We start from the raw sequence: 144,179 nt of genomic DNA, 5'->3' as shown, positions 1-144,179 counted from the left end.
GGATGTCTTTTTCATCATAGAGGATTGGAATTCAAAAGTAGAAAGTTAAGAGATACCTGGAGTAACAGGCAAGTTAGGCCATGGAGTACAGAATGAAGTAGGGCAAAAGCTAACAGTGTTTTATCAAGAGAACAAACTTTGTCAAAGCAAACATCCTTTTCCAACAACACTAGATGACTCTACACATGGATATCACCAGATGGTCAATACCAAAATCAGACTGACTATATTCTTAGCAGTCAAAAATGGAGAAGTTCTATATAGTCAGCAAAAACAAGGCCTGATGCTGACTGTGGCTTAGATCATGAACTCCTTATTGCAAAATTCAGACTTTTGTTAAGAAGTAGGGGAAATCACCAGACCATTCAGGTATGACCCAAATCTAATCCCTTACGATTATACACTGGGGGTGATCAACAGATTCAAGGGACTAGATCTGGTAAATGCAGTGCCTAAAGAACTATGGAAGGAGGTTTCTAACACTGTACAGGATGCAGTGACCAAATCCCAAAGAAAGAAATGCAAGATAAAATGGTTGTCTGAGGAGGCCTGACAAATAGCTGAGAAAAGAAGAGAGGTAAAAGGCAAAGGAGGAAGGGAAACACACACCCAACTGAATGCATAGTTCTAGAGAATAGCAAGGAGAGATAAGAAAGCCTTCTTAAGTGAATACTGCAACGAAATAGAAGAAAACAATAGAATGGGAAGGATCTCTTCAAGAAAATTGGAGATATCATGAGAACATTCCTGGCAAAGATGAGCACAATAAAGGATAAAGACGGTAAGTATCTAACAGAAGCAGAAGAGATTAAGAAGAGGTGGCAAGAATACACAGAAGAACTACACCAAAAAAGGTCTTATTGACTCAGATAAGAGCCAGATATCCTGGAGTGTGAAGTTAAGTGGACCTTGGGAAGTATTACTATGAACAAAGCTAGTGAAGGTGATGGAATTCCAGCTGAATGATTTCAAATCCTAAAAGATGATGCTGTTAAAGTGCTGCACTCAATATGCCAGCAAATTTGGAAAACTCAGCAGTGGCCAAAGGACTGGAAAAGGTCAGTTTTCATTCTAATCCCAAAGAAAGGTAATGCCAAAGAATGTTCAAACTATCATACAATTGTGCTCATTTCACATGCTAAAAGGTAATTCTCAAAATCCTTCAAGCTAGGCTTCCTCAGTACATAAACGGAAAAATTCCAGATGTACAAGCTGGATTTAGAACCAAAGATCAAACTGCCAACATCTGTTGGATTATATAAAAAGGGAATTCCAGAAAAACATCTACTTCTGCTTCATCAACTATGCTAACACCTTTGACTATGTGGATCACTTCAAACTGTGGAAAATTCTTAAAGAGACGGGAATACCAGACCACCTTACTTGTCTCCTGAGAAACCTGTATGCAGGTCAAGAAGCAACAGTCAGAACCAGACATGGAACAATGGATCGGTTCCAAATTGGGAAAGGAGTTCATCAAGACTGTACATTGTAACCCTGCTTATTTTACTTATATGCAGAGTATACCATGTGAAATGCTGGGCTGGATGTATCACAGGCTGGAATCAAGATTGCTGGAGAAATATCAACCACCTCAGATATGCAGATGCCACCTTTCTAATGGCAGAAAGTGAAGAGGAACTAAAGAGCCTCTTGATGAGGGGGAAAGAGGAGAGGTTAAAAAGCTGGCCTAAAGCTCAACATTCAAAAACTAAGATCGCGGCTTCTGGTCCCATCACTTCGTGGCAAGTAGATGGAGAAAAAAGATGGCAGATTTTATCTTCTTGGGCTCGAAAATCACCATGGACCATGACTGCAGCCATGAAATAAAAATGTTTGCTCCCTGGAAATAAAGCTATGACAAACCTAGACAACATATTAAAAAGCAGAGACATCACTTTGCTGACAAAGGTGCATATAGCCAAAGCTATGATTCTTCCAGCAGTCATGTATGGATCTGAGAGTTGGACCATAAAGAGGGGTGAGTGCTGAAGAATTAATGCTTTCAAACTGTGGTGCTGGAGAAGACTCCTGAGAGTCCGTTGGACAAGCAGGGAGATCAAACCAGTCAATCCTAAAGGAAATCAACCTTGAATATTCATTCAAAGGACTGATGCTGAAGCTCCAACACTTTGCCAACCAGATGTGAAGAGCCAACTCACTGGAAAAGACCCTCATGCTGGGAAAGATTGAGAGCAAGAGAAGGGGGCGACAGAGGATGAGAAGGTTGGATGGCATCATAGACTCCAAGGACATGAGTTTGAGCGAACTCTGGAAGATAGTGAAGGACAGAGAAGCCTGGAGTGCTGCAGTCCATGGGTCGCAAAGAGTCGGACACAACTTAGCAGCTGAACAACAAAAGAACAACAATGTCTGTGTTCCTCCTGTTTTCTCTTTTTGAATGGGAGGGTCTATAGTTATCCTGTCCCATCATTGTAACGTGGATGGGAACGGGAAAGATCACTTTTCAGCTCACAAGTTTTCAGAGCTGTACTTAGGGAACCACATCCAGAGTCTTGTCTGCCTCTGGATCTGACTTAGGTGATAAAATCCCGAACCTGAACCTCATCCTGACATTGTAAGATGATGAAAGGCTTTGGGGAGTTCTAAGGAATGATGAAGATATTTTACAAGCAGTAGGAATGAAGTAACTTGTGACACTGAGTAAATCCTCTCCCCTTGAATATGGGCCATCTTCAGTGACTCACTTCTAAACAGAGTAAGACAGAATGCTGATGTGTGGCTTCGACTTCTGAGGCTAGGTTAGAGAAAATGATATAGTATCTACCTGTTTCTCTTTTGGAATGCTTGCCCTTGAAATGTAGCCATATTTTAAGAAATCACAGATTATAGGGTGAGGCCTTATGCAAGTATTTGGTCAACAGGGTTAGCAATGGTTCCAGCTGATACCTATTATCAACTGCCAGACAAGGGATAGATATCTCACAGGTATTTAATGGTTTCTACCATTAATGAAGACACTGTAGCAGAGATGTTAATAGAAAGTAAACTGGTGGTGACTGAGGGTAAGAGAAGACAAGAATATTGAACTGGACATATTAAGTAGAACTCAATTTCTTTACCTGGAAATGAAGGGTTAACATTATATTTTATTAGTGTGACTGAAGAACTGATTTAAATTTTATTTAATTTTAACTAATTTAAGCTTCAACTGTCATATGTGGCTGGTGGCCATTATATTGGACACTGCAGCACTATACAATTTTTTTTTCTGGGTCCAAAAATACTATAGTTTTTAAAATATTTTGATACTGTTGTTATTAACAGATTTGTGATGTTAGACTTCCTTCATTCACTTTATTAGTTTGGAAGCTCTACAAAGGAATAGTTGGCAGAATTTTGTACTCCTATGAGTGAGATGCCAAGAAAAGTAGCTACCATTTTTTGAGTACCTACAATGATCTAGGCACTCTCCTACATAGTCTTTTTAATCTTCACAATGACTTTCTAAAGGAGGAGTTATCATTAATTACCACTTTTCAGATGATGAAACTGAAGTAGTTAATCTGAAGATAAGAAATGAAGTTAACAAAAAGAAACAGTACTGAGGTGTGTTTGATTACCAAAGCACAGATTTTTTGCCTTCCATCACATACTAAACTTCAGCAAAACCTGGATTTGAAACTTGTTTGTTTGGCATACTGTTTGTAACACTGGAGAAGTTATTAAAGCCCTAGGAATATACCTCTATTTGTTACCCTATAAAATTAGGAGAATGACTCCATGTCATAGGAGCACTATGAGGAAGGTTATGTAAACTGCCAAGTACTTTATAAATACATATCTTTAACAGAATTGTTCTAAGGAATTAGTGTGTTTTCATAGTATTTTCTCATATTTTTGAAAAATAGTTTTTTCCTTTTTACCCCATAAAAATGCCATCAAGATACCATTTTGCCTCTCCCTTTATCATCAGATTATAGAGAAAAATTATGTACTTCTATTCAATATTCCTTTAAAATGGTAAGCCTACTTTCCTATGTTTACAACTAAAAAATACTCTTCATTATTTTCTGTGGTCTTTTATGATCTGTTAGCAAACACAAAAGCTAGTCTAAATGACCCAGAAATCATGGATGAAAAATGACAGGAGTCCACATGCCACTTGTACCCAGGGACGGACCAGGGCAAGGCTGGCACAGCCAAGCCCAACCCTTGGTGCTTGCAGACATCCATGGAACTGCCAGGTGGCAGAGGACCTGTGGATGGGATCACACGTCAAGGCCACATTGTGGGTGGGAAAGTCCACAGCTAAGGAGGTTTTGCACCATCAGTGCAAAAAGACTAGTACTCACCAGCACGTGACCATTCTTGATCTATTCTAGCTAGCTTCCTCCATGTTCTTAAAAATGAAAAACACTGCTTGGTGTTATATTTCTTTGGTGTTAGTAGAAAATACTTGCCTAACTAGACTTGCTTTCTCTCTCTCTCAGGAAAAAAAAAAAAAAAAAAAAAGTCCTCGCAAACTTGTAGTTTTCTTAAATCATCCCTGGGCTTAGCATTTTGGATTAGAATTTTTTTTAAATTAAGGAACTGACTGTAGTGTTTTTAAAATTTATTTTGGATTATTGTTTTTCTAGCATCCTACTACTAGTAAGTCATGGAATATTTTAGTGTGTTTCTGACATATTTTACAAATTTACCCTGTTTCCAATAGTTTTTCGTTTTAAGCTGAACCACACACCATGATCATTTCTGCAGGTCACAGATCCTGAGTAGCATAATTTTGTATGGCTCCACCTGATTACACCATGAATAAGAAGTGATCTTCTCTTCTTAAATGGGTTACATTTAGTATTTGGTAGAAACAATTTTCTTCCATATTTCTACCTTCTGATGCTTCCTTCTGGTTCACCCCAATTTAGTATTTAATTTTTATTAGGATCTCTCTGTCTCTTCCCCTTCCTTACCCCATGTAATTTAATTATAAATGGGTTTCTGGTAGTTTCAGAAATGTCATCAAACCACAGCACTACAAGCTTACAAAGGTAATTTCCACCACTGAAAGTAAGCAGTTATTTTTCCTTTTCCTTCTTGATCACTGGGCTGAGATGTTTAAGAAAGTCCTTAAGAAACTAGGACGACTTAAACTAGCATCCATCCTGCAGAGAAATGCTTTCATTCTCCACACACTGCCACCTGGTGGTTCTATATACAAACCATGCCATTCGCTCTGGCATCTGTTTGTAACACAGAAGAGAGAAATTCACCACAGGGGCTCCAGACTTGGCTCTCCCTAGAGACTGGGTTACCCTGGTGGCTAAATGCAGGCGCATTTAGCCAGAGAGCGCCTGGTGGGCTACAGTCCATGGGGTCGTGATGGAGACAGATACGACTTAGCAACTAAACACCTGTTTGAAAATCATGTATCTACACCTACACATCCCGGCAGAGGCCCAAGCATGACCATGCACCCCAGAAATCAGGGAAAGGATTTTTCTTGGAAAAACTCTAGTGAGGATATTTTGGGCTGTGAGACCATGACACTGAGCAGATTTCTGGGTACATCTTATTCCTTTAAAGAGCTTTTCACTTCCTAACAACATCCTCTGAAGATCTGGAGGGTACAGATATCCCAGAGGAACACCTATGTTGTCAGTACATCCCTTGTCACCAAGGAGAGTCACTGCTTCATCATGTTTCAAAGTTCATTGGTAACAGTGTCACTTGAGTCAGGGAGCTCCAACACCAGCCCCAATAAGATGATTAAGGAGTAGTATGGTTTCCTCAGTAACTTTTCATTCATGTGGCACTTACAACTCTAGATGTCAAAGGTACCTTAGCTATTTTCGAGTACCACAGAGTGGACTGAGAAGGAAGTCTGACTGTAAGATTTACAGAAAGCTTTACTGTGAAGCTTCAAAATAATGTAATTCATGACTCACTTCTACCATTGATTTTTTTTAATATCAGAGGAGAAAAAATATCTAATGATCAGGAGGTGCTCTGTATGTTTTTTCATTTGGCCCATTTTCCTTGGGCACAGACCGAAATACTGCATTAGAATGTCTTAATGTGTTGACTGAAGTTTGCTTTTCTTTAGCTTCTTTCCTCTCCTTTTCCTACCCTTTTCTACAATGTCACACTGTCAGTGACATGTGATGTCAGCTATATCAGAATCGGCCAACGAATCTAATTCATTATTAACCCACAGCAATGGAGGAGAGCTGTGCTAACTCATAGCAATTAAGATGATTGCATCATACTGTCATTAACTGTTACTGTTGGGGAAAAATTCAGTGAAGAAATAAACCCGGAGTATGACCTTAGACATGTAGTATATAAAATTTGTTGACTTAGGGATGTGTTGATCAACTGGGATTGAGTTATCATATACACTAAAAAAACAACCAGCCAAAAACGAAAACCAACCAACAAACCAAACCTAAGAAGAAGACTTATTAGGACCACGGTAATGACTTATTTAAACTTAAATTCTCTCCCAGTGATAAACGAGAGGAACTAAGAATTTCATATAGTCTAAATATGTGTGAGCATTTCCAAATGCTTGGCCACCTTGAGTCAAACAATAATAATCTTAATTCATCTTAACAGACTCCATAATGCCGCACCACAGAAAGCACCTCTCACCTACTTACTGAACACATGCATGTTAATCACTGGCAGAGGCCCTGAGACTGGACAATGACATTTTGTGTTACTAATGTTATTCAGCATTATGTAGCGGGAGGTACGTACACGCAAAAAGTTCATTCATTGTAAGTGGCAACGTGTTATTATGAACATTATCACTAATTTAGAAGGAATATTAACCATATCATGATTGGAATGACTGTGTCCTAAGAATTCATCTGCTTTCTCCCCTAATAGTCAGGGGAAGTTTTTGGCAAGTTGCCAGATGGTTTCTGCTTTTTAAATACACAGAGCAGAATTTATAAGTAAGTGTGAATATATTTTATGGGTAGGAACCCAAGCCATTTGGGTATTTTGGCACTGGGGAAGCGAATGCCCTTTTGCTTTACAAGAAATCTTTTACAGAGAGATTGAAGATAAGAGATACATGTATCCTGGGGTTACAAAGATATGCACAGGTCTGGGATTAAGATAGGAGGTGGGCCATGAACTGATATTTTAATAATATAGTTCTACTGTTTCAAAAATAAGCAAATGGAGACACTGTGGAACTGCTGTCAAATGTTTCCAGTCAGTTTTTCTATCAAATGGTAAGCAGTGTTTCTCAGTGTGTTATCAGTCTTTTTAACATCCAAAACAGTAAAATCCAAAATAAAACATGCCTCAAAACTATTTTTCTGATCTGAAGGTTGTGCTTACTGCTCCTAAGCATTAGTTCTGTTGACTTGTAAACATTTTCTGATTATAAAAGCCAGAACATAGAAGGAACTGGGTAATATTACTACAAAGAGCATCGTGAGGAAATCTGTTAAATATTAAAGTCTTGAGGACTCAAGTCACAGCTCTCAGATGGAGGAGAAGCCATATGCCAGGTCTGCTTTTAGAGCATTTGTCACAAGGTGGAAGGGAGAAGTTCTATTTGATAAGAACGATGATGGCTGTCATTAAGGACACAAACGGATGCTTCTGAACTTCTGTGCTCTGCATGCATTTGACACAGGATCACAGGTCTGATGGAGCAGTGAGCAATGATTCTGCACCTCTCTCCCCAACTTTGCTGACACTGATGTCAATCTGGTAGCTGGCAATTGGCTATGGTGGGACATTCACATTATAGAAATTGGCAAATGCTACAAATCAGACACCTGTGTACTCCTGCCTTCCCTAGCAACACACACACTCCTTGTGAGGAAAACCAGATATTTTAACTAGCACACCACTGCACAGGGCTAAAACTTTTTGAACATATTATTCTTATGTTGAATCTGTGATTCTATAGGCAGAGGGGGTATATGATTTTTAATGAGTTGTTTGGATGAAGTTCCAAAATTCTAATCTAAAATACCACAGATATGTTCCTGTATCCATACCAGCAGAAACAGTTCAATCTCAGTCAGGGCAATCTAGTTCTCAGGATTCTAGTTGCCCAGGACACAAGCCCTCAGTGTAATTCACCTGGCATTGGTCTACTGCCCTAGGATTCTCAGCGTCTCTAAGGTAGACAATCTTCTGGAAGTCGAAGGCTGTACTATGAACAACACTGACAGTTTGATTAAAAATATTCTCTTGATGCCAAATGTTTGTTTGAAAACTGTCTCTAGAAGGCTGTTCCACAAACTGTATACAGATCATAGCTGCTAATGAGACTCAGTTCAAAATTGTGTTAAATGACAAAGATAAAAATGCAAACTCCTATGCTATCCAAAAGCAGAATGTTTCCAGAGAGCTTAATTAGCTAAATGCTGTTATTATGTAGATCTATGAAAGTGTTAGTTGCTCAGTCGTGTCCAGTCGTGTCTGACTCTGTGACTTCATGGACTGTAGCCCGCCAGGTTTCTTTCCATGAAGTTCTCCAGGCAAGAATACTGGAGTGGGTTGCCATTCTCTTTTCCACGGGATCTTCCCGACCTGGAGATTGAAAACACATTTCTTGTATCTCCTGCATTCTCAAGTGGGTTCTTTACCACTAGGACTACCTGGGAAGTCTATGTCTCATTTGTGTGGCTTTGTATTTTTATGCTTTTATCTTCTGTTATTTGGTATTTGCATTGAGAAAGTCTCCAGTTCGGAGACTTCCTACTTCTTGCATTAATTCATCACATCTCTTTCCACCGGGCTACTTACATCATAAATGGTGTTTGGGGATAGACAGTAGATAGTAATAACTTTTTTGTTTTTAAGCCAAGTAGTAACTTTTGAAGAGACTTACACAGAATAAGATTCCTTCAGTACCCCACCTTCAATGATCAATATTCTTTCTTATTCTCTGCCCAAATCCTTCACGCTGAAGCTTATGCCCATCTCTTATTATTTGGAACTCAGGGGAGAAAAAGAGCAGTCAGCTCATCACTATCTTCCCTAGAGTGACCTTTAATATTCAGATGTGGTTTACATTCAAGACAGAAGCTTACAGTCCAGTATTAGACTGTCTGAATAGGTTTCATTCTTTAAAAATGTTAACATTGCTATTACCCAGCCTGGTGCTCTTTTAAATGAGTTTATGTATTAAGGATTTTTTCCCCTAGCCTAAGTTCAGTGTTTACCAGACTAGGAAGTCTAAGTGACTATGGACATTTGAAATGTAACATTATGAGGCTTATCTGCCACCTTCAACACCTCACTGCCCTTCAGGTCAATTCTTGAAACATGAAACATTATCAGTGCTGTAGCCCTGAAGAGGTCTAGCTTAAGTATGCTTTCCCAGGATTTTACATTATTTCTTACCTTATTAGTCACATGCTCTATTTCCACTGTAGTTTCTAATTAACAGTTTACATGAACTTTGCATTAATATTAATGTTTCTTCTTTCTCACATCATTTAAAATTTTTGCCCCTCATTTATAAGGATATGCTTTTCCTTCTTCTTTGAATTTCCTGTGTCTAAATAATGCTATTTTATTTCTTGTTGCATCTCAGTTCCTAAGTAAAGTTTCCTCATAATATTCCAACAAAGGGTTGTATTGGGGTAGCCAAAAAGTTCATTTGGGTTTTTCCGAAAGATGTTACAGAAATATTTGAGTGAACTTTTTGGCCAACTCTATAGTTTTATATAACTTTGTGAGGAAAAAATGGTTACTTTTTAGTTATTTTTAGTTCCAATTTCCCCATAATGCTCTTGCTTTAGCATTTATTTTGTCAGAGAAGACCATCAAAAAGTCTTGAGTGTTAACTAGGGATCCGTAGAGTTGGCGTGCTTTTTAAATAATAGAAGAGGCTATAATATAGTCTCCTTCCCTCCCAACAGTCAGTAAAAAAAAAAAAAATTTAGCAGTCTGAGGAATGCCAAAGATGTACTTAAAGAAAAAATACTTTCTGTAGGCAAATCATACTGTTTCTCCTGAAATGTGAAATATTTCCAAAGTAATACAGAATAAAAGAAGCCCAGTAAACTCTCTCAGAGACTGAAAAAACTGGATCTGATTACCTTTATTCTGGAACATGCCTGAAACTGAAGTTGAAAATATAAACTAAAAAGTCAAAAATTTTGAGCAATTTTTCTTGAGTGGTACTCATTTGGCACACTTTCTAGAAGCTGGTGACAGAGAACAGAAACTCTAATTTTTGGAACTTTCTGCTCAAACTATTGTATTGGAAGATCAGATTACCTAGTCACAAACTGATTGTTTTTCACTTGATATCTTACCATAGAGAATGAATTTTAAAGACACATCTAATTGGCTTCTCTATTTAAACTGAAATTTATATTTCATGAAATTGTGGCTTTGACAAAGTAAGCAAAATCAGTGTATGTTTATAGGCCTACCCAGAAGACTTGTTTTAATAATTTCCACAACATTGTTTACAGAATACAAAATGAGGGTCATGTCCAGCCTTTGTTATGAGAAGAGGATGTGCTCATGTTTAAGTAAATTTGGTGCATCCCACTGGATTACGTGTCATTCAGTGAAACGTGCTAGCTGAGTCAGGGGCCAGATGGTGGATGCAGAAGTCTTTTGCTAGACTACATCTCTATAGAAGATGATGTCACATTGGACTTGGTGACCAGGCTGACACTGAATGCAACTCAGTCACGGTATTTAAATCACATTAAGATTCTCTTTTATTTATGGCTCTCCTTGTGATTTTTGTCTGGCTTTATGTCTAATTGCTAGCCTCCATGTGGCGATATGATACATTATCAGTTCTGCCTTTTATCTTTGCCAAAATGAACTCTGCAAACCTTTCTGAGGTACAGAGGTTCCAGGGGAAAAAATCATTACATAAACCTACTACAGTTCAGCATAAAGTTAATTAAAATTAATTAAAAGGACACTACACTCTATAAGCTATTTTTCATATTCTTGATACTGTTCAGGCTATTTTATTAGTGTCAGCATGGATACTTTCTGTTTTAACTACAAAATTTTAGAGGTAGAACAAGAGATCATATAGTGACTAAAAACAATATGAATTCAGGGTCTTGTGTTTGCTAAAGTAGGGAAACACTCAGGTCTAAAAATCAAGTTACAATACTTGATTTGTACTTTTTTCACTACTCCCAACTTCCTTCCCCTACCAACCACTAACTTCAAATATGCCTTTGACATTGTCACCATCGTCATTTCACCATCATCAACTGACCACAGTGGGAAATACCATCCATTTTCTTTTATTTAGGCTATGGAGAAAGGTCCTCTGTCTTCACAGTATTGTTCTTTTTTATGGTCAGGGGAAAACTGTATTTATTCAGTAAAAGTAAACATTAACTGAAGTTATATTTGTCATCTGTTTCTAATAGTGTTACAGAATCAGAGAATTATGTGAAAATTAGTGGAAATGTGGAGAAACAGAGTTACTCTTGAAACTTGAGTTCTCTTTCTTCTTGCATCAGTTTTAACAATCCCGCCCCAGAATACCTCCCTTTCCCTCAGTCTGTAAGGAAGCAAAGTTTGTGTTTTTTTTCTTGTTGGCTCTTCAAGCATATCCACTGGATTGAGTTTGAAACTGCTCTAAACAAAGTCTCCTTCCTTACACTCCCTAATGCTAGTTTTACTCTCTGATTTTCACTTTCAGCAATTAGACTCTCTGACCTGTTCAGCCTCATCAAACCTCTTATTTTTTCTATGGATTCTACTCAATCCATAATTCATTTGGAGTATTTCTTAGTATAAATATGATTTTGTCCTCCTACACAGTATTGGCATCAACATGAAGGACCTGTTATAAGGATTAGTATTTACATTTCACACACATAAAAAGACCTTTCTTATATTAAGAAGTGGCAGCAGCCAACATAGATATAACTGGAGTCATTATAGTTGTATTTATGATCAAGCTGTATAAAGTCAAAGCTTAGGCCAAAATACTTTATTTACTAAAAGTGATTAGGACAAAGCTCTAAGACAGATGTCTAGTATAAAAGATCAACTCACCCCAAAGCATACAGTATTTAAAACTTCTAAGTCAAATCTCTATCAAGTTATACATTTTCTTTAGAACTACAGAGGTAAATGTTTCAGATACTATCCCTAAAGGATCAATGGGATTTGTTCATCAAGTTTAGGCCAGTGTGGCAAAACTATTCAGCTCTATGTTTTCTAAGAAATAAAACTTCCACAGTGAACAGACATCACTTGGGAAATGATTACATTTTCTCCCTAGGGTCTGTGGCTGACTCCGCAACCTGTATCACTCAGGAAAAACGGGAAAAGTCAATCATAAGGATGGCTTCCCCTTGCCAGTAACTGTTTAGCAAAGGGCATGTGACCTTGGCCATTTCTGTCAAGGAGAATGAGGTTAGTCAGCCAGAGTGTTTCTGATGTTCCTTTGCTCTTAACTTAAAAACTTAACTGCTCTTGAGGCTTTAGTATTTAAAAATTTCTAAATCAGCAGTTATTTACAAAATATCCATACTAAATATTTACCTAAATTCTTCCCTCTCAAAGATTACATAAGACGTAACAAATAAATAATGGATTACAAGTGATTATCTGAGCATGAAGTTCTGCAGAGAGGACAACTCAAACAAAGAAATCAGGATCAGAAAGTCTTTTCTACAACTCCCTTTCCCTGAACCCAACTCTGGTTCCTGTTTGGCATACTATGAACTTCTACCAGAGAGAGGCAGCCTTGAGCCCTTTATCAACAAACTCGGGTGCAGTGTAAAAGAGAAATGCAAAGCAAAAAGAAATTTTAAAAAGGGTTAAAGCCTCAAGATCACAAGAGAGTGAGAATCCTCAGCCTAAAAACAATTAACTTTAAAACTTAAGGTTACATGAAAAACTCTACCTTAAAACACCACAGCCCAGCAGCCTCAACCTATTACCACCACCACTGAGGAAGAATGAGGACTGAGGGAGGTTATGGTCATTCTTGGAAACTGGAGTATGATGCTAATGTGTCTGACAACTGGGATTTAGAATATACTTTGGTTTGGTCTTAATAGTTAAAAGAGCACAGGCTCTGATGCCAGACTGCCTGGAACTCAATTCTAGCTTCACTACTTGCCAGCTGTTGGGAGACTGAGCTCTTCATGCTTTCTTTTCATTGTAGAAGATGATATTCTCTACTTCATTTTCTACTTGCTATGACAATAAAATAAGATTAATATATGTAAAATATTTGGAACAGTGCCTGGCACATAGCAAGTGCATGATAAATGTTATCTATTATTGTAAATGTTATCATGATTATTATATCTGGCTCTGACAAGGAGTTTTGCTTTAAAAGGAAAAGTAGAAATGGCTAGTGGCCAAAAGAGGGTTTTTTAAAAGATAGGGAGAAAAAAACATGAAGTGTGGAAAGTTGGTTTAATTAGGGTTAGGATTTTGCCAAAAGAATATACAAAGTGAGAGAGGGACAAGGGATGAATGATTACAACAGTGATCTTGATAAAGGACTGAGGAATAAAATCTGGGTAAGCAGTAAGGGTAACAAGAGGGGTAGTAGATGGAGAGACTGAGAATCAAATAAAAAGGTGGTAAAACCAGCAGATTTTAGGCCCTGGTGCGGTTGAGGTATTACAGAGTCAGAGTTCATGAGAGAATAAATTGGAAGGCAAGAAATGGTAATTCAGAGAGTAGGAATATTGATACCAATTGCAGGCAGTTGGTGAAGAATCCGCCTGCAATGTAGGAGACCCCCGTTCGATTCCTGGGTTGGGAAGATCCGCTGGAGAAGGGAGAGACTATCCACTCCAGTATGCTTGGGCTTCCCCTGTGGCTCAGCTGGTAAAGAATCCGCCTGCAATGTGGGAGACCTGGGTTCAATCCCTAGGTTGGGAAGATCCCCTGGAGAAGGGAAAGGCTACCCAATCCAGTATTCTGGCATGAAAATTCCATGGACTGTGTAGCCCATGGGGTCGCAAAGAGTCAGACACAACTGAGAGACTCTCTTCACTTTCAGGAATACTGAAACAGAAAAAAAAAATAGGGCTGCAGTTATGGACACAGAAAAGTTTAGGGCATGATCATGTAAGTGTGAGACTGAAATAGCAAAGGATAACTCGTTTCAGAGATCTTATAATCTTACATGCCTAATCGTGGCATAGAAGGGTCCTACATGACCCCAGATCGCCATTATTTCTCTAACGTCATCTCCTACTTCCCACTTGCTTTTGTCCAAGCATCACTGGCCTTGCTGCATTCCTGCAGCACACTGGACGTGCTCTCAGTCTTTGCGCCTGTTTCTCCCTCAGCCCATACACTTTCCCTGCCTCCCTCATCTTCAGCAATTTGCTCTAATGTCACCTTCTCATGGACAATGAGTGTTGCAGAGACTGACCTGCAGCTAAAAACCTTCAAGACTATGGCATACTGGGGGACTGGTAACTGCGACGAGGAGGAGGAGTGAGTAGTACAGTCTGATAGCATGAGCTTCACAGCTAGGGATTTTTAGAGAGGGAGAAAAGTCTAGAAGTAGCAATGAAGAACAAAGGGTATCAGACCTTTCTTTCCTCTGAAGAGTTAGATAAAATACGAAGTTTATTGGAAGATCTTTTATAAGGTGAGCCCTGACTGAATCTATTCACTTCTTCAGTATATACTGCATTTTGTTTATGTTTTTTAATTCAGTAGACCATCCAGAAAATGGGTCATGAGGATAAAATAAAACTTACTGTTGTGCCAATGTTACCATTTAGAACCCTTTGATTTTACCAGTAACAGTGTGAGGCACTGATTTGTGCACTCTGTCACATAGCAGACTGTGCACTCTGCTAGAGCTCCTAATAACCAATTCACACAGCCATACTGGCTTTAGTCCCATGGATAAAGCATCGCCTGTTGTGTGAGAAGAGGAAATATAATAGTACCTGATGTCTAATAGAGAAAACTTATGTTCAGAATTATATATGCGAGAACATAAGTTTTTCCCATCTTCTCAGTGAACAGCCTTAACTCCTTTTTGTACTGGCCTCTGGGTGAGAAGTGGTCTCATGATCTATGGATCTTCCAAAGGTCTTGAAAATACTATATAAAATAATAGCACAGGTCTTGAAAAACCATGTTCACATAATATTTTTCACCTTTGGTAAATAATGTTCCAGTTCTGAAATGGCCCCAACAGGTATTTCAAATTAGCAGCTTGGTCACTTGAGCAAAGAGAAATGAGTAACAATAAATGTCACCCCCTTATAACAATCAAATAAAAAATTAAAAAGCAGAATACAAAATGCTAATCACACATAAAAAATTTACTCATTTTAATCATCTATGCCTTACATTAACTTCTAAAAAAATGTTTTCATTCCGTATCTATTTCCATTTATCTTCATGAAGCATATATGTATCTAGTGACTGCAGTGTATAGAAAGCACTGTTCCCCTATTCTGGAAGAACGGACTTATTCATTATACACAGAAGAGAAAGATTTGAGGGAGCTAAAGAGAACAGTTTTCTGAAGCAGAAGTACCATGTCTTGTAATATGATTTCATAACGGTTTAGGGAAGTAACATTTCAGTCCAATTTACATAAACTGTTCTATCAATCAAAAAGAGACTTTCATGTAGAACTCTCTCTTACAAACTATGTTATACTGAAAGTTTACCAGTGACAAAAAATTACTGGGGAAGAGATCTAAGGGAATCAAGAAAGTTATATATGCAATAATTTATGGATTAACTTCTGAAGTTTGGATCAAATATGTATTACAGGATCCTCTATTTCCTAAAAACTGACATTATGAAAAAATTTAAAGTACTGGAAAAGAAGAAAGTATATTTTGATTAATCATAAATGATGTGTAATTCCTGGAAAAAATACCAGAAGGTAAATGGAATCTGAAGCAGGAAATCTTAAACCAGACTATGCATGGGAAGAGAGTTACAAAAGGTGGCAAGGACTCCAGATGTTGGGCTCCTTTTAAGGGAGAGGCATGATATTGCTCTACAATACCAAAAAAGAAATAAAGTTTACACTTCTAGAAGACTTGATACTGGTCACAGTCTTTCTCTATAATCACTGGAAACAGGCTGAATTTATAGAACATTAGCTGAAAGACTAACAAGAAACATGAAATGTAAGTGAGCAAACAAGCAAAGAATTACCAAATATTTGAAGGAAACCAACACCACAAATGGGCATCAAACTCAACAGACAGAACTAAATCCCTAAGAAAACAATCAGTAGGGCGAAAAGAGTCTTATAAACGTGTACAATTAATATCCTTAGAAGGCAAAGAGGAAATCACAACCATGAGACAAATAGGCCTTTAAGAACAAATAAAGATCTTAGAAAGAAAAAATAAGTATAAAAACAAACACACCAAGACACCAAACCTTAAAACAACTCAACAGATAGGCCAAGTAGCAGAATGAACATAGCTTTATAGTCAGTGTGTTGGAAGAAGGAGCTAAGGAATTCTCCCAGGGCACAGTGTAAAAAATAAGGGGATGAAAAATGTAAAAGAAAAAGGAAGAAACACAGAAGACAGATTTTGAAGTTGTAATATCTGCCCTAAAGAAGTTAAATCATGACAAAAATATATAATATATGTAAAAAATTCTGTACCCCAAAAGCCAGGTATTATGCATTATTTTCAGACACAAGAGAAATTGGTTAAAAAGAAAATCAAAGTTCAAATGTACAATAATAAACAACAGGGATAACTTTATATACAGAGAAATACAGAGATAGGTAGATAGATAAAAAACCTTCAGCAAGTTTAATTAAGGAAAAACAAAAAAGTAGAAGTAAACACTGGAAATTCCCTGGAGGTCCACTGTTAGGAGGTGCTTTCACTGCTGTGGCCTTGTTTCATTTACTAGTCAGGGAACTAAGATCTCACAAGCTGTACTACATAGCAAAAAAGAAGAGTAAGTGTTAGGAATATGAGTAAACAATGACAGATATGGGGACTAAATAACTTGTAAGAAATACTGTTGTTGTTGTTGTTTAGTTGCTAAGTTGTGTCCAACCCTTCACGACCCCATGAACTACATAGCCCACCAGGCTCCTCTGTCTATGAGATTTTCTAGACAACAATACTGGAGTGGATGGCTATTTCCTTCTGTAGTGTATTTTCCCAATGCAAGGATCGAACTTGCTTTTCCTGCATTGGCAGACAGATTCTTTACTGCTGAGCCACCAGGGAAGCGCTGCAAGAAATATACTATGTACAAACTATTCCAAGTTTTTAGAAAATCTATAAGGAATGTATACACCTCTAAGAAAAATGTAACTAAAATTGGCTCAAAGGGAGAGAAAAAAACCTAACAACCTTTGATTATAAACAAAACGCTAAAAGGAGTCAAAATATCTCTCAAAAGTTAACAGCTCATATGAGTTTATGAATAAGTACTATCAAATTCTTAAGAAATCAATATTGTCTGTTATGAAAACTCTTTCAGAGCATAGGTAAATTTAAACTTCCCAACTCATTTTATGAGGTTAACATAACTTGGATACCAAATCCAGAAAAATACAGCAGAAGAAAAGTAAAGGCCAATATCACTAATACACATGAAACATTTCTTCAATGACATAAAAGCAAATCAAGTTCCTAGTATTAAGCAACATGTCATGACTAAGGAGAAATTTAAGGATGGTCCAGTGTTTAAAAGCCTATTAATAAATTTTACTGACATCAATAAATTAAAGAAAAATAAAGTCACATGAGTTTCCACATTTCAATGAAGGCAGAAGAAACAATTTGTTAAGAAAAAAAGTCCATTTTTTCTAAAAAATAAAAAAATAAAAAACACACATAAGAATTCCCTGGTGGTCCAGTGAATATGACACAGTTGCTTTCATTGCCTTGGCCTGGGTTGAATCCTGGTCAGGGAATTAAGATCCCTCAAGTCATGTGGCACAGTCAAAAATACAAACAAACAAAACCACATAAAAACTCTTATCCAATAAGAAACAAATTGTTTTTAACTCAATAAACTGTATCTACAAGAAACTTCCAGGAAAATTATACTTAATGATAAAAGAAAAGTATTCCAGTTATAATCAGGAATATGAGAGGAATGCCAGCTATTGCCATTAATGTTCATCATTTTGTACTGGAAATCCTTGACAAAGGATAAATATTTGAAAGCAAGAGATAAATGTCACAATTTGCAGATATTACAACTGGCAACTTAGAAATTGCAAGAGAATTATTTACAAAAATATTAGAGATCTATAACAGAATTGGGCAATGTGGAAAGATATGAATAAGACTGCCGTACATAGAATCAATAATTTCCCTTTACATCAGCAATTTCAATAAGAAAAATGTGAGAAAAATCCATTCACAGTAGCAACAAAAACAATATATAGAAATAAAATCTTTAACATACAATTCTTTACAAAGAAATGGTAAGACTACTGTAAGACATAAAAAAATGAAGATAACTGAAAAAAATATACCATGTTCTTTAAAAGGAAGTCTCATATTTTCCCATTTCCATAAATTCTTTCTACAAGGAGGAAAGGAGGGGAGAAAGGATAAATTGAGAGATTGAGATTAACATATATACCCTACTATATATAAAATAGATAACTAACAAAAACCTACTCTGAACTCTACTCAGTACTCTGTAATGACCTATATGTGAACAAAATCTAAAAATGAGTAGATACACGTATATGTATAATTGATTCATTTTGTTGTGCAGCAGAAACTAACACAACCATTGTAAATCAACTGTACTCTAATAAAAATTAATTAAAAATAAACTCAGTGCAGCTCTAGGTAAAATCTCAGGGTTCAAATAGAATTTGATGAGCTAATTCTAAAATACATCTGGAAAAGAAAAACTCGTAAGAATAGCCAAATTTTATTTTTAAGAGGAAAAAAGGGGAAAGGCACCTCTTAAGAAATTTAAATTTTCTTAAAATAATAGCTTACTCACTTAATCATTCAATGAATATTGACTGGATGCATAATATATATCAGGACTCTTCTAGGAAAGCAGAAGTGAACAAAACCTATAAAATACCTGCACTCAAAAACAAACTTATATTCTGATTCTGATAATGGTGGACTAAATAATCAGGATAAATTCTCTCTCACTGGGGTCAACTAAGAAAGTTGAGTAGAAAAAAAAAAATCATATAAACATTAGAGAAGTGTTGAGATAACAAAGAATTACCAAGCCAAACTCGAAGAGAAGACAAGAAAGTCAAGAGTATTACCCAATAATGAAACTTTTTATTCCTGCCCTGAAGATACATCCTATTGGAAGAGATAGTTATGAAACTAAGTCACACATTCAATGGCCTTGGGCTAGGGAAATTAAACGATATTCACAGGGTAAAAGGTGAAACCAGCAGTATGCAAACCTCTTCATAGCCTTCCCATGACACAGCTCTTACAATCTGACTTTGGGTCATCTGGATAGGCCAGAGAAATGCAAACCTTGAACCTGGACTAAGGTGTTCTAAACTGGCAGTATCTTGAGGCAGATGACAGAAGTAAATGAAAACCCTGTGAGGGACAATACTAGACTTCAACATAATTCTATAATAGTTTCCAAATATAATGTTCACCATGTTGTTAAACATAAAGGCACACAAGAAAACATGACACCATGAACAAGGAATAGAAAAGGCAACTGTCAATAAACTTGGATCCATAATTATTTTATGTTCTGGAATTATCAGAGGCAGAATATAAAAGCAATCATGTAGACCATATTCAAAGATAAAATATCCAAGTAGGATACTAGAAACAATAAAAAATCACATCTGAAAAAACCAACAGAAATTCTACATCTGAAAAAAAATCATAACCAAAATTAAGATCTCAGTGGATGAGATTTAACAGTAACTGAGAAAATCAGTAAGCTGGAAGATAAGTTAAAAGAAGAGATCTACAATATAACATCAAAAGATAAAGATAGAAAATAGGGAAGAGAAGGAAAAAAATCCAGAGGATGCAGTGAGAAGGATTTTACACACATTAACTGGAGTTCCAGAAGAATCAGGGAGCAAGAAAGTGAGGCAGAAAAAAATAAGTTTATTAGACAAGGTCTAGGAAATTTCCAGATGCCCAGCGGAGTTCCCAAACTTGACAATAACAAAAGGCATTCCCAACAGGACATTTCATAGTAAAAACTTTAGAAAACTAAAGATAAAGATCTTGAAAGCAGCTAAAAAAATATAGGACAGGTTATTTTAAAATGAGTAACAGATGAACTTGCAAGACTGAGGCAGAAAATAGTGGATGGTAACTTCAATATGCAGGGGGAAAATAACTGCCACTTTAGATAGAATGCTATAGCCAATAAAAATATTCTTCAAGAATTAAGAGAACACAGGCATCTTTAGATAAATAGGAACATTTGAGAAATTCAAAAGGATGTATCTAATTATAAGAACTGTTCATCAACAGTCACTATACTTACAAGTGTAAAAATAGACTGACAAAGTAGAAGATATCTACAACACATAATAATCTAAGAATTAATGGAATTCCTAAGTATCAATATGAAATAATACAGATAGTCCAACAGAAAAAAATGGGCAATTTGTCAATTTATTTCTCAGAAGAGGAAAAATAAACAAACATAAAAAAGGTTATTATTCAGTCCGATAGAAATTAGGGGAATGCAAATTAAATTCACAATGAAATATTATTAACACTCACCAACTGGCAAAAATTTAAGTCTGACAACTGTATCATTGAAGACAGGGAGGAACAAGAACTCTTATGAATTCCACATGAGAGTATAAATGTGTACAATCATCTTGGAAAACAGTTTGGCTTTGTCTAAGAGGCATATACTCTATGATCAAAAAACTACTCTTTGGCATATACCACCCTAGAGAAACCTGCAGATGTTTAAAAGACAGACAAGCTTCACAGCTCTTAAAAGTAAAAAAACATGCAAAGACAACCTTAATGTTTATCAATAATAAAATGAATAATTAAATGGTGTATATATAGATATGTAATAATATACAACAACAAATGAATAAACTACTGCTATGGGAAAAATAAGAGATGAAATCCAAAGATAACATTAACCAAAGGGAACGAGTCACAAAAGAATACATATGGTATTAATTCCATTTCTGTAAAAGAAAAAAACATGCAGAACTAAACTGCATTCCTAGAAGATCAAACTATATATTAGAAAAGTCAGAATAACAGGAATGGGAAGGGGTGAATTTAATTGGGGTGGAGAACTGGGAGTGCTGGCAATGTTCTACATTCTGCTCTTGTAGTGATTAAAATGGCTTTCCAGGTGGCTCTGTGGTAAAGAATCTGTATTTTTTTAAATGGTCATATGCTTAGAACTTTAGATCAAAAAGTAGTCTGGCAAGACATGTCAATGTATGGCAATACCACTACAATATTGTAAAGTAATTAGCCTCCAATTAAAATAAATAAATTTATATTAAAAAAAAAGAAAACCTGGCCTATTAGATTTATAGCTAAACTTTCCAAATTCTACTTAAAATGTGTAGTTGCATAGTCAACTTTGACTTGCAAGTTATACGAGGCATTGAAATATTCAAGAGAATTTAAGGTTCTGCATATTTATTAAGTTTATTGTATTTATAAAATATATTTATATACTTGAGAAGGTTTTAAATCAGGGTACTAAGATTCTCAAAACAGAACCAATATATTGACTTTACAAATGAAATTTAAAAAATTTTTTAAGTTTTAAGTTATAAACGGGACTAAACATTATCTAAAAGCTCCTTACTTAAAGTACGTGTTGAAATCTGTCAAACTCATCAGTAGAAAAATAAAATTTCAGAGGATGACCTTAATAGTCTAAGAAAGAACTAATTCTCTAGGTTTTATCTTTAAGAAATCAAATACTAGTTTTAAAAAACAAATAATCATCTGTTGTACCAATTTGTTCACAAGAGGCCAAACTCCACACTATCTCTTCTTTCTACCATATTAAAAAAAACCTATGTCAGAAGATTTTTGGGAATTCACCTAAATTATAATAAAAATATAAACCATTTGAAAGTTGACATGGCAACACATAATACTTTCAAAGTATTATATACTTTCTTCACTTCTGGAGGCGGGATGAGGGGGTGGTGGTGGCGGCTGTGGTGGCCCAATTTGAGTATCTGAGAAGTGCTGTGGAACTTACAGAAGAATGCATACTGATACACAAACAAGCTTTCGGAATAAATAATAATCAAAGATCTCTTGAAAGACTACGGAGTATAAGGGCGCTTATACTCCCTATTATACCACTGGTCTATTATAAAATCTGAGTTGAAGTAATTTTAAACACATCATCTAGTAGATAATATGCACATGTATTCTTATTATTTTAAATCAGAAAGTTAATGCCTTTGTGATAAAAAATTCACTTCCTTTGTTTTCATTTGTCACTTAAAGATGAACAAGATAGTACTTTTTACCAAAATAAGCAAAGTTTTAAAGACTACAATGGCAAGGACAAGAGGAATTGTAAGCCATACTCATAAGCTGCAGGCAGGAGCATAAAGTTATATGGCCCTTCTGTACAACAATTTGGAACATTCATATATAAAACCTCAAATGTGTGAGCCATATCCAACTCTTTAATCTATCAATTCTACTATTAGAAATTCATCCTAAAAATAATTTTGGATTTGTACAGTGTACAATGCACTATAGGAATGTTGATCAGAAGCATTCTTTATAATACCAAAATCCTAGAGACAACATAAAATGATCAACAATAGAGGTGCAATATGTGGTACGATGGTACATTATGCAAAAATTTAAAGCATACTTAAGAATAATACTTAGTGGTATGAAAATGCTTATGGATCTACAGCTAAGAGAATAAATGGTTAATTTCTACACAGCATGATCTCCTGTTTTTTTTTTAAAAGGAACAGTCTATAAAACAGAAAAACAAGACTAGACTAGAAATATGACAAATTTTTAATGTGGAGAATGTATAAAACTTTGTCTAAAACTTTAATAACAAGGAAAAACTGTAACATTAGATTATAACCACTCTGTTCATCTTGACTTCTGACTTAATTTAAGAATGAGGTATCAGCTAAGTTTTACTTATTATTGTTGTCTACCTAAGCAATTAAAAATATTCAATTATTTGTCATCAAAGTAATCAAGAAAGAACAATGTTGTACCTATGTCTATAATATAGGCTAAAGAACCAAGAAATCAGTTATGAGCTATTGACTAAACATCAGTAACTGGCCCTCAAAAAAACCCCACCAAATTCCCATTGTTGAAATAAATTGGATAACTACCTTCCATACCAGGGGTGAATGCTAATTATAGTTCATGGTTTGAAATATTATTGATGTTGACTAGTTTTTGTCTCATAGAAGTGTTATATCTAGTGTGATATAAAAATAAATATTTGGTCTTTGTCCCTGGTTCCTGGCACATATCGCCCAAAACTCTCAAGATCTCCAGGGTGATCAGTGTCTTTTAAATGGTAATGACACGAGAGGTGGCTGCGGGCCCCCAGATAGCTTTAGAATGGGAGTGGGTCACCAGAAAGACCAAGGCGTGATGATTAGAGGGTTGGAGTTTTCTGTCCCACCACCTCCCGAAACTACAACGGAGAGGAAAGGAGCTAGAGAGTAAGTTAATCACCAATGGCCAATTATTTAAGCAATAATGCCTATACCATGAAACCTCCACAATAACCCCCTAAGGGATGAGGTACTGGGTTGGTGAACACATCAAGGTGCTGAAGGGTGGTACACCAGAAAGTGCATAGAAGCTCCATGCCACATTCCTTCCTAGCATACCCTGCCCTATGCGGTTCTTCCATTTCACTGTTCCTGGGTTATGTTCTTTATAATAAACTGGTAATGTCAAGTATTTTTCTGAGTTCTGTGAGCCATTTAAGCAAATTATCAAACCTGAAGAGTCAGTCATGGCAACCTTTGATTTACAGCCAGTCGTCTCAAGTATGGGTGACCCGATATTTGTGACTGGCATCCGAAATACGGGCAGTCTTTTGGGACTGACCCCTTTAACCCATGGAGTCTGACATTAACTCCATGTAATTAATGTCAGAATTGACTTAAACTGTTGGACACTCAACTATTGTCTGGAGAATCAAAGAACTGGTTGGTGGAAAATGCTCAAGATCAAGTATCAAAGATTAGTCTATACAATGCAGCACTCATATTTCAAATAAACTTGGGAAAATGGGATAGTGGGATGGATACATTATAATAATTACATTTATAACTACATTGAAACAATAAGACAAGAGAAAGAAACATAACAAGCTGTTAAAAGTATCAGATCGGCCAAAAAGTTTGTTCTGGCTTTCTGTAAGATCTTATGGAATAATCCAAATGACCTTTTTGGTCAACCCAATAAATGTGTTTGAGTAGTACTACCACAAGTGATTTTACCCATTTTAAATTTTTTCATTTTCTAAATATTTCTAAAATGAGCAGGTATTACACTTTCTTAGTGAAGAAAAAAAAAATCAAAGCTATATTTTGAATCAGTATGTTTCAACTGTACAGTCCCTGAGAGGTTATATGTATGTCCTTAAAAAAATTTGTCTAATTAAATTGAAATCTAAAATAGAGGTATTAGCTATGCCATGGTTCTAATCTATTCTAAAGAAGCATAGTGGAAAATACTAATTTGAAGAGGTTAACTTTTTTTGTCTTGATGCTATTAAATAAATTAAAACTATTTAAAAAAAGAAAAAGAAGCTCAAATATCTTAGGCAATGATAAAATAACTGTAAAAGACAATTTGACAATACTGAATACTGAAGTAGCACATGTTTTAACATGAAAGTCTATCATATAACTTAAAACAACATTTTATAATTTTTTAGTGGAAGGCAAATGAAAATATATCATTAACTTTCTAGTTGCCAAATGAAAGATGAACTGTGCTCCCCAAGAAATTCAAAAATTTTTGTAACCCAAGTATCTTTATTATGAGAAATGTTCTTTGTTTAATTTACTTTTCAGGAATCCCTCTGGCTTACTGTTTCCAATTTGAATTACTTTATTTGATAATTTAATTCTTTCTTACATCCTGAAGAAACAATTGTTTTAAAAATAGTTTAATGTAAAAAATTTAATCTAAGTTTGCTTATGAAATCTGTGGTCAAACTACCTATTCTACTTGTATTCTTACAGCTTGACAGCTGGTTTAATAAAATTAAACAAAGAACTATAAAAATTAGAGTTGAAAGGGGCTCTGGTGATTGCAAGTCTTCCTGCCAGGATTCTTTTTTTACCACTTAATTTCTGAACACTATTTGCTATGCAGCAGTATGACTTCCAATTTAAAAAATATATTCTATTTGAATATAGAACATACTTATATCAATGAAACCTAACATGAGAATACTGGTAAACCCAGACTTGGTATATTTTCAGTCAAAAGTTAAGAAATTTGATGTTTTGGTTAGACTCATCATTATAGAGACATACACAGTTTGTATTACATCTTTGGAAAAATGAAAATAACTTTATACAAGTACAAATACTTTTTCCTATCTAGTACATACTCCAGAGATCGGGAGACCATTGGTTGGGAATGATTCATTTAATTCAATTTCCTAATTTTACATATCAAGTGTGTGAATAAGTAACCAGCTATGTATAAACAGCATAAATCAAATGAAACACAACCTCAAGTGGACACTTTCCACCACTGATAATGATAAGAATGTTTCACACTATAGACATTATAATTTTCTTAAGTCTTTTTTTATTTAGAGATTTTTCTGGTAAGGAGATATATCATAGGAAAGCAATTTCACTGGCAGTGAGGTATGTATATATACTCTACCAAAATACTCATTTTAACTGCTTTTAACTTTATTTACATACGAAGAAAAGTATCAATGCATATCCTTGTTTCAACTATAGTATTAGCCATACTACATGAAATAAAATGAAATGGTGCTTGCATACAAAAACTGTTATTTGTAAAGGAATCTGATTTCAGATTAAAAGAACTAATCTGTTTTTGGAAGGAATTTAAAAGGAGAATCACAATTTATCATGACCAAGACATCTGCACCATATTTTCCATTCCTCACAGCACATTTATTTCAGTAATTCCATTATGTCGGTTCTTAGCATGAGCATAGTGTTACACGATTTTCGTACATATAATCACATCCAAAACAAGTTCTAAAATTTAAATTGTAAACATTCTCATCATATATAGAAATATTTCAATTAGGTGTATTAAGTTTTGTTAACTGATCAAATTTGGAAGAGACTATAAATGAGAAAGCCTATTCTAAACCGTGTAGTGAGCATCATTTTATTAATTACATTTCTACAATGTTAAATAAAGAGGCAAACCTGTCCTGTAAGCATGTCAAATTTTAGGTAAAACATTAAAAAGAAACAAATCTGTTAACAAAAGGATGTCTTGCAATAAAGAATATTAGATTTTTTAAAATCTATTATGATACAAAAATGTAAAGGGTAAATAGCATCTTTGTTGACAAAGTAGGAGGTAGCATGGATGCACCACTTTATTGTCTGAGAAATGCAACTGGAGTAAAGAATATTTCCTTACCACAAATAATTTCCAGGACTATGTACATATTTCTTTTAGAAATACTTGTTTAAACAAATCTCCCTCCACTTTTTAGTATAAAAAAAAAAAAAACCGTTCCATGTGATTTTAAAAAAAACACTTACACGTCTAGATAGAATAGTACTCTGCCCTATTTGAGTGAACAGTCTCAAACTATGAAGTACATGATATTTAATGCCCTAAGTTGAGTAAATTTAGTTAGCAGTTCCTGGTATTATACAAAACACTAAATATATACAAACAAAATATAATATCTTATTTTTCAACGCAAGTCTTGTGGGGAATAAACAGAACCTTGATTCTGGTAACACTGCAGAAAACATAATTTTCCAATAAGTCTGTCTTTAAGTATCCATGTGCAACAGTTTATTAACGACTGCTTACACGCACTGGTCTTCACTGAGTGACCGGTTACTGACTAGACGTGGTAAGCCTTAGAGACGCCTCTCCCATCCTGTATAAAACACAGAGACTACTTACTGTTTGAAGCGCTCAATTTGCTCTGATGTCACTGCCATTCACTTTTCCCCGTTTTCCTGCTTTAGTATTTATAAATGGATAATTTAATGTGGCTTTGAAAAAAAAAAACAAAGAATTTCAAATTTACATCCAATTCAAATTTGCTATTTAAAAGGTTTTCTTCTTCTATGAAGCTGCTTCTGCCATTAGTAGAGAAAATGAAGTTTCTGTAATGGAGGCAGGCTTTTTGAGTAGTGATGTGACTTCCACCATGCCAGCTCCAGTCCGTGGAAGGTTAGCGTTTACAATGTGTCGTTGTAAGTGCTTAATCCAGTCTTCCTGAACAGACAACGGTCCACGAAAGACTAGGCCACAAAACCTAGAGAAGAGGTTGATAACAGTTCTCTTAACATAACCAATTCCCTTTATTTAACAGTTCTCTTACTTAACATAACCAATTCCCTTTATTTAAAACCAATTCCCCCCTCCCAAAAACCCCAATTCCCATAAAATTCATAAACACAAATGGCAAACTTTGTACTGAAGATAGTTCTTGACAACAGTTTCTAAATACCTGTGAGGTCAAAATGATTACACGTAATATCAAAACTGCCAATTCATACTAACTCCAGCAATACCTGCAGAGATGGGAACATTACTATGAAAATTAATTAAAAGGTCTTAATACCTACACATCTTGATTCCAAAATGCACTATTTTTTTTTTAAAAGAAAAAAATGCACTCCTCAATCTAGAATTCCTTAAATTGCGTGAGGATAAGTATGGAAGGAGGTGTGAATGAGTCTGTATATCTACACTCAGAAGTACGAGTGGAGAGAAAATATATTTCCAATAAGCAGGAACTCAAGACAATTTGAAAAACATCAAATTAAAGCAAACAAAGAACATGAATAAAACACAACAACAAAAAAAGCCACTTTTACAAATCACAATATCATAGAGGCCCTTAGCTAATATAAAAAACTTGATTAGTTGTGGAAGTACAGCATATTATGAGCCATGTAAGATTTTAAGTCTGTCTCTGAAAGTTCATTTGTAACTTGATTTTTGAGAATGCATCTTCAGTCACAAATTAAAAATCTCAAATAAAATAACTAGTACATCTCAAAGCAAAATCTGAAGAAACTGAGCAGATTTGGTAATATAGGCATATACCTGCATCGGAGAATGTAAACCTCGTCAGCACCATGAGGTAATGTTAGAAGTTTCTTCTTGCTTCCGGATCTTGACCTTGATTTCTTTTGCTTACAATCTAAGGCTAAAAAGGGGAAGAAAAAGACTTAACATTTCTTATATATTCTAAGTATACATACATACAGATACTTCTTGGGAGGTCAGACCATCTAAATCAAGTTAGAAAATGTCTGCATTCATTTATATTCCCTGAAGCATGCACTAACTTGCAGCTGGTTTTCTAATAGCAGTAATATTTTCAGCATATACTCTCCTTGTACTCATTTTTCAAATAACGCTTTACCATACCAAATCAGAACTGAGAAGATAAAACTAAAATAACTTGAAATTACTAAAGTGGTCAATTACCACAGCAATGGCAAGCTTTTCTCTTACAATCATATATACATTATTTTAACATCTGGTTAAATCTTACTTCCAGGAAAACTAGAACATCTTATATAAGATCATCAAGTTTGTATTTGATTACTTCTCCATTAATCAGATTTCACATACTTTGAAAACTTAGTAAAAAGTTCAATGCAAATTCATTTTGAATTTTACAATAATAAATAGCTCTTAAAATTATAAGCTAGCCCTACATTTGAAAGGACAAAGAATGCTGAACTTTCATTTTTAAACTCAATCTGTATTGTATATACAAGCATATGTTCTATTTTTCTAGAAAAATATAGATCCAGATTATCTCACGTAAGTTAACAAATGGAGCACAAGTTAAATGATGACTATTTGTTACATTTTCATTTTATATTTTCTATTTAAAAAATGTGATTCAAAAGGGGAAAAAAAAAGATTTTTATGTTAAAGTGCATCAAAATTCTAGTGCTAACTGTTCTTGAAATTTCTGTTGACTTCTCCTTTAATCATTTATTTTTAAAAATCTAATTTAATAAAGAAAAAAGATTTTTTTATAGGTAGGAACAGATGGGACATTACATTTTATTCTTTAAATACAACTACACCATTCCTTTGGACAAAGTGATGATAGTATTCCAGGGTGCTGCTGGTCAATTAGCAGGAAGAGATGGTAAGAATTTATCTCTAGGGGCCCAAGGGGGAAGGGAAACAAATGTAACAGAAGAGTTGTCCAAATGAATTTTCTTCTGTTAACCTGTCATGTGAAATGCCCTGGAAAAATTCTAGGGAAGAGAGAATAGGAATTGGCTATTCAATGACTGTGTGAAATGAGTTTTCAAAGTCCAGGTTCCAAAAGAACAGATGCTACTATTACAAAACCAGTAAACAGACTACTGTTTCTTACAGTAGTCAAGTGGCAATGCTAACAGAAATGTCATATAGAAAATTAAAAACCATGAGAAACCTAAATCTCATTCAAGCCACTGTGTTTTGCTTCCTGTCACTTGCCTCTTTAAAAGAAAAATCTAGGTCTCAGTCTTTCTCTGTTTATCCTCAGAAGAAGAATCTAATAAGTAAAGAACTACAAGAATTCAAGTTAAGTATTTAAGAATGGCTGCTTCAAAGCTAAACAACCAAAATCTGGAACAGAAAAATCTTACAAGGTTCTCATTAGTTAGCTCACTCAAGAGCCTGGCAAATGGTAGGAACTCAATGAATACTTCTGCAATGAAAAATAAAGAAAAACCCAGTAATTTAACCTTTGACATTTAAACAGCATATGAACAGAAATTTGTTCTACCACTGTGTAATATACACTATAGTTCCTGTAGAACACTTCTGCATCATTTATTTAAACGAACATGTTGCTAGCAGTCACACTTTTCTTCACTTGCCAGTCTAGCTTTTATGTAGAAACTAGGTTCTTCACAACCAGTAGAAAGAATGAGGTAACACATACTCTCTAATCAGCACATTCTTCTTCTCAGTTGCTTTGGTGAGCAATTTGAATTTAGGTGAATTTCAAAGAAATTCATACACTACAAGAGTTTAAGGAACTCAAAAAGGGCTAAGCGCTACTAGATGTCAGCTCCTCTTTTCCTATCTATAAGGTAAACCACACACAATCCCTGTCTCTGTTACATGCAACAGGGGAACCACTTGGTACATTATGAGATTACAGATAGAATCTTTGATGAGCTTGCTGGGTTGTCAAAATTGCCACACTGTATTCAAATTTCTTCTAAAATGTAAATAAATTACTGTAGGATACAAATAAAATATATTGTAACAATCCTTTAAATATTTGTTCACAGAGTGCTAAAATGTTAGGTATGTAAAGCAAATTGAGGGAGAGGGACAGAGGGTGATGGGGAAGTATGCAAAAGAATGATTTACCAGTCAGTTATAAAACATTTAAGTTACATTTAGATGCTGTGATACTTTAAAAAAATGGAACTGGAAATATTTACTCAGAGGTGTAGAAATGTTTTTTACTTTAACAGAGGGAAACGAGAATTAGTTGACTTTTGATGTTATGTGAATTCTAGAAACTCTGAAGTTTAAGCTGTCTTATGAATGATCAGATCTAAATTTTAAATGAGAATACCCACAGTTTTCGTCGTAACTAATATTTGAAGGTATTATGACTTTGGAAAGTAGGACAACTCTGTCAGCATGTGATTGAGAATCTCTAGTACTTAAGAGTTCTAAGTAAGTTTAGGGAATAACAAGTATTGAGAATCCTTGGAAACTTGTCCATAAAGTTAAAATATTAAAAACCAGGGGCCTCTGGTAATTACACCTAAATATCTCTATTACCTTAATATCTCCATCAACACTTTTAAATTTCTTATCCCCTGAAATGTCATTTATGTTAGAACATAAAATATGAATACATTTAACAGGAATTTTTTTTTCTAATAACAACATCCAACTGTCACCCCTACAATACTACCCAAAATTTTAGAAAAATGTGTAAGAATATTTAACATATTATTAACATGCACACAAAAGGGACATATATATGGTAATCTCTACATTAAAAAGATGATTAACACAAAATGTTCCACTAAATGAAAAAGATGATGTACAAACAAGACAATTACACAAATGTTCTCAAAACAGATTTTATTACATCTCAAGGGAAAAGCCATTTCATTCTGGACTGTACCAGAAATCATCAGAACATTAAAAACAACATCACTAACAGAAGTCAGTTTTAGTATACTGGGGCTCATCAATATTTCTAATAACAAACTAAAAGTTTATTGAAGTTATTTATATGAATAATCTGCCCAATAGATAATGTTATATTAATACAAAGGCTTTCTTTACAATACAATTTTATTTGCCCTTATTTGTTACTGTCAAAAACCAAACCAGACATATACCGTTTTTCTGTTTCAAAGTATTTTAAATCTAGCATTGTTTGTACACTTGAAATTTATAAAAAGTACTAAATTAGTTTTGGAAATTCTTAATTTTTTTCTCCTTGAGTATAACTGCTTCTTCAGAAATGAATAAACCCAATCACTCAAATCTTCCTATTTAGGGTGGCAGATAATGTTTAAGTGATCAATTTTAACCATTAGACTTTAAAAAAAAAAACTTTGCAGTTATCTGATTTATGTAGCAATATTTTACTGGTAAGAAGAATGAATTGAGTTGAGCTGTAAGGTCATATAAATATTTTTTAGAATACACCTTTCAGTAAAACAGCTAACTGTTTTTATAAATAGGAATGAGACAGAAATACAACAGACTATGAGCCCTCAAAAAGAACATCCAACTGCTATACTACAAAATACCACAGTTGTGTCTAAAGAACTAAATTGGACGAGTGAAAAGCAAATCAATAAATAATATGATAAATTCAAGCCTCCTTTCTGAGACATTAGCTTTATATACAGAAGAAAAGTAATTTACTTTGGGTTCTAACATAAGTCCTTTTGCCTCTTCCACCTTTCTGCCCAGTATATACATAATTGCTTCGGTGAAATTTCATTTTCTTTTTAATTCACTACACAAATGACCTCAAAGAATGAAGTTTTTTTTCTTAAAAACATCTGAAGCCTCTATGGTAAAGAACTAACATAACTAAATTAACATTCATCACCAAAATATTGTTATCTGCTATCATCCTTCCCTACCCATTTAGTCAAAAGCCCTATTTCATCTGTTTTGTTCCTACCTGATTGTTGGCATATTTAGGGTAAAGTCAAACCTAATACAAGGGCCATGTTACACACATCCAGAATAAGAGGCATTCTAGAGTGTGTGTGTACACACACACACACACATATCCCTTCTAGAGAAAATTTCTTCTCCATCTAGTTGACCTGTATAAGGTGGGCAGGCCAATGGTAGCCATGAGCTCATTCAGGAAAACAGCAGGGATAAAAATGACATGAACAGATAAGTCAACATTCCTAGCATCATTAACAAGCTGATGATGGAGGTAATGCCAGTGGTGACGTGGGAAGAAGATACATATGTTCCAAGAGGTGCAGAAGTGTGAAATGGATAAACAAACTCAATTCTAGTTGCTGCCATTATCCTTCAAGGCCCATAAGCTCCAAGCACACAAAAGACTGTGCAAACAGCATTTTCTTTCCCTCAGCCCCAACTAAGGGGGTGAAAAGAAACATGTTAGCTTGTATAAAACAGGGATGTGGGTTTGGGGAAGTCATTTGTTGAGAACCTAAATTCTTTTTTCTTCAGTGTATACTTATCTCTTTACAAGCAGTACTTATAAAAGACAGACTTCGTGGGTGTACACCCTGTGCAGTCAGTCCCACAGCATCCCAAACACGGTTTAATGCTCTGTTGTTAGTCTGGATATTCCTAATAATTTCTGAACATGAGGTACTATAATTTCATTTTGCACTGTATCTTGCAAATTATGTAGCCAGTTCTAGATCCTGAATAGCAACTATCCCAAATGAGAAAGGCTGACCTCAGTTCCACCTCTTAATCTCTTGGCCCATTAAAAAAAAAAAAAAAAAACCTATTAAGAGAAAAACTGTTAAATCCCACTCTCTGTAGCCCATTAAAAATGGAAAGGACTTCCCTACTCCCAACACCAACTCTTTGGTCCTACCTACCAAAAACAAACCATAAACAAACCAGTGCCATAAACAAACCAGTCATTATTCCCAAAATGTACATATAAAGCAGTTTAAGTAGTTCATTGTTATGAAAGCAATGTTCCCCTTCCAATTGGAATTAAACATATATAATTCACAACTAGCAACCTCAGAAGTATATTTTCACCATCATTTTCCCTTGATATTTTCACTCGAAAACTGGATTTATTTTTAGTGCCCTAAGTTACTTTCATTAATTTTTAAAGTTTCTATTCTCAATAATGAAAAACAGTATCTAACAATCACAGAGCAATGATGGCAAAGTTAATTAAGTACTACATGATTTAACAGTTTACTTGGAAGAGGATGAAGTGAAAAATATTTGAAAAACAGATTTCCTTTGCTTCAAGTTTATGGCTTAGCATCAGTCTAGAGGACTCAGGTGGCTTGAATTTGCCCTACAAAGTACGAGGCTGTATTAATATTAATGGTAGCAACAGCCTTATGTGCTTGGTTCAGAGAAGTTATCTACTTGGGACAAGAAAAAGTACATATATTCAGTATCTAGAAACCGCTGCTATTTCAAAGTAGAGGGAATGACTAGTAAAATAATATTTGAGTATTATCAGTGCAAAGGGGAAAGCTAAACATACATACATTTTTATAGACAGAAATGGGAGGCAGACTAGTCTTTCTAGGTTGCAAAAAGCTAAAAGCTAATAATACCCCAGGTACAAATTGTTTATTGTTTAGTTAAGAGTAAACAGGAAAGCAAATATATTACCTCTCTGTGGTAAAAGATGAGAAAAAAACCTTAAAATTTCTCCTTAAGTTAGGTTGGATTTGCATGCTGTTTAGGCACAATAGGCACTTAATATCAATCTCTTATCTAAGACTAAGACATACCTAAAATTGGAATAAACATTAAAACACATAATGATAAATCTGTTCTAAGTCACGTTTAGAATCACGTGAATACAATCCCATTCCCTGGTCTCTAAAAGTGTCAGTATTTCCAAATTATCATTTCATATTTATTGGAAGTAATTAAGTGATTGTTCCTGTAAAAATTAGTTAAGGAAATGACCTTATTTAAAATTTTGTTAAATTATCTTTAATATAATCATGTTTACCATAGAGCTCAGAATAATTATAATAGTACATCTAAATGTCACAAATCCACAATCTCAATAGATCTTTTAGCTTTTTATCATTTTGAAGTATTTTTTACACTCCAGCCAAAATCTGAACTATTATCAAACACAGTGTTGACTAGGTAATTTCTGGTTTAGCTAACTTCTAGCTAAGGCCAAATTAAACACACTTTAAGTGCTGGACAGCAAGAATTAACCTTATTCCTCAAACTCTATAGACACAACAAAGATACAGTAAATCTCACTTTTCCACTTCTTACTTTAGTGAGGGACCACCAGTCTCATCAAGCCATCCTCTTGTTCTAACCTCCAAAAGAGAAAATCTGTGTATTATTTTACTATTTCCATAAAGCCACTTAAAGTAGATTTTATCTATAGTTTAGGTCTGGCCAGGACCATTCTGTGTTATTATAAAATCTACTACATTTTAATTCATATTCATATTATAAAGAGCATTCAAGAGATTTATGTTAGAATAGAAATCATAGCAAACACAACATGAGAACTGAGGTTATAAAGATATCAGACAAGTTAAAAAATTCAAACATAAAAACTGTCAGATTCAGATTAAGTCAACTGTTAAAAAAAATCAAAACTCAGAAAATGAGCAAGCCACAGAACCGATAGGAATGCTAGGAGACTAGTTAGGACTTTTATGAAAAGCAAGATATTGATCAAAAAAGATTATCAAATAGAATTCCTAAAATGTATAACCTTATGACCAGTAAAAAAAGCAGGCATCATAAAATAGAAATATTTTATGCTATAACAGTACTAAACTATTAGGCTCCATTCTCCTAAAAACAAATGCACTGATTCAGTTAAGTGTGATTGCTTGCTCTGTTAACGGTAGACAGCTAGAGAACGATGTGTTGCTATATAAATGACGGCCAGAGGAGTAATGAAGGCTATCCTTCTCTTACCAAACACCCCAGTAGTAGATTCATTAACTGTACTGGTATAACCATCTTCTCAATAACAAAGCTTAAAACTCTGAGCCATCTCCATCTTTCCTCTTATTCTCCTACCTCTAAATAATCTGCCAAATTCTACTTAATTCACTTCCACAATCTTATGCATGCATTTTTATCCCTCCTTTACATTCCAACTGCCGTGACCCTGAATCAGGACTCTTAAAATGAACTCACCTACATTTCTCCACTTCCCCACCAAATCCTTTAATTTTTATTTAAAAAGGAGTTTTAAAAGTTTCACACAAATTCATTTAAAAAAGTCTTTACTGGCTGCTCAACAAAACTAATTCCAACACCATGGGTTAGCATTCTATAATAGCATTCTATGTCCTTTACCTGTCCAACTCTATTCCCCTTTCTCCTGCTTCTTAGTATTTTCAATAAACGTCTCACACAGTTCCAAGTTGCTTCTTCATAGGTATGCTCCTTCTCTTCCTCAACTCCCATTTCCATTTCAACTAACAATCTTTCAAGGTCCAAATCAGATGCTATTTCCAAAAGCCTTGCTTGGCCCTAGTCTAGTTGAAAGGAACTTCTTCATTTGAACTTCCTCAAGTATTTCATGTACACTTATAACTTGACACTTAACATGTGTTTTGCTTATACCATACTGTAACATCCAATTTATCTCTGTAGTACTTAGCATAATACACAAACCACCTTGAAGAAAATGTTAACTGAATTAGTGAATGAATCAGCCAATTACTTTTTTGTATTGTGGGCAAACAGCCCAATTTTTGCTGGTATAATGGAACAATTAGCATCCGTTAAGGTGACTCTAAATACTCAAATAATTAAGTTATATTCAGGCCGAAATAAGAATAACAGTTTAGAAACACTACCATCGCAAAGTGGTTAGGATGAAATCAACTTTGACACTAGTCTTCCATTACCTAGAAAATTTACTCAACTTGAACAATTCACTATGTGGCTAATCCTGAATAAATCACACATTACTGTGCAGACAAACAAATAGATATATACCCTTAATGAAGAGCAGTACCACAGATATAAATTATAGCCAAGAAATTACAGAAAATCACAAGACAATTACATCTTTCAGTGTCATGAAGAACACATTTTTAAAACACAAATTAGAACATTTCATTTCCTTATTTAAAATAGTCTTTAGTGACTTCTTAACATTTTTAGCAAGCACTCGAAGTATCAAACCCCACCTTTCTGGAATTATCATCTTCCCAAACACCTATAACTAATTCTCCCAACAGGACAACTCCTGAACTCCAAATTCCATCCCTTTATCCCATACTACGTTGTTCTCTCTACCTGGAATGTCCTACACTTAGCTACTCAGCCTTCATACCCAGGGTCTAGCTGAAACCTTACAAAGCCTTCTGTAACAGTGTTATTTGTCCTTGTCCTACCAGATCACCATCATTAAGTTTATGCAGTTGGAGTGCAAGTTCTTTATAGCTTTAGAGCTAGCACAGTCCTGGTACAACAGTTAATAATTAAAAATTTTTTTGAATGAATATGACTGCTGTTTTTATTTTTCTTACCCATATTAAACATTATAAGAAATATACCGGCATGAGCTATCTTTTCTTTTTTTCTTTTTCTTTCTTTTTGAGGCTCTATCTAACAATGAAACAAATAAGTAAAGGCAGCAAGGAAAAACAAACCCAATTTAATTCCCAGCTCCCCTTGAAAGGAGGCCTAGACTAAAGAACTTGAACTCCTAAAGAACATAAACATATGATCCACTGGTTTGCTTAAAAGTGGATGGTATGAAAAATAAAACAGTGACTTTACTGAAAAAGAATGCAGATACATTACATTAGTGGTATTGACTGAAAGGACTGAGTGTAAATTCAAGTTATTTTATTCTCATTGGAAAAGTGATTCTTTCATTATAATGATGAGTCTGTTGTTGTAGAACAGCAATGATCATGCTTTATTTTCAAAATGTTATCATGGGAAGTATTCTGAAGATAATGAAATGAAGCTTTCCTCCTAAATATCTGCATATGTAAAACTATTTTTCTTGCATTAATTTTAAGTATCTAGAAATTCCCAATTTATTAATACTTTAAATGCTAATGATGAGCAGTTGATTAAAAAATATGATCTACAGATAAACATTTGAGTATGAGTAAAGAAAATTCACTTGCTGCCACAGAGGAGTGTTATGATTTCCAAACTATTATTATTGTTGATTCTAATCAGTATTAGTTTCTAAACAAGACACTTAAGGGAAGTGTTTCCAATCTGTGGGTAGTGGCTTCTCACTGGGTAGAAATCAATTCACTGGGTCATGACCAGTATTCATTTTTAATGAGAAAGAATACAACAGAAAATATCAGAGTACATCATACTCAATTCAGGTGAGTGAATAAGTGCATATATGTATGAAAGTATATATGTATGAATATACAGGGTCAATATGTAAAATGGAATTCCAATAAAAATACTGAATACCACTGTTATGTTTTCTTTTTAGGAGATGAAAGATTGCTGTTACCACAGAAAAGCATCATACAAACATGCATTCATCTTAGATATATTTCCTTTCACAACATTCTCTCTACCTGAACTCCAATTATTTTCCTTTTTTTATCTGTCAAAAATTCACTTTTACTTTGACCTCAAAATTTTTTATTTCCAAATGCAGATTAAGTTGACTGAATTCACTTTACCTTGAATAATTTCAAATATTAAAAAGTTTTAATAACCAGAGTGACCCTGTAATTTATTGTGTAATCCAGCACACTTATGAGAGTGGAAGAGGCACTATTACCCAGTTGCTCTGTTACTAGCTTAGTAAATGTACTGTTTCAGATACTGCCAGTGTAAAAAAAGGTATCATTTAACTAATTAAGATTATTAAACACAAAAGTCAATAAAGTAAAAAGTCCAAAACCATTTAAAATAAATTGCATGAAATTTCTAATTTTTAATGAAAATTAATAATGTTATTAGACTATATAAAGAATCAACCAGGAAAAATATCTGTATGGACATGTAAAACAATCTATAGAGAACAAAACCTGAAAAAGAAGTCTACCAATAATAGCACAGTCTATATTAACTGGAAAAAAATTCTTGAATAAGAAGTATATCTAAATTTAAAGTAATGTAGGATATAAAGTAACCCTTTAGAAATAGCCTCTTTAGACAAAAATCCACTAAAAAACAGCTTCATGGATGATTATCCACAACTGAAGGCACATGGAAATCATTAACAATTTATTTGAACCTGCCCAATGGATGATAAACTAGGTCAGTTCTGGGCAAAACTTAAATCTGTGAAGTTTACTCTTTTTTGACAACTGAACTCTGTTCCAAGTATGCCTACCTCTTCCATGTCCTTAATTTCCAAACTTTCCTACCTTCTTCATTATTTCCTTTTACTTAAATTAGGATTTGTATCTGTGATCACTGAAATGAGTTTGATGTTACATAATTCTGGCATCCTGTAACTGTTACACACACACACACACACACACAAACACATACACACACAAAGATTTCTTAGGGCTCCAGATTCCCAGTTCTGTATTCTTTCCACTTCATTTTTAGTTGGCATCTCCTCTTTCTTAGTTTTTACCAGAGAAAGGGCCCATGGATGAAAACCTTCAATGGTTAACATCTGTATATAAAGCCTACATATGGAAAATATTTTATTTGTGGATGATGATAAAGTACATGTTTCTGGGACGGGGGTCACAGTGAAGTCTCAAAAATGTCAATAACCACCTCCAAAAGAACCAAGAACTATCACATTAGAAGTATATGAGTAAATAAATGAATTGTAAATAAATAAAGTAAATAAATAAATAAATTTGAGTAAATAAATATTTGAGAAATGGAGGAGCCTTTTCATTCTCTTCAGGATCTTCAGGATAGCTGGAATATTTCTCTATCTCAAAAAGTCACCAGGAGCTGGTGGCTTCTAAGAAGGCTTGGGAGTTTATTCTACCACAGGAATCAAAGCATGCTTTGATCATTTCATCAAGGATCTATGGTTTTTCTTCCAAAGCAGGCCACATAATTAAAAATACACATCAATCAAATCTGCTTGGACTAGGAGAACAGAGGTTTCAGTTCTACTTATTTCCCCTTTGCATTGTTTCAGTTTTGTGATACACCTGGATTAAGGTAAATTTAAAAAAATGATTCTGTAGTTTATTCCTCAAAACCGCATCTATGTATTCTTGAAAATTAATGCCTTTTACTCATATAAATTGATGAATCCCTTACAATAACTCAGTGGAACCCTCCAGGATAATAGGCTGGGGCCATTGCCTTACCAGTGAAACTGATATGGAAGAAGAGAATAGGTATGTGGAGTTTATAAATGTAATACAGAATGCTCCGGCCTGGTGCACTGGGAAGACCCAGAGGAATTGGGTGGAGAGGGGGGTGGGAGCGGGGATCGGGATGGGGAATACGTGTAAATCCATGGCTGATTCATATCAATGTATGACAAAACCCACTGAAATGCTGTGAAGTAATTAGCCTCCAACTAATAAAAAAAAATTAATAAATAAATAAAAAATAAAAATAAAAAAAAATAAATAAAATTAACTGTGGGGGAAAAAAAAAGAATTATCCACTTGGAAAACAAAAAACATTAATAAAGCTGATAAAAACTTCTTATTGGCATGAATAAGCAGCAAAAAATATCTTCTATGTAGCTCTATTGGTCAAGATTTTTAAAAGCAGGGGAAATGTTTCAGAATTTTCAAGGGACTATGCAATTTTTATATTTCTTAAAAGTGGATAGGGGCTGTGGAAAATACCACCTTTCTTCATCTTTTCATTTCCCTTCTCTTTGCCCTAGGACTGCCTAATATACACTTTTATATTTTTAACACTTCAGATAGATATTTTGGTTAGTATTTAGTAATGTTTAAACATAGCATCCCCTTTCATCCCCTTTCATGAATGTATCCCCATTCATCCTGTATTACTTTTTTCCCAACTAATTAAATTTTTTAGGAGATAAAACATTCATGAGAACGCACCCTCGGTCAATGGAAGGTTATGATAGGTTATTTATTAGCAATTAATACTATGTTCTGAAGGATTTTCAGATGAGATAAAAGTATTTTTTAATGGACTACAAAATCTAGACTGGAGAGATCCTCCCCAGTGAATATTTATGTAATGTGCCCAAATAGTCAGAATGGGACATTTTTTAAAGTCTTCTGAAATCTAATGCAGGCCCAACCCATTTCTTGGGCTAGGCCTGTATTAGACTGCATGTTCTCTTTCTTTCTTTTTTCCCTTTCTTTCTTGATCACACCATGCAGCTTGCAGGATCTCAGTTCTTCAACCAAGAACTGAACCTGAGTCATGGTAGTGAAGCCCAGACTCCTAACCGCTAGGCCATCAGGGAACTACTCTCCCTGCTCTTTCTAATTTTAGACTCTTTACCAGAATGCTCCTCACCTTGAACCCAACTTCACTTTTAGGATTTTTCATTGCTGTCACTCTGTATGTGGTAAGTAACAGTGATAAAAACAAAGGCCTCGGGATAACACAGCCTTGATTGAAATTTCAAGTCTGCTATTAGCTGAGTAAGTTTTGCACAACTTGCTTACGTTCTCTAAAGCTCTAGTTTCCTATAACATACAGATCATTATAACATGTACAACTAAAATGGTGGTTGTGAAGATTAAATGTTATGCATGTAAGTTGCATGCAGCATAGTGCCTAGTGCATAGAAGTGTTCAATACAAGTTAGTGGCTATGATAACAATAATGATTTCCTGCTTCTACGGCCTCTTATTTTCACTGTCCCCTGCCTCTAATGTCTGCAATCACCTTTCAAGACTGATGAAGCTAGAAGTAACTAAAATGTCACAGTAGGAGGACTAATCCGGTAAAGCAAAGCTCATTCTACTTCTTCCCTCCTTTTAATATGAATGGTCAGAAGTCACCCCAAGTTAGTGATATATTAAGTCAGGGTAAAGCAAAGAAGCAAAAGAAAGACACTAGTGTGACTACAAGTGTTTCTTTGGTGGCAAGAACACACTGAATGTAAGCCATAGGAAGACATGAGGAAGAATTAAAAAAGCTGGATAAACAACTAGAAGAAAGCAGAAGGCAGTGATCTAAAAAAGCAAGAGAAATAAAAAGACTGGAAACAGATTTTTAGGCAAAAGGATTTATGTAAATCTATTTAGAAAAAAGAGTATTTTAAGATGTCAGAGAGATGGAGTTTGCTAAAGCAAGGCTGCTTGAAAGGCTACAAACAAAATGAGCAAGGCATTCTATAGGATTTAAGAAGCAGTATTACATATGAGTAAGCTCATAAAGTTTTCACAAGCTAGCCATATGAAAAGGTATCTGCAAGGTTGGGCTAACCAACCAAAAATAACACAGAAATGTGCATGGTAACATTTATGTGCATAGCTATATTTATTAATGCTAAATATAGCTTAGGGGCATTAAATGAAAAATCTATTAGTCATAAACACAGGCCATTATTAAGGCTAGCCCCTTCAAAAAGTTGATCTATAGACTAATGAAGACTTGTTGGTTTGCTTATTTTTCTAATCTAGCTATGTATCTGGAATTTCACTATAATTTCCTTGCCAAATAAAGCATTTCCCTAAACTAGAACTCTTTTTTACCAAAGAGAGGTGTCTTACTAGAATCTACTAACAAAAATAAAGGTAAAAATAGTATAATTTAAAAATCAATAAGAATAATGTAGACTCAAAAGTTTCCACACCTCTATTGGGTTACTTTTTCCTCAAATCAAGCCAATAAGAGCTAAATGAAAAAGAATAAATTAAAATTATATCCAATAGTTTACAAGTTGCTGAAATTTCATGTGTGTTCAGACTCAACTGCTGCTTACAAAAGAAAGCTATAAATATCACCTGAACTAGCACCAGTCTGGTGAGGAAAAAAAAAGTGTATTGTATCAAACAGACTTGCTGTGTTATCTGTTCAAACATACCTGTACCAGTCAAAAGTCCAGCACTCTTCTTTCGTGCATAAGCGCGTAAGTGGTTGGACAGGCTAACAGCACTTGTAAACGTCGTATTGCAATGCACACATGTTCTAAGCTTCACAGGCATACCTATCATTCAAAAGAAAACTATAATCCAGTTCTCACTTCAAAAAGTGAAATTTTCTTAGGTAAAAGCGTGAAGAAAAGTACCACAATAAAGATGGTTTTAAAAAACGTTCATTGAATTAGCTTAAGATATGAAGGGGAAATTAAGTTAACTATTATTAGTTTGTAGTTAGTATTTAGAGGCAACCCATGCTCTTTTGGAAAGGGAGAAGAGGAGTGTCTTGAACCCCTGAGTATCTCTGGATTTAATACCTATTATCACTTTCTTGCAGATTTCTGTGTTACGCAGATCATTTCCTCAACCTAAAATACAATCCTGTGATTTGAATTGCACAGTTCTGTTGAGAAGTTTCAAAGTTTACAACATTATCAATAAAAAAAAAAATTAAAAAGTCTAGTTGACAAAGTGGTAATTAAAGTGTTTTACCCACAAAACCGTAAAAGGCTCAATACTAAATTAGGCTTTCTGATGAAGGCTGGGAGAAAAGGTGGTAAAACACACCACTGAACAGCTGTTAGACACAACATTTTATTCATGGCATTTTATGTTCATTACTCTGAATGCGCAATCAATAATGAAAGTTAATGATCTGAAGTTTTTTCCTAAAATCTTTGTGCTAAATAAATGATCAACAAGCTAACATCTCAGTCATCACAGTAAAGAAAACATGTTGAAACAATAAGTAACTCCTATCTTCTCAGATAGCCCTCATGCCCCCAACACATTTCAACTGGTTTTTTCAATATTATTGTGATAGCCACAGACACACTTTCCCCTCTCTGAAGTGCACTATACCTTGGCCAACATAACTGCCACATCTTGCTTATATTTTATCCCTCTGAAAAATGTTGAAATATTAGCTCTGAAAGACTTTGTACAAAAGAAAGACCCCTATTAACCAGAAGCCCACACAAGATAAATCGTGTTTCAGACCACTTACAATACAAAACAATCTTTCCTCAAATCAAATCTGCATTACAAATATTTAGAATATCCCAATGTCTGCCCAAAGTAAACAAACCAACATTATAGTAGTTTTATTCATCATTAATTCACTGACGAGTCACTTTTACCTTTAACCTAGGGCAAAAATTATGGTATCATCTAAACTAATCTTCAGCATTCTTAACATCCAAAAGAAACCTATACAGACACAACGTTTCTCTAGTCTAAAACCAGACTTAGCAGTACTAAATAAAGCTTGGCAATTTTATCTGCCACATCATTTGCCAACTCATACAAAATATTCCTTTGAAAAGGAAAAACTATGGGTGCACAACCACTAGGTTAAACCATCTCTTCTGTTCAAATAGAACATGTTGTAAAATCTAAAATCCCAAACAAATGTTTATACTCACAACAGTCCTCCAAAACCAAACTATCTCACAATACAATGAGGAATTAGAGAGGGAGGAAGTTTCTTTGGGTTAATGGCAACACACGACAAACACCAATCCACTCTGTTTGTTTGACCTACGCGGGACGAAAACCTGGACAACTAAAATCTTGAAAACAAAATCACTCTGGAGCACTGGCAAAAATATGACAGCCTTTTCAGTAACACTATGCTTCTGAACAATGTTAACCTCCCATCCAAAGAACCACCACCCGTCCATGACAAATTTTATTTTTATAGATCAGTTGTTTGTTTTTGCTTTTGTTCTCACCTTGCACTGTGACCAAGAAATGAGGCACAGAGACTTCAATGCTGATGAACATCAACTGACGATTTATATAGAAATAACAGTGTAACCAATCTCTGTTCTGCAAAAAAGCCGCTTAAATAAAGGATTCTGAAAAAGTATTTTCTATACATATTCCACTAAGGTAAACATAATTGTTTAAGTTATGTAAGACAGTCATAAACGTCCTCTTACCTGAGTGCATAGTGAAGTCCATTTTTTGTGGTTGATACATCAATGGACTATCTTCATTTAGTGGAAGAACACATTTCTGAACAAACCTCTTTCTTGCAGTTTGATTATGGATCTTTTGAGGAGAAACAGAGGAATTCTTTTCTTCTCCCATCCTTTTATTTTTAAGCAGTTCTATCAGTGTAAGAGACTGATTCTTTTTTCCACTGGGCAGTTCTGGCTTAGTTTCATCATATTCATTTAAGAAACTCAGCCCTTCTTCCTCTGATGCAGACACTGATAAAGCTTCAGTCTTTAGGCCATTACGGTATGCTTCAAGAGGTATAACATTTTGAGATAGAAAGTCATCACTTGATGCAAGTTTTTGAGCTACAAATGGTCGAGGAATAATACGACGACTGTTCAATGCCTTTAAGATTTTTTCGTATTTTTCTTCATTTTGCATCATCTCATTCAGAACACAGATTGGAGATTTGTGAGCATCCCACTTGGTCTTTCCAAGTCTTTTCAGGTGGCCTCTAACATGATTTGATAATCCAATTTTAGTATCAAACCAACCACCACACAGCTGACAAGTGTGTTCAGAAGTGTTTTCAGACTTCTCTAAAGCTAAAAAAAATTTTTTAAGAGTAATATCAGAATTTTTTTATAAATTGAACTCCTCAAAACAAATTAACTGTGAAATATGAAATTATGTGATTCTAATGAAGGCCAAATTTGAGCAAAACCTTCAAATCCTTTGAATTCTAATATGGATATACTAGCCCAAATAATCCACGTGAAAACTTACCTTTTCTAACTCGCTTAACAGGTGTTCCTGTGCCAGTTCTTTTGAAATGTTGCATTTTGTCACTTGTGGCTATTTGTTCTGGTGATACAACATGGCGGGCTTCATAGCTTAATCCTGCTCTGTGAAGATGTCCCCTGACATGATTTGACAACCCAACACCTGTTTCAAATGTTGCTGGGCAGTAAGGACACGATTTCTTCTCAAGAGACAGATCAGTCCAGTGAAAAACAGAACTATGCTTTGACAATGCAGTTTCTGCATTTTCTAAATGCTGAGGATCATGAATCTCATGCAAAAAGTTATTAGTTCCACCATCTTCATAATATTCAAAATAAAAGCCATCATTCTGATCATAACTAAGTGTAGCATTTTCTCCGGACTGTTGACCTTCCACCTTGCTTTTAAATAGAGGGAATAAGTTTACATGTTCTTGATTAATATCATGATAGGTTTCATCTTCTATAGTCTGTGTAGTGTAGTCACTTAGCTCAACATTGTCCCAGGAACTTTCATCTTCTGTTTCATAGCTATCTTTCTTTTCGGCAGAATTAAGTTTTTGCAAAACAACAACGGTCATCTTATGCAAGAAATCTGGATAGCTATCCAAGTCTTCTCCTCCAACAGAACTTTCCTTCTTAGATTCCTTAACTACTCTCTTTACAGCTACACGCCTGTGGTCTTTGAAGCTTTCTGACCTTTTGGTGTCAGAGTTATGAGGGTCTGAAATAAAACTATTGTTGTGAGAATTACTTGATGAAAACAGATGTAAAGAATTTAATGAACTAGCTTCCTCTTTTTTGAAATGCAGAGGATATGATTCACCTGATTTTTTTATCATTCTGTAGTTTTCATATTTATGTCTATATAAATAGTTGCTATTTGCCTTGGCATTAGATTTTTCTTTTGCTGTCTGATGGAAATACTTGGGTTTTTGGTCAATGCTGCTTTTAATCATGACAGGCTTGTGAGGAGAACTGTTTTGATTGCACACATTTACACCTGACTGGGCAATGCTTTTCCGAGCCTTTTGTATTCTGTGTGGCCGTTTATGGAATTTTGAAAAATTACCTGATTGTGAGGATGATCCAAATGTTCGCTTTACATCTTGTTTTAAAGCAGAGTTCTTTGGAAATGTTGACTGTTGTTTAGTTAATGGTTTAGGACTATCAGTATCTATAGGTTCTTCAATTATGTCACTTTTTCTTTTATCAAGTCCAAGAGGACTGCCAAATGAATCAATGCATGATGATGAATGCAAGTACTCCATGTGTTTTTTAAAAATACTCCTGACTGAAGTAGTAAAAGGGCACATCTTACATATATAGGTAGCTGATTTTTTGGATGATCCTATAATGGGGTCTTTCATGAATGTTTTTCTTTGTGTCTTTCTCTGGGCTACATCAGAACTGACAATAGGGCATTTTACCACTGCTCCATGGGCAATTCCTCTATGGCATTCCAGCTCATTTTCTGTCACTGCCATAAAGTTACACTCTTCACAGCAGTAGTACCTTTTATCTTTTTCATGGGTTTTAGCATGCTGCACAAATGTTTTAGGGCAATTGGTACCAAATACACACTGAGGGCATTGTAATCGTGCACTTCTTCCTTCATCCTGAAGTTCTTTCAATTCACGTATTTCCTCCATCAATTTCTGTCTTCTTTCTTGGTGAATAATCATATGCTTTAGCAGTGAGTTACGATCTCGAAATGTCCGTCCACATTCTCTACAAGCATATGGCCTTGGGACATTAAGATGACGAAAGTGACTATTCCCATCTAAATGATACATCATATGCCTGTGGAGATGCTTTTTCTCCCTAAAATTCACATTGCACTTTGTACAGGGGTAGAATGATGGCTCTTCGGTGCTGAAAGTAGCAGGTGACTCAGAATCACTTTCTTCACATTTCTTTTTTAAGGTATTTGAAAGAAAAGTGCTAGTATGAACAGGTGAACTGTCTTCTCCACACTTCTCTGAGTTAAAAATTAGATGTTGAAAAGTATCCACAGATTCCAAGTCTTCATCAGCTGATTCAGGTTTCACTTGTGATAATGCATATGTCCGTGAGTCTATTGCTTGCACGTCTTCATTCTGTTCCATAAAGTCTACTTCTAGCATTTTTGACTTGTTGGGTACACAGTTAGAATCACTAAAACAATCTTCAGTATAACGAGTTATCTTGCTTACATCCATTTTTCGCTTTCTCTTTTTTTCCAGACCTATTTTAGAGTGAACTGGAGCTTTATCTACTGTGTCATCATTAGTTATAAGAAACTGAATGAACTCTTTTTGGGGATCCCAGTTTGTATCATTGTCTGACCTAAATTCATCTGTACCTGAGGAAACTCCTGTTAATGTACTGACACAATCATTTTTTACCAATAAATCTTCACTATCCTCACCCACCTCTACTTGATTTATTAAAGTGCTATCTGACTTTATACCACTCCCTACTGAATTCTGAATGTCACAACCAATTGAAGCAGAGGTAGGTAGTTTTTTAATGGAATGGGTTGGATTCTTAGCATGTGCTACATCTGATAATAAAAATAAAACTTGGTGTTGACTTGCTTTCTGTGGTGTAGAGAGCTGAAGATCGGCTGCCACATTCAAACCTGAACAAGATTCTGTTGTTGGCTGATCCACAGGCTGTCCAGTGGTTAATGAAACACTGCCTTTATTCATACTGGAAGTCTTAGTTAAGGAGGAGTGTGAAACTGGTCCATTAACAGCAGCTCCCTTAGGCAAGATAAAGTTTTCACTAGAAACAGTAGGAGCACCAGCATGTATAAACAGAGTAGACTGGCCTCCACTTAAGGCTTTTTCAGATTTGTCCTTTGACAGTTCTTCAGGCAAAGTGAATGTATTGTTTTTCTGAAATGATGCTTGACAATCTTTTGGTTTATGAACTCCACTCTCTTTGTCTGATACAAAACTGTTGTCATCTAGGAGTTCTTCTTTAGCACCAGTAACATCGGCGTTTATCTTCAAATCATCCATATTGTTGGTAAGCCCATTTAACACATTTAGTCTAGAAAATGGAAAAAAAAATTTTAGATTTGCATGAAAGAAAGATTATCCTTAGAACGCATGGAGAGTTGAAAGTACACATTTTTAGTAGCTTAATTCTACTCATTATATTAAGACCCTAATAATTTTCTAAGAATGAAGAAACACTTTAAAAAACTGAAAGATTTTTAGTGTTGTAGAGGTTAATTTTTCCTTGGTGTTAGGCAATAACATCCTCCAAACTGTATCTATACAAAATGTGTAGAGCAAAGCAACATAAACACACACACAGACACACACAATATAAATGAATATGCTACAGACTGAAAAAAATCTAAAATCTTATATGTGAGATTGTTAATAAAAATTATCTTATCTAAGTAAACTTACTGTGGACATTCTACACTAGAGAATAACGTAAAGTGTTACATATTACAGAAAAGTAAAACTTTTGTCACTTAAAACTCCATTTCCAGAGGAAGGTAACAAAACACCAATCAGTAAAGAACCTTATTTGAAGGTACTTATGTGCTATCAACAACAATGACTAATGTATGAAACTGTATTTTTTTATTTAAAATAAGACTGTTCTGCTCTCAATATTTCACATTCTCCTAAAATTCTACTAATTTAAAAAACACTTCATTCACTGGGTTTCATTCTATCCTTAGGTAAATTATCCTTCATTCTAAATTTGTAAAGTTAAAGTCAAGGAAGTTTTATGTTTCTTTAAACTTTCATAACTTGAGTCCCCAAATTCAAGGCATTCCCTAACAGGAAGTTATGCCATTTTATGATCTGACAGTCTACTGCAATGATCTAAAATTTTTACTTTAATTTGAAAGCATCATAAATGTACGGTAAAGTCTTCAGTTTATTTCATATAAACTATAGATAATATTTTCTAGGCATTTAAAAAAATTTTTAATTTAAGGATAATTGCTTCACAGAATTTTGTGGTTTTCTGTCATACATCAACAAGAATCAGCCATAGGTACTAAACATTTTTGATAATATATTTAACTGTTATGAGAGGACAGCAGAGTATTTTAAAAGAAGACTTCTGAAAATTTGGAAGACATACATTCCATGGCTATAAATACAGCTCCTACTATTAAGAATTTCCTTGTACCCTGTTCTTATTTTGCTCTTAGAAATGGACACACTATATAGGCATTACCTTGGAAGAATGTAAGCTCTTTGAGGGTAGGGATAGTGAACTCTTAGAACCTAACAAGATACTTGGCATAGGTGCTCAGGAATATTTGTTGAATAAAGCACTAATGTGGTGAATGAATAAAAACACAACTGAAAAATCAATTCAAAAGTTTCTGAAAACTAGTTTTCTTCCTATGAAATCTGGGTATCTCATTCAAATATTGGAAATTCCATCAAGTTTCTGATTTCTTAACTCAGCAGTTATAGCAAGGCTTTCAAAATATCCAATAATCATCAAGTGCAATTTACAAACCTGCTATTTGGCAACCCCATATATTTAATTATTTGAAGTGCTGGCATAATATTCCATATTTCTTTTCCTTTTGCACCTAGTATTAAGTATAATTTATTAATGCTACAAATATTTATTGAGCCCCTACTATGTGCCACACACTGCTCTAGTAATAGGGGTTCAGTAGCAAACATGTCAAACAAAGTTCCTGCTCTCAGATAAAGAGTAAAGTCTATCACTTTTCTTTTATAGTATTCTTATTTGTATAATGAGTAATTTTATTTAGAACAGCAGGAACTTTAACTGCTATTTAGAAATGAAAACATTTTCAATGAAGTTCATAATTTCTAATTTATTTTATGGTACCAAAATATATATGGTACCATAAAATATATATTTATGGTACCAAGTATATATTTTGTAAAACATTACATCTACTTAAAGAATAAAAGAACTGCTTCTACATATTTTCTTATTTCACAACTTAAAGCAGCTCTTATAAATATGACCTTATACTTTCCACAAGATATGTTCTTTAATACAACAAATACTACAAATATCTTTCTTTGGCACTATCACTTATACCAACGATTATTTTTCTGACCTTCATAGGTCTTAGAATTCTGTTTTGAGATTGGCAAATTTCCACAGTAATAAAAACAGACTTCAAATAAGATCATATTCAATGATATCACTCCAAAATGGTGCTAATGCAGCACCCAGCAGGAGTTTCTACATCACATACACAGAAGTTAAAAATGGGCAGCACATAAACATGTGTTAGGAAGGAGTGTGCAAATGTCAATGAAAAGGAAAGCAAATCATGATGCTATACTACTACTCATTAATGATGAGTTTCTTATTAAGTAGAAAAAGTAAAACGCCCAAATAGGAACAATCACATAAATCAGAAATGGACAACACATCTTTTTTTAAAAAATTAGCCTGTAAGACACTTACTTTCTATTCCAACTTATTATAATCACAGAGGTAGACAAATATATGCTCAGTCAATCTGAAAGCCTATATTAGCTTTTCTCAACAGGAAGCAACGTTGCTAACGAAGTGGTAAATTCAGTGTTAATGAGTGGCTTCACTGTTACCACCTCAGAGGTAAGACCTTCCATGTTCCATGTTCCCCCCATCTGTTCTGGTGTTAGAGGCTCAGAGATGGAACAGACGCTTCCCATTTAAAGCAACTTCATTGGTGCCCCCTGAACAGCAGGGTGACAACTATGAGAACATCATGTCGGTGTGGAGACTGCACTCTCATTACCAGAATGGCTTTATGAGAGCTTCCATCAATTGGAAGATATCAAAGTGTTTTGCTCAAAAACAGAGTATATATGTATAACAAATTTTTAACATACAAAATACATGTAGTAAAAGAAAAGATAAAATTAAATATTGTGAAAATATAAAATGAGGTCTTTAACAATCAAAGTTTTCCTTTACATCTACATAGTGAAATGCACCTTGTCTCCAATAGACTATCTCTGCTCAAAAACAGAGGAGTTATTCTTTTTCAGAAAAAAATTTTATTAGTATATTAATATTAAAAATCTATCACATCAGTCTAAAAATATGCTGTTAAGAAACTGAATAAGTAAGCTAGTATTTTGGCAACCATAAAAAATTTTCCTGGCTTAATTTTCAGAATATATTTCTATAAATGAAAAGATACATTCAAGATACAGTTTTTCTTAACAGCATTTAAGACTCAAAGCTATCGCATTGAGATACAATAAAGAACAATGGATCATCAATATGTGTTGCACTGATCCAGAATTTTGACATCATAAATTATTTCCCTACATTCAGGATGTTTATGGAGGAGAATCCAGGCAAGAAAGCATTTTTTGACCTATAAACTAATTTCACACACTCTCAAACAGATTTTTCAACAATCTCTGTATAGTTAAATACATATAACAGAGTTATAAATACCAGCTTATGTTAACATAACAAAGGAAGGGACATATCTGAAGGTAGCTATTATTCATTAAGTTTAAAAGAGAGAAACTACTAAATTAAAATAAACAAATTAACATTATATTGTTTGGCCTCTCTAAATTTCAATGAAATTGCTGTATCAATTAGAATCTTTTTACTAAATGTTTAAATACTATCACTGTTTCCTCCTCCATGCAATCATATAACTACAGAATTTTTCTTTTAACTGAATTGTAAACTGTTATTTAAAAAATTCACACACTTAATGAAAAGCTGCAAATGGAATTTTAAATCTACATAAAACATATTTCAGGTTCTAGGAAATCATGATGAGTTCTACAGCTATAACTGCCTGTAGTTATATACTACTAAGAGCATTAAAAAAAAAAAGTACAAAGGTCAGATCTGTCTTCAAGATGACAGATCATCACTTATGTGCCTCAAGCTAGACTCATTGTCTCAGAAATCTCAAACATCAGTATTTCTGCAAACTCTCAGCACTTGCTGTAACACCCTCACCACACTACATCTTGAGGTTACTACAAAAGAAATGAGGTGATAATTGCATATTAACATAATTATTCTGTAATCCCTCTGAGCAAGCGTCCTAGGTCACTCAGTAATTCAGATTAGATACAACCTTCCTGTCATCAAATCTATGCTGTCCACTTTCTGTTCATGAATAATTCTTTTTTTGATAGAAAATTAGCTTAATTTCATTCTTTTATGTACATTATTAATTGTATTTATTGTAAGTAGGTTAATATTTTGTGGGTACTTATTATATAATGCCAACCCTTGTCATGAAGTATGATTTCTCACAAAATATAGTACAATTTGCCCTCATTTCTACATTAGTTTATTAATAACTATATTGCATAGCTATAAATAAATTATAATGCTGCCCATTAGCTGAGTTACAGTTAGGATCTGTCAGATTTTTACAAATCCCATGTTCATTGAAATTATCCTTGAGAACACATGACAACTTCAGTTAGACATACATGAGGTTTGATCAACTGTCATTCTAACTGCAAAGCAAATCTCAATTAACTGAAACATTAGATCTAAAATTATTTCAGTATTTAAGCCTATATATACTATACACAATATACAAATATATATATATATTATATATATATATACACACACCTGTCTCACCTAGTGTACAATCAAGTGAAGACAGAGTGTACTGTATATAACCATATCATCCAGGTAGTATCCTAAGCGGGATGTCACATTGAGAGGAAACTCAAAAAAATAGTGAACATTCATAAGGGTATCCAGCATATAACAATGAATGAAGAGAAAACTTGGCATGTTTAACCAATTTGCCAATACAATTAACCATCTTCAAATGTCTGAAGGTTTGGCATATAGAAGGAATAATATATAATCAATATGCTTGAATCATAAAGATGTGGTTTTATCTCAAGATGAAGAAGTAGAAACAGGAACCATTCAGCATTTCAAAGGGCTGTCTGACACAAGAGTGAATTGAATGACTCAGCAGGCTGGACTATTTGTCCCAACACTGTAGAAGGAAATATGGCATTGGAGATTGGACAAGATGTTTTCTAAGGTCCTTTCTTATATGCACTATGCATGTTTAATGTTTGGTTATTACACTATTAACACTTTACATTATTTGAAATAATGAGCTAAAAACAAAAGTTAAATATATTCTACTGAACTTTAAAAATATTCTCTAAATTCAAAATTACCTGAAATAATCCTTTAATTAACTTGCAATATGTTGATAAGCTGATTCTTCAACAATGAATTATGGCATTAAATGACTAGGACATTGAGGTCACAGAGCTTATATACATCATGAAAACTCCACTTATAGAGGTATTTTCTATTGACACCACCAAAAACAAAAAACATTGGGTACATAATGCTTTCTTGCCAGCACCATGTGGCACTTCCATGACAAACTAATGATCTAATTCTACCACCTACACAAAATTACACTGAACTTGTTGAAGAGTTATGTTCCTGATACCATGTATTATCCTCATTATTTAATAGAAAGATGTTACAAATAGTAAGGTACGAAGCCATAAACACGTAATAATACAAAGCAATTCTTATTGCAAAGTACACTAAATATTACACTTAGTTTGACACATCTCAAGAAGCTGCTATATGGCAAATTGAAGCAGGTTTATGCAAGGAGGATAAAAGAAGAGGGCGTACAAAGGTGTAACTTTAACAACCTGGTGAAATCATATAATAATGAGAAGCAACAGTAGTAGAAAAAAATGCACATTCACTAATAAAAGATTAATTCTGTAATGAAGAATTCTGCAACTGGAAGAGGCAAGGTAATAAGCTGCAGCTGCAACCAAAGGAGAGCATTACATCATATTCAGTACAGAATGACTGACTGTCATGTTGTTTAAGCTTTCATATATAATCAGAACAAGGTAAGTGATCATCTCAGTTTTGACAGGGTAAAGGACACACATATGCACATAGCTCCAACAAGAACAAGTCATGTCTTTTTAAAAATTAAAATGAATGATAGGTTCCTTCATATGACTTTCAAACCAATCAAACTTCTGACCACAGTTTTATATTAATAGTTAACAGGAGTCAAAAATGCGTCAATGCCACACTACTAGGTAATGTGTCAACTCTGTCCTCCACCAAGAATGTTAAACTGCCATAAATCATTTTACTTTGGGTCTTTCAGTATTCTTCAGTCTATGATGAGCTTCCTATTTCTGCTTAATTTTGAGATATTTTATAAACCCACCATATCCAATAAGCGCAAAAGAAATACAAGTGTTAGAAATCCTAGGAAGACAGACATACAATTATAAGAAGTGAAAATATAGATAATAAAAAAATACCCAAAGTGGTAAGATTAGTATTATAGATGCATATGGAATGCTTCAGAAAAGAATTCTTCAAGGGCAAAGAGAAATTTACCATTAAAAAATTACTGTGCCTACACATTTGACAACAATCAGCAAGAGACAAGGAATATAAGAAAATTTTTGAGGACAGAATCACAATCAATGTCAGATGTCTTTTTGTTTAGTGATTATTAGAAAAGGCTAGGAATTTGTTCAAAAACTCAAAAATTAAGAATATTCTGGACTTTCGTGGTGATACAGTGAATAAGAATCCACCTACCAGTGCAGGGGACATGGGTTCAATCCCTGGTCCAAGAAGATCCCACATGACGCAGAGCAAGTAGGCCCGTGTGCCACAACTACTTAGGCCGTGCTCTAGAGCCCCAAACCCACAACCTATTGAGCCTGCATGCCAAAAGTACTAAAGTCTGTGCACTCGAGTGCTCCACAACTACTGAGCCTGTGTGCTGCAACTACTAAACTCCTGAGCCTAGAGCCTGTGCTCTGCAACGAGAGGCCACTGCAATGAGAACCCTGAACACTGCAACTAAGAGTAGCCCCACTCAATGCTGCTACAGAAAGTCTGCATGCAGCAACGAAGACCCAGTGCAACCAAAAAATAATAATAATAATAATAATAAAGACATAAATAAAAAAGAATGTTCTAAGGGCTGCTGTTGAAACTTCTGCTTCAGCCACATACAATTCTACAGGATTAATGTCCACTGAAGTAAGCTCATCCAAGTTAGTGACATGACTGCAAATGCAAACAACTGTGGCTTTGAAAGAATTCCTTACAACAGTTGAAGAAATAATCTGTACCTCAAAATACTGCCTGGAACACAAGAAATGTTATGTTAGTTTATTTCTAATGCTCAAACTGGAGAAGGGCATGGCAACCCACTCCAGTATTCCTGTCTGGAAAAATCCTTTAGACAGAGGAGCCTGGTGGGCTACAGTCCATAGGATGGCAAAGAGTCAGACATGACTGAAGCAACTTAGCAATACTCAAACAATTTTGATAACTCTTTCAAATTCAAAGCTTCACATACTCATGTATGTGTATTAAAAAAATTTGTGGATTTTAATGGTTAAAGTAAAACTCTCATTATAAAAGTTCCATTAATTCATTTGGCAATAATATATTAATTAGTCATATTTAAGAAGCACACAATTATTTAAGGTCTAGTGGGAAGTAAACAGGAAAATTTGCACATTGGAGAATATTATTTCCCTGAGTTACAATTTAATTTTATTGAAAGGGGAGTTCAGATCATAAAATAATTATGTAATAAGCACTTAACCTTTCACCTATAGTATAATACATTTAAACTCTATTAAATAAATTTAAATTTACATATATTTAGATGGGAAAGTGTCACACTTTCATTGAGAACTAGAAAAAGGAAACAAAACTAGAAGTTTTATTTCTTTTTTTTTAAGTTTTATTTTCTATAAAATAATATTTTTATTAGACATGAATTACTGATATTACCATTTAATCAACTTATCGTTTTTCTTTTCTCTGAAATCAGCCTCAAGGGACTTCTCTGGTGGTCCAGTAGTTCTGCCTTTCAATGCAGGGGACACAGGTTTGATCCCTGATCCAAGAAGATTCCACACGCCATAGGGCAACTAGGTCAGTGCGCCGTAACTACTGAGGCCCATGCGCCCTAGAGCCTACGCTCTGCAGCAAGAGAAGCCACTGCAACAAGAAGCTCATATAAAGCATCTAGAGAGTAGCCCTCACTCACCACAACTAGAGAAAGCCTACACACAGCAAGACCCAGTACAGCCAAAGGCAAATAAATAAAATAAAATCAGCCTTCAAGATTCCAATTATCTTCTGAGAAAAAGATTTCAAGGTAACTACTACTCTATAATTATCTTCATTCAGGATGGTAAAAAATCCAAATATAAGAAATTTGCTAGACCCAGAGGGATCGGGTAGAGAGGGAGGTGGGAGGGGGGGATCAGGATGGGGAATACATATAAATCCACGGCTGATTCATGTCAATGTATGACAAAAACCACTACAATATTGTAAAGTAATTAGCCTCCAACTAATAAAAATAAATGGAAAAAAAAAAGAAATTTGCTTTCCTTAAAACAAGGTATGCACCTCTATTTTTTTCAATTATTTTTAAAAATTAATTATTTTAATTGGAGAACAATTACTTCACAATATTGTGATGGTTTTTGCCATACATCAACATGAATCGGCTACAGGTAGACATGTGTGCCCCCATCCTGAACGCCCTCCCACCCACCCCCATCCTACCCCTCTGGGCTGTCTTGTCCCAAAGCACCAGCTTTCAGTGCCCAGCTTCATGCCTTAAACTTGCCCTGGTCTCTCTCTCTTATATCACGATCTTTAAAAAAAAAAAGAAAAGAATGTATTTTTGTGAAGGTAAATTACAAACCAGCCAGTGTTTTTTTTTTTCTGATTCTGTATCTGAGTTGCTAACAAGTTCTTGCTTATTACATATTCAATTCTGGAGTTTTCATTATAAAACCAGAAGCATTTATTTACTGTGAATTTAAGCAAGCACAAAATTTCACCAAAATGTTACAGAAAACACATTTTAGAAAATGTAAGACTTATTTAGAGAATGTAAGACTTATTAATGATCAAACACAGAACTATTTTCAAACAATTATGATTTAAAAGAAATTCCTGGGAATTTCCTGGTGGTCTAGTGGTTAGGATTTGGCACCTTCACTGCCATGGCCAGATTCAGTTCCTGGTGAAGACTGAATCAGGTTTACTCATACGGAAAAAGACTTAAGTCATGGTCAAGGTAGTAACTTTGAACCATCAGAGACAGAATGCATAATTTCCAATTTATCCAAACCATTAAACCAAAATGTTATCAATAGTACACTACTGTTTCATGAAAGGTGACTTAAACAGATTTTGAGGTATTTCAGGGAAAATTCTAATTATTCCTAACACTAACTAATCAAAACTATCAGTATTGCTGATATTTTTTTTTTTAACTGCACTGTTATCTGAGGAAGATTACATGGAACACATACATATAAAAAACTGCTAACAATAAACAGCAACACATTATTTCCCCAGTGCGTAATTTGAATTATACAGTCTACAGTTCAAAGGAAGTAGAAGGTTCTAAAAAAACAGCATGGCTAAGAAAAACCTCATAGAAAACAGAGGGTCTTAGCTAAATTTTATACTGCAGTGCTGAGACAATCACTCTTTTGAGGCAGATGTGCCTCAGTTTGAGAAACAGCTCCACAATGTTTAGCTTCAGACAAAATTACTCCACTTTCCTTCAACTTCATGTTGCTTTATCAATAAAATAAGAAACCTTCTGTAGGATTGTGAGGATTAAGTAAGACCATGTATACAAATTATGGCAGAAAATGAAGAACTAAAGAGCCTCTTGACAAAAGTGAAAAAGGAGAGTGAAAAAGTTGGCGTAAAGCTCAACATTCAGAAAACTAAGATCATGGCATCCGGTCCTATCACTTCATGGCAAACAGATGGGGAAACAGTGGAAACAGTAGTGGCTGACTTTATTTTTGGGGGCTCCAAAATCACTGCAGATAGTGATTGCAGCCATGAAATTAAAAGATGCTTACTGCTTGGAAGGAAACTTATGACCAACCTAGACAGTATATTAAAAAGCAGGGACATTACTTTGTCAACAAAGGTCCATCTAGTCAAGGCTATGGTTTTTCCAGTAGTCAGGTATGGATGTGAGAGTTGGACTGTGAAGAAAGCTGAGCACCGAGAATTGATGCTTTTGAACTGTGGTGTTGGAGAAGACTCTTGAGAGTCCCTTGGACTGCAAGGAGATCCAACCAGTCCATCCTAAAGGAGATCAGTCCTGGGTGTTCACTGGAAGGACTGATGTTGAAGCTGAAACTCCAATACTTTGGTCACCTCATGCGAAGAGTTGACTCATTGGAAAAGACCCTGATGCTGGGAGGAATTGGGGGCAGGAGGAGAAGGGGACGACAGAAGATGAGATGGCTGGATGGCATCACCGACTCGATGGGCATGAGTTTGAGTAAGCTCTGGGAGTTGCTGATGGACAGGGAGGCCTGGAGTGCTGCCGTTCATGGGGTCGCAAAGAGTCGGACACAACTGAGCAACTGAACTGAACTGATGTACATAAAACATGTGGCAAAAGGCCTGGTATTTAGTAACTACTCGTTAAGTATTCATTCCCCATGACCCTGGCCATTAACCTGCTTCATTTAAGAAATGACAACATTGCATTTCTATACATGCTCCTAACCATAATGAAGACTCTCCCTTACAAGGAGAAATTGATTCTGAGAGGAGAGACCTGAGACCTTACAGCATTTTCAGGGTATAAGAAACAGGATAAATGAGCAGAAGCTAAAGTGATAGGAAGAAGCATATTTTAAGAGTCATTGAGGCTAGAACAAAACCATTCTTTGGGGGTATAAAGTAAGGCTTCAGTATTCCTTGAAATAAGCAATAAAAAGGATAAGTACACTGCCTGACCCAGTACTCTAAGGAAAAAGGATGTGAAGTAGCCACAAAGGATCTCAGAGTTTGTAAGAGTTCCTGATATCTTAGACAATACCCAGGACATGAATTCATCTCTCCTCTCTTATAAAATGCCAATGAAATGAAAGTAGAAAGATTAGGAGAAAGAGACATATCTAGACAAATGAAACTATAACTACAACTGTCATAGACAAGGACTCTGGAAAACATGCAGACAACAATCTCAAACTGAAAAGAAACAAATATTAACAAAAGAACTAAAACCAGATTTTATACAAAAGATTATGAATATCATCAGACTTTTCACTATCAAGACTTAAATATTACATCAAAGGAGTAACAACTTCAAAGTTTGGGGAGAAAATTATTTTAACTGTACAATCCTCCTCAAAGACAAATTAAACAGCATTCAGGGTGAGGGCATACAGTGTGTAACTTTTGTTGTTGTTCAGTCACTCAGTAGTGTCTGACTCTTTGCAACCCCACGGACAGAAGCAGCCAGTCTTCTCTGTCCTTCACCATCTCCTGGAACTTGCTCAAACTCATGTCCATTGAGTTGGTGATGCCATCCAATCGTCTCATCCTCTGTCATCTCCTTCTCCTCCTGCCTTCAGTCTTTCCCAGCATCAGAGTCTTTTCCAATGAGTCACTTCTTTGCATCAGGTGGCCAAAGTATTGGAGTTTCAGCTTCAGTATCAGTCCTTCCAATGAATATTCAGGGCTAATTTCCTTTAGGATTGACTGATTTGACCTTGCTGTCCAAGAGACTCTCAAGAGTCTTCTCCAACACCACAGTTCAAAAGCATAAATTCATCAGCACTCAGCCTTCTTTATGGTCTGACTCTCATACCCATACAAGACTACTGGAAAAACCACAGCTTGCACTATATGGACCTTTGTTGGCAAAGCAATTTCTCTGCTTTTTAATATGCTGTCTAGGTTGGTCATAGCTTTTCTTCCAAGGAGCAAGGGTCTTTTAATTTCATGGCTACAGTCACCATCTGCAGTGATTTTGGAGCCCAAGAAAATAATGTCTCTCACTGTTTCCATTGTTTCCCCATCAGTTTGCCTTGAACTGATGGGACTGTATGCCATGGTCTCAGTTTTCTGAATGTTGAGTTTTAAGCCAGTTTTTTCACTCTCCTCTTTCACCTTCACCAAGAGGCTCTTTAGTTCCTCTTAGGTTTCTGTCGTAAGGGTGGTGTCATTTGCAAATCTGAGGTTATTGATATTTTCCCGGCAATCTTGATTCCAGCTTGTGCTACATCCAGCCCAGCATTTTGCATGATGTACTCTGCATATAAGTAAAGTAAGCAGGGTGACAATATACAGTCTTGATGTACTCCTTTCCCTATTTGGAACCAGTCCATTGTTCCATGCCTGGTTCTAACCATTGCTTCTTGACCTGCATACAGGTTTCTCAGGAGGCAGGCAAGGTGATCTGGTACTCCCATCACCTTAAGAATGTCCCACAGTTTGCTGTGATCCAAACAGTCAAAGGTTTTAGCATAGTCATTGAAGCAGAAGTAGATGTTTTCCTGGAATTCTCTTGTTTTTCCTATGATCCAACAAATGTTGGCAAGTTGATCTGGTTCCTCTGCCTTTTCTAAATCCAGCTTGAACGTCTGGAAGTTCTCAGTTTACCTACTGTTGAAGCCTAGCTTGGAGAATTTTGAGTGTGTGAACTGAGTGCAACTGTATGGTAGTTTGAACGTTCTTTGGCATTGCCTTTCTTTTGGGTTGGAATGAAAACTGACCTTTTTCAGTCCTGTGGCCACTGCTATTTTCCAAATCTGCTGGTGTATTGACTGCAGCACTTTCACAGCATCATCTTTTAGGATTTGAAATAGATCAGCTGGAATTCCATCACCTCCCCAACTCATCTATCATTTCAGAAAAATTTTCCAGAAGGTTATGTATGTGAAGGGATCTGAAAATAGCTGAAATTCATGTGTTAAGTATATTTTACAAAAACAGCATTATGGATACTTGTTAATAGTGATTGAAACATAAATTTAAATGCTTGTTAAAATTACAAGGTTAACCACTGGAAGAATAAAGAGAAAGTAAATATATTTAATAATACCAGATCCTATGAATAACTATTTATTCTGAACATTTATTTTTATCTATGCTGGGTCTCTGTTGCTACATGGACTTTCTCTAGTTGTGGCAAGCAGGGGCTACTCTCTAGCTACAGTGTGTAGGCTTCTCACTGTGGTGGCTTCTCTTGTTGTGGAGCATGGGCTTGGGTTCTAGAGAGCTCAGGCTTCAGTAGTTGTGGCACCTGGGCTCGGCAGCTGTGATTCCTGGGCTCGAGGGCACAGGCTCAGTAATTGTGGCACATGAGCTTAGTGGCCCAGTGGCACGTGGGATCTTCCCCAACCAGGGACTAAACTCATGTCTCCTGTGTTGGCAAGCAACTTCTTCTCTGATGAGCCACCAGGGAAGCGCAACTACTGTGTTCTGAATAAAGTACAATATGCTTTGAGCAGGAGGCCGACAAAGAACTCTGAAATGATAAATTACTTTTAAAAATCCCCCAAAATAAAAATAACTCTCAACAGGTGAGGATAAATAAGATTTATTCTTTAACAAGGGAGTGGGAAGAGCATTGAAAAAAATAACAGAAAAGTTAAGAGACACAAAGTCTAGGCCCACAATTTATAATGAATATAAACTATAAAAGAAAACTAGGGGAACAGGGAAAAGGACACAATAGAATTTTATTTCTAAACTCAAGAAACACAGAAATCTTCAGATTAATATCATTTAATGAGTGCTCAGCAGGATTTAAAAAAAAAGACATGTCACTTGAGAAGTCCTGGGGGAAATTTCAGAATTCTAATAAGAATAAAAGGAAGAATTCTACTCATTTCAAGAAAACAAAACATAAAGACCATCTGTAAGGGAAAAAGAATACATAATACATCATCAATAGAGTCACTAGACTTTTAAGGAAACATTTTTAAAACTCAAATTTACTGGAAGAAATTATGTAAGTATTATAAAACATATCTGCTGCAATCTCCTCTACCTTTTCTACTCTATCTTAACTTCAACTACCAATAAAATAGTCTGGTATTACTTATTCATACAAACACACACACACACACACACACACACACACACACATATTTGTTGTTGTTCAGCCGCTAAGTCATGTCTGACTCTTTGTGACCCTATGTACTGCAGCACATCAGGCTCCTCTGTCCTCCACTAACTCCCAGAGTTTGCTCAGATTCATGTCCATTGAGTTGATGATGCTATTTAACTATCTCATTCTCTGCTGCCCACTTCTCCTTTTGCCTTCAATCTTTCCCAGCATCAGCCTTTTCCAGTGAGTTGGCTTTTTGTATTAGGTGGCCAAAGGATTGGAGCTTCAGCTTCACCAACAGTCCTTTCAATGAATATTCAGGGTTGATTTTCTTTAGGATCGACTGATTTGATCTCCCTGCAGTACCAAGGATTCCCAAGAGTTATCTCTAGCATCACAATTTGAAAACATCAATTCTTTGGTACTCAACCTTCTTCACGGTTCAACTCTCGTATCCATACATGACAACTGGAAAAACCATAGTTTTGACTATATGAAGCTCTGTCAGTAAAGTGATGTCTCTGCTTTCTAATATGCTATCTAGATTTGTCATTGCTTTCATTCCAAGGAGCAAGTCTTTTAATTTCATGGCTGCAGTCACTATCTATAGTGATTTTGGTACCCAGGGAAATAAAATCTGTCACTGCTTCCAGTTTTTCCCCTTTTATTTGCCAATAACTGATGGGAGATATTTGTTTTTGCACTTATCTTCACAGAAATGTATTATATTACAGAATGCTATAATAAATATCCTTATAGAGAAAGCTCTATGGTAGTGTTTTTATTTTGATAATGTAGATCCCTTAAAGTTGCATGCGTATTTTACTTTAATACACATTTTCAAATCATTTCCCAAAATCTTTATCAATGCACAGATCTACCTTCAAGTTACAAAAATGTCTGTTTCCTTATATTCTTACAATTTTTGCCAGTATCATGGTAAAAAAATGTAAACATACTTTTCAACCCAGAATTTTATAACTAGCTAAACTGGCATTCAAGTATAACAACAAAATAATACACATTATTGGGCAAACAAGGATTCCAAATGTCTACCACCCACAGATGAAAGAATTACTCATATTCAGGCATAGATAGAAAAGAATATGTAGAAAAAATTCAATAAATGTTAATATGCAATTAAACTACAAAAGCATGCAACTAAATCTAACAACTGCTGACAACTGTTCAAAAAGGATTCCTGTGAAATGAGAATCATGACTATTTAAAAACAGAGGAATTAAGACTCCCAAAAGATTCCAACATGGGAGTTTTGACTACTGGAAAAGGATCAAAAGAAAATCTTTCAAAATGTGTTAAAATGTTTTAAGGCTAACCAATTAAAATAGTGAATTAAGATATATAATTTCGGTAGAATTCAGACATTTCTCCAAAGAAGACATACAGATGGCTAACAAACACATGAAAAGATGCTCAACATCACTCATTATTAGAGAAATGCAAATCAAAACCACAATGAGGTACCATTACACGCCAGTCAGGGTGACTGCTATCCAAAAGTCTACAAGCAATAAATGCTGGAGAGGGTGTGGAGAAAAGGGAACCTTCTTACACTGTTGGTGGGAATGCAAACTAGTACAGCCGCTATGGAAAACAGTGTGGAGATTTCTTAAAAAACTGGAAATAGAACTGCCATATGACCCAGCAATCCCACTCCTGGGCATACACACTGAGGAAACCAGATCTGAAAGAGACACGTGCACCCCAATGTTCATCGCAGCACTGTTGATAATAGCCAGGACATGGAAGCAACCTAGATGCCCATCAGCAGATGAATGGATAAGGAAGCTGTGGTACATATACACCATGGAATATTACTCAGCCATTAAAAAGAATTCATTTGAACCAGTCCTAATGAGATGGATGAAGCTGGAGCCCCTTATACAGAGTGAAGTAAGCCAGAAAGATAAAGAACATTACAGCATACTAACACATATATATGGAATTTAGAAAGATGGTAACGATAACCCTATATGCAAAACAGAAAAAGAGACACAGAAATACAGAACAGACTTTTGAACTCTGTGGGAGAAAGTGAGGGTGGGATATTTCAAAAGAACAGCATGTATACTATCTATGGTGAAACAGATCACCAGCCCAGGTAGGATGCATGAGACAAGTGCTCCGGCCTGGTGCACTGGGAAGACCCAAAGGAATTGGGTGTAGAGGGAGGTGGGAGCGGGGATCGGGATGGGGAATACGTGTAAATCCATGGCTGATTCATATCAATGTACGACAAAACCCACTGAAATGTTGTGAAGTAATTAGCCTCCAACTAATAAAAAAAAAAAAAAAGATATATAATTTCAAATCTATAGAATTAAAAAATGGAAAAATTTGATTGGTCTAATATAAAAAGTAAAAACAATGAAACAAAGAGAAAATAAAAAAAAAGAAAGCAGAAGTCCAAACATAACAGCATTCACAACAGATGTGAAAAGTTCATATATTAAGAAAAAGGCATTCATATTTGTTTTGTTCTTTTAAGGATGCTATATGTTGTTTACAGAAAGAAAGATAAGATGATGAAAAGGTAGACAAATGCTAATGAAAAGAAAATAGATGTTTCTACCTCCAGAAAAATCAAATGGAATTTAAGGCAAAAGCACTAGACCTCCTAAAAATGAATATTATTTATTAATAAAGTATTGATGTATAATCTACCAGAAAGATATATTACTCATGAACCTCTATGAACACAACAAAATTGCTCCAAAATATATAAATCATAAACTTACAAGAATTAGGAGAGACTGATAAACAGACAGTCACAAATGGATGCTTTAAAACTTCTCCCCAGAAGTCAAATGGTCAAAGAGAATATTCCAGTTTTCCTTACCCATTGCCTCCTTCCAATATCACCTTTCTTTTACTTTATTAAAATAAAGATTCCCAAACACGAATCTGCAACCTTCTCCATCTCCGTCAGTCATACAGATCTACAGCCTTTGAGTAAGCTTCCTTATTCTCTTTTATTCACATTTCACATCCTGATTTTTCACATCCATCATCTTCAAATTACATCCAGAATGCAATCACTTCTCACCACTGCCACACCCAGGTCCACTATTATCTCTCCCCTATATTATTTCCAAAGCTTCCTAATCTGGTCTTAGTGAATCTACTCTTGCCCACCTACCATATACTTTTAACACTGCAACCAAACATATCATTTTAAAATCTAGGACATTATCTCGAACCTGTCAATTGCTCCCTGTTTTCCCCTCTAAGGAAAATACCCAACATCTCTATAACACTTTGTAAAAGGTCTTACGAAGAACCCTCCCAGTAACTCTTTGACCTCATTTTTAACTCCTCTCCTCAACTCACTCACCAGTTATAGACATACTGGTTTTCTTACTATTCCTTGAAAACATTCTCTCTCACATTAAGGCCTTAGCTCTGACTATTTCTCAGTTGGAATGCTCTATATCCCAGGTATTCTTATGGTAAACTTCCTCATCTAATTTGTCTTTGCTAAACTATTTTCTTTCGAATAATGCCTACGTGGACCACTCTGGTGAACATGATATCAAACCTCACTCGTTTCCCTACTCCTGACATTCTTAAATACACTTATACTAGTTTATCCATTTTTCCTCCCACAGCATTTATCACCTTTAACATACTATGTAATATACTTACTAACTATGGTCATTATTTGTGCATCATTCCCACAGAACTAAGTTTCAAGGGCACAGATCTTTGTCTTGTCAGCTGAATATTTTGTTGATTTAGAAGGTTACTGGGCTAAAAACACCTGGTGGCTCAGACGTGAAGAATCCGCCTGCAATGCAGGAGACCTGGGTTTGTTCACTGGGTTGGGAAGAAATGCAAAAGGCAAAATGGTTGTCAGGGGATGCCTTACAAATAGCTGAGAAAAGAACAGAAGCTAAAGGCAAAGGAGAAAAGATATATCCATCTGAATGAAGAGCTCCAAAGAATAGCAAGGAGAGATAAGAAAGCCTTCCTAAGTGATCAATGCAAAGAAATAGAGGAAAACAACAGAATGGGAAAGACTAGAGCTCTCTTCAAGAAAATTATTTCTTTTCTTTTCTTCCTTTTTTTTTCAATATGGGTGTACATGTTTTCCCCATCCTGAACTCCCCTCCCACCTCCCTCCCCATCTGATACCTCTGCGTCATCCCAGCGCACCAGCCCTGAGCACCCTGTCTCATGCATCGAATCTCAACTGGAGGTCTGTTTCACATACGATAATAGACATGTTTCAATTCTATTCTCTCAGACATCCCACCCTTGCCCTCTCCCACAGAGTCCAATAGACTGTTCTATACATCTGTGTCTCCTTCGCTATCCTGCATATAATTAGAGATATCAAGGGAACATTTCATGGAAAGACAGGCACAATAAAGGACAGAAATGGTATGGACCTAACAGAAGCAGTAGATACTAAGAAGAGGTGGCAAGCCCAGAAATAAACCCATGCACCTATGGGTACCTTATTATTGACAAAGGAGGCAAGAATATACAATGGGGCAAAGACAGCCTCTTCAATAAATGGTGCTGGGAAAACTGGACAGCTACATGCAAAAGAATGAAATTAGAACACCTCCTAAAACCATACACAAAGATAAACTCAAAATGGATTAAAGATCTAAATTTAAGACCAAAAACTATAAAACTCTTAGAGGAAAACAACAGGCAGAACACTTGACATAAATCAAACCAAGATCCTCTATTAAACCACCTCCAAGAGTAACGGAAATAAAAACAAAAGTAAACTAGTGGGACTGGATTAAACTTAAAAGCTTTTGCACAACAAAGGAACTATAAGAAAGGTAAAAAGACAACCCTCAGAATGGGAGAAAATAATAGCAAATGAAACAACTGATAAAGGATTAATTTCCAAAATATACAAGCAGCTCATACGACTCAATACCACAAAACAAACAACCCAATGAAAAAGTGGGAAAAAGACCTAAAAAGCCATTTCTTCAAAAAGACATACAGATGGCTAACAAACGCATGAAATAATGCTCAACGCTGTTCATTATTAGAGAAATGCAAATCAAAACTACAATGAGATATCACCTCACACTGGTCAAAATGGCCATCATCAAAAAGTCTACAAACAATAAATGCTGGAGCAGATGTAGAGAAAAGGGAATGCTCTTGCACTGTTGGTGGGAATGTAAACTGATACAGCCACTATGGAAGACAGTATGGAGATTCCTTAAAAAACCAGGAGTAAAACCACCATATGACCCAGCAATCCCACTCCTAGGTATATACCGCAAGGAAACAAAAAGTGAAAATGACCCATGTATCCCATTGCTCACTGCAGCACTATTTAGAATAGCTAGAACATGGAAGCAACCTAGATGTCCATCAACAGATGATGAATAAAGAAGCTGTGGTACATAGACACAATGGAATATTACTCAGCTATAAAAAGGAACACTTTTGAGCCAGTTCTAATGAGGTGGATGAACCTAGAACCTATTATATGGAGTGAAGTGAGTCAGAAAGAGAAAGATAAATATCGTATTCTAACGCATATATATGGAATCTAGAAAAATGGTACTGCAGAATTTATTTACAGGGCAGCAATGGAGAAACAGACATAGATAACAGATTTATGGACATGGGGAGAGGGGAGGAGAGGGTGAGATGTATGGAAAGAGTAACCTGGAAACTTACATTACCATAGGTAAAATAGACAGCATACGGGAATTAGCTGTGTGGCTCAGGAAACTCAAACAGGGGCTCTGTATCAACCTAGAGGGGTGGGATGGGAGGGAGATGGGAGGGAGGTTCCAAAAGGAGGGATATACGTATACCTATGGCTGATTCACGTTGAGGTTTGACAGAAAACAGCAAAATTCTGTAAAGCAATTATCTTTCAATAAAAATATTAATTAATTTAAAAAAAAAAGAAGAGGTGGCAAGAATAAACAGAAGAACTATACAAAAAAGCTCTTAATGACCCAGGTAACCATGATGGTATGATCACTCAGCTACAGCCAGACATCCTGGAGTGTGAAGTCAAGCAGGCCTTAGGAAACATCACTGTGAACAAAGCTAGTGGAGGGGATGGAATTCTAGCTGAGCTATTTCAAATACTAAATGATGATGCTGTGAAACTGCTGTACTCAATATGCCAGCAAATCTGGAAAACTCAGCAATAGCCACAGGACTGGAAAATGTCAGTTTTCATTCCAATCCCAAAGAAAGGCAATGCCAAAGAATGTTCAAACTACCACACAATTGTACTCAGTTCACACACTAGCTAAATAATTCTCAATATTCTCCAAGCTAGACTTTAACAGTAGGTGAACCGAGAACTTCCAGATGTTCAAGCTGGATTTAGAAAAGGCAGAGTAACCAGAGATCAAATTGCCAACATTCATTGGATCATAGAAAAAACAAGAGAATTCCAGGAAAACATCTACTTCTGCTTCCTTGACTATACTAAACCCTTTCACTGTGTGGATCACAACAAACTGTGGAGCATTTTTAAAGAGATGGGAATACCAGACTACCTTACCTGCCTCCTGACTCAACATGGGAACAACAGACTCGTTCCAAATTGGGAAAGGAGTACGCTAAGGCTGTATAATGTCACCTGGTTTATTTAACTTATATGCGGAGTATGTCATGAGAAATGCTGGGCTGAGCATCTTTTCATGTGTTTGTTAGCCATCTGTATGTCTTCTTTGGAGAAATGTCTGTTTAGTTCTTTGGCCCATTTTTTGATTGGGTCATTTATTTTTCTGAAATTGAGCTGCAGGAGTTGCTTGTATATTTTTGAGATTAATCCTTTGTCTGTTTCTTCATTTGCTATTATTTTCTCCCAATCTGAGGGCTGTCTTTTCACCTTACTTATAGTTTCCTTTGTAGTGCAAAAGCTTTTAAGTTTCATTAGGTCCCATTTGTTTAGTTTTGCTTTTATTTCCAATATTCTGGGAGGTGGGTCATAGAGGATCTTGCTGTGATTTATGTCGGAGAGTGTTTTGCCTATGTTCTCCTCTAGGAGTTTTATAGTTTCTGGTCTTACATTTAGATCTTTAATCCATTTTGAGTTTATTTTTGTGTATGGTGTTAGAAAGTGTTCTAGTTTCATTCTTTTACAAGTGGTTGACCAGTTTTCCCAGCACCACTTGTTAAAGAGGTTGTCTTTTTTCCATTGTATATCCTTGCCTCCTTTGTCGAAGATAAGGTGTCCACAGGTTCGTGGATTTATCTCTGGGCTTTCTATTCTGTTCCATTGATCTATATTTCTATCTTTGTGCCAGTACCATACTGTCTTGATGACTGTGGCTTTGTAGTAGAGAACATCACTCATTATTAGCGAAATGCAAATCAAAACCACAATGAGGTACCATTACACGCCAGTCAGGATGGCTGCTATCCAAAAGTCTACAAGCAATAAATGCTGGAGAGGGTGTGGAGAAAAGGGAACCCTCTTACACTGTTGGTGGGAATGCAAACTAGTACAGCCGCTATGGAAAACAGTGTGGAGATTTCTTAAAAAACTGGAAATAGAACTGCCATATGACCCAGCAATCCCACTTCTGGGCATACACACTGAGGAAACCAGATCTGAAAGAGACACGTGCACCCCAATGTTCATCGCAGCACTGTTGATAATAGCCAGGACATGGAAGCAACCTAGATGCCCATCAGCAGATGAATGGATAAGGAAGCTGTGGTACATATACACCATGGAATATTACTCAGCCATTAAAAAGAATTCATTTGAACCAGTCCTAATGAGATGGATGAAGCTGGAGCCCCTTATACAGAGTGAAGTAAGCCAGAAAGATAAAGAACATTACAGCATACTAACACATATATATGGAATTTAGAAAGATGGTAACGATAACCCTATATGCAAAACAGAAAAAGAGACACAGAAATACAGAACAGACTTTTGAACTCTGTGGGAGAAGGCGAGGATGGGATTTTTCGAGAGGAATCGGGTGGAGAGGGAGGTGGGAGCGGGGATTGGGATGGGGAAGACGTGTAAATCCATGGCTGATTCATATCAATGTATGACAAAACCCACTGAAATGTTGTGAAGTAATTAGCCTCCAACTAATAAAAAAATTAAAAAAAAAAAAAAAAGAAATGCTGGGCTGAATGAAGCACAAGCTGGAATCAAGATTGCTGGGAGGAATATCAATAACCTCAGATACGCAGATGACACCACCTTTATGGCAGAAAGTGAAGAGAACTGAAAAGTCTCTTGATGAAAGTGAAAGAGGAGACTGAAAAAGTGGCGTAAAACTCAATGTTCAGAAAATTAAGATCACGGCATCCAGTCCCATCAGTTCAAGACAAACAGATGGGGAAACAATGGAAACAGTGAGTGACTTTATTTTCTTGGGCTCCAAAATCACTGCAGATGGTGACTGTAGCCATGAAATTAAAAGACCCTTGCTCCTTGGAAGGAAAGTTATGACCAACCTAGAGAGCATATTAAAAAGCAGAGACATTACTTTGCCAACAAAGGTCTGTCTAGTCAAAGCTATGGTTTTTCCAGTAGTCTTGTATGGATATGAGAGTCAGACCATAAAGAAGGCTAAGTGCCGATGAATTGATGCTTTTGAACTGTGGTGCTGGAAAAGACTTGAGAATCTCTTGAACAGCAAGGAGGTCAAATCAGTCCATCCTAAAGGAAATTAGCCCTGAATATTCACTGGAAGGACTGATACTGAAGCTGAAACTCCAATACTTTGGCCACCTGATGCAAAGAAGTGACTCACTGGCAAAGACCCTGATGCTGGGAAAGATTGAAGGCAGGAGAAGAAGGGGACAACGGAGGATGAGATGGTTGGATGGCATCACCAACGCGATGGACATGAGTTTGTGTAGGCTTCAGGAACTGGTTGGATGGCATCAACCAACGTGATGGACATGAGTCTGTGTAGGCTCCAGGAACTGGTGATGGACAAGGAAGCCTGGCATGCTGCAGTCCATGGAGTCGCAAAGAGCTGGACACGACTGAGCGACTGAACTTAACTGGAGTCCTTCTCCTCAGCAGACAACTGGATTAAAGTCTTACTAAGCATGGCCCTACCCACAAGAGCAACACCCAGTTTTTCCCATGCCAGTACCTCCAATCAGGAAGCTTGCACAAGCCTTGTCCACCAGAGTGCAGACAGAAGAAACAAGAATTACAATCCTGCAGTGTCTAGAACAAATACCACAATCATAGAAAATTAATCAGAATGCAGAGGATTATATCTCAGAAGGAATAAGATAAAATCCCAGAAAAACCATGAAGATGATTGTATATCATAATTGAGTGGAATTATGCCACAAATGCAAAGGTGGTTTAATATAAGTGAAGTGATCAATATTATATATTAATAGAAGAAAAGAATAAAACAAAACAATCAGCTCAACAGACACAGAAAGATCACTTGACAAAATCCAACACTGTTTCATGATTAAAAACACTCAGCAAACTAGACTAGAAGTGAATTTCCTTAAAATGGTAAAAGGTATCCATGAAAAACTTACAGCTAACATACTCATCAATGGTAAAAGACAAAGTTTCCCTCCTAAGACAAGGCTGCCTGCTTTTACCATGGCTATTCAACATTGTACTAGACGTTCTAGGCATAGCAATTGTGCAAGTAAAAGGCATTCTAACTGGCAAGAAGTAAAACCACCTATCTGCAGATGACATGATTTCACACACAGGAATGCCCTGGAGAAGTTTGGTGTTCGGTTCCAGACCACTGCTTAAAAGGGAATATTGTAAGAGAGAGAGACAAATTTTTGGTTTCCCAGTAAATATAAAAGCTACCATTACACTATATAGTTGACCCTTAAACAACATGGGTTTGAACTGCACAGATTCACCTGCACGCAAATTTTTTTCAATAGTAAATACTACTATTTACTAGTAAATACGATAGTACTACATAATTCAAGGTTGGCTGAATCTGTAGAAGAGGAACCTCAGCTACGGAGGTCCAACCATAAGTTATACTGGGATTTTCAACTGTGCAGATGATCAGCACACCAATCCCCTGGCTTTTCAAGGGTCAATTACAGTCGATTAAATGTAACACAGCATTATGTCTCAAAGAAAGCAGTGAATATACCTTAATTAAAAAACACTATTGCTAAAAAAAAGAAAGGTAACCATCATCTCAGCCTTCAGCAAACTGTAACCTTTTTGCTGGTAGATGATCTTGTCTCAGTGTTGATGGGAGCTGACTGATCAGAGAGGTGGCTGCTAAAGACTGAGGTAGCTTCAGCCTCTCATGAACCATTTCTTCCTTTCATGAACAACTTATGTGTAGCATGCAAATGCTATTAGATAGTTTGAAATATTCCAAAAATTACCAAAATGTAACAGAAACATCAAATGAGCAAATGCTCTTGGTAAACTGGTGCCAACAGACTTGCTCAACACAAGGTTGCCACAAACCTTCAATTCATAAAAAAGCACAGTATCTGTAAACACAGTAAAGCAAAATGTAATAAAACGAGTTATGTCTGTATAGAAAGTTCAGATTACACATGCACACACACAAACTTACTAGAGTTAACATATTACAGAAATTCAGCAAACTTGCAGGTATAAGATAAATATAAATCAACTGTGTTTCCCTATGCCAGCAATGTATGATCCAAAAAGGAACTTAAGAAAACAATACTATTTACAAAAGCATTCATAGTAAAATATCTAGGAATAAATGTAACCAGGAAGGTCAAAGTCTTAATACATTGAACAATTACAAAGTATTGCTGAAAGAAATTAAAGAAGGCCTAAATAAATGGAAAGCCATCCTATGTTCATGGATTAGGAAACAAAATATTTTTAATATGGCAATTCTTTCCAAAGTGATCTATAGATTTAACACAATCTCTATAAAAATTCTAATGGCTTTTCAAAATAGAAGTAGATAAGCTGATCTTAAAATTCATATTAAACTGTGAAGGGCCCTAAAGAGCAAAAACAGTATCGAAAAAGAAATAAAGTAAGGGGACTCACAATGATTTTAAAATTTATTAACATAGCTAAAGTAACCAGCATGGTACCGGAATAAGGGTAGACATAACAGACCAATGAGAATCCAGAAATAAGCCCAAACATCTGTGGCCAATCGATTCTTAACAAAGGTGGCAAGACCATTCAGGGAGAAAGAACAGTCTTTCAACATCTGGTCTTGGGAAAACTGGATGATCACATGTAAAAAAGAAAAAATGAAGCTGAACTGCTGCCTCATTTTGTGAACAAAACTAAATCAAAACAGAACTATAAACATAAGAACTAAAACTATTATGTTCTTAGAATAAGGCATAAGGTATGGATTTTTATGATGTTGTATTTGGCAATGGATTCTTAGATGTGACACCAAGGCATGATGAACACATGAAAAAAAAATAGATAATTTGGACTTCACCAAAACTTTTTTTGTGCAATGGATATTATCAAGATGTATTTGATAAGGGTTTAATGTCCAGGGTATATAAACAGCTCAACAACAAAAAGAAAAAAAACAATTTTTAAAATGGGCACAGGACTTTATATAGACATTCATCAAATAAAGAGAAACAAATGGCTAACAAGACTAAGATGTTCACCATCTTGGTCATGAAGAAAACACAAATGAAAACCACAATAAGATACCATAGGGCTTTCCTTGTAGCTCAGATGGTAAAGAATCTGCCTGCAATGAAGGAGATCCAGGTCTAATCACTGGGTCGGGAAGATCCCCTGGAAAAGGGAATGGCAACCCACGCCAGTATTCTTGCCTGGAGAATCCCCTGGACAGACCATGTGGGTGCAAAGAGTCGGACATGACTTAGAGACACACCCATTAGAATAGACAGCTTAATTAAAAAAAAAAAACAAAAAACTAGAAAACAAGTGTTGATGTGAATGTGGAGAAACAGAGACCTCATACACTGCTGGTGAGAAATGAAACAGCACACCTGTTGCGGAAAACCATCTGGGTTCTTAAAAAAAGGTAACAATCTAGAAAAGAGAGTTTGGAAATGAAGAAGTCACAGTATCACCAAGGATATTACTGTAAAAGCACTGGGAAGACCCAGGGGAATCGGGTGGAGAGGGAGGTGGGAGGGGGGATGGGGATGGGGAATACATGTAAATCCATGGCTGATTCATGTCAATGTATGACAAAACCCACTACAATACTGTAAAGTAATTAGCCTCCAACTAATAAAAATAAATGGAAAAAAAAAAAAGGAGGTAACACAGAATTACAGCATAACCCAGCTATTCACCTTCAAGATATATATCCAGGAGAAATGAAATTTACATACACACAGAAAATTGTACATGCATGTTTATAGCATCATATTCCTAACAGTTGAAAAAAGAAACAAAGGGCATACTACAACTTGGATGAACCCTGAAAATATGCTAAGTGAAATAAGCCAGACATCAAGAATCATTCTACGATTCCCTTCACTTGAAATAGTGAGAATAGGCAAATCCATCGAGACAGAAAGTAAAGAGTACGTAGTGATACTGGAATGAGGGAATTGGAAATGATTACTTAACGAGTACAGGGTGTTGACACACCTTTAAAATGAGATAACTGGTGATTGCATAACACTGTGAATATACTAAATATCACTGAATTGTCCACTTAAAATGACTAATTGTATGTTATGTAAATTTAACCTCAATTTAAAAAAAGATAGCAATCATAATATGTGCCCATGTTCTGACAAGATCTAATTTAGAGCAAACTTCTATTTCCTTAGATCTTCTCTAAAATTACCCAACCAAAGTCCAATCCTATAATAGTTTCTAATACCCTCTTAAAAAGACAGCCCAAAATTCCCTTTAGTATGAGGAATCTCTCACTTCAACAAACAAAAACCATGTTCAACCATAGGTTTTCTTTGCTGGTTCTTTTGGTTGGAAGGTATTAATGAGACTAGCAACTAATTTCTCAACAGAAATAACAGAAGCCAGAAAACAAAGGGATAATAGCCTAGTTAAAAGAAAATAATGACCAACCTAGAATTCTGCTGCTGCTAAGTCGCGTCAGTCGTGTCCAACTCTGTGCGAACCCATAGATGGCAGCCTACCAGGCTCTGCTCCGCCGTCCCTGGGATTCCCCAGGCAAGAACACTAGAGTGGGTTGCCATTTCCTTCTCCAATGCATGAAAGTGAAAAGTGAAAGTGAAGTCGCTTAGTCCTGTCCAACTCTTAGTTCAATTTCTGCAAAACCGATTATGTGACGACAAAAATGTATATGGAACTGCAAAGAGCCCATAGAAGAAGAGAAGAACAAAGGTAGGAAAGAAGAACAGGAAGAACAAGGTAGGAAAACTTGCCTTTCTGAACATAAAGACTTGTTATAATGCTATGTAAATTAAAACAGCATAGTTTTGGTGCAAGGGTAGATAAAGTAGACCAATGGAAAATAAAAAAAAGAGTCCAGAAACAGACTCATACATATATGGTCATTTGATACACGAGAAATGTAGTATTGCAGAGGAGCTGGGAAACAATCTTTTCAACAAATGGTACTGTATAAAACATATATCCATAAGAAGAAAAAAAAAAGGTGACCTCTATACCTCATGTAATACCCAGAATAAATTCCAGGTAGCAGATAAATCTAAGTGCATCATAAACAATATACAAAATAATATACAATAATCAGTTCTAGGTAAAAAGTAGAAAGCAAAATAATAAAGCCTCTAGGACAATGTCCCTCAACCTCAGGACTAGTCACACTGGGGATAAGTTAACTGTGCTGTGCATTGTAGAATATATAGCGTTCAGTGAATTGCAGAATGTTTAGTAGCCAACCCACTAGATGCCTGGAGTAGTCCACCCACCCAGCTGTGAAAACTAGTCTCTGAACACAGCCAAATGTCCTACCCAGGGCACGGAAGGTGTGGGATGAGGGTAGGGGGAACTGTCTCTATTGAGAACCAGTTCTAGAAGATAACATAAGATAATATTTTCATATTCTTGGAGCAGAGGAAGTCAAGGAGTAGTGACTATACATGAAGACAATGATAATGTGGACTATATTAAAATTAAGACATTCCTTTCCTTAAAGGGTAACATTAAGAGGGTGAAAATCAGGAAAATGGATATATCTTTCTAACAAAGGATTTGTATCTAGCATATATTAAAAAAAAAAAAACCTCCTAAAAACAGAGGGAAAAGAAGAGAAACTCCAATAGGAAAAAAAGGCACTCATATTCATAGAACATGTAACTCATATAAATCAGTAATGTAGAAAACTCAATAGTAACAATAATAAAAAGAATATCCAAGCAGCCAATAAATTTTAAAAAAAGTACTCAATCTCATTTAGAATCACAGAAATGTATCCTACAAAAGAACTAAAATTAAAGAGGCTATTAATGCTAAGGGTTGGTGAGACTACAGAGAAACAGAAACCCTCACATTCTGTTGATGGGATAGGTAGGAATAATGACTCTGAAAACAATCCTTTTATTATCTTCTAAATTTGAACATATATACACAAATGACCCAGCTATTCTACTGGGTATATACTACTGGTACATACCCCACATAAATGTTGCACATGTACCCCAAGAAACATTTGTAAGAACGTTCATGACAGCACCATCTAATCCAAATGTCCAACAGTAAAAAAGATGGTGATTGAATAGTAAGAGGGAGCTACAGCCATATATATCTGATAACATACATGAATCTCCCAAACATAACAGATACAAAATAATACTATATAATTCTATTTTTATAAAACTCCAAAAACAAGTTTTAAAAAAGTTATATTCTTTGAAGCCAGGTAGTGGTTACTCCAAGAAATAGGAAAGGGAGAGTACTCGGGAAAGGAAGCATAGGAGGCTGCTGGCAGTATTCAATTTCTTGGCTCTATGGTGGTCATAGTGTTTACTTCGTGATGATTCATTCAGCTGTAAACTTGGTACAGGTTACTTTATGTATTACATTTCAATTTTTAAAAAGACAAGGAGGGTGGGGAGGAATTCCCTGGCGGTCCAGTGGTTAAGACCTGGCACTTTCACTGAGAGGGGCAGGGGTCTGATCCCTAGTCAGGGAACTAAGATCCAGCAAGCCACACAGTGTGGCCAAAAAATAAAAGACGTGGGGCATTATCTTTTATATGCTGTACATGCAACCCACAAAACAATAATTACACAAATATTTTAGCTACTACAGTATTACATATCAATTATTTAAGAGTAAAAATCATGTCTGGAGACATCATAACCTTCCACGTCTTACACTTCAAGATCCTTTGCCTAATTAAATAAAACAAATAAAATATGTTAAAAAGGACTGCATGAGTTTTTAGTATGTTGCAGGAAGGCAAATATACTTAAGTTTGTTTTCCTGTATGTGTCATTTATTTTGATCACCTAAAAAAATCTAATTTCTTAGCTTTACATATGACAAAATAAAATACATGTCTTGGAAAATACTAATATTAAAGGAAAATTGAAGATGTTTGTTTTTCTAATATTAAAAATATATTTTTATAACATTTATAACACATAGAGGTTTAAGGCAGAATATAAATAATGCCTGAGCTAAAGAAGGTTTCTATCAAAAATTTGCATGTTTCCCTTACCATCAAAGTAAGACTTGGGTTGTTTTTATATTCCATACAACATTTTAATAAAATGTAGATTTACAACACCACTTATTATTTTATTTACAAAATAAGAATTAAACATTTATAATATTAAGTTGCTTAGTATCAAATAGAGCCCCTCTGAATTTAATCATTTAAGTGGAACTGCATACAGCACACAATCTGATTCAATTTTAAGCCAAGTAGTGCCACCAAGTGGTAGCAAATTCTTTTTTCAAAACACCACTCTGAAGCAATAGAAAATGTTATACTGGAATAAAATACTGGTATGGAAAAATCAATCTTAATAAAGTAAATAAGACTGTAAAATACCTTAGTATAAAAGTTCAAAAACAAAACAGGTCAATCTTTTAAGAAAAAAGTTGTATGTATTACTGCAATGGTCTTACACTTTCAAACTTGTATTTTTCACAGAAAGTAAGGAACTATGAATATAGGGCTCCAGACTTCCCTTGTTGTTGCTTCTTAAAATTTTTTATTGGAATAGAATTGATTTACAATGTTGTGCTAGTTTCAGGTGTATGTTGCTTGTTTTTTAATTCCATATTTTCTTAAGAGACTTTATTGCTCTAGAAACTAATGAAAACACACACAGTAAAAGACGTGAAGGTTTCATAATCTGCTACCCTTGTGATTTTGGACTTTAGTCCAAACTCCCTCGCCTCCAGGTAAGGGAGTCAGGGCTGAAAGATGGATCCAAAATAAAGGTGAATGATATAACCAATCATGCCTATGTGATACAGATTCCATAAATACCCAAAAGGATGAGGTAAAGAGAGCTTCTGGGCTGTTGAACACATGGAGGTGCTGAGAGCAGAGCACCTAAAGCATGGAAGCTCTGTGCCCCTTTCCCACATACCTTACTCTATGCATCCTTTCCATCTGGTTGTTTCTGAGCCGTATCCTTTTATAATAATCTGGTAATCTAGAGAGTAAATAGATTTCCTAAATTCTGTGAGCCACTCTAACAAATTAATTGAAACCCGAGGGGGTCATGAGAAGCTCTGATTTAGAGCCAGTTGGCCAGAAGAAGAGATAAAAACCTGGACGTGCAACTAGCATCTGAAGTCCAAGGACAGAATCGTGATAACCTCCAATCTGTAACCAAACAGTCAGCAACACAGATGACATCCTGGGCTTGCACCTGGCCTCTTAAGTGTGTGTGTGTGTGTGTGTGTGTGTGTGTGTGTATGTGTGTGTGTGTGTTTACTGGGCAGAGGGAGAGTAGTCCTGTAGGACTAAACCATTACCATAGAATCTGATGCTATCTCTGGGTAGATAAGTGTCAGGACTGAATTGAATTGTAGAACAATAACTGGTGTCTGGAGAAATGCTTGGTGGTGTGGAAAAACCCCCTTCCCACACACTGGAATTAAGTCCAGAACTTTAATAATACTATTTTAATTTCATGAACTATTACTAGCAAAAGAAATGACTAAATTTTAGTATAAAGTTAATGTTTAATACCAAAGTGATAAGTGTTACGTAGTTCTTGTCCAACCCAATAATAAGGCACTTAGTCTTAGACCACTTAGATCTCCTAAACACTCTCCCTTTTTTCACTGTACCTCACCTACACTGGCCTTCTTGATATTCCTTGACCAGGCCCAACATACTTTGCACTTAGCACTTAATGTTCTCTGCCTGAAGTTCTTCCTCCAAATATACGTAAAAATCCATTTCTTCAGTTCCAGTCATCTCCTTCTCAGTTCTTGCTGCCGCTGCTGCTGCTAAGTTGCGTCAGTCGTGTCCAACTCTATGAAACCCCATAGACAGCAGCCCACCAGGCTCCGCTGTCCCTGGGATTCTCCAGGCAAGGACACTGGAGTGGGTTGCCATTTCCTTCTCCAATGCATGAAAGTGAAAAGTGAGTGAAGTCGCTCAGTCATGTCTGACTCAGCGACCCCATGGACTGCAGCCTACCAGGCTTCTCCGTCCATGGGATTTTCCAGGCAAGAGTACTGGAGTGGGGTGCCATTGCCTTCTCTGTCAGTTCTTCTTAGATCATCCTTAATAACACAGCACTTTTAAGTCACTCTTTATCCCCTTTTCTAATTTTACTTTTCTTTACAATACTTAGGGCTTTCCTGATAGATCAGTTGGTAAAGAATCCGCCTGCAATGCAGGAGACCCCGGTTTGATTCCGCATTCCAGTATTCGTGGGCTTCCCTTGTGGCTCGTAAAGAATCCGGCTGCAATGTGGGAGAGCTGGGTTCGATCCCTGGGTTGGAAAGATCCCCTGGAGAAGGGGAAGGCTACCCACTCTAGTATTCTGGCCTGGAGAATTCCAGGGACTGTACAGTCCATGGGGTCACAGAGTCGGCCACAACTGAGCGACTTTCACTTCATACTTCTTCATACATACATCACAATACTTACAAATATCTGAAAGATTATATAGTTATTTGACTGCTTCCTCTTCCCCACTGAGGGCAGAGGCTAATATTTTGTTCACTTGATACACCCCTGGCATCTAAAATAGTCCTTGAAGTGACTACTCTTGTGGTCTATCATAAGCAGAATTTTACAAAATTAATGCATCTGTGCCTTCTAATTGGACTTGTTGGTTCATTTCTAACCAATTCTTCACACGTATAGGCAAAATGATCTTTTCAAGCTTATTACTCTTCTGTGGAACATGACATTTTCCCCTCTACCAGGACATAGTCCCAAATCTCTAACAGCTAAAACGGCTACACACTGGGTCTTGCCTATGTTTCCAGTTTTGGCACACACTCTCCTAACAGTTCTTAGGGATTCAACCACACTGGCCCTCTCAGATTTCCCAATATCTTCCTTCTCATCACAGGACCTCTGCAGATGCAGTTTCTTTGGTCTTGAATTCTCTGCTATCCTCCCCCAAGCATGCTTTCACATAAATTTAATTAACCTTAGCTCATAATCTTCTTTCAGATCAAAGCTCTAAATATCACTTACTCTAGGAAGTTTTCCTCAAACACTCTATGTCAAGTTCCTTTATCATATGCTTTTGAAGAACTGATCCTTTCAGAGCGTTAACGTCTTTCAAATATTCTATTGATTATGGTATAGCCCCCACTGAACTGAGGCAAGAGAATGTTCATCACGCCTTCTGTTATATATGCTGTGTTTTTAAACATTGAGAAGGTGCGTGAATACTGATAAAGGGATACAGACAAAGCAAGCTAACTATAAGTGAACAATAAAGTCAGCAATCAAGCAATTTTGGAAATTAAAGCAAATTTTCTTTTTATTAACTTCAATTGTCTTCTCTAGTCATACTGCATGTTTCTGGGTAGACTCCCTGGCCATCACTGTGTACACAAAAGATTATAAGCTTACTGAATATTTCTACTAACAATTCTACCATTTCAACTAAACATGAGTAACATAAATCTCCACAACATATACTGTCCTATCATTAGCTTTCAGGTGCCTAAATAGTAACTATCTCTGGATTGAATTGTATAAATTTGGCATATAGTACAAACATTTACTGTTCCCTTATTACAATATCATAAATGGTAATAGCTCAATGCATTTTTAAAACAAATTTATATCATAAATGATATAAAAGACTACAACTCTCTCCCAGATTAAAGTACTTCGTTCTAAGTCCTTTAATATACCTCTTAGATGACAAAGATGCATCTCTATCTGCCACAGGTAACTGACTTGATGACTTACATCTTGTTATTACACTCTAAGAGAATGGTTAAAAATTCGTTTAAAAAATCCAAGTAATTTCACTTAACTCTTTAATTCAGTTATAAAAGAGAACATTTGGAACTTACTATTATAGACTAAATTATGTCTCCACCCCACCTTCCTCCATCATATACTGAAGCCTTAAGCCCCAATATCTCAGAATTTAGCCATATGTGGAGACAAGACCTTTATTTATTTATTTTTTTTATTAGTTGGAGGCTAATTACTTCACAACATTTCAGTGCATTTTGTCATACATTAATATGAATCAGCCATAGAGTTACACGTATTCCCCATCCCGATCCCCCCTCCCACCTCCCTCTCCACCCGATTCCTCTGGGGAGACAAGACCTTTAAAGAGGTAAGTAAGTTTAAAAGAGGTAACAAGGATGGCCCCTAATTTAATCTGGTGGTGTCTTTATACAGAAAGATTAGGATGCACAAAGAGACATCAAAAATGTACTGCACACAGGGAAACAAAAAGGAATCCTTAAAAAACTGTTCTTATGTAGACCATAAGGCAAGAAAAGAAGAACAACCTGAGAAAACATATCAAAAATTACTTCACATGTAAATAATCTAAAAATATCAGTCAAAAGAAAGAAAATGACAGATTAAAAGAACTACAACCCTACTATATGCAGCTTACAAGAAACTCATTTCAAATTCAATGACATAAGTAGGCTGAAAATAAAAGAATGGAAAAAGATATGCCATGCAAACATTAATAGCTGGTAAAATAGTATCAGAACAAAGAAAATTACCAGTGATCAGGAAAACACTAAATAATAGTAAAAGGATCAAACCCACCAGGAAGACAATGACCCTAAATGTGTATACACCAAACAACAGAATCTTGAAATACACTTAACAGAAACTGATAGAGAGGAAAGAGACAATCCATAATTGTTGTAGAGACTTCAATACTCTTCTCCCGCAACTGATACAACCACTGTAAAGAAAATCAGCAAGAATAAAGAAGCTCTGAACACGATCAACCAGGAGGACCTAAGTGACACACTTGAAACACTACCGAGCAACAAAGGAGTACATGCTTCCTTCAGCGGCTGTGAAACACTTGTGAAGACAGACGGTACCTTCAGCAATAAAGTAAACCTCAACAAATTTAAAAGACTGGTAATCAAACTAGAAGCTGGGTCTAGAAAAAGAAAAGAAAAGTCCATAACAACTGAAAACTAAATACTTCTAAATAATCCATGGCTCAAAAACTCTCAAAAAATTTTTTAAAAAAGAGAACTTAATGAAAATAGAACTTGCCAAAATATGAGGTGCAGCCAAAGCAATGCTGACAGAGATATTTAGATTTATACCATTAACTGCTAAATCTTTAAAGAAAAAAGGACAGAAATATAAATCCAAAGCAAGCAAAAAGAAGGAAATAATAAATATAACAGCAGAAATAAATGAAACTGAAAACAGAAAAATCACTGAAACAAAAAGCTAGTTATATGAAAAAAATCAATAAAATTAACAAACTTCTAGAAAGAATGATAAAGACTTTTAAAAAACAAAAGTGATCAATTTAATAATGAAACAGGAGATAACACCATATACCCTATAGACATTATAGCAATGATAAGGGCATACTGGCATATTAAAAAGCAGAGACCTAACTTTGTCAACAAAGGTCCATCTAGTCAAGGCTATGGTTTTTCCAGTGGTCATGTACGGATGTAAGAGTTGGGACTATAAAGAAAGCTGAGTGCTGAAGAATTGATGCTTTTGAACTGTGGTGTTGGAGAAGACTCTTGAGAGTCCCTTGGACTGCAAGGAGATCCAACCAGTCCATCCTAAAGGAGATCAGTCCTGGGTGTTCATTGGAGGGACTGATGTTGAAGCTGAAACTCCAGTACTTTGGCCACCTCATGCGAATAGCTGACTCATTGGAAAAGACCCTGATGCTGGGAAAGACTGAAAGCAAGAGGAGAAGGGGATGACAGAGGATGAGATGGTTGGATGGCATCACCAACTCAATGGACATGGGTTTGGGTGGACTCTGAGAGTTGGTGATGGACAGGGAGGCATGGAGTGCTGTGGCTCATGAGGTCGCAAAGAGTCAGACACGACTGAGCGACTGAACTAAACTGATGCAGAACTTTACAAAACTAACTTTAACAATTTGATGAAATAAGTCCAATATCTTGAAAAACACAACATACCATAACTCATTCAATATGAAATTAATTTTAAGTAGCCCAATAATTACTAAGGGCAGTGCATTTAAATTGTAAAACTCCCCAAAAAGAAACCTGTAGGCCAAGAAGTTTTCACTGGAGACTTCCAAACTGGAAAATTATTCTAAATAACACTGGAGAATTCCAAATTGGAAATTTATTTCAAATAACATGAGCATATCAATTGAAAACCTGACACTCATTCATGGTAAGAATTTTCAGCATGTGGAATAAAGGGAAACTACTTCAATTTGAAAAAGAGCATCTAAGAACACCTACAGCTAACATACATTTAATGGTACAAAGCCTGAAGGCTTTCCTTCTAAAATCTTCTAAAGGCAAGAATGTCCAATCTTACCACTCTAATTATACATATCTACTGGAGTTCTAACCACTGCAAAAAGGCAAGAAAAGGAAACAAAAGCATATACATTGGAAAGGAAAAAATAAAACTGTCCCTATTTGCACGTAACACCTCAATGCCTACACAAAAAATTCCAAGAAGTAGACAAAAAAAACCTTTGGAACTAAGAAGTGAGAACAGTGAGGTCACAGAATACAAGATAAGACACACACAGATCAATTGCAGGGTGTTAGTTAAAATGGAGTGATGGCTAATTTTATGTCAACATGGCTGGACCAGAGTATCCAAATATGTGGTCAAACATCATTCAGGAAATTTCAGTGAAGGTTTTATATATAAAATTCACATTTAAATTGCTATACTCTGAACAGATTATCTTCATAATGTGAGTGGGTCTAATCTAATCAGGTGAAGGCCTGGACAGAATGAAAAACTGACTCCCTTGAGCACTAGGGAATTCTACAGCATACGGCCTTGAGACATGAGCTCCAACATCTGCTCTTTCCCAAGTCTTTAGCCTGAAAGTCTTCAGATTTGAATCGTAATATCAGCGCTTCCCTGGGTGTCCAGCCTGCTAGCCTACCTTATAGACTTTGGACTTCCAGCCTCATTTTCAAATGAGCTAATTTCTTGAAATAAATCTCTTTACACACACACACACACACACACACACACATACACTCTCTCTCTCTCTCTCTCTCTCTACTTGTTCTGCTTCTCTGGAGAACTCTGATGAACACAGTAAGAAAATTCAAGGGCCTGTCCTTTCAAAGATCAGAAGGAAAAAATAAAAAATAAAAAACCCAAACTGTCAGAAACAACTTTTTCCAAACTCTGGAAAACAGTAGATGGACTGAAGCAACAAAGTGAATGTTGAATCAAGAAAAACCAATTTTAAAATGGTAGGAGATGAAGACGGAAATGGCAACCTACTCAAGTATTCTTGCCTGGAAAACCCCATGGACAGAGGAGCCTGGTGGGTTATAGTCCATGGGGTCGCAGAGTTGGACACAACTGAGCGGACAAGCACAGTTGGAGCTTATCTGATACTGTAACTCAGCTCTATGAACCTGCAGTACATCCTCGTCTAGCTTAGAGACATATCCAGAATTCTATTACACAAAAAAAACAATGCTCCCAAATATCTATCTTTATGATGACAAAGATAAAATAATGGCTCCTCAAACTCATGATATTTATTTCTTGTGAGTCAGTTTCAACTGATCAATTGATTTTTAAATTAGGATTTTAATTTAAAATTAAAATCAATTATAAATTTAAAATTTAGAATAAAAATGACTAAAAACTTAAAAAAAAATGGTAGGTGAGCTTTGTGACATTTTAACTTAGCTTATTTCCAACCTCTTGCACAGCAAAAGTAAAAAAGACATTACTCAGCATTACTGTTCTGAGGACCTGGTTCTCCAAAGAACAGAGCAGACTTTGTTCCAAAAGAGTATGTGTATTTGCTTTGGCCAGTCTAAAAGTTGGATAAAAGACTGAAGAAATGTCCATCTTTGTTTCATCTAACTCAAAAATGCCTCAAAACAGAAAAGCAGCAAATCAGAGGATGTTAGAAAGATTGGGAGGAAAAGCTGAAAAGAAATACATTGGTGAAGAGGGCTGTGAAAAGTCTGTGTATAAAACTGGGAATCCAGAAACTCACGCCAATGCCTAGAGCAGAATGCTAGTTCAGAAAAGACCTGAAAAAACTCTAAGCTTCCACCTCTAGCTAATCTTCAAGCTCAATAGGAGCAGGAAGTGAAGGCTAATGCAGAGTTATAAGTAACATGGCTAAGAACTGGAGAAGAATCTAAAAATAAAGTCAATCTGCAATAACTGGAAAAAGTTTTATCTTCTTACATTTTTTTCTCTATTTTATTTTTTTTCCTTTTCTTGGTTCTAGGCGTTTTAAGGAAATTTTTTGGGCCAGCAGGTGACCACAAACTAAAGGAACAGAGACTTCAGAGACACATGACAAAAATACAGTTAAAAATTTTAGAGAAATGATATAAACCAAATTAAGTAATGACAAGAAGCCATGAGAGAAAGGAACCTGATTTCTAGAGCTACCACGTTATATTATTTCAAAAGTCCAACTTTCAAGAAAAAAATTACAAGGCACATTAAAGAAAAAAGAAAGTATGTCCCATTCAGAGGGGAAAAAATCAATAGAAATTGTTTATGAAGGAACTTATTGGACAAAGTTTTTAAATTGGCAGTTGTAAACATGCTCAAAAAGATAAAAGAAATCATGGTGAAAGAACTAAAGGAAACCAGGAGAACAGTGTGTCAATATAGAGAATATCAATAAAGAGAAATAAATAAAATAAATACTTATGAAAAGGAACTAAACAGGAAGTGCACTTGGCAGTCGTTTCAACAGTGCTTGGACAGAACAGACCCAGGGATGCTCCTGTGCACCAGCCTCTGACCACCCTCCAACCTTTTCTCCATGTGTAACCAGAAGCTGTCCACGATCACCATGACCAGCCACCATTTTTTGAGCTTAACTCCTTATTGCCAATCAACCAAGAGTTCCCAGATTCATCAGAATTATTTCACTGAGGTGGAGTCTGCCTTCAATTGCCTGATCAACATGCATCTGTGAGCCTCCTAAAATTACCTCTCTCTGGGCTTCTATTTCAACTGCGAGGATATGGCTCTGAAGGGTGTGGGCCACATTTTTCACAAATCGGCCAAGGAGAAGCGGGAGTGCATGGAGCATCTCTTGAAAAGGTAAAACCAGCATGGCAGTTGCGCCCTCTTTCTGGACTTGCAGAAGCCGTCTTAAGATAAGTGGGGTAAAACCCAGGACGCTACGGAAGCCACCCCTCTCACAGAAAATAACCTGAACTAGGCCCTTTTGCATCTGCGTGGCCTGGGTTCTGCCCGTGCAAACCCCCACATGGGTGACTTCCTGGAGAACCACTTCCTAGATGAGGAGGTGAAACTCATCAAGAAGATGGGCAACCCCTTGACCAACCTCTGCAGGCTGGCTGGTCCCCAGGCTGGGTTGGGTGAATATCTCTTCAAAAGGCTCACCCTCAAGCAGGACTAGAAGCCTTTAGAGCCCAGTGGCCTCTGAGGAGCTTCCCTCATATCAGGGCTGCCTGAAGGCCCTCTCTGCAGCCATTAGGCAACATTTTAACACCCTGACGCCCTCTCTCAAGCCTTGGACCAAATGGAAACAATAAAGATTTCTGCAGCAAAAAAAAAAGGAACTAAACCAAAATTCTAGGACTAAACAATAATTAAATTGAAAAATTCACTAGCGGGCTTTCAAAAGTATATTTGAGCAAGCAGAAGAAACATTCAGTGACTGTGAAAGTAGGTCAACTGAAATTATGCAGTCTGAGAAGTAGAAAAAAGAATAAAGACGAATGAACTGTGGTTAAGAGACCTGTGGACACTACTAAGTGTACCAACACATTTATAATGAGAGATAAAGAAGTAGATGAGACAAGAGGCAGAAAGAATATTTCAAAAATTAATGGCCATAAACATACAAAACCTGAGAAGCAATGAATTTAATCAAACAAGAAACTCAACAAAATCCAAATAGGATAAATACAGAGATCAAGACAAAGTCATATTAATATAATACTGTCAAAATTAAAAGAGAAGGCATGAATAATAAAAGCAGCAATGGAGAGGCAGGGGTCATATACAAGAGGTCTATATGAAGATTAGAAGGTAATTCCTCATCAGAAACTATGGAGGCTAGAAAGCAATGACATGATATTTACGAAGTGCTGAAAGAAAATACTTGTCAATCAAGAATTCTATCCCCAGCAAAATTATACTTCAAAATTGAAAGAGGAGATAAAACAGTTCAAGATTAAAAACTGAGAAAGTTCATCACTGTTAGATCTGCCCTATGAGATATGTTAAAGGGAGTCTTCCTTAACGTCTGGAGTAAGAATGCTACATACAAACACTAATTGATTATTCAACAAACATTTATTGAGTTCCTCTGTGCTAAGAGCTGTTCCAGACAGTGAGTATACAATGGTGAATCAAGTCGGCAAAGTCCTATTGTGACATATACCTTTTTTCTTAACAATTTGCTGAATCACAATTAAGCTAAAGATTTCATGACCATTTTAACCTAAACTGTTACACAGGCAGGAAAATACCTACTTACATCATCAAATATCAGAACTCACATTTATGTATTAGACACTATTAATGGAAACCCAAGATTTAACATGTTTAATATAATGTATCCTTAGGCTGTTCAAGTATCTTTGGTAAGACTATGGCAATCAACAGTATGATTAATTGTTCATTAATGATATTAAATCTTGTTTAATTAAGAATAAGCACAGACCAGAATTTCTAATAAAAATAGCAGCTTATAAATTTAAATAGACCAAGTCATTTTCAAAAAATTTTAGGTCAAATGAATTATTTCACAAAGATGCTTTGCAGAGCTATCTTACAAAGAGATATCAAAATAAAAAATTAATTTGAGAGGTATTATGAAGATTTAATGCTGATGACTCTCAGATCTTCTTTAAGTTATAGGCCATTTGTAACTAACTGCCACATGACATTTCCACTGAAATGTCTTGAGCTACTTAATGCTCTTCAAGCTCAATATAGCTAAAATTTCACTCTTGTTCTCTATAAACCTGCTTCTTCTCCCCAGTTCCTATCTAATTACTGTACTACTGCCAGGCCAGAAACATGGATATTATCCTCAACTCTTTCCTTACTCTCCTACCACCAAAATTTCATTACAACTAAACACCAAAGTTGACCTATTTTCTCGTCTAAATCTCTGTCAAATCGAATTACATCTCTTCCATTACCACCACTCTAAAGACAGGCCAGCAGCCTCGCCCTACAAACTGGTCATCCTGATTCCAATCTAGTTTCTTCACTAATTTGTTCTCCATTTTAATTCTCCACATTTCAAAAACCCAGATCTGACCACAGCACTTCCTCATACTTAAACTCCTTGAATAGGAGTCTGCCAATCCAAATTCTTTATACAATGGAAAAAAGACAACCTCTTTAACAAGTGGTGCTGGGAAAACTGGTCAACCACTTGTAAAAGAATGAAACTAGAACACTTTCTAACACCATACACAAAAATAAACTCAAAATGGATTAAAGATCTAAATGTAAGACCAGAAACTATAAAACTCCTAGAGGAGAACATAGGCAAAACACTCTCCAACATAAATCACAGCAAGATCCTCTATGACCCACCTCCCAGAATATTGGAAATAAAAGCAAAACTAAACAAATGGGACCTAATGAAACTGAAAAACTTTTGCACTACAAAGGAAACTGTAAGTAAGGTGAAAAGACAGCCCTCAGATTGGGAGAAAATAATAGCAAATGAAGAAACAGACAAAGGATTAATCTCAAAAATATACAAACAACTCCTAAAGCTCAATTCCAGAAAAATAAATGACCCAATCAAAAAATGGGCCAAAGAAGTAAACAGACATTTCTCCAAAGAAGACATACAGATGGCTAACAAAGACATGAAAAGATGCTCAACATCACTCATTATTAGCGAAATGCAAATCAAAACCACAATGAGGTACCACATTACACGCCAGTCAGGATGGCTGCTATCCAAAAGTCTACAAGCAATAAATGCTGGAGAGGGTGTGGAGAAAAGGGAACCCTCTTACACTGTTGGTGGGAATGCAAACTAGTACAGCCACTATGGAAAACAGTGCGGAGATTTCTTAAAAATCTGGAAATAGAACTGCCATATGACCCAGCAATCCCACTCCTGGGCATACACACTGAGGAAACCAGATCTGAAAGAGACACGTGCACCCCAATGTTCATCGCAGCACTGTTGATAATAGCCAGGACATGGAAGCAACCTAGATGCCCATCAGCAGATGAATGGATAAGGAAGCTGTGGTACATATACACCATGGAATATTACTCAGCCGTTAAAAAGAATTCATTTGAATCAGTTCTAATGAGATGGATGAAACTGGAGCCCATTATACAGAGTGAAGTAAGCCAGAAAGATAAAGAACATTACAGCATACTAACACATATATATGGAATTTAGAAAGATGGTAACGACAACCCTATATGCAAAACAGAAAAAGAGACACAGAAGTACAGAACAGACTTTTGAACTTTGTGGGAGAAGGTGAGGGTGGGATGTTTCGAAAGAACAACATGTATATTATCTATGGTGAAACAGATCACCAGCCCAGGTGGGATGCATGAGACAAGTGCTCGGGCCTGGTGCACTGGGAAGACCCAGAGGAATTGGGTGGAGAGGGAGGTGGGAGGGGGGATCGGGATGGGGAATACGTGTAACTCTATGGCTGATTCATATCAATGTACGACAAAACCCACTGAAATGTTGTGAAGTAATTAGCCTCCAACTAATTAAAAAAAAAAAAATGGTAAAAAAAAAATAAAATAAATAAAGTGATCTGTAAGACCCTCAATAAAATAGCTCAGGTAACGCATATATGAAAAACTGTCCAAGATGTATCAGTAAACAGTCAGAAAACAATGGAGAATACATACCAGCCATTTTGAGTATGGGGAGTATGGTGCTGAGTGAGAGGAGAGTTTAACTTCTTATTTTAAGCATTTCTGTACTATTTGCTCACACATATAAGCAAATGTGGCTTTTATGTACAAAATAAAGCTCTGAAAATACTATATGTTACTTGGCAATATATTTGGAAAAGGTCTAATGTATATTGTGCAATCTTATTTAGAATGAGGAACAATTTTATTAATTAAAAAGTTTTCTTTTTCATAGTACAACAATGGGAAGCACCTCTACAGTGCTACTAAAGAAAGAAGCACAGAAAGGTTAGTTACAGAAATAAAGTTAATATGAGATGTCCATAAAGAACTTTAAATCCCTGGATTCAAGAATTATGCAAAATGAAAAAGTTTAGCACTATCTGGCTGTGTTAAATATTGAAGTACAAAATGAAGAGGAAGAGTCTGAAACTGAGGTATACCTATCAGCCTCTGAGAAGAAAAGCTGGTCTAACACCTCTAGAGACACATAAATCAGGCAATCTCAAGAGTAAACTTTTATCAATAAGAGAACTAAACATACTTCACATCCAGGATGAAATAAAAGAAACAGCCAAGGTTCTATATTCAATAAGAATCTGTGTCTAAGAAAAATCCTTACAGGTAAGGAGACAGAAGGAACAGCATGAGATGGGGTCAATGCCCAACTCTGTTTTCAAACTTAATGGCAGAAGCTGCAGAAAGAGAATGCAACAAATTGATCCCAGTGGGGGAGAACCTCTCCTTCCTTTGGACTTGCTAGAAGGCAATAAAGCTTCAGGCATAATAACCCCCCAGGTGACTATGATGGCCAACCCAACTAGCCCAACTTCAAACCTCAATTAAGAAAACTAATGCAAAATGCTTTAAATTTTTTTTAAGTTTTATTTCTTAAGAAAGTAAAATGTTTATATAAATTACCAAATATATTGATAAGACAAAATCTTTAAAAATACTTCTCAGCAAATAACAAGCTTCCTAAGTCACAGGAATCAATAATGTTATTACAATTCCAGACTATGATTCAATTTTTTTCCTCCTCTCCAGTAGTTTTTTTACCCTCAGGAACATGAGAAAAGTTTTCTTCACTTCTTAAAGATGTGATCAGGATTTCTATGTATTAGTCTACCTAGGAGAAACTCACAAAGAAAATATTAGTAGCAAACACTCCAATTTCCATAACATGGATTAATGCCTTTATTTGGAAAGAATAATCAAAACCAACGATGACACTCAATATTCCTTAACATCTGGACTAAGAACATTATTAGCCATTTTATTCCAACTGGACTGAAAGAAGACCAGGAGGATATTTTACTTCTCTTTCCAAACTGCCTATCTTTGGGTTGCCTTCATTGGCTCCTTCTTACAGTCTAACAGCAACTGAAGTGCAATGCCCTCATCCCATTCCAGCCAGTACTCTGAACCCCTATTTATTAGAGAGAGAACTCTACTGGCTGTTCTGTGTGTAATAAATCACTAAGTTCACATAGCATTCTGACACTGTGCTACTAAGATAAATAAGATATAGATGGTATATACCCTCAAAGAATTCACAGTCTAGTAAAGAAAACAGACTACTGTGGAATGGACAGGTCTGGCTCAAAGGACAAGATGATGCTTGAGATGAACTATTTCAAAAGATAAGCTGACAACCAGGAGAAAATATATTGGCAGTTGGGGAGACAAGAGGGTGGGAGAAGAATGACAACATATACATGGAACTAAAACTAAGAACATAAACATCATGCTTATTCAGATAATTCTAGAAAAGCTGCAATGAGGTAATGATATAACATGCTACGAGTTCACACTTTACTGTGCAGGTGACAGGGGACAAAGAAGGAGACAACTAGTGGAAAGAAAGCAATGCAGAAAGTTGGCAGGTGAGGTCAGAGACACGGAGAATACAAGAAACAAAATCATAGAGAAAACCTAGATTTGTGTTAACACAATAGAATATTACTCAGCAATAAACATAATAAACTACTAAAACAACAACATGGATGAAACTCAGAAACACTTGTGTTGAATGAAAACAGCCAGATATAGGAGTATATATTATATAATTCTATGTACATAAAGTTCAAAAACAGGCACAACTAGGCTATGTTGACAGAATTTAGAAAGATGCTCACCATGGGGGAAAGACTACTGGATTGGAAAGGAAAGAGCACGAGGAACTTTCTGAGACAATGACAGTGTTCTACATCTTAAATTACACAGTGGTTATACATGTAAAAACCTTATTTAGCTCTACACTTTAAATTTTCCACATTTTACCATACTTAATCTAATAAAAATGTATATTATACCTCAACAAAAAAGAAAATGCATATGTAATTGTGCTGGAATATAATGGTGGTGCAGTGGTAAAGAATCCGCCTGCCAATGCAGGAGACACAGGAGACTTGGATTCAGTCCCTGGGTGAGGAAGATCCTCTGGAGGAGAAAATGTCAACCTACTCCAATACTCTTGCTGGAAAACTTCATGGACAGAGGCGCCTGATGGGCTACAGTCTATGGAACCACAAATAGTCAACATGACTGAGCAACTGAGCACACAAAAAACCAGAGTAAGTTAAAACCAGTGTCATCCCATGAGCAATATCTAACTTGAAAGAAATCAGAATGCTGCTGCTGCTAAGTCACTTCAGTCGTGTCCGACTCTGTGCGACCCCATAGACAACAACCCATCAGGCTCCCTTGTCCCTGGGACTCTGCGGGCAAGAACACTAGAGTGGGTTGCCATTTCCTTCTCCAATGCATGAAAGTGAAAAGCCAAAGTGAAGTCGCTCAGTTGTGTCGGACTCTTAGCAACCCCATGGATCGCAGCCTACCAGGCTCCTCTGTCCATGGGATTTTCTAGGCACCCACTGGAGTAGGGTGCCATTGCCTTCTCAAGAAATCAGAATAAACACCCTAGTAGACAGTGTATTCAACTAGCTTCAGAAAGATATATAGGCAAGTGTTCCTTATAATAAGTGCTGTGAAAATAGTTTCTTTAAAAAAAAAGGAAATAGTTCACTATTAACCAAAAGATAAAAATTTTCTAGACATCAGTATCTACCTTATAAGATGTACTGTAAAGACTAATAAGGCATGAGAAGCACCTAATATAGTAAGTATTCTCCAAATCACCACTATTATTACAGCATAATACCAATAAAATGGAAACCTCCCTTCAAACTATGACTAAACCACTACTTGAGAATATACCATAATACCAATAAAATGGAAACCTCCCTTCAAACTATGACTAAACCACTACTTGAGAATATACCATCTCACTGCACATTACTGAACAGCACTTCTCATCCCAGGCTTTTTTAAACCACTGAGGTCAGCACGGCTTTGACAGCTGAAACATCTAGTTAGATTCAGAAAGACCAGAGTTAATTTTAATGTAATCAAAGTATTCTTTTTCATCTGTTTATATCCTGAAGCCATGTTCACTTACCAACAGACTAGTAAATGTATCCTTTTAACATCTCAATTTATATTATTAAAAAAGCAATATTTCACATATCAGACCAGAAGTACATGATCACAATTCAATTTTCTGAAGTCAACAGTCTTAAAAAATTAAAATAAATATGAATGCTAAACCAGAAGTCATTCAGTAGAAATACAAAAAATATTAAAACAATCATTTATAACTCTAAACATATTACTGTAAAAAGTCATAATTTGACAAATTTAAATAACTGTGGAAGTGTTTTGTTAATGGAAATAAGAAAGTAAATTTCACAAAAGCAAAGATGACTCAAGAAGTTTTAAGAAGGAAACACTGAAGAAATCTAAGCAAATCTCTTATTGAGCTGGATTCCAAGTAGCTAAACCAAATATCAACTTGATTTTCAAACATGTTTAAGGGTCACTGGAAACCGCATACTTAAGTTAATCACAGCTTAAAAGGAGGAAAATTAAGAATGTAGTTCTACTATTTGACAGCTGTGTTTTTACTTCCATCAAATCAAATGGACCAAGTGTATCAAAAAGTTGTTTTCTTTGTATTTCAAAATTTTATTTAAAGACTCATTGCTTTGGATTTGGAGGTATGCTTTTTAAACATAAATTTTTGTATTATTCCTATTTTGATTTGTAATATTTAACAAAGTCGTCTTCTACTTACCTAGATTTTGTCTTATTAACATCTCGCTGCAAGAACAATCTCATTCGAAATTAAATCAAACCTGAAAGAATACATGTAAAGGCAATCATTTAGTTTTTCTGCTTCAGGTATGAATGAATATATATATGATATACTATTTTTTAAATTAAAAACCATAAATTAAATTGTTACAGTAACTTTCAAGAAACTATTGCTAGCTACCTTTACTTGAGGAATAATTATCTATTCAAACGAAAAACAAACTTCTTAGTGCTCTTGTTTCCATTAATATTAATAGTGTGGCAAATAGCAAGAATTAAAATATTTCTGAATAAAACACACACTTCTATCTATGTCAATGCTTATCTAATATTACATATATGCCAAAAATACACCAAAAAGTTTAAAAAAAAAGAGATGTCATAAAAGTATATGTTAATAGTAGCCATAATAATGGCTAACATTGATTAAATATTTACTAAATGCCAGGGAAGATTATTGTAGAGAATAGTGAATATTGATACTCTCTTACTTCCTCAATTTAACCTTCAATCCAGTAATAATGACACCTTCAGCCTAACTCCACTGAAAATTTACTTGTCAAAAATCCACCTACCCCTAATTTTATCACACTTCACAAATTCTAAAACTTTAATATATCCTACTCTGAATTCTACACTTCAGCTTTTGCCGTTCCTGAAAATCAGCTTGTTACTCCTCTGAATTTTTATTTTCAAAAAACAGCGCCACCACAGCTACTAATGTTCTCACCTAGATTACTGTAACTTGTGTTTCTAGACTCCCTATCTACCGAATTTATCCGTCCCAAACGCTGCAAGTAATCATTTTCCAATGACTACCCTGAAGAATCACATCTATGCCTCAAGTCCTTCACAGTACTCATCAGTGACCTGAGTCTCATCTATCTCTCCAATCTTTACTCTCTTCCTCACTTCATGTTTCTACTAAACCCCTTCAACTCCCAGAAGAGCCCCTAAGCTCTCTCTCAGCCTTTTCGCATGGTGAACTATACTTACTTTTTATTTCTCCTTAACCTTGCTAACACCTTTATACTAGTTTTTCGATATTTAGTCACCCTGGCAGATCTTTCTTTAATTTCTTCAACTATGTAAAGCTGTGTTTCTCAATTACAACTAGTGATTTCTCAAATAGCAACTAGTGATAGCTCTATATAAACTGTTTACTTGTGGGTTTTCTAAGCTACACTGTGGACACATTGAGCATAATAATTAATTTACCTCACTTCAGCACTTTCACTGGATGCACATAATAAAAGCCTAACAATGTAGTGTAGGCAAAATGAAAGATTAGATATTTTACATTGTATCCCCACATGTACATAGGATACAGAAGATAGGAAAGTAAAATTCAGTCTAATGAATTTAATTCACATGTTTAAAGACTAGAGAAAAAATTCCTATCATTTCTGGATGTCAGTAACGTTACTTTATAAAAGGACTACATCTAAGTAAACATACAACTAACAAGAATGAGCCCAGTGCAAACTTTTATTGAGTAAATGAATTAATTTCACTGAGGAACAGTACTAAGATTTGGCACTACATGTTTCTATCTCTACAGAAAACAGTTTGTGGACAATAATGCTAGACTAATTTAAGTGTTAGCATTAAGCAGAAAAAATATTGGAGAGGAAGGTGAATATGGTTTTAACATTAATAATGTCTACAGTCTAGAAAAGTGGTTCTCAAACTTCAATGTACGTAGGAATCACCCAGAAGGCTTATTACGCAAATATGGCTAGGCTCTACTCTCAGAATTCCTTATTTAGCAAGTCTAAGATTGTCAAAGTGAAAGTCACTCAGTCCTGTCTGACGAACTCTTTGCGACCCCATGGACTCTATACAGTCCAAGGAACTCTCCAGGCCAGAATACTGGAGTGGGTAGCCTTTCCCTTCTCCAGGGGAATCTTCCCAACACAGGAATTGAACCCTGCATTGCTGGCAGATTCTTTACCAGCTGAGCCACAAGGGAAGTCCAGCTGACCATTTTAGATATCTGAAGTTCCTAAGGTCATGCTAATGCTGATACTTCTTGGACCACCCACTGAGAACACAGACCTTCAGTTTCTCACATAATGTTTAGAAGAGATGAAAATATTCTGCCACACATTGCCACCAGCCTTCACCTACCCAAAATTATCTAGAGACCTATTACAAACTAAATCATAAATCAAACTGACAACATCAGAAAACTACTATGAAATGCTCAGTATGATAGGATAAAAAACGGTCCTGTAAAAGATATCCACATCCTACTCCCTCAAATCTGTGAAGTTTATTTTATATGGCAAGAGGGAAAAAAATGTCTTTGCAGGTGTGATTTACGTTAAAGATTTTGAGATGGAGAGACTATCCTGGATTATCTACATGGGCCCTAAATGCAATCACTTACAAAGTGGGAGATATGGAAAAATTTGACGACACACAGAGAAGGTGAAGTCAGGGCAGAGAGATTAGAAAACACTGGCCTTGAAAACTGCAGCCATAGCCAGGAATTGGGACAAGGAAAGGAACAGATTCTCCTATACAGAGAACATCACTGATGACACCTTGACTTCTGCCCAGTGATACTGATTTCAGACTTCTGGCATTCAGAACTGACAGAATTAAATTTCTGTTATTTCAAGCAATCTAGTTTGTGGTAATCTGTGAGAGCAGCCTAGGAAATAAACATACTGAAGATGGCAAGTTCTCTGGGAGATAAATCAGAAGCACTACATAAAACTTGTTACAAAGTGAACTGTGTCCCTATAAAATTTGTATGTTGAAGCTCTAACTCCCAATACAATTTATATTTGGAGACAGGAGGTAATAAAGGTTAAACAGGGTCATAAGGATGGGGCCCTAACCCAACATGACTGGTGTTCTTACATTAATTAACAAGAGAGAGATACCAGGGATATAGGCACAGAGGAAAGGCCCTGTGAAGACACAGTGAGAAGACTGACATCTGCAAGGAGAGAGGCCTCAGGGGAAACCAAACCTAACATTCAAATCTTGGACTTTTAGCCTCTAGACTTGTGAGACAATAAATTTATGTAGTTTAAGTCACCTAGTCTGTGGTCTTTTATTACAGTGGCCCTAACCAACTAATACAAAAAAATATGCATGTTTGCACAAAAGCATATACAAATACTACACACAGTAACTAATTTTTTGAATTTGTGTGCTAGTCACTCAGTCGTGTCTGACACTTTGCAACCCCATGGACTGTAGCCCACCAGGGTCCTCTGTCCATGCGATCATCCAGGCAAGAATACTGGAGTGGATAGCCATTCCCTTCTCCAAGGGGATCTTCCCAACCCAGGGATTGAACCCATGTCTCTTACATCGGCAGGCTGATACTTTTAACAGTTTAGCAGTTTAATTTCAGTCTGGGGAAAACCCACTTTTAATTGTATTTGTTCCTCAAAGAGACAAACCAGGCCACTATAAACACTATCTTGTTTAAAGGGAGTATCTTATAAAGAAGTTTGATAGGAGGTAGGCTTCCCTGGTGGCTCAAATGGTAAAGAATCTGCCTGCAACGCAGGAAACCTGCATATGATCCCTGGGTTGGGAGGATCCCCTAGACAAGGTCATGGCAACCCACTCCAGTATTCTTGCCTGGAGAATTCCAGGGACAGGGGAGCCCAGTGGGCTATAGTCCATGAGGTCACAAAGAGTCAGACAGGGATGAGTGACTAACACTAGACAGAAAGTTCCCTTTAAATCCATACCTAAAGTATAATATAATTAGGATATTCTTTAGGCAAATACTGGAAGGGGATACAGAAAAAATACTTAAGTAACTGATAGAGCTGGTTTTATCTCATAAAGTACATTTTAAGAGAAAGCTGCAAACTAAAATCTCAAATATATCCTCCCTAAAGCCCACAATCCCACTCTAACCATGAGAAAAACATCAGACAAATTTTGATAGAGGAGAATCCTATAATATACCTAACCAATATTCCTCAAAACTGAGAAAGTCATTGAAAATACAGTTTTAAAAAGTCTAATGAGAAATGACAACTAAATGTAATGCAGTATCCTGAGTGGGATCCTGAAAGAGAAAAATAACATTAGGTAAAAACAAAGAAAATTTGAATAAACTATGATCTTTAGTTAGTAATGATGTAATGATATTGGTTCACCAATTGTAACATATTAAAGTAAGCTGTTAATAATAGAGAAAACAAAGTGTCCAAGGGGGAGGAAGGGTAGAGTGGGAACTCTATACTTTCTATTCAAATTTTCTATAAATCTAAAATTTCTAATAAGTAATGTCTTCATTTTTCAAATATTTTCAGTGTACAGAAAAGGCATGAATATATTTTAGAAAATTAAACACTGACAAATTAGAAATGGCTTCAGAATGAAACCCCAAATGCAGATAACAGCAAAAATATATGTAAGGTAGGCCACAAAACAAGTCTTACCAAATTTAAGACTGAATTCATGCCAACTATCTTCTCTCACCACACTGGAATGAAACGAAAAATCAACAGCAAAAGGAAAATAAGAAGATCCATAAATACAGCAAACAAAACAACTAACTCTTAAACAACCAATGGGTTGGAGAAGAAATCACAAGGGAATTTAGAAAATATTTTGAAAACACAATATACCAAAACTAATGGGATACAGTGACGGCAGTACTAAGAGGAAAGTTTATATGCTCACATTAAAAAAAGAAGATCTTAAATCATCAGCTTAACTTTATACTTAAATAAGAACTAAACCAAAAGTTAGTAAAAGGAAAGAAATAATAATAAAGCAGTGATAAAGAACAGAAATAGGAGGAAAAATGAGTTTTTTTTAAATCAACAAAACTGACAAATTCTTATTTAGACTAAGAAAATAAGAGAGATTATTCAAACAAAATGATAAATAAAAGAGGGGACATTACAATGAATGTCAAAGAATTATGAGATTACTATGAACAATTATATACCAATAAAAACACAATCTATGATGACCAAATCATGAAGCACTAAAAAATCTGAACAGATCTATAACTAGGTAAGGAGACTGATGCAATAATCAAAACCCTCTCAATGAAGAAATGAAGAACCAGGTGATTTCACTAAGTAATTCTACCAACTATTTAAGCAAGAATTCTCCTCAAACTCTTCTCAAAAACTGAACACAAAAGAACATATGCAAACTCATTCTCATTAAGGTTAATAGCATTATGCTGATACCAAAGACAAAGACACAACAAGAAAACTACAGACATATATGAGTATTTGCCAAATGCCTCAACAAAACACCAGCAAACTGAATGATATTCACCATGACCAAATTGGATTTACTCCTGGAAGGCAAGGATGGTTCAACAGACAAAAATCAACTGATGAAATGCATCACATTAATAGAAGGAAGGACAGAAACCACGTGACCATCTCAATTGATGGAAAAAAAAAATTTTGACAAAACTCAAAATCATTTCATGTAGAAACATGCAGTAAACTAGTAACAGAAGTAAAACTGTGTTTTACTTTTCAACACAGTAAAAGTCACATGAGAAAAGTCCACCATTAATATCATACTCTAGTCAAAGATTGAAAGCTTTTTCTTTGAGAGCAAAAAGAAGGTAAGGATGCCCACACTTGCTACTTCTATTCAACACAGTACTTGAAGTACAAACCAGAGCAATTAGACAGGAAAAAATTAAAATAAAAGGCACACAATAGAAACAAGGAAGTAAAGTCACCCATTTGCTGATAACATGATCTTATACATAGAAAATCTTGAAGATTCTTTAAAAATGTTAAAGCTAGTAAATGGTCTCAGCAGTTTTGCAGGATATAAAAACAACACACAAATATCAGTTGTGTTTCAACATATTAACTCTCACACTTTCTCATTTCAAAACATATTACAAAGCAACAGTAAGCAAGACAGTGTGGGACTGACATAAAGTCAGACATACAAACCAAAAAAAGAGAAGAATGAGTCCAGAAATAAACCCATGCATGTGTGGTCAAATGATTTTTGATAATGATGTCAATACTACACAACAGGGAAAGGATGTCTCTTCAACAATGCTGGGAAAACTGGATCAAAACATGCAAAAGAATGAAGTTGGATCTTTACATAACACAACATTAAAAAATAAACTTAAAATAGATCAAAGACCTAAACGTGACAGCTAAAATCCTGAGAAGAAAAAGGCCAAAAGCTTCATGACACTGAATTTTAGACATTGATTTCTTGAATATGACACCAAAAGCAGAGACAACAAAAGCAAAAATAGACAAGGCAGACTACCTCAAAATTAAAAATTCCTCTTCATCAAAGGAATCAATCAATACAGTGAACAGGCAATCTACAGAATGAGAAAAAATTTTTACAAATCATTTTTTTGGTAAGGGGTTAAATATCCAAAATATGTAAGTAACATTTACAACTCAACAACAAAAATACAAAAACAATCCTATTTAAAAACAGGTAAAAGATCTGAACAGACAAATATACAAATGTCCAAAGAATATATGAAAAGATGTTCAACATTGCTAATCATAAGAAAAATGCAAATCAAAACCACAATAAGATATTTCATATCTCAACAGAATGGCCACTACCAAAAGAACAGAAAATAATAAGTGCTGGAAAGGATACAGAGAATTGGAACTCTTGTGTAATGTAGGGGGGAATGTAAAATGGTACAATTACAGAAAATAGTGAAGCAGTATCTCAAAAAATTAAAAACAGAATTAGCATATGACCCAGTAATCTTAGTTTTGGATATATACCAAAATAATTCAAAGTACAACAGGATCTCAAAGAGATATTTGTATATTCATGTATCTTATAGCATTATTCAAGAGACAGAAGCAAATTCAATGCTCAGCAGCAGATGAATGAATAAAGGAAATGTGGCATATACATACAATGGAATATTAAGTAGTCTTTAAAAATGAAGAAAATCCTGTTACACACTACATCATGGATGAACTTGAGGACATTATGCTAAGTGAAATAAGCCAATTACAAAATATATATTGTATGATTTCACTTATATGAGGTATTTAACATAGTCAAGATAACAGAACAAAAGAGCAGAAAGGTGGCGGCCAAGGGTTAAGGATGGCGGGGGGCGGGGGGGGGGATAAAAAACTGTGTTTTAATGGTAGAGTTTCAGTTTCACAAAATACAAAATTCTACAGATCTAGATCATATCCAAAAGGGGGATGCAGCTGAAAAAAAAAGAATTAAAGTGGCAAGAGGAAACTTTTGGGGGTGATAAATATATTCATTATCCTGGTTGTAGTGATGACTTCCTCAGTGTATGTTGTGTGTGTGTGTATATATATATATAAACTTATCATAGTATACACTTTAAATGTGTCATTATATCCACCAATAAACAAATCTGTTTTTAAAACCTCAATTATAACAAAAAGAAACTCAATTATAAAAAACAGGTAGAAGATTTGAAGCAGTACTTCATCAAAGATACATGAATGAAAAACAAGTACATGAAAACATGCTTAGTATCATTTGTCAGTATGGAAATGCAAGTTAAAACCACAACGAGTTATCACTACACAACTGAAATGCTAACACACACATGCAGGAAGATAAAATGGTACAATCACTTTGTAAAAACTGTATCACCATATCTTAAAATATCAAACACTTAGTAGGTGTTTACCCAAAGAAACAAAGCATATGTTCACACAAAGACTTATATACAAATGATCATCTTTATTTATAACAGCCAAAAGCTGAGGGGAAAATATCCAACAACATATAAAGCCTTAAGTTATATACAATGAACAAAGTAGAATTTAACTAATGACACATGCAACACAGATGTATCTGAAAACAATCATGCTGAGTGGAAAAAAGCAGACAAAAAGATCTCACAATGCACAGCTTCATCCACATAAAATTCTAGAAAATTCAAACTAATGTATCAAGTGACAGAAAGCATTGTGCATTAGGGAAGAAGCAATAAATTGGAAAAGATTACAAAGGGGCACAAGGAAACTTCAGAGGATAAAGGATATGTTTATTATCTTGTGATGACTTCATGGGTATATACAGATATCAAATCTATTCAAATTGCACACTTTAAACCTGTGTGATTTATTATATATCAATTGTACTTCAATAAATCTGTTTAAAATATCACAATATGCAAAGAATAATATGCAGGGCAAAATAAAGTCAAATTAAGGTTAGAATGATAATGATAAACACACAAAAAATTGTCATTTATAATCAAGAGTAACAGTATAAATTAATCATCTATTAATACTTACAACTGGTACTACAACAGGCATTACAATTACCTACAACTGATAACACTGTCCATGAACAATGCTTACAAAACCCCATCAGACACATTCCATGAAAAAGTATAAGTCATCTTGACTACTGGACAGATGAATGTATTTAATTTACACTTGTCACAACTTCTATTCTTAAACACAGTTCCTACTGAAATACAATGGGGATCAATCTAGAATAAAATAACATCAAAAATTCTACAGCATGAATCAAAAGTCTGTCTGCAAAAATAACCCCAATTCTGTACCATCCCATTCACTATTCATGCACTTGGCAATGAGACTTTGCAGTTTCCCCTAACAAGAGATGGGCTTCCTTGGTCACTCAGACTGCCTGTAAAGAATCTGTCTGCAGTGCAGAAGACTTGGGTTCAATCCCTGGGTCAGGAGAATTCCTAGAGAAGGGAATGGCTACCCACTCCAATATTCTTGCCTGGAGAATTCTATGGAGGGAGGAGCCTGGTGGACTACGGTCCATGGGGTCACAAAGAGAGTCAGACATGACTGAGTGACTAACACTACCAAGAGATCTTTCCACAGACCTGTTTACTCCAGGCTTGACCTTTTAAGGACGATAAATAGAATGTAGCAAATGTCACAGTTAGCCAGTTCTGAGCTAGGCTTCAAGAGGCCATGTATGTTGCTGCTCTCTTGTAATCCTGCCACTACCATGAGAACAAACCCAAACTAATCTACTAGAGGACAAGAGGAAAGCCCAGATGTCCCACACCAGTCCATCCTAGAGAACCCCCATCCAACAGTGGCAGAATCATTCTCCTGACCTGGTTCTGAAAGCAGACTTAAATGAGCCCCTACCAAGACAAGAAATACTGCCTGATTCAGACTTACTCTAATAATAAGTGTTTGTTTTATGTCAAGTTCTAGAGTAATTTATTACACAGCAATAGCCAACTGATACAGCAACCCTATACCATATTATTCTTATCCCTAGAAGGAGTCATTGCAGATTAACAACTGATGTAGGTCTCTCAACTTCTGAAAACAATGGGAAAAGGAGGCATAAAATTCTCTTTTATTGTTTTACTAACAGTGACTCTAGAAAATATGTCAGTTTCTCAGTCTCAGAGATACACAAACTGAGCAAAATAATTTTAACAAGTTATCAGTCAACTGCAATCTCTCATGAAATTGTGTTGCAAGGTAGTTTTACTGGATCCAACAATACAATCAAATCTTTCAGGATATGCCGTAAATCTATAAAAACTGTTACAGAACAATCTGCTTCTTTGCCTAACATTCTTTCCCCTATTTATGCTAATGGTATCTTCCTTTGGGAAACAGTATTAATATGTAAGTGTTACAACTGCACCAATCTTAAGCCCCTGGATCAAGGGATGAACAAATGATACCTAGACTGATCAGAGTACCTTTTGCTCCTAGTTACCATTATTATATAATGGATGGCAACATAGCCAGAATGGGAAATTTGGAATCCTTCTTATGATACCTGCAAGGACTACTGGGAAAGGTACACTCTTCCGCGGAAATAATGGCTATGACATTGATGTAGATCACAGCAGGTAGTGCCCATCTTTGCCACCTCGTGGAGATAACACACTTAGGAATGAATTCACCACAGAAAAAAAATCAAAGCCAAGGGATGGAGACATTATCCTATCATTTACATCCATTGATTCAAACATGTCAATTCAAATAGCTGCAATAACAGCAGAATAGGTAATATTTATCAATTGACTCACTGAGACCTACTAGAAAAAAACAGCAAAATATTAAAAACTGTCAATTTGGTGCCATCAAAAAGCTAATACAACAGTAAAGAATGATCAGGCCAAGATCCAAGACAAGATGGAGACCTAGAGATATAAACCTAGCACCTAAGCATGCTTTTACCTTGGGCTTATTTGCTAATCCAGATGATGCAGTTAAGAAACTGATCACTATTTCTGACATTTCTCTAGAGTTAGTGGGATCAAACGGAGATCGCAAGGTTCAGAATTGGTTAAAACCAAACTAAACGTCACCCACTCTTTGAGTCGAGATCCTAAACGATTATACTCTAGTGAACCAGAAGTAAAAAAAAGTTCTTGCATACATTGCAACCCCACCTGAAGACATCTAAGTAGCCAGATTAAAAAAGAAAAAAAAACTCAATCCTTAACATGTAATTAAGGTAATCCCAGAATGTTAGAGACTCCAGAAGTGGCTTGAGCAAACAAAAATTATCTCTGGAGAAAGATAACATCATCTCAGGGCTCAGAACTGAGGCATGGAAAAGCAATTGGAAATTTAAATGGAGAAAGCACGGTAGTGAGAGAACCAAAACAGAAATGTAACAAAAATTCTCAGGATAAACTTTGCCTAAATCACTGAATGACTGATAAAACTATGTATGCACAGAGGAAAATGGAAGAAGTTGAGGGGGAAAAGTTGACAGAGGCTGGAGAGAAAGCTTACACTTGAAGAACAGAGCTTTACTGTGAGTGTGATGTTTTTTCAACAGGGTACATTCCACCGTGCACAGTTTTGGCAGCAAAAGCTGAAGCCCTACAAGGTTGAAATGTCAGAGGACAGAATCCAAGTCCAGCAGAACAGTTGGGAATCAGCAGAATCTCTAGAAATATGTCAACCATAAGCAAGCTTCAAAATCTGTCTATAAACTTCACCCAAGAATTCTCAGAACATTAAGAGTCCAGTCACTAAAACATAAAGTTCAGTTTTCAGGCAAAAACTACATGACTTGCAAAGAAACAGGAAACAGTGATCCATATTCAGGAAAAAGGGGGTGTTAAGAGAAATAATTCTGAGTACTACGAATATAGAATCTAAGTGTTAGCATATAAAGAACTCCAAGCAGCTATTTTAAGTATGTTATGAGAATTAAAAGAACACACATTCAAAGAGTTGACAGAGACTATAAGAAAGAAAAAGCTGATAAAAAAAATAACTAAAATAAAAATTCACCAAAAGGAGGTGATTAGAGATGGAAGAAGAAAGAACTGGTGAGCTTGAAGATAGACCGATAAAACTATTCAATCCAAAAAACACAGAGTAAAACGACTGAAGAAAAATTTAGAGTCTCAGAGACCAGTAGGACAGTATCAGGCAGTTCAAAATAGACGAAATTCAATTCAACATGTATGTACAATAAGATGTAACAGAAAGAGAGCAAGAAGAGTAAAAAAGGTACAGAATAATTTTTCCTAAAGAAATAATGAACAAAAACATCTCAAATTTGGTATAAAATATTAACTTGTAGATCCAAGAATCTCAACAAACCCAAGTATGATGAATATGAACAATCACTTCTACATATGTATCATACATAGTCAACCTACTAAAGGCCAAAAAAATACCTTGAGTGCAGCCAGAAAAAAGTGACTGGTTATATATGAGAAATGACAATGCAACTAATGGCTGACTTATCACCAGAAAAAAAATGGATACTGGAACAGCTTCATGTTCAGTGATGCTATTCTTCAAAAATGAAAAACAGGTATTTTCCAATAAACAAAAATTAGATTTGTGGCTAGCAGACAAGATAGTTTAAAAAAAAAATGGGGAAAGGAACAAGTAATAAAAATAGTGAACAAAAAAAGACAGCATTCTTGAGTGAGAAAAATAATACAACAGTCACAATAAACAGAAAGCACATAATAAGGTAATTCAAGTCCCTGTAACCATTAATGTATGAAACACGAATGAATTTTTATGTTATAATTAAAAGACTAAGTGTTAGATGGGACTGAAAGTAAAACAACAATGATATGGTGTATACAAAAACAGTTGTAAAACATAAAGGGGCAGAAAAATTTAAAATAGGTTGCAGGGAGAAAACGAACCACACAAACACTAACTACAAGAAGGTTTGTGTAGCTATGTTATTAGCAATAAAAGTAGACTTCAAAGCAAAAAGTATCACCAAAGATAACAAGAATCAACAATGGTAAAAGTTTTAATTCATCAGAAACATGAAACAATTCTAAATTTATGTTCCCCAACCATACAGATTTCAATATATAAACCGAAAATGGACAGCAAAGCAAATCCATAACCACAGCAGAAGATTTTAACATCTCTCTCATAGACCCAGTATGCAGAAATTAACCTGATACGGATGTAGAAGTTTTGAACAACATGATTAACAAAGTGACTTAACAAACACATAAATACTGCACCCAAAAAACTGAAGATTACACATTCTTTTGAAATACACACAAAGTAATTACAAAATCTTGTCAGAAACATATTAAAAAGGTATTCAATCACATTTGCAGTCAGGGAAATAGAAAGTAAAACCACTAAGAGAAAGTACAACATACCCTCTAGTATGGCTAAAATTAAATATTAACAATATAAAGTGCTGCAGAAGATACAGTACAAAAGGAACTCTGTTGATGATTATAAACTGCTACCAACACTTCAGGAAAAAAAATGTTGAACAGCTTCTGAAATAGAACATAAATATACTCTGTGTGCTTAGTCACTTCAGTCAGGTCTGACTCTCCGTGACCCTATGGACTATAGCCCAAAGGCTCCTTTGTCCACAGGGTTCTCCACTCTTAAAACCAAGCTGTTAAACTCCTAGGTATTTACTAAACACACAAGTGTGCATGTGTGTACTAGGAGACATGTACAAGTAAATGCACAGTATTATTTACAACTGTATAAAAATGGAAACAAATTTCCACCAAACAGAATAAACTATGGAGTATTAATTACTGTACAGCAATGAAAATTAATTTATTAATTAATAAATTAGGACTAAATCACATAAAGCTGGAAAGGCCAGAATCTATTTGTATAAATTTCATTAACAGAAAAAAATGTCAAAATGTGTTTTTTGATGGCAAAAATGTAAGGCAAAAAAGTTAGTACCAGAAAAAAGGGAGGGTAATTCCCCAGCAGACAAGGAGAGTAGAGGATCTGGCAATGTTTTAATTTTTGATAGGGGTGATTAAGCACATAAGTATTTTTGAATACTTAAAGTTGGACCTTTTATCCATGTACTATTCTGAGCATTCTTTCCACAGTAAAAAATGTTTCAAAACTGAAAACATTTAAGGCTTTTAGACATTTAAGGCTTTGGACGTTCCCCTAAGTAAGGTGTTAGCATTATCCTATAGTATTTTGTCTTTATTTTAATCAAATATATACAAACACATATTTTAAAAATAAAATAAAGCATGTTATGAAAAACAGAACCAGTGAAATCCCACCCCAATTTCTAAAAACATTCATATCTTGATTTTTCATTTTGGATCTGATTATTTTCCTATATAAGAAAATAATTTTTTTCTTCTTATATCCATCCCTCTGTAACCGCCCCCAAATTATACCACAGTCCTACTTGAAGATGGCTAACTGATTTCTTGACAAAATTGCAAAAGTGATTCAATAAGAAAAAAAGTCTTTACAACAAACGGTGCTGGAACAACTGGATATATGTGGACAGAAAAAAAAACACTGACTCAAATCTGACACTCTATATCAGTGTTGATTTCAAAGCAGATTATAGGTTTACATGTAAAATATAATAGTCTTAATCTTGTAGAAGATAGAAAAAATCATTGAGCTCTAAAGATAGAAAAGTGTTCTTAGAAATAACAAATGCATGATCCTTAGAATTAAAAATCTGATAAACTGAACTTCATCAAAACAAAATCTTTTAGTTGGTGAGAGATTCTATGAAGAGGATTAAAAAGCTAGTGACAGATTTGGAGAAAATGTGTACAAATCACATACCTGGCAAAAGACTCATATCTAAAATATAAAAGTACCTTGAAAATTCAGCAGAAAGACATCAGTAAAAATATCAAAATAAGGACATTCGAAAATCATCTCCATAACACGAGAAAGAAAACTGACAAAAACAGTCAACATTTTTCTAACACTAGAAATTAACCAAAGGCTTGCAACAATCTGGGGAGAGCCTATTCAAGAAAGATGGCTAATCTTGATAAGATCAGCAAACTGTGGCATTGATTCTGCCCTATTCCCATCCTCCCACCACAGTAGACTTGAAAACCAACAGTCCACAAGTCTGGTGAAAACCAGCAGTCTGGTAGTTACCCAAGAGGGGCAGAAAAGGACAAGAGTTCCTTTACTACTGCATCCTCAGAGGACTGTTCATTCTTTGACATGTCTGGTGGTTTCCTGGAAGACCCTACTCCCAAAACTATCCTAAGAGTGTACTCAGTGCAAAAAAAAAAAGCATTTTCAAAAAAAAAAAAGCCTTTTCCAAAGGCATTTGTCAAAAACAACTGCAAGCAATTGTACCATGTTATAGCTTTATAGCTGACTGAGGCAGAGGATAACAGATGAGACCAACAACAGACTAACAAAGAAGTTTAAAAAGAAAAAACGGGGCTTAGAAAAGCTCTAAAATATTCCTGACAACCTACATGGTCAAATGTATGCCCAGAGCCACACACAAGCTGCGGGCTGCGCACATGCGCACAAAGGGCCTGAGAAAGCCCGAAGTGCTCACCTCTGGCTAACCTGGACGCTCTGCACCATCCGGAAACAAAGGGCAAAGCGAGCAACAAATTTCCTGGGTGAGTGCTAAAGCTGTGCCCCAACAAACACACACACAGAGCCTCTAAACAAAACTGGGGAACTTACTCGTCTCAGGCACTAAAGGAAATCACTGTCCAATTATCGGCTGACCACTAAGCTAACTGAGTAGAGACATTTCAGTGGTCACACAAGGCAAAGAATATATATTTTACACAATTAGTTCTGAAAAATCACTAAACTAGCTAACAGCAACAAACAGTAACAAAAACAAATGCTGGGAAAGAAAGAGTATCCAATCATCCAGAGCTGCCATATTATTTAAAATGTAGCTTTCAACAGCAACCAAAAAGTGACATTTTAAAAATGTATGGTTCATACACATGAAACAAAGGCAAGTGAAACTGTCTCTGAGGAAACTCAAACATTGGACTCAGTGAATAAAGCTATAAATCAGCCATTTTAAACATGTTCTAAGAACTACTAAAGGAAATCTATGTCAAAAGAACTAAAGAAAAATATAAGATGGATGTCTCACAAGCAGAAAATATGAATAAGGAGATAGAAATCATGAAAAAGAACAAAATAAAAGCCGAAAAATACAATCATGAAAATGAAAAATTCACTACAAGGTTTCAGCAGCAAATCTATTGTACAAGAAATACTAAAGAGCAAAAAAAAAAATACTTAAGAGTATACCTCAGGCTGGAATCAAAGGACAATGGTGAGTAACTTGAATACACACGAAGAATTAATGAGCATGGTACCCAATGTTCATCGCAGCATTATTCACAATAGCTAGGGCATGGAATCAACCTAGATGCCCATCAACAGATGAATGGATAAAGCAGCTGGTTTATACACGCACACACACACACACACACACACACACACACAAAATGGACTATAACTCACCCATAAAAAGTAATGCATTTGAGTGAGCGCTAATGAGGTAGATAAACTTAGAGCCTATTATACAGAGTGAAGTAAGTCAGAAAGAGAAAAACAAATATCATACACTAATGCATATATATGGAACCTAGAAAGATGGTACTGATGAACCTATTTACAGGGCAGCAATGGAGATGCAGACACAGAGAACAGACTTATGGACATGGGGGGCAGGGAAGGAGAGGGTGGGACAAAAGGAGAGAGGAGATGGAAATATATACACTACCGTATGTAAAACAGATACACAGTGGGAACTTGCTATATGACTCGGGGAACTCAAACCAAGGCTCTGTGACAACCTAGAGGGGTGGGATGGGGTGGCAGGTGGGAGAGACGTTCATAAGGGAGGGGACATATGTGTACCTATGGCTGACTCATGTTGATGTGTGACAGAAACCAACACAATATTGTAAAGCAATTATCCTTCACATGAAAATAAATTTAAAAAAAAAAGCATGGTAAAGGTAACTTGATAATACAAAAGTCTAATTTAAAAAATTGTGACTTTTTTCCTCCTGTTGGATTTAAAAGCCATGAAAAAACAATTTGCATGGCACAATGAAAAGCAACAATAGAAGAAGAAAGCCAGGAAAAAATTTTAAGACATATAGAAAACAAATAGCAAAATGGAAGACATAAATTCTACATTATTGGAATTAAATGCAAATTAACTGGGTATTCCAATCAGAAAGCAGACATTTGGTAGAATGGGTAAAAGAACACAATCCAACTACATGCTGCTTACAAGGGACATATTTTAGGAACTTTCCTGGTGGTACAGTGGATAAGAATCCACCTGCCAATGCAGACCGCACAGGTTCAATCCCTGGGCCAGGAAGATTCCATATGTTGTGGAGCAACTAAGCCCACTGTGCCACAACCAACAGAGCCCGCCAGCTGCAACTACCAAGCCCGCACACCACAACTGCTGAGCCCATATGCAGCAACTACTGAAGCCCATGAGCCTAGAGCCTGTGTTCCACAAGAGAATCCACCACAACGAGAAGCCCTTGCAACAAAACAAAGAGCAGTCCCCACTCACCACAAATAGAGAAAGCCCACACAAAGCAAGGAAGACCCAGTAAAGCCAAAAATAAATTAATTTTTAAAAGCAGACAGCTTCAAAGAATTTAAAAGTGAAAGGACAGAAAAAGATATCCAGTGCAAACAGTAACCGAAAGACAGCCACTCTAGAGGTTATATTCTTTTCAGACACAAGACACGAAGGGAAAAAAGTCATTACTAAAGATAAAGAACATTTTATAAGAAAAAAGGTTCAATTCATCAAAAATTATGGATAAACTCTAAGTATATACACTCCTAACAAAGCCACAAAATATGTGAAGAAGAAACTTACAGAACTGAAAGGAGAAATAGACAACAGACAAAAACAAAAACAGATGGAGACTTCTGTGCCTCACTTTCAGTAACAGAAAGAACCAGATAGGAGACCAGTAAGAAAACAGGACTTAAACACTATAAACTAATCAGATTTAACAGATAACTACAGAATACTCAAAGAAAGCAGAAAACACTTTTTTCTCAAGCGTATATGGAACATTCTCCAGTATACAGACTGTATGTTAAGCCATAAAACAACACATTTAAAAGGAATCAAAAAAATAAATAAATAAATAAAAGGAATCAGATCATACAAAGTATGTTCTCCAACCACAATGGAATGAAACTAGGTATCAGTAACAGAAGAAAATTTGGAAAATTAACAAATATGTGGAAATTAAGCAACAGATTCCTAAATATTCCTTACATCAAAGAAATCACATGAGAAACTATAAAATATGTTGAGATGAAAACAAAAATACAACACACTAAAACTGATGAGATGAAGTAGCAGCAGTGATTAAAGGGAAATTTATAGCTATATACATCTACTTTAAAGAGATATCAATAATCTAACCATCCATCTTAAGAAACCAGAAAAAGAGTAAATTAAACCCAAAGCAAACAGAAGGAAATAATAAAGATTACAGCAGAAATGAAAGAGAATCTTTTAAAATAAAAACAATGAAATCAAAAGTTGGATTTTTAAAAATACCAACAAAACTGACAAACCTTCAGGTAGGGCTTGATCAAAAAAAAAAAAAGACAAACAAGCTAAAGGAAAGTGAAAAAGTTGGCTTAAAGCTCAACATTCAGAAAACTAAGATCATGGCATATGGTTTCATCACTTCATGGCAAATAGATGGGGAAACAGTGGAAACAGTGTCAGACTTTATTTTTGGGGGCTCCAAAATCACTGCAGATGGTGACTGCAGCCATGAAATTAAAAGACACTTACTCCTTGGAACTAAAGTCATGACCAACCTAGACAGCATATTAAAAAGCAGAGACATTACTTTGCCAACAAAGGGCCGTCTAGTCAAGACTATGGTTTTTCCAGTGGTCATCTATGGATGTGAGAGTTGGACTGTGAAGAAAGCTGAATGCCGAAAAATTGATGCTTTTGAACTGCGGTGTTGGAGAAGACTCTTGAGAGTCCCCTGGACTGCAAGGAGTCCAACCAGTCCATCCTAAAGGAGATCAGTCCTGGGTGTTCATTGGAAGGACTGATGTTGAAGCTGAAACTCCAATACTTTGGCCACTTCATGCGAAGAGTTGACTCATTGGAAAAAGACCCTGATGCTGGAAGGGATTGGGGGCAGGAGGAGAAGGGGACGACAGAGGATGAGATGGCTGGATGGCATCACCGACTCGAAGGACATGAGTTTGAGTAAACTCCGGGAGTTGGTGATGGACAGGGAGGCCTGGTATGCTGCTAGTCATGGGGTTGCAAAGAGTCGGACACGACTGAGCAACTGAACTGAACCCACCACCACCCCACACCCTATTTTATTGAGCTTCACAGACACTGCCTTTTTTTTTTTTAAAAAAACAAGCTGACGGTTTATAGTGACCCTGCATGAAACAAGTCTGTCAGCACCATTTTTCCAACAGCATTTGCTTACTTTGTGTCTCTGTGTCACACTTTGGTTAATTCTTACAATATTTCAATTATTGTATTATTTATTGTATTATTATTTTTTGCTATCTTTGATCAATCATCTTTGATGTTACTATCATAATTGTCAGGGGGCACCAGAAACCATGCTCATGTAAGACGGTGAACTTAATTTTGTGTATTCTGGTGGCTCCACTGACTGTTCTCGTATCTCTCTCTCTCTTCTCAGGTCTCCCCATTCCCTGAGACACAACAATATTGAAATTAGGCCAGTTAATAATCCTACAATGGCCTCTAAGTGTTCAAGTGAAAGGAAGAGTCAATCAACTCGGCAAGCTTCACAGTTATTTTAAGAACTGCTACAACCACTCCAGCCTTCAGCAACCAACCTCCCTGATCAAATTGAGACAAGACCATCAACACTGAGGCAAGACACTCAACCAGCAGAAGGGCTGCAACTTGCTGAATGATAATGGTTATCACTTATTAATAATCAAGTTTTTTAAAGTATATATACTGTTTCTACAAAGAAAATGGCACCCCACTCCAGTACTCTTGCCTGGAAAATCCCATGGACGGAGGAGCCTGGTAGGCTGCAGTCCATGGGGTCGCTAAGAGTCGGACACGACTGAGCGAGTTCATTTTCACTTTTCACTTTCATGCATTGGAGAAGGAAATGGCAACCCACTCCAGTGTTCTTGCCTGGAGAATCCCAGAGACGGGGGAGCCTGGTGGGCTGCCGTCCATGAGGTCGCACAGTTGGACACGACTGAGGCAACTTAGCGCAGCAGCAGCACACTGTTTCTAAGACAATGCTGTCACACACTTAATTCACTTCAGTATACCATAAACATAACTTGTATATGCACTGCGAAACCAAAAAATTCATGTCACTTGCTTTATTGTGGTGATCTGGAACCAAACCTAACTATCTCAAGGTATGCCTATATTACAATCAAGAATGAAAGGTCAGTTTTAATACTGACTTTATAACAAGGAATACAAACAATTATAAGGGAAGGGTACAAACAACTGAATGGCAAGCAATAAAGTAACCCACATGAAATGGACAAATTTGTGGGGGTAAAAAAAGCAAACTGCCAGAACCGATTCAAGAAGACACTGGAAAACCCCAAATAACAAGGGATTAAGTAATGAAAAAACTTCCCACTAAGAAAGCAAGGACCAGATGGCTTCTCTGGTGACAGCTACCTTTAAACCAAACATTCAAAGAATTGACACCAATCCTTCTCAAACACAGGAAAACAAAATTCCAAATAAATATCCCTTACAAATAAACTCACAAAAATCTTTTTTCTTGTGTGTGTGTGTGTTTCTTGAAGATATATCATCTAGATCCTTTTGTCCTCCTGGTGAACTAATTATTCTTCAGACCTGCTGCACAGCCACCTTCCTTGCATCTCTCTGCACTATCATCATTTTCCTGTACTAAATCTTATTTCCTGGATCCCTCTTCTTTTTGATTCACCCAATCATTCTGATAGAGCCAGGGTTCTCTAGTAAATTACTGAGAGACATGGTGCATTTGAAGTAAATATTCTAACCTCATATGTTCTGTGTATTTACTCCCACATTTGACAGCTTTGGGAAGGTATGGAGTTAGTAGTTTGGAAATAACTTTTCCTTTAGGATTCTGAGGCATTTCATTATTATTTTCCAAAGATACTGATTCCTAATCTCTTTTATATGCTCCACAAACAAAGGCTTTTAGGAATTTCCCTTTGTTTCTGATGCCTGAAATTCTATCATGTTGTTTTTTTGAGACACTATGCTGTGGATGCTATGAATCCTTTTAATGTGGAAACTCAAGATTTTTGTGGAATTATTCTTAAATAACTTCCTCCATCCATTTCCTCTCATCCTGTAATTCTGATTTTTTACATGTTGAACATGCCAAGAGTGATCCCCTAGCTTTATTTTCTCTTACAACTCACAACTCTTTTGTCCTGCTTTGTGAAAGCTTTTCTCAATTTTACCTTCCAACCTTCTACTAGAAATTTAACATCCAAATTTCTAACTTTTCTGTTAAGTTCATATCCTAAATGTCTAAGAGCTTGTTTTCTTAGAGGATTGTTTCTTAAGGATTGTTTCTTAAGGATTGGCTTCATAATATCCTTTCTCATTTCAAAGACAATTATCCCCTTATTTCCTAAAATATCGGTAACTTTTTAAAGAAGTTTTCTTTTAAAACTTAAGTTTTAAAACTATTAAAGTTTCTACTTACTTCCTCTTTAGTCATCCTTAATCTCATATTTTAAAATGAAAAAAGGTTTAAAATGAAAAACCTAAAAGTTGTCTAGTCAATGAACCCAGAGATTATCATACTATTATAAATGAAGTCTGACACAGAAAGGTTGATATCATCACTTATATGTGGAATCTAAAATATGATACAAATGAACTCACTTACAAAATAGAAACAGTCCCAGAAACATAAAAAAACAAAAAATTTACAGGTTGCAGCAGGGAAGGGAGGAATAGATTGAGTCTGGGGTTGGCAGAGGCAGGTTGCTATGTACGGAGTGCATCAACAGAGTCCTATACTATGTAGCACACAGAACTATAGCCAGTATCCTGTGGTAAACTATAATGGAAAAGATTTAAAAAAAAAGTTGCCTTGAAATTCTCTGTTAATAGGTAGTGTCAATGTGAGATGATCAGTCTGATGATTTCCCTGGTGGATCCCCATCTGTTATTATCTGTTGGTCTCTTCCTCATCAGTTTGCTATAGTAGAATGAATGTTCCAATCTTACCTCTGGGGGCAGAAAGCTTGATGTCTAGTATTTTCAGAACCAGGAGGAAAGAAACTCGATGATTCCTAGTTCAACATGTAAAATTCTTCTCAATTCTGTTTCTGAGTATGACACTCTTAACCTGAGCTTGCCTACTGTTCAAGAACACAGTATCAGAGAGGAAACCTGGATAAAGGTAAGAAACATCTTATTGGCACCATGAGGGTTGTTAATTTATTAACTCCTAGACAATTCTTTTAAGGTACCTGCAGCCACTAATTCCTGAAACATCACAGGGTTCAACAGCACAATTCTAGACCATTCTAGGCCTTTCCCACCAAAAGTGGAAAGTTGAGTTTTCTTAGTGGTACAAAGTTGCTGCTTTCCAGCTTCCAGAGCTTTACTTCTGTGATCAACTTTCCAGTTTTTTCCTTGATACCCTATGCTTTAAAAAAATTATTATAATTCTACAAGAGGGTTGATTTCAAAATAAATGGTTATTTAATCCACCATGTTTAAAAAGATATTCATCTCACCAGTTTTGATGTGGCATGTCTTCTTCACTGTTGCTCCTTTTTAAATAGTATGAAATTTAGGCTCAAGTTTGAGTAGGATACAGTTTTAATCACCCAAATAGTTAAAATCAGTTTAGCTTTAACAACTAGTTTTTCTATAATGTAGTCAAAATATATTGACTTATATAATTTCTCTTATTTAAAATTTCAAATTCTCTTTGAAGCCCAAGACATTAAAAGTTTTTAATTCACATAAATTGGAAAAAATGTGTATTTATTGGGAACAAAGTTTGACATATACCTGTTAGATAAAGCGTATTGCTATCCAAATCTTTATAGCCTTAATTTTTGTTTACTTGATCTATTAAATTCTGAGAGGTAAATTAAAATCTCCTGAAAAAGACTCTTGTTACCAGTTTCTCTAAAAACACTACTTCGTATGTTTCATTGCTATTTGAGTTTATCACACAAACCCTCAAGCCTACTATTGTTTAGTGGTCTAATTTTTTATTAATTAAAAAAATTGTCTTTTTCTCATTCAAAGGTTTTGGACTAGAAAAGTTTTAGCCTTTGCTTGATATGAATGTCTAGTATTGATTTTGCCATTCATTTCAAACATTTACTATTTTTACTTAGATAAAACTCTTATAAAACCACATAACAAAAATTTTTAATTCAATTTATAAAGGGAAGGAGAGTGGGAAAGAAATCTATTCCATTAAGTTAAGAAAAAGCTGTTAGAAGGGTACTGGGTAACCAAACTTGACAGAAAGTTGGGAAATAAGGCGTGGAAAAAGAGATAAGCCAGGAGATAATTAGGCAAGCAATGTCACACCAAAGGACATCTACTTAGGATACCATTTGTATCACTCTAATGGCAATGCCACCATTAAGACATTCACTGCCAAAGCATAAGACTGTGAGTCCAGCACAGCCAGAGATACCTCTATCTCCTCTTCTACCTCCCTCCTGTGTAAACTGTTTCAGCAGGATCAATGTATATGGAATAGTCAATTTGGTTTCCTAGTTTCCATGTTGTTTAAACTGCTGGCTCTCCTTGTTTATGTTGTGATTTTTCACTGCTTATGAGCATGCAGAGGCCTATGGCAGAGAACACAGGTAAGGATGGGTCTATTTCCAGTTAAGTTTGCAGCCACAAAGAGTATAAATAGGGAACTATTCAAGAATGAGGTTCAGAGAAAGGTTTTCAGGCAAATTTCCTATTTCCAAACCACTAGATCATTCAATATTCATGGAACAGTAGATAGTTCTGCTGTCATCCTTTACCACTCTGTCTACACAGAAACTCCAATCTCAGCGATACAGATAAAAATGCTTTTTCCCCACTGACAGTTGGGGACCAACTACTGTCCTTTGCTTTAGCTGATTTGTCTCAACAGGTAACTTGGATGAAGTGAAATATATCTCCCTATTTTACCATGGTGCCAGAAACCACAGTAACTTCTTCATTAACTAAAGTTAAGCCTATATTAACTATGAGAATGGTTAAAATATAGACTTGTTATAAGACTAATATACTATCTTAAAACTCCAAGACTCTATTAACTCCTAAACTGTTCTATTTACTAACCCTAAAAGAGGCAGAAATATACTTTTAAAACTATCTAATTTTTATAATTTTTCATATTTTATAATTGTTTTTCATATTTTCTAATTCTAATTCATATTTTCTAATAACTGTACTCATTTTAAGAGAATGCATGCACGCTCAACTGTGTTCACCTCTTTGCAACCCCCTGGACTGTAGCCCACCAGACTTCTCTGACGATAGAATTTTCTAGGCAATAATACTGGAGTGGGTTGCCATGCCCTCCTCCAGAGGATCTTTCCGACCCAGGGATCAAACCCACATCTCTTGCATCTCCTGCACTGGCAGGCGGATTCTTTACCACCGAGCAACTGGGGATGCCCCTTCTAAAACAACAGTATATGTTCAATTTAAAACTCTTACAAACTCTAGTAAAGACAAACATCTCACATCTTAAATAGCAGAAACTACTATTGCCCAGCAGGAACTACATTTTAGGGATTCCCCCAATAACAGCAGTGCGTTCACAACTGCTTCCAAATTTTAAAGCAATATCTATTTCTAAAACATTTAAACACTGGTAGTCCAGATTATTAATTTTTATTATCTTCTGTTTCCACACCAACTCCCGTTGCAACTAGAATCTCTCTTAAGGCATGCCTTAAATGTACTATTATAACTCAAAACTCAACAATACAATTACAATCTCTTACTATTCATCTCAAATATTTCTTTAGTTGACAGTACTAACAATTAAAAAAAATACCACTATAGCATAACTTTCTTGGTCTTAGTTGTCAAAGTTTTTTTTTTAAAGCTCATAAATTAAAAAAAAAAAAAGCTCCTGTTTTTTAATAGGATTTCTCAATTAGTATTAGTAACTTATATGTAAACTGTGTCTCCACATAAGTTTATTTTCAACACCAAAAGACAGTATTAACAAAATGGTTCCATTCTTATATTAACTTTATACTACAAACTTAGGAGCCACATTTTCACCTGTTTTATTTTTAAACTACCCATTCTTACTCTTAATATACCCTCTCTACCGTTCACCAAGATAATAACCCCTAACTGGCCGTTCTCACTTTAATCTCTTCTCTAATCATATCACATCTGGCTGCTGATCTTTCTCATTTTTCTTCATGTATTTCTGTTCAATGGCCTTTAGTAGAACTCCTTATTTCTAACACAAACTTTTTTAGATTCCTCCAGCTCAGGTCACAACCTTATAAGCTTTATTTTTATCACATTCATTTAAAACAGACTCTACTTCAAACAAGGAAAATACCTGCATTCCACAATTCCCATCTCTGTGCTTTTTAACAAACCTTCACCCTAGCTGATACTCCCTTCCCTCTCCACTAATCTATAAATATCACTTATTCAAAATCTAGGTTAAAAAGTACTTTTCCCAGGAAGCTCTCACAGTCTTACTACACACTGTTCATGTCATCTTGTGTAAATCCAGTGATTCAAATATTTCATTATTAAGCACTCTTCAAGTTGTATCTTAGATAATGACCTCTCTGGAGCAGGAACCACATCATTTGCTTTATGTATCTGCATTCTTATCCTAGTGTGATACTAAATGAATATTATACAATAATTAACTCAGTTAAAACAAGAGAAGGCTGGGAGAAATACAACAGTTAAAAGGTTTTTCTGAATACAAAAAAATTACATCTCCCAAAACCAAATTCAAATATAACATTCATTTTTTCAAAACACAAACATAGAACTTTCTCTTAAATATTATTTTTCTACACACAAAAGTCAAAGCTATAACAGCATGCTAATTATTTTGTTTGTAATATTCTAAATCTAGCCCCCAAAAGCTATTATATAAACTCTTAATATTTTAAGGATAATATATTTTTCAATGTCTAATCAATTTTGACCTCTATACTTCACAAATACAAAACCTACATAATAAAAGTTCACAGATGAGTTTTATTTCTTCAAAATAACAAAAATCTTGGAGCAAGAAATTATTAAGCAAACTTGGTACAAATTCCAAACAACAAAACTTCATATAAATACTTTCATAAGCTCAAAAACATTCATAATCCAAACATTAATGAGAAAGCATTTTCATGTCCACATCTGCACAATTTACAAAACACATCTATTCCTCAAAGCTCAGCATACTAGAATGTGAAGATACATATTTTCATTGTTATGTACTTTTTATAACTTTATTATAAGAATACATGTTTCAGAAAAAAAAATCTTTCTCTCAACAGCACCAATTGTTACACTACAATAAGGTTTACAGTGCTCAACAGTCATGAAAAACAATACTATAACCATTAATCCCATTTGCAAAAAAATTATTGAAGCACAAGTAAAAACCACGATCATTAATTCCATTGCAGATCAATTTACAAAGTGTCCTTCATGGATTTTAACCATTCAAACTTTTGTGCAACTCTCTATAAGGTATCATTCTCATTCTTTACACTTCAATGGCAAAATCTTTCTGGTTGAGATTGGATACTTGCCTGTAAACGAAAGTACAAAAATTTATTTCTACCCCTACAATCACAATCAGAAATACTCAAATACCTTATTAAGCAACCTGAAATGCCTGAAAGCTAACTTACATAATGCCTAGAAGCTACTAATAAAGAGGTTCCAAAAAGCAGCTATATAAGGAGGCAATCCAAGATCTCTTCTACCTACTTCTTGGCTATATGCCTAGAGGATACTGTAATGAAAGCAAGCCAGACAACTATGTTACCTATGGAGGCAATTCAAATCTCTGCATCCTAAACAAATTTTCTGGTTATAAAACCTCTAAAGGGTTACTATTAATGAAAACTAAAAAACATCTCTGATGTTGATATATATCACACAGGGGGAAAAAAGGCCTACAGTACAAACTACCTACCATCTAACTTCTCTCCAAATTCATCCAACAATGCCAATAACAGTAAAGAGACAGATTCAGGCATCAACTCTCACTACACTGAGAAAGGATGAATACGCCATTAGCAAGTTTGAAAACAAGCCAAACCTATTTCTGATGATGGCGGTCAGAAAAGTGGTTACTTCTTTGAGGGAGAATTAATAGGAAGGGGCACAAGGCACCTTTTTCAGTGCAGAAAATATTTTGTACCTTGATCCAGGTTGAAGTTACTGGGTGTATTTATTTGTGGAATTTCATTTACTTGTATTCATAAGATTTGTGCACTTAAATATATGTAAATTATACATAAGTAAAACATTTAAAAGCAAGTCACCAATAATGGTAAAATCTAAAAACTTTTTCTCAATTCTCATCCTTTTCCATCATTCTCTATCATATTTCTAGTCACAGAACATCAATAGTCCCTAAATGCAACTCTTTCCCGCTATAAGATCCACAAGGCTTTGTTAGTATTCTGCCAGCACTTTTCTTAAACTCTGCCTCATTTTAATTCACTTAATTAAATTCAATATTCATTAACTGCTCATGTGCAAAACATGGAATTAGGCAACCTACAACATTTATCTAACACACACACACACACACAGAAACCAAATTCCCTAAGTTGGATTCAAGCCACACTATTATTTGGCTTCTAATAATGTCTCCTCTTTTAATTCCCATCACTTCTTTATAGGAATGTTCTGTCCCCAGCATACTCTTTTCTCAACTATCCTTAAGACACAGTTCAATTTCTACTTTATCCTTTCTCAGTACTTGTATAGAACTTACTATCTAAATCTGCACTGTCCAAAACACGACTAATGAGTGCCTGAGTCTGGTTGGTCTGAACCGGGACATCCTTTAAGTAGGTAACACACTGGATTTTGAAGACTTGGTGTGAAAAAAAGAATGTAAAGTATCTCAATAATGTGTACATGTTGAAATGACAATATTTGGATATATGGGGTTAAATAAAATGAAACAAAAATATTAATTTTACTTATTTTTTTATCTTTTAATGTGGCTATAAAAAATTTTAATCACACTGTGGCTCAACATATTTCTACCTGCCAGCACTGACCTATACAACCTATTTATAGATTATAGATTTGGCATCACCCAATGAGTGCAAGAAATTCAATATTAAGCACATTCTCTTTTTATATACTAAAGATTATTTATATATTTATATATATATATATACACACTAGATATTATATATATATATTATATACTAAATACTAGTTATATACTAAAATGTTACCTACATTTTATACATATCCATTTTGTGTTAAATGTCTCACCAGACAGAATTATTAAACTCATAGCATTTCTAATCCCAGAGTATTAGTTCTAATTAAGCTAGATTATTTTTCATCTTAGTCACTCACTAAAGAAAAAAGCAGCTTCCATTTTGACCAATATCACTGTACCAACGTCCAGCAGCCAAGACAAAGAACCTTTATTTGGGGGTATGAATAAACAATGTGAGCAATAAGACACCAACTGAAATGAGGGTAGGCAGAAAAATGCTTTCATAATGTTAAATTTCATAAGTAGGAAACAAAACTTACAAATTATATAATAAGGTAAAATGGCAGATATACAGAATGAAAGGATAAGAAGGCAGAACAGAAAGGTCTAATCTGTAGTCAAAATATATCTACAATCAAACTGGGCTGTTCTACTGTTTACTGTCTGTATGACCTAAATCTTGAGTTTGTTTCTCTGAATATGAAATGGGAATATATAAATATATATTATAAAGTAACATCATTATAAGGAATAATAATAGATGCTTAATTAATGTCAGTCTCATCTTGCTTTCCTTTAATACAAATTATATAGTGGTGACAAGATTATGGGTGACTTCCCCTATCGTCCTTTTCCAAACTGTTAAAAGTATTTTTTAAACAAATATTAAATTTCTAATATTTTATACTCACATCTCTCCTCATGTGAACTTAAAAAGTACTTTTACTAGCTGCCTTTTATAATTTTCTTTAAAGTTTAAAATTTGTATTCGTAGTGGGGGAAGTAGATTATAGAAGAAAAACTTAAAGTGGGAAATAAGTTTAAGACTAAGCCAGCATAGACATGTGTAAAACAAAAAGTGTGGAAAGGAAAACAGCAAAAGGAAATGCTATTTGAGGAAATTCCCCTGACTAAGTCAGACTAAGCAGTGAGAAGCTAACATTCTTCTCCTCAATCCTGCTTCTGCTGAAGCCACTCCTCACTCTCAGCTGGGGCTTATATGTACTTTACATACAAATATACATAGCCACTCTCGCCCTTCTCTCTACTAATGGTCACCACCATTCTCATGGTCAAAATTTAAAGGGGAGTGAAGAAACTGAGGATGTTGTAACAAAGTAAACCAACACACTGGCTGGAAAGAACTAAAATGCACTCATTCCCAAATACATTATTATTATTATTTTCATCACTTGATAGTCATAAAAGAAAAAGTGTTCCTGAAATATTAACGCTGGTTATAGTTTTAGCTGCTAGAACTGAAGGTGCCACACTTTGGTGCCTATATTCCTTTGTAGACATAAGCCTCAAAATGGAACACTAAAAAAAGTATACAGCTTCAGATCACTGACAGGTGAAAATTTCAATATACTGTTGTTCTTTAGTTGCTAAGTTGTGTCCAACTCTTTTACCACCCTATGGACTGTAGCCCGCCAGGTTCCTCTGTCCAAGGGATTTGCTAGGCAAGAATACTGGAGTGGGTTGCCATCTCCTTCTCCAGTCAAGTTACTGTAGAGAAAACAATTAAACAATGGTGATATTAACTATTATTATTATTTTAATAGTTAAAATTTATTCAGCATTCATTGATGCCAGAAAGCTAAGGGCTTTACTACATGAATTATGTAATATAAACCGAAACCTCTATGAAGATATTATTATTCAATCTACCTGCCTAGAGATAGATCTTAACCCCACCAGTTTTACATCCTCTTTTTAAACCTTATCCTCCCACCCTGCACAAACTAATCAACAATAATAAGGATTCATCCCCCTCCCCAATAATTGTGGTGTTTTCAAAGTACTAGTTATGTTTAACATCTTCCTCAAGAAACTGATGAAAAAAATATTATGCTTTCAAGTAAAAGGGTAAATAATCTGGAAAAAAGGATAAAGTTTTTCATCTTTTATAAATATTAGAAAAATAATTGATATAAAACAGGTAAATACACTTTAAAAACTGTGCTTTAATCACAACACTTTATTAGGCACTTTTAAATTTTCCTTTTGACTCATAACATATTTAGTTTCCTGACTTTGTACAAAGTCTTTTAAAAGCTATGTTTTCCCATAGATACAAAGAACAGAGTGATTGCCAGAGTGGGGAAGGGCATGGGCAAAATAGGTGAAGGAAATTAAAAGGCACAAACTTCTAGTTTTAAAATAAGTCAGTCATGGGGAAGTAGTATACAGCATAAGAAATATGGTCAATAATATTATAATAACTTTGTATGTGGTCTGATAGTTATTATTATTAGACTTATTGTGGTGAAATGTTGACCACTATGTTGTACACCTGAAACTAAAGTAATATGGTACCATCAATGACATTTCAATTTTAAAAAATATATAAAACTGCATTTTCAACCTCAATGAATGACATACATACTAAAAAGGCTAACATCTAAAACCTTATGTTCATTACTCTAACCAACTTCACTTATACCACAATTTAGACTAATAGGAATCAAATTTCAAGGAACAAATCACTTGTCTATACTTTTCACAAAGTTACTTATAAAATCAGAGTTCCAAGAATTCCAAATGAAATGGGAAGGTTACAGCTTACAAACAGGTAGGGCAAAAGACTGGTAGAGGAAGAGTGCAAGGGCAATCACTTTGAAACACTAATCTCAATCCAGTCTCCCTTTCTCTCATCTAAGAGAAGCAAGCACTGCTGCTGCTGCCCTAGCATTCTTCTTCTCTTCCTCTTGAAATCCTCTTGGAAATTCCTCCTGGACTTTTCTCCTGGAAAGTTATCTCACAGGACTGCTAACACTTCTCAGCAGTCTACCTTTTATTCTTAACTTAACAGAACAAAAACACACTAACTCCCTCTAATCACATAAGAGTTCCTAGTAAATTCAAATAGTAACTTAGCAGTTTAGCTTCAGCAGATCTAAGAAAAAAACTAAACAGTACAGCAAGTGAGGCCCTAGAAAGAAGAATACACTTTTTTCATGTAGATGCCATCTATCTGAAGAAAGACCACAAATTGAATTTAGTGTTCTGGCTTTGAGATTTCAAGGGATCTTTATCTTGGTGTTTCATTTTGTTTTAAGAGGGGGAAGAAGAGAAATACTTTAGTCAACCAGCAGGGTGAGCTAGTGCTAGAATCAGTTTGATTATTCTCAATTTGATTACTCTCAGTTCTCTCAAAATTCAATGGTGCAAATGGCACTATCAAAAGCAGCTATTCCCACCTAATAAACCTGAATTAAAAGACTTTACTTTTAAAACTGCTTCAGTCATTGCTACATAATTTTGTTTAATATTTACAAAGCAGACTGTACCAGAGAGATTAATAACAAATGTTTAAAAAAAGAGCTTATTTGAATATTTAAAATATTATACTATCCATCCTTTACCATTATGTTTTATAAACTATAAATCAAAAACTTAAAAAACTGCTAAAACTAGTGTTCTATAAAATTAGGGCTAGGTAATTCAACATTCCAATTTCTGGATTCAGCTTGCTACAGCTAGCTGCCTTAATATATGCCTGAAAAGCAGTCATGAGAAAAGCATCTCCACAAAAATGAAATCCCCTGCTTTCCCTTAGAATCACATTCTAAGAAGAGCCTAAGTAAGTAACCCTATACACCAGCAATGCATTTGGGGTGAAAGAAAGATGAACCTGATCTCTTCTAACAACCAATTTCTTTAAACTGTTTAAATGACAAGTAACTCCACCACTTCAAGTAACTGTCCTTGAGTCTTGTATTTTCCCCTCCTGTTACCCAATATAGTCTCAACTCAACTACAATAAAACCCTCACTTTCTTGTAACTCAAATGACAAATGAAACCTGCAAAAAGTTTAATGTCTGCGGGCAACAGACTCACTTCATAATTACAAATAATCCAGAAGTAATCCTAATTATCACAAGACCAAAGTATATTTAAATCCATTCACATAGTGTTGCAAATTAAGAAATATATTAACTTTCCTAGAACAATCAATAAATGAGCCTTAAATGACCCATAAAAGCTTTAAAACATAAAGACAATGTACCTGTTGTTAAACATATCCAAAGATGTTAAAGATAACTGTGGGACCCCATCATAAATGATTTTACTACTTGTTGAATTTCCTAACAGATCTTACAGATTCACTATTCAACAGTACACTAGATAGTCTTAAGTTGCTTTTAACGTGGTCAAAGTGGCATGTCCATTTATCCAACTAAAATGCTATTAGAAAATGAAAGGCAGTAGCATCTACCTCATTTCTTATGTAACAACTGGTAGTAACTGCAATTACTTCACAGCTACCTGTTTTGTGAAGTTTCTAAGTCAAGATTATTTTGAAAACCTCAAAATTCAAAAGCAACATTGCTTTGAAATTATCTGATATGTCTGTATTTTGTATCTGGATTTGTTTCACTTTGGAAGTCACTTTAAAACATCACCATATCAAGTTAAATACACTTTTTCAATTACTGTCACAGAATTTCTCATCAGTATAACAGTATCTAAATAACAAGTACTCTCAAACATACTCCCTGTTTTGTTTTATAACCATGATTAGTTGCAGATGGTCACCTCCTTATCCCAGCAATGTGACCAATGAAAATACCAATGAGATGGAAGTTGAGAGACGATTTTGGGCATAATGATGCCCTTAACTTAATCATCTTTGGCCCTCAAAATATTGTAAGAGAGGGTAATACCAATTGTTCTCTAAGATTCCTTCTAAGCTAAAACTATATGATTCAATAATAATTTTGCTGATAATAATGTATCCCTCATTAATACAAGATTGTTCTCTATTAGGAGAAAAGTTAAAGGGGGGCAACATAAAACAAGTAAAATCAAAGTTTTAAGAAATGCTGAAAAGTTTAAATTTCAATTCAAACAGATCTAAAGTTAGTTATATGTTTATTCCTTCAATAAAGTAATTTAACTTGTTAATGTGACCTGGCCAAAACATTACTTGTTTCCAAATTTTGTATTCAGAATATTACAAATATACAAAGTATGCTGTATATGTAGGTGCCGTATAATTTTAAATTATGTTAGAAATTCTAAAACTCACACCACCACAATTTTGACAGCAATGTAAATATATACTAGCAATGTACATTAATACTAGTCAAGGCTTCATGCTTTACCTATTAAAATATCTAAACTAAATTGTAACTTCTTTATAAACACTCACTTTTCCTTACAAAATCTATGGATGTAAATATTGGTGCCATCAAGTTTCCTGGATACTTACACATACAACTGAAGGCAAACAGCAGGTTTCCTTTCTTTGAGAAATTTGAGTTGTCTATTTTTTGAAATGCTCTTTTTCTTGTGGGACCAAAACTATGTAACTAAACCACTGCAGAGAGGCAATATACTGTTAAGGCAAATCTAATCTATCATCTGGATGCAACAAGCCTGGCATTAGTTAGGACTGGCCAGAATAGATGATGGTGATTTGGTTATTTCTGCGGACAATATTATTAACTTGGATAAGAAACAAGACCATCAAGGACCTCAACTGTGTTTCTCTCGTTGAGGACTTCTCAAGGACCACACAAAATCTTAACTCTAGACATGAAAGTTTTATAACAACTAGATTTGTATCAGTATTACTTAAACAGTTCAAGAAAAGTTTTCCACTAATGTTGCTAAACCATGGATGGATCCCAACACGAGAGTCGTCTGTGGAAGTCTCGTAACAAGAAACCGTTAGTTCCACCACCTAAGTTTCCAATCACTGAGAAGGGTCTGGGACAACTCATCTTCAGGTTCACGGGAGAAGTGGAGCACACCTGCTTTCCTCTGGCAGAGATTAAGCTCCCAGGGACACAAAGGCCAGGGAATCAGACCTGGAGAAGCAAAAAGCTTTAGCTGGACACCCACCAAGCCCCTGGCAACCCACTTTGAGCGATTTACCTCTTGCTGTTACTTCCCAGGCACCTAGCGGCATATGATCTTGCAGAACACGGGGAGGGGAGGGCTATGCGGTCCTGGTCCCACGTTAGGGGAGGGGTGTGTACAGTAACGCCAGAGCCTACGCTTCTGGCCGAGACGGAGCAGCCCCGAGGAGAGGGGGTTGGTGACTGCTCTCGGACCGCCCCGTTACTCACTGCATTGCAATGGCGACCGCCAGACTCCCCAGGCCGCCTGATCTCGGCCCCCTTCCCCCTACTGCTCACTGGCTGCTCGGCTTCATGTGACTAAACAAAACCCCCAAGTCTAGTGCCCAGCTCAACCCCTTTGTGTCCGCTACCGGATCCTCCGACGCCGCCGTGGTAAAGTCCCCCCTCCCCACCTCCGCCGAGTCCCGCCCCGCGGCGGCGGCGGCCGCCGCTCACCTCAGGTTCCGCCGCCCCCCGCGGCCGCCGCGGCCGCCGCCTCCCCGAACCCGGGGCCCGGGCTCCTTGTGTAGCACCAACTCCGCCTCCTCGGCCGCCGCCGCCATCTTAGCCTGTGCGGCAAAATGCGTCCTTTTGGATGGTTGGGACCCAGCCTAGGGCGTAGCTCCCCGGGCCCAAGCGCCGAAGGCTGGGTCCCCCAACTTCTTCCGCCACCCCCAGTCCCGCCGCCGCCACAGCCCAGAGGCCCGAAACCCACACGGGCCCCGGCGATTCCGACCAAATAACCCCTGAAACTCACAGTTTGGTGCCGTGTGCGTCAAACCGGGGCGACGTTGGGAGCGCGCGGCGTCCCCGCGTCACACGCCGCTCTGTACGCTACTCGGCTCCAACGGCCCCCCTCCGCTCCCCGCTTTTCGCTGGCGGCCCCGGTTCCCACGGCGCAGGCGCGCTGCTTTCCCGCCTCTTACCGACCTACGGGCCGCGGGGGCGGCCAGCGAGGAGCTCCTGGGCGGCTTCGCGCTGGTGGAGTGTCTGGGCCACTGACACCAACCCGGGCAGCAGAAACAGTGCACTACTGTTCTCGGGTGCCAGAAACCCAACAAGGTCACCTCCCCCAGCGCTGACCTAATCACTCTCAAGGAGGTTCCCGCCCCAAAGTAGGCACGCTCCAAATATGGTGGTGCCCAAACTCTGCAAGACCCAAACACTAGGCAAGCCTAGGCCCTTTAAGGTGGAACAGACCCATATTTGAGTTCCACGATCACAAGAGTGGCACAATTCCTTTTCTTTTCCTACTGTTGGGGAAAACAGCTAAAGAACCCAAGATTGCCGGTCACAACCGGCATGGCAGAAGAAGTTTTCTGGATCTTAAGGGGACCAACTGTTGGGAGATGCTTGATGAACAAGCAGAGCATCAAACGTAGTATCTCAGTTAGGGTAGGAAGGCCTGCCCTAAAAGGTGCCCTGGCTTTGGTCCAATTTGATTCTGTGAGGATACTTTCTCCCTGCCTTAGTGAATGTCCTGTGAGTCTCCAAATTAAAGTTCTATAAGAAACACCTGATATACTGGTTACCCTTCAAACAATTAGTAGCCTAGGGAGTTCTAAAATACTTTAAACAAGTATCCACCTCAGAATCTGAGGACAGCCTCATAGACCACACTTTGAGAAACGATGAGGAGTTATTCGCTTTGCTTTTAAACTGAGCCAACAAAAAGTTGTTAACATGTTTGACACGAATCAAAAGTCCCTGAGGAATCTACTAGTCCTGCCTTACTGAGTTCTTTGGCTGTTCTGAATCTCTGGGTTCTCACTTGGAAAAAAAAAAGCTTTCATTAGATGTTATTGGCATTCAGAGGAATACACTGTAATTGCAGGTATTTCATGAGAATGAGAGACATTCTCTTTCCTATAGGATGGTGACTTCATCATCATTATCAGCAAGCATAGATTCCAAATGACAGGTATTTATACTTGCTGAGTTAGTTAATAATAATAGCTAATACTTTGGAGTGCTTACTATTTACCAAGCATTGTTCTAACTCATTTAATTTCATTAAAACCTAATGAGGCAAAGAGATGTTAGGTAATTTTCTCAGCGTCACACAGCTCTTGGACTGGACTCTTTCAAAATACAAATTTTTCTTCTTCATTTACACAAATGGGTAAGCAATAAAATGTATATTTTCGACCAATTTGGGGGAGTTGCCTTGTGAGTTATTTCATTTGCAGAATGCATTAAAATTGGACATTCTCAGTTTACTATTGGACTTACAGCAAATAAAATTTTAATGTCCTATGGAAATTCTTATAACATTTATCACTACCAAAGCAGTTACCAACAACAACAATAAAACTCTGTTGTGAGTGTACACCCCTGACTGACTGATGGGCATCAGATCACACAACCAGCAAATAGAATCACTTAGAACTCAACCATGATGAGAAACTTGTCTCACTAATGAAACTTTTTGTTTATACTAGAATTAAACAACTGAACTGTAATACTGTAGAAATAATAGTAGTAATATAAGTGATAATAATCGTTGTAATAGTAAAAGTAGTAATAGTTGATGAAATCCTTTATAAACAAAATAGATGTCAAAAAACTTTCTATTGGTGGAAGAAACCTTGAAAAGGGCAAACATTTTGAGTAAGGTATTGCAAAAAAGAAAAGAAAATTGCAAGTCAAAAAATCCAAGGATCAGTTATGCAGCTCTAAGCCAAAATATTTAAAGACATTAAAAAAAAAATTGCAGTTGAGAATGAAAATCAAGATGTGGAAAACATCTCGGGAGAAAATTCACAAAGCACAGATGAATACACCTGGTGAAGAATCCTTGAAAACAAGGAAGAAAGGAAAAGCAAAACTGGCTATTGATAATTAGTGTTAAAACCTGACAGTATCAGCACAATATATGAATGTATTAGTTATTCCAGTGAATGGGAATACCCAATAAAAGATACAAAGTAAAGATACAAATGGTCTCAAATGACCTAAGCAAAAAGAAAATACACTTTCATGGTAGATAAAAACAGTTAATTCTCCAGGTCCCAATACTTCTGAAATGTAGGCAGAAAGAAAAAAGAATGAAACATCAATTAATCTACTATTTACAGCAGAAATCAACACAACATTGTAAACCAACTGTACTTTAATATTAAAAAAAAAACTATCCTAGTAATAAAATCAAGTCAAAGTTTGGATTTATCTTAGGGCCTCACTCTAAGAGAACCTACCTCTTAGTACCAAAATTGTAAGGCAGTCTCATTTCTGGAACTGCAAATGTTAGGAAACATTTGCTAATTGGGGTGGAAGTAGGAGGATGTTTGACATAGAGAGAGATGAAGAGAGTAAACAGATCAAGCCATATATTTATTTTTGTCTCACACTAGCCCCAGCAAAGAGATTTTACATAGCAAGTATGCAATAAATGTGTGTGCATGCTTAGCTGCTCAGTCGTGTCCGACTCTTTGTGACCCCCATGAACTGTAGCCGCCAATAATCAATGTGGATTCTCCAGGCAAGAATACTGGAGTGGGTTACCATGTCCTTCTCCAGGGTATCTTCGCAACCCAGGGATCGAACCCAGGTCTTCTGCATTCCTGGCGGATTGTTTATCGTCTGAGCCACCAGGGAAGCCCATGCAATAAATAATTTTATTCAGTTCAATCAACATTCACCAATTGCCTGCACCATGCAAGGCACTGTACTAGGTGCTGTCAGCAAAGAAAGAAATAAGACAGTTCCTTGCACATATTCAATAAATAATAGTTGAGTAGATGAAGAGCTTTTATAGTCCAATAAAAGAACTAGCAAGAAGATATGATAAACTCTCAATTTATCAGGTAATGGGGGAGATGAGGAAATAAATAATAAAGATTTCAAAATCACTAAAACAAAACTTCATAAAATGATACAAAATAGATTTAGTATATACATATTTAGTAAAAATTATATCTAATATTTGGGAACACGTTTACTACTCTAACTCACTAGCATATCAGAAGTAAACCAGGAGAGTATGTGGACTTGTTCGCAGAACATATGTAGAGGAAGAAAACAGTGGGCTAGGGAAATGCAGATTTAAAAAATTATTTAAGGAATGAGTAGAGCAGTCCAAGAAAATAATAAATGAAGGGATAAAGGGATATGAGATTCAGGCAAGAGTGTAGCATTGCAGAAGCCAAGGAAGTGTTGGTAACAGCTTACTACTATGATAATCTCAAATCTCAATGGCTTAACACAGTAAAGTTTCATTTCTTATTCTCATCACGCTCCACTGAAGTTATTAGGAAGAGGAGGGCAAGCCTCAAACCAGCTATTTAAACACCTAGGTTCATTCTGTCATCTTGCTTTGCCCTCCCCTAAGGTCTTAGCATCTTCTACCAGATCCCCTGGAAAGAGAGAGAACACACATGGAGAATCATGAGTGTAGAAAGATGAAGGGCCAAGCCCAGAAGTGGCACACATCACTTCTCACTTTCCACTAGTCAGCATCTAGTCACGTGGCCCCACTTAACTGCAGGCAGCAGCTGAGAAGTTTAGTTGAGCTGTATGCCCTGGAGGAAAAGGAAATGGGACTGGTGAGCACAAAGCAGGGTCTGCACGTCCTGAGTAAATGCAGCAGAGAGGTTACATAAGTAAGCGGAATTTATTGGGTATCCAAGATCATTGGTGACCTTGGTAAAAGCAAAGTCAGTGGAGTGGCTCAGTCCACGGCAGTGTGTTCAGGAACAAATGAAAAGGGGGAAATAGCAACGGTCTGATCAACTCTGGAAACTTGACAAGATGAAGTGATTAGACTAATCTCAAGCTATAGATACCACCGCTTAAGGATTCTTGACAACTAACTTGTCAGAGTTCTCCTGGTTAAGAAGGCTCTCTCTGCATTGAACTTTCACACACATTAAACTTGAGAAATGCTTTTATTGTTTATTTTTTCTAGAGTGAGAGATTCCAGATGTTTCAGAATATTTGGTTGAGATCCATCCAAGCAAAAAGGGCATCCATAATTTCAGGCATCTCGTATGTTTTACTAAAGAAAATGAACAAAAAAATAGTAAGCCAAAGTATTGTGTTATATGTATTGATTTCTTTTGTAATCAATAACTGGGAGATGTAATTATACAAATGTATTTCTTTAGCTACACAGTAGTGAATAGAAATTGGGCTTTGATATTTCTAATCAACTGTAAATGAAATTAAATATCTTCAAAATGAACATTATCATATCTATCATGTATCATTTACTTAAATTTTCTAAACATGTAAGAAAGAAAAGAATGGTCCTTTAAAAAATAGATTTATGAAACACTAAGTTCAAATTAGAAATGCAGGTCTGAAAATAGAACATGATAGTGCTATGCTCAGTCGCTCAGTCGTGTCCGACTTTTTGTGACCCCATGAGCTGGAGCCTGCCAGGCTCCTCTGTCCATGGGATTTCCCAGGCAAGAATACTGGAGTGGGTTGCCATTTCCTTCTCCACGGGATCTTCCCGACCCGGAGATCAAACTCATATCTCCTGCACTGCAAGTGGATTCTTTATCACTGAGCCTCCTGCAAAGTCCCCGAAACATGATAATGTCATCTTCATTTTTTCCTTCACTTTTTTATTCCAAGACATTAAAAACTCTCTTGCAAGTTCATATTCAGGTTCGTTTCTGAGTGCCATACATCACCATCAATGTAGAATGACTGTGGCCGGCCTCCAGCCATAGCTAAGAGATGCACTGAAATGTAGAGCCATGTCTCTTCTAACATTCATGTGGTACCTTCAGTTTCTGAGCATTATACTGGGCCCTGTGGAAGATGTTAAGGTAAACAGAACACATTCAGCTCTCAAATATCTTCTGGTCAAATAGATCAAAAGTCACATGCTCCAAGTGCTATTTGTGTTTTAAAGTTGACCAAGAAAGAGCTTCAACATGTGCCTCACATGGTGATAATGCTGTGGAGTCATTTCCTCTAGAGTTTAGCTCTTAGCTTTGCAGGTTGAGAATCAGCTAGAATAGAATCGATTGAGCTCAGATGCATGAAACTTATGAAAACTAATGTATAAATCACATGGTGATATATTAATTTACAGTAAAAGTTGTGACTGCCAAGTGTAATGGAATACTCTGGCAAATTGGTAAACATAGTCTTTCCCTTGTAGAGAAGGGTTCCAGGAACACCAAATTACTTGTTCAATGAGCATGGAATTATATGAAAATGATCTTAACAGATGGTGTTATGAAACTTTGATAGCAAACTGTACTCTGCCATGAAGATGTACCTGTCAAGGGAACTTGAACCGTTACTTTGCTCTCACAAGGAAATAATTTATGTTTTCCTTAAAGATATATAGCAGTGTATTAGAAGCACAAAAATGTGATTTTATAATCCATATTTCACCAATTCTGTAATATTTTTTAAAAAATTACTGTAACATTTCTGAAATCAAGATATGTTTAAAAAAAAAAGATATGTTTTAAAAATCATAGTTTGTATTGGCATTTTTTTCCTTGCTTAGGGGTACATAAAATAATGGCACGCTTTTCAGTGAGTGATATCTTAGAATAATTACCGGACCTTTTTTTTAGAAATTCCCCTGTCTGTTTTGGTATATCAACTTTCACAAATTTAGTTGTTGTTGCAGTATATTCTAGCTTACTGTCTAAGTTCAAATCTATGTCAAAGTTTAGTCTCCTCAATTCATACTCTGAACAGGCTGTTTTAATTGAGCTAAGCTCCCAAGAGGTATAGAACATTGGAGGATAATTTATACACAACTGCATTCTTTCCTTCTAAAGTAACCTAGAAAAAACCTTCACTGGCCTTGTCACACTTTTTACTGCAGGACCCTAAAACCCCTGCAAATTTCCTTGAAAATTTCTCATGTAAACTAGGAACAGGTCCTACCAGCTACTTCATTACTCCTTGATATAACAAACTATCTTCAGTGGCTACTGGTGAGCCTTTTGCTGGACATAACTGCCTCCCATGTGACACAACCATTTTTTGCCAGGCACCTCCATAGTTATTAGCTGATAATACACATCTGGAATGTACACTGGTACTAAGGCCGTACTAGGGGCCCTAATCTAAGTGTTTATTTTTATGGGCTGCTTTTTAATATTTACCTGTTGTGTGCCACGCTCTTTACTAGTCATTGCTGAGAATGTAGTGAAAAATACATGGTCACTGTGTGCAGTTGTCGAGTTTCTGCCCTGCACAAAAATTCTTAGCCAAGGTGCACAGAGGCTAAACTCCAGCCTGTTCTCCACTCACCAGTTCTTGTCCCTTAGAACAGGGCTAAATTGCTCTTCAGGAAAGGATGCCATTTTCTTCCCACAAAGTGCCTTTTCTTGTGAAGCAATTCTTGCACAGGTGGGCCTGCATCAGCCTATGCCTAATTCTTCTGCACAGAGTATTAACTTTTTCAATCTCTTTGCTCAGACAGGATCTTTGTTGAACTGCTCTTTCCTATTCCACACAAAGGGAATTTATAGGTGACTAGGTCCTAGTGCTTTAAGAACCCCATGAACAGTATGAAAAGGGAAAAAGGTAGGACACTGAAAGGAACTCCCCAAGTCGGTAGGTGCCCAATATGCTACTGGAGATCACTGGAGAAATAACTCCAGAAAGAATGAATGGATGGAGCAAAAGCAAAAACAACGCCCAGTTGTGGATGTGGTGGTGATAGAAGCAAGGTCTGATACTGTAAAGAGCAATATTGCATAGGAACCTGGAATGTTAGGTCCATGAATCAAGGCAAATTGGAAGTGGTCAAACAGGAGATGGCAAAAGTGAACATCAACATTCTAGGAATCAGCGAACTAAGACGGACTGGAAAGGATGAATTTAACTCAGATGACCATTATATTTACTACTGTGGGCAAGAATCCCTTAGAAGAAAGGGAGTAGCCATCATAGTCAACAAAAGAGTCTGAAATGCAGTACTTGGATGCAATCTCAAAAACGACAGAATGATCTCTGTTCATTTCCAAGGCAAACCATTCAATATCGCAAAAATCCAAGTGTATGCCCGGACCAGTAACGCCGAAGAAGCTGAAGTTGAAAGGTTCTATGAAGACCTAGAAGACATTTTAGAACTAACACCCTAAAAAAATGTCCTTTTCATCATAAGGGACTGGAATGCAAAAGTAGGAACTCAAGAAATACCTGGAGTAACAGGCAAATTTGGCTTTGAAATACAGAATGAAGCAGGGCAAAGGCTAATAGAGTTTTGCCAAGAGAACGCACTGGTCATAGCATACACCCTCTTCCAACAACACAAGAGAAGATTCTACACATGGGCATCACCAGATGGTCAACACTGAAATTAGATTGATTATATTCTTTGCAGCCAAACATGGAGAGGCTCTATACAGTCAGCAAAAACAAGACCTGGAGGGGACTGTGGCTCAGATCATGAACTCCTTATTGCCAAATTCAGACTTAAGTTGAAGAAAGTGGGGAAAAACACTAGACCATTCAGGTATGGCCTAAATCAAATTGCTTATGATTATACAGTAGAAGTGAGAAATAGATTTAAGGGACTAGATCTGATAGAATGCCTGATGAACCATGGATGGAGGTTCATGACATTGTACAGGAGACAGGGATCAAGACCATCCCCAAGAAAAAGAAATGCAAAACAGCAAAGTGGCTCTCTGAGGAGGCCTTACAAATAGCTGTGAAAAGAAGAGAAGCGAAACAAAGATGAAAAGGAAAGATATACCCATTTGAATGCAGAGTTCCAAAGAATAGCAAGGAGAGATAAGAAAGCCTTGCTCAGTGATCAATGCAAAGAAAAAGAGGAAAACAACACAATGGGAAAGACTAAAGATCTCTTCAAGAAAATTAGAGATACCAAGGGAACATTTCATGCAAAGATGGGCTCAATATAGGACAGAAATGGTGTGGACCTAACAGAAGCAGAAGATATTAAAAAGAGGTGGCAAGAATATACAGAAGAACTGTACAAAAAAGATCATCACAACCCAGATAATCATGATGATGTGATCACTCACCTAGAGCCAGACATCCTGGAATGTGAAGTCAAGTGGGCCTTAGGAAGAATCACTATGAACAAAGCTAGTGGAGGTGATGGATTTCCAGTTGAGCTATTTCAAATCCTAAAAGATGATACTGTGAAAGTGCTGACACTCAGTATGTCAGCAAATTTGTAAAACTCAGCAGTGGTCACAGGACTGGAAAAGGTCAGTCTTCATTTCAATCCCAAAGAGAGGCAATGCCAAAGAATGCTCAAACTACTGCACAATTGCACGCATCGCACACGCTAGTAAAGTAATGCTAAAATTTCTCTGAGCCAGCCTTCAGCAATATGTGAACTGAGAACTTCCAAATGTTCAGCTGGTTTTAGAGAAGGCAGAGGAACCAGAGATCAAATTGCCAACATCCGCTGGATCATCAAAAAAGCAAGAGAGTTCCAGAAAAACATCTATTTCTGCTTTATTGACTATGCCAAAGCCTTTGACTGTATGGATCACAATAAACTGTGGAAAATTCTGAAAGAGATGGGAGTACCAGACCACTTGACCTGCCTCTTGAGAAACCTGTATGTAGGTCAGCAACAGTTAGAACTGGACATGGAACAACAAACAGACTGGTTCCAAATAGGAAAAGGAGTACATCAATGCTGTATATTGTCACCCTGCTTATTTAACATCTATGCAGAGTACATCATGCAAAATGCTGTGCTGGATGAAGCATAAGCTGGAATCAAGATTATCAGGAGAACTATCAATAACCTCAGATGTGCAGATGACACCACCCTTATGGCAGAAAGTGAAGAAGAACTAAAGAGGCTCTTGATGAAAGTGAAAGAAGAGATTGAAAAAGTTGGCTTAAAGCTCAACATTCAGAAAACTAAGATCATGGCATCTGATCCCATCACTTCATGGCAAATAGATGGGGAAACAGTGACAGACTTTATTTTTCTGGGCTCCAAAATCATTGCAGATGGTGATTCCAGTCATGAAATTAAAAGATGCTTACTCTTTGGAAAGAAAGTTATGACCAACCTAGACAGCATACTAAAAAGCAGAGACATTGCTTTGCCAACAAAGGTCTGTCTAATCAAAACTATGACTTTTCCAGTAGTCTTGTATGGATATGAGAGTTGGACTATAAAGAAAGCTGAAGGCCCAGAATTGATGTTTTTGAACTGTGGTGTTGGAGAAGACTGTTGAGAGCCCGTTGGACTGCAAGGAGATCCAACCAGTCCATCCTAAAGGAGATCAGTCCTGGGTGTTCATTGGAGGGACCGATGTTGAACATGAAACTCCAATACTTTGGCCACCTGATGAGAAGAGCTGACTCATTTGAAAAGACCCTGATGCTGGGAAAGATTGAGGGCAGGAGGAGAGGGGAGCGACAGAGGATGAGATGGTTGGATAGCATCACTGACTCAGTGGACATGAGTTTGAGTAAACTCTGGGAGTTGGTGATAAACAGGGAGGCCTAGAGTGCTGCAATTCACGGGGTCACAAAGAGTCGGACATGACTCAGAGACTGAACTGAACTGAACTGAACTGAACTGAAGCCCTAAATATTCAGTCCCTGCCCTCAGGGAGCTTACAGTCTGATGGTGGGAGATGGAACAACAGACTGGCTTCAAATTGAAAAGGAGTTCAAGGCTGTATATTGTCACCCTGCTTATTTAACTTCTATGCAGAGTACATCATGCAAAATGCCAGGCTGAATGAAGCACAAGCTGGAATCAAGATTGCCGGGAGAAATATCAATAACCCCAGATATGCAGATGACACAACCCTTATGGAAGAAAGTGAAGAAGAACTAAAGAGCTTCTTGATGAAAGTGGAAGAGGAGAGTAACAAGTTGACTTAAAGCTCAACATTCAGAAAACTAAGATCATGGCATCCGGTCCCATCACTTCATGGCAAATAGATGGGGAAATAATGGAAACAGTGAGAGACTTTATTTTGGGGGGTCCAAATCACTGCAGATAGTGGCTGCAGCCATGAAATTAAAAGATGCTTGCCCCTTGGAAGAAAAGCTATGACTAACCTAGACAGCATATTAAAAAGAAGAGACATTACTTTGCCAACAAAGGTCTATCTAGGTAAAACTGTGGTTTTTCTAGTTGTCATGTATAGATGTGAGAGTTGGACCATAATGAAAGCTGAGTGCCAAAGAACTGATGCTTTTAAACTGTGGTGTTGGAGAAGACTCTTGAGAGTCCCTTGGACTGCAAGGAGATCCAACCTGTCCATCCTAAAGGAAATCAGTCCTGCATATTCAATGGAAGGACTGATGCTGAGGCTGAAACTCCAATCCTTTGGGTACCTGATGCGAAGAACGGACTCATTGGAAAAGACCTTGGTGCCGGGAAAGATTGAAGGCAGGAGGAAAAGGGGCCAACAGAGGATGAGATGGTTGGATGGCATCACCAACTTGATAGATATGAGTTTTTGAATAAGCTCCAGGAGTTGGTAATGGACAGGGAAGCCTGGGTGCTGCAGTTCTTGGGGTTGCAAAGAATCAGACATGACTGAGCGACTGAACTGGACTGAAAGAAAAGGACATTGTTATATGTGTGATAAGTGTTAGGTAGTAGAAACACCAGGTGGATTTAGAAACATGGAGAAGGAACATCTAAGTTAGTGTAGAGGACAAAGGAAGGCTTCCTGGAGAAGTCTTTCTCTGGTGAGGGCCATCGATCGTCCTACTCCACCTGGGTTAACTCCTATTATTCTTCAAGTTTCAGTTAAATATCTCTCTGAGAGGCTTTCCCTTGCTCCTTTACTTCACACCACATCTAGCACACACGCTCTCCTTTTGTTATACTAGTCTTATGTGTATAGTAAAACCCACTAAAACCGAACAAATAGGACCCCAAAATTCAATTTCGTAAATTACAAGGTCATATTATTATGATGTTAATGAGATGACGAAGTAAGCCTACCCAGTTGCTGGCTAGAATTCCAGTTCTGGCTGTGTGGTCAATATCTATTCTGGTCTCACAGTTTGGAGCAAACTACTGATGCTTGACTGTTCCAGTTTAAATATACTGGGAATGATTCTAGGTTCAGTGACAATTGGGAAATCCAGGATCACACCACTGATTCCAGTTACTTGGCAGCCACTTGAGCTGACTAATCCAGGAAGATTGAGTTGGGAGAATAATGAAGAATTATTCTGGGAATGCAGAATTCCACTTCTTCCCTTTTACCTTGCCTCTTTCCATTCCAAGGCAAGAACTTTAGCCCACCACATTGGAAAATGGGAACAGGGCAGAGGACAGGATGAATGGCCACAATTATGATAGTTAAAACCAACTAAAACCAACCAAAACTGCATTATCAGGAATATGATTTTACTACATGCTATTTTCTTCATCATTGTATATTTAGATGTAACTATAATTATTGCTTAATGTCATCTCCTTCTTTAGACTATATACAATATGAGGGTGTATTAGATGTTCATATTATGTTCTTTACTCATAACAGAGTTCTTAACTCATATTAGTTACTTAATAAATATTTATTGAACTAAATTGATGTTATATCTAAACTGAGATCTAAAAGACTTATAAAAGCTAGCTCGGGAGAAAGAGTTGAGAGAAAGTATCCTATGCAGAGGAAGCAACATGAAAAAAGTCTAAGAGTGAAAGAATGTGGCATATTTGAAGAACTGTAAGTAATTCACATGGCAAGCATATAGCACACAAGTGGAAAGTGGAAAGTAGTAAGTATTGAAACTGGAAAGGGAAGCAGAGTTGGATTGCAAAGGGCAAACACTTGAACTTTATCCTAAAGACAATGGGAAACCATTGATGGATTTTTCAAAGGAAATTGTATGATCAGATTTATGTTTTAGAAAGATCTACAGTATTAGAAATTTATTAAAAGGAGTGAAACTGGATGCAGAGAGAGAATGGAATGTTTACAGGATAGACTCTGGTGCCTGTATAAGCATGACATATGTTAAGGAAAACTTTGCTGCTCTCAGCCCATGTGGAGAGGTGGTCCTCAGCAGCCCTGCTTTGTACTTTGCAAGCCAACTCCCTCTAACATTCAACTGTAGCTGATTGGATCATGGATAGGAACCTGATACAAAGAAAACAAATTTGTAAGCTGGCAAGTAGTCTATGACATAACTGTCATGGAAAATAATACTCAAGACAGTTTGGCATTATGATAGGCAAATAGATTAATGGAAAAGAATAGAGGATCCAAGATATACACCCATGAATGCATGGTCAATTGAATTTTGGCAAAAGTGAAAGACAGTTCAGTGGAGAAAGAGTATTATTTTCAACAATTGATACTGAAGAATTGATTCCATAAGCAAAAAATCAAACTTTGATCAGTATATAAAAATTAACTCAAAATGAATAACAAAAATATTATAAGCTATAAACTGAAAAACTTCTAGGAGAAAAACATTTGAGCTAGAGTTAGGCAAAGTTTTCTGGAATATGACACCAAAAGCATGATTCATAAAGGAAAAATATCTGTTAAAATAGACTTTATCAAAATTAGAATTATTTTTCATTCTTCAAAAGACTGTTAAGAGAATGAAAAGACAACCCACAAACTGGGAGAAATTACTTGAAAATAATTTAATTGATAAAGAACTTATATCTGTAATATATAAAGAATGATCAAAACTCAATCATTAAACAAATGACCTAGTGAAAATTGGGCAAAATAATTAACAGGTAATTCACCAAAGATAAAGCAAAAGTATTAGTTGCTCAGTCATGTTCAACTCTTTGCAATTCCATGGTCTCTAGCCTATCAGGCTGCTCTGTCCATAGGGATTCTCCAGACAAGAATACTGGAGTGAGTTGCCATTCCCTTCTCCAGGAGATCTTCCTGACCCCTGGATCAAACGCAGATCTCATGCGTTGCAAGCAGATTCTTTACCATCTGAGCCACCAGGGAGGTCTAAAGAAGATACACCAATGTCAAATAAGCACCAGAAAATATCTTTAGCTACCAGGGAAATGCAAATTAAAACCACAGTGAGCTATCAATACACACCTGTGAGAATGGCTAAAATTAACAAGACTGACCATGCCAAGTATTGGCCAGGTTGTATAGAAATTGAAACTCTAAAAAAAAAAAAAGAAAAGAAATTGAAACTCTACTACACTGCTTATGGAAGTATAAAATGGTACAACAACCTTGAAAAAATCTTGGCTATTTCTTTAAAATGCTAAAGAATATGATTTATCCCTTTCACTTCTGGGTATTTACCCAAGATAAAAAAAAATATACACTCACACAAAGATTTGTACAAAACGTTTATAGTAGCTTTATTTATAAAAGACTAAAACTGGAAACAATCCAAATATCCATCAGTTCAGTTCAGTTTAGTCACTCAGTCGTGTCCAACTCTTTGTCACCACATGAACTGCAGCACGTCAGGCCTCCCTGTCCATCACCAACTCCTGGAGTTTACTCAAACTCATGTCTATTGAGTCGGTGATGCCATCCAACCATCTCATCCTCTGTTGTCCCCTTCTCCTTCCACCTTCAATCTTTCCCAGCATCAGGGTCTTTTCCAATGAGTGAGTTCTTCACATTAGATGGCCAAAATATTGGAGTTTCAGCTTCAGCATTAATCCTTTCAATGAATATTCAGGACTGATTTCCTTTAGGATGGACTGGTTGGATCTCCTTGCAGTCCAAGGGACTCTCAAGGGTCTTCTCCAACACCACAGCTCAAAAGCATCAATTTTTCGGGGCTCAGCTTTCTTTATAGTCTAACTCTCACATCCATACATGACTACTGGAAAAACCATCCATCAGTAAGTGAATACATAAGGCCAGCCCCAGGAGGAATATTTACTGTGTGATTCTCTTTATATGAAACTCTAGAAAATACAAATTAATCTACAGTGAAAAAACCAAACAGATTAGTGGTTGCCTATTGTGGAGGAAAAAGAAAACAGTAGTTGGGGTGAGGATTAGACAGGGTCACACGGATATGTTTGGGGTGATGGATATATTCATTATCTTGATTGTAATGATGTCTTCAAAGGTATAAATATATGTAAAAATTCATCAAACTGTACACTTTAAATATTGAGTTGTCCAAAATGTTCGTTCAGTTTTTCCATAAGATGGATCCGTAAGATGGCTTCATTTGAAACGATTTTGTTAGATTGTATTGTGACAGCTGTCATATCAGCGTGCATTTAAAAAGTACTTATCAAAACTGGTGAATTTTTGTGTAGCCATTTTAACATTGAAGATGGAAGAATAAAGTAACATTTTAGCATATTATTCTTTATTATTTCAAGAAAGATAAAAGTGAAACTGAAATGCAAAAAAAAGGATTTATGCAGTATATTGAGAAGGTGCTGTGACTGACTGAATGTGTCAAAAGTAGTCTGTGAAGTTTCATGCTGGAGACTTCTTGCTGGATGATGCTCCACAGTCGGGTAGACAAGATGAGGTTGATAGTCATCAAATCGAGATATTAACTGAAAAAATGTTATACCATGCCGGAGATAGCCAACATGCTCAAAATATCTAAATCCAGCATTGTATTTGCACTAGCTTGGTTATGTTAATCATTTTGATGTTTTCATTCCATGTAAATTAAGCAGAAAAACCTTTTTGGCCATATTTCCTCATGCGATTCTTTACTTAAATGTAAAGAAAATGTGCTGTGTTTAAAGCAAATCATGCCAGGTTATGAAAAGTGGATACTGCATAATAATGTGGAATAGAAGAGATCTTGGGGCAAGCTAAATGAACCACCAGCAATTGCACCAAAGGCCAGTCTTTATCCAAAGAAGGATACGTGGTGGGATTGGAAGGGAGTCTTCTATTATGAGCTCCTTCCGGAAAATCAAATGATTAACTCCAACAAGTACTGCTCCCAGTTAGATCAGCTAAAGGCAGCACTAGATGAAAAGCATCTGGAATTAGTCAACAGAAAGTGCTTTATCTTCCATCAGTAGAATGTAAGACTGCATGGTTCTCTGATGACCAGGCAAAAGAAGCTTGGCTGGGAAGTTTTGATTGACCCGCTATTCACCAGACATTGTACCTTCAAATGTCTATTTATTTTAGTCTTTTTAAAATTCTCTAAATAGATAAAATTTCAATTCCCTGGAAGACTGTAAAAGGTACTTTGGAACTATTCTTTGCTCAAAATGATAAAAAGTTTCGGGAAGATGAAATTATGAAGTTGACTGAAAAATGGCAGAAAGTAGTGGAACAAAACAGTGAATTGTTTTGTTCAATAATGTTGAACAAATAACAGTGTTCAATAACATTCTTTCTGA

At 36.0% G+C, this 144,179-nt stretch overlaps 1 protein-coding gene and 1 pseudogene across 13 annotated transcripts; one reads left to right on the top strand and one right to left on the bottom strand.

Moving 5' to 3' along the window:
• Positions 1 to 25,659: 25,659 nt before the first annotated feature.
• ZNF644 (zinc finger protein 644) lies at positions 25,660 to 128,993 on the bottom strand. Of its 13 annotated transcripts, XM_061121405.1 has the most exons (7): positions 128,700 to 128,787; positions 127,309 to 127,909; positions 94,397 to 94,457; positions 44,993 to 48,027; positions 44,206 to 44,811; positions 28,164 to 28,266; positions 25,660 to 27,366 (listed from the first exon to the last, which is right to left on the bottom strand). In XM_061121405.1, exons 3-7 carry the CDS (start codon positions 94,438 to 94,440, stop codon positions 27,174 to 27,176), a joined length of 3,981 nt encoding a protein of 1,326 aa, XP_060977388.1. In that variant the 5' UTR covers positions 94,441 to 94,457; positions 127,309 to 127,909; positions 128,700 to 128,787; the 3' UTR covers positions 25,660 to 27,173. The 13 variants fall into 13 exon arrangements, with proteins under 13 accessions (XP_060977388.1, XP_060977391.1, XP_060977392.1 ...); XM_061121408.1 differs by lacking the exons at positions 127,309 to 127,909; positions 128,700 to 128,787 and adding an exon at positions 128,873 to 128,993; XM_061121409.1 differs by lacking the exons at positions 127,309 to 127,909; positions 128,700 to 128,787 and adding an exon at positions 128,869 to 128,977.
• On the top strand, positions 85,191 to 89,203 carry LOC133040240 (ferritin light chain-like; annotated as a pseudogene).
• Positions 128,994 to 144,179: the final 15,186 nt, after the last annotated feature.

Source organism: Dama dama, chromosome 20, assembly GCF_033118175.1.
Source record: "Dama dama isolate Ldn47 chromosome 20, ASM3311817v1, whole genome shotgun sequence".
Taxonomy (NCBI): Eukaryota; Metazoa; Chordata; class Mammalia; order Artiodactyla; family Cervidae; genus Dama; species Dama dama.
The sequence above is the reverse complement of the archived record's forward strand: the minus strand, read 5'-3'. Positions and strand labels throughout refer to the sequence as shown.

Excerpts from the sequence above, each read along its gene's own strand:
- ZNF644 (XM_061121408.1), bottom strand. The coding sequence starts at position 94,440 with ATGAGATTGTTCTTGCAGCGAGATGTTAATAAGACAAAATCTAG. Across the intron at positions 48,028-94,396 it reads GTTAATAAGACAAAATCTAG|ACTAAATGTGTTAAATGGGC; the intron begins GTAAGTAGAAGA and ends TCCATTTTCTAG. Across the intron at positions 27,367-28,163 it reads GTTTACATTCTCCGATGCAG|GTTTTGTGGCCTAGTCTTTC; the intron begins GTATATGCCTAT and ends CCTCTTCTCTAG.